Genomic DNA, 144,179 nt, shown 5'->3' on the forward strand with positions numbered 1-144,179 from the left:
TCTATCATTTGGAATTTGAATTGCATAATCTAGTTTTGGAAATAGCTTGTGGGTATGGCTTGGCTGATGATTTCTACAAGAGTGAATATAGAACAAGGCATTTAACATTGATTCATAGGAGTATAATATTCCCTCTTCAATCTAGGTTATATCATTTTTAAATCTTTATCTTTATCTTCACACTTTTATTAAGTAAGAATGCATTTTAATATCAATGTTGAAATAATTATGGTCATGTTGTTGCAATAAAAAAGAAATTAGATGCATTAGAGTTTGTGGTTTTGAAATTAAATAAATACCAAAACATAGCTGCAATAATACAAAATGAAGAACATAATACAATTTCATATTCAATGTGATCACACAACTAAATTGAAATGTGCACTAAATACCTAGATTGCAAAAGAATTCTCACCATCTAACTAGTACTTGGGAAGTAGTAGATGAATGGAACACATCAATAAAATTTCTTCCTCATCCTTAAAACCATATACGACATGTAATATTTGGTTTTTGACCATCTAACTATTACTTAGAAAGTTGTAGATGAATGGAATACATTAGTGAAAGCTCTTCATGATCCTTGAATCTATACATGAAATTTCATGTTTAGTTTTTATTAAAAAGTCCATAATAACTTCCAATTTTGTATGTGTCTTATAAATAGTTCAATAATAAAGTATTCCATAAACCCTTCTAACATCAACTCAAATCTATGGTGTACCATTTTTTTTTTATATTTCTCATATTTAATCTTTCTACACCAACATAAACTCATTTTAATTCTAATTTATGCATACGATTTTCAAACAGAGAAAGTTTGTTTATTCATGCAAACGATGTTAGCCTATTTTCCCAAAGGAATTATAGATTGACCTTTCCTAGAGAATTGGTTGGAGATCTCATAGCTAACTCTATTTCAGTGTGTGTCCATCATGCCCTTCTAGTTATGTAATTCTTTTTTTTTCTAGAAAGAACCGTCTGTTTTATATTATGATTAAAAACAGTACATACTTATGATGGACTAATCATCCTCATAAACCCAATGGTATCCACAACATGACTACATGGGTTATAAAATATTCTACATACATACAACAAAACTATAATCTGCAAATTGCAACATCTGTGGAACTATATTGTCTCTAGAAAAATTGCAAATATATTACTGAATTTCAAAGAGATGCTATAAGCTCTAAGATGTGTCTCAGGTCATTTACATATTCTGAAAATCACTACCATACAGTAGACATTCCTCATATGTTTTCTTTACAGTAGTTGAAACAAAATTTATACAAAATTTTAAACAAAAAGAAACAGGGAGTTTTATGAACTTATCTGCATTGAAGTTCTGCCTTTTTATAAGGTATTCAGTGTCCTATCCCAGCAACTTTAGGATTTCTACTTTTGTCTCATCTACTCCCATTTTCATCATGATATACATATCTTATTCTGTGGCTAGTAGTCCTTTCTTCAATAAATCATCCACAATTTTGTTATGTGTCCTGTTGATGTGTTGAATGGATGGATTTTAAAAGGAATTCCATATTTTTTTTATTCGTCTCAACCAGCCTTGTAGGGAGACTTGTTGGATATTGTTCTTAACATTAACATGATCTATTAAACATTTGGAATCCCAAGAAATCTGTACTTGAGGGATATGCAAAAAATTAATAAACCATAATAAGCCCCATTAAGCAACAATTTCTGCCTTCATGCTTGTTCCTTCTCCCCCATAACAGTTTATCTGGAACTCTTGTTCTTCTGACATCTTTAAGAAGAAACCTCTTCCATATCTTCCTCCTTGAGCTACCCCATCAAAAAACCCCATTGGGTAATTCTTGATCTGAAAGTTCCCCTTCTCTTTCTTTTTTTTCCTTGCTATCTACATTATGATCCGATACAACCCACTGCTCTATGAGATCATATATTATGTTTCGCCCCCTCTAATCGAACCAAAATCAGTTGGTTCTGACCTTTCCAAATTTCCCAAAAAACAACCAAAGTGAGCAACCTCCTACTTTTACTCTGATTGCTCTACCATTTTAAGCACTCCTCTATTGTGTTAAACTGAATGAATGTAATATGTAGCTTATTGGTGAAATGTTTCCAAATATTAACAAATTTATGACAGTGTAAGAATAAGTGTTCATTGTCCTCTAAATTTTGCCTCCACAGATAGCATATCCCAGGACCATGGTGGTTCTTCTTTTGTTAGTTTGTCCATGTGAGATTCTTGTTACGCCACGTTAGCCAAAGGAGGATTACAATTTTTATTGGGATATTAATTTGCCAGAAGCTATAAAACCAACAATATTCTATATTCTGAATGTCCTTCAGATATATTTTGAGATAACAGTCCACCACCTCTATTTCTCCTGTAATCTTACTGCCATAACATATCCCTGCCTCCTTTAAAGTTTTAACAAACTTTAGCCAATCCAGTTTATATTGATCAGCAAGATTCAATTGGGAGGAGTCAAGCCAAATTTGAGTGGTACCATTCCAAGCACTGATCAAGTGACTGAGAACAAAAATGCCTCTTCTGTTAAGATGCTGAATAAATTCCACTGTCCCTGGTGGACTCTCACATGGTCCTATAATGCAATCTTTTCCCAGCAAAATTCTATTGCCCGATCCAAAGAGCCATGAGATATTTTGAAATAGTGTATTCTTGACCCTTCTAAAGGTGTTCCAAATCTGTGAGCCGCCTTTTTCCCCTGTCGCTCCTTGTCTTAACCAAAAGGAGAACTCCTTATTCTTCATGTATTTAGATCAAATCAGCTTGCCCCATATGCCTTTACCATTGAGGCCTCTCCATAAAGATTTTAAAATAAGAGCCCATCCAAAAAACTTCAAATTTAGAACACCCCAACCTCCCAAAATTTTGGGTCTAGTGATATTTTCCAGCTTCACTAAATGATATTTGCAGTTCCCACTTGCGCCAGACCATATATAGCTTGCCATTACTCTATTCATAAGGGTAATGATCATTTGAGGAATGTGAAACAAGTGTGTCCAGTAAATCCCCAACTGAGTAAGAACTGACTCTGTGAGGATCATACATCCTCCCATAGATAAACATTTGTGCTCCCATCCCTTAATCTTCAAATACAATCTTTCCACCAACCACATCCAGTTTGCATTTTTATAGCATCATGGTTTCAGTCGATACCCCAAACATTTCATGCCCTTGTCTTGGATTTCTGCACTTAGTCCAAAACAATTCTTGATATATGTGATATCGTGGTGGTTACATGAGCCATATAGAATAATGGATTTCTGCTCATTTTTAACAAGTCCGATGGCTATTCCAAACTTTTTTATGATTTGGGAAAGACAAAACCATTTAATGTTGCTTATCATCCACATCAACAGAATATCATCAACAAAAAAACTATGAAAAACTATGACATGACTGCAGATTTTCAGTGCTTCAAATTCACCAATGGACACAGCTTTTTTAATTTTTAAACTTAATCCGTCCATCATCATGATAAAAAGAATAGGGGATAATGCACATAGTTGTCTCAGTCCTCTACCGGCAGCAAAAAATTTGGATGGGAATCCATTGATTATTACTGTATAGCGAACTTTAGACACACACCCCATGATCTATTAAGTCATATTTGAGTTTATTCCAATTTTAAATAATACCATTCTTAGGTATCCCCAATCTAAGCAATCATAAGCTTTTTTTTAAGTCAACCTTCATCACTATTGCATTCATCTTTTTTGACTTAATACTGTGCATATTGCCAATGCATCATGGATTATTCTATTATTTAAAAAACCATATTGCTCAGGGAAGATGAATTTAGATAAAGAAGTTTTCAGTGTGTTGGCTATAATCTTAAATATAATCTTATATGTTAGATTACACAGTGGTATTGGACGATAATCGCAAAAGTTTCCATCTCTGATTTCTTTGGGATAAGGGAGATGTATGTGGAATTTAGATGAGGATGAATGAAGCCTTTCATCCTATATTCCTCCACCATTTGGATCAGATCCTCCTGAAATATGTCTATGAAATGAGCAAACCAATTCTACTATCCATCCAAACCCGGGCTTTTATCTCCTTTGATTGATTTAATTGCTTGGACCAGTTCTTCCTCCTTAACCTCCTTAAACAACTCCGCATTATCCTCTTCATTAAACATTTTAGCATATTCTTCAAGCATCCATATCCTCCACTTCCACCTTGTTATATGCATTTTTAAAAGATGAAACCGCAAGAGCTGTAATATCCTATTGCTTGTTATGACTATACCCTTCACCATCCTTTATCTGCCAAATTGAATTTTGTTTTCTTTTGTGATTTGCAAAGCCATGGAAGAACTTGGTATTTCTATCTCCTTCCTTGATCCATATTTCTCTGCTTTTCAACCTGTTGCTTCCCATATTTGAAGGATTTTCTTTTTCCCTAGTTCTAGAGCATGAATTGTTTCCCTTACTATGGGGGGGAGGACATGGGTAGTAGGATTTTAATTCCTCCTCAATAATAGTCAACTCCCTTCTCAGTTCCTCCTTCTTCTTCCTTTCCCATTTTTTAACCTCTGCTTTAAGGAATCAAACTCTGTTTATAAATCTTTCTGAGCTAGAAAAATCCTCCTTTGTATTTTTTCTTCCCTTCCAGAATGCTCAGATAAGGGAATCAAAATTTGATTCTTCTAGCCAGATTCCATTGAATTTAAAAAGAAAGCCATGCCTTGTATCAGAATTATGCCAAAGAAGACTGATTGGGCTATACCTTCTATATATATTAGTTTTTTATAAAAAAAAAAATTAATATTAATTATATAAAAAAAAATTATAATTCTTTAATTTATTTTTCATTAAATTTTAATTATTCTAGTCTTAACTGTATCAAATATTTATATATAAAACCAGTCTCATATATAGAATAAATATTACAATTTCTTCCCGATTAAGTTAGAACTTTATTCTTTTAGTGTGACAATTTTTTAACATTTTTATCTTTACAGCGTGAAAAGAAAAAAAAAACAATTACAATAATTAGATTTTGTAATCGTTAGAATGGATAGCAATGAAAACGTATTTTATTAAAAATTACCTATTTCCATTTTATTATTGTTATTAGTTGTATTTTCAATTACTTTTTTAACATTTTGTGATTTTGTTAATGCCAAAACCATGAATTGGAACCTGACAAGTATAAAATATTCTCATGTAATGCAAGTTAGTTGTTTTATGATACAAATTTATATTTTTTAAATCCTTAATGTCTCACTCTCAATTAATAAATTTAAGAGTATAATTTAAAAAGTATAATTTGTTTTTGGGTCCCTTCCTGATTTGGTCCTCCATAGATCCACGATTAAAGTGCATAGATGCTACTGTATTCCACGCTTCGTAGCATCGTTGACCCCTTTCTCAGAGGTTCAGAGCTAATAACATCCCCAATCCAGTGAACATCAGATTGTGGAATTGTGCATATCCAAGGTTCGAATACCACTGGGCGCATGAATGCTTCAATTTTTAAAGAAGAAATAGGGTCAGAAATACTAACAGCCGCACCAATGAAACAAAAGACGTGCAAATGATTTGTTGATAGATTTTGGGATAACAATGTTACTGTGTTTTTGTGAGAGACACATTGGATGTTTTTCCTACCGCATCATTTCAAACATTGATCACTCTGGGTGGCGTTATAGCTACATCAACTAAATTTAATATCCAAATTACCAATTCACTGTATTTAAAATAAATAAATAGCCCCAGAACAAGTGTGTACGCCACTCCATTTTTAAGAAAACTGCGCAGAGGTGAGATCAAAAGTCTCGGGACCTGTCACTTTCACAAATATTTCTATGTGGAAATGCAATAATTGTTACCTACTCCCACTGGCATTGTCTAAGACTCCCACTGGCATTGTCTAAGCGACAAACCAACAAATTACGTGCCACAAATCGAGTCGATGTCTGTGGCATTTGGACGGCCCTGACTTTTGGGAGCGAATTCTGACTTTTATGTTACCAGCATGCACCAGCTGACTGTTCATGGTGGAAACACAGATAAGCAACTTTTTTTCCATCTTTCACGTTCAATGGAAATCCATAAAATACGCGAAATCGGTGCAAGGATTTCTCAAGTGATATATTTTTTGTACCCGTAATTTCAACTCAAAGGACAACACAAAAGCCCCACCTCTTCAAATTGCAATTGTAAATGAAAGGATGTGACGTTCTATAACATTTTTCGTCCAAATCTGATTGTGATGTTCTATCTAACAATCCATCTCTCATGGATTCTGTCACATCTATCGATATCTCTGAGAGGATCGATAACCCGCTCAACACGATCGTACGCAACCAGAAACTGATGGAGATCAAAAAGATTAACAGAGTAACACGTTCAGCATCTACAGACAGAGTGCCAATATCACACAGAGAGGAAACATTGATAATGCAACCGGTTGTGAACTGTAAGATGCATTTCTGTAAGAATCAGAATGTCATTGTTGATGTAACATGTATTTCTTTAAAAGTCATAGAAGTGTGGAGATGCAACGGGCTGTAGATTACAGTAGAAGCGTCGAGATGCAACGGGCTGTAGATTTTAAGATAATTTGCTTAAGAATCACAACGTCACTGCTGAGGTCACATGTATTCCTGCAAAAAATTAGTAGTTCATTATAGTTATAGTAGTTGTCGTGCTTATTTTCTGTACAGTGATAGTTGTTTGTATAGAGGTCATATACAGATAAATATGTCATATTTTATTTTAACATATTTGTGCACAAATTGGCTACTTTTATATTTGTATTTGTGCTCAGATTGAGTGGGCTTTCCACGCTAAACATGTTGGCTTAGAATCCTAGACTTGCTAGGAAAGTAAGGAGGAATGAAGAGAAAATTGTCATGAGTAAGGAAACGGGGGAGCAAGGAGAAAGGGTGGAAATTTTACAATCATTAATAATGACAAAAATACTAATGGGTGAGAAAATGAGTAAAACATATTACACTAAGGTGGAGTAGGATTTACCAAGAAGAATAGATTGGAAATGCCAGGTAAATCAATGAAGTTGGGGTTTTGTAGGTTTACTCTACACCGTAACAACAATCTCCTTATTGGTGCTATTCAAATATTTTCTATCCTTAATAAATGGAGTCTCAAACTAAACCTCTATAAATTCATATCCTTGATCCCCTTAGCATTTGAGGATTTTCAAGCTGCTTCCCTAACATTATACATTGTTTTGCAGGCACTCTTTAGTATTCTAGTTACACCCTAGCTTCCCACTAGTAAAATCTATCTTTGTCCCTCTCACATACCATTCACTCTTAATTCTAAATGGCATCAGGTTGGGATCCCTCGATTGCTAAATAAGACTTGCATCTCGATATAGTTTCACAATAGCTAGTCAATGCGCTCACTCTAACAGCCCATCAACAACCTAGGGCATATCCTCTAGTCTTTGAACTTGACAATATAACTCAACCATCCAAAAAAAGTGGTTAGATGCACAAAGAGCTATTATATTTATGAATTTGCATTCTGATTACTTATTTCTAGAAATGCCCAACAAATATGGAAGAATAAAAATTGTCACTTGATAACGATAAATTAGAGTGTATTTCCCTAGCATGGTGACAAACCCATTGATATTACGTAAAATTGTACATGGAAATCAATTGTGATTATTCCACTACTTCTAGATGCATCTTGTGATATTTCCTCTCTGAACTTGTGACATAACACATGAGTTCATGGGATATTAAAGAATACCCCTAATTTCACTAGGTAATTAATAAAAATATCTCAAAATCCTTTTGTTCAAGCCCAACCATAATACATATTTTCAATAAATAAAACCCATATTTTTACTCGATACACCATTTTATACTCCCTAATATCTATAAGCCCCCTTGTACCTCCTCCCTCACAATACCTACAATATATTGAATTTATTTTTCAAAGTTTTAAAAACTCCTTTATCACTGAACATGATCATGAATTGACTAATGAGGCGAACCTCCCATGAGATGCATCAAAACATGGGGTATATTCTACCATGCTCTATGACAACAATTTTATCCTTTGGGTTATCTCTCCACCCTTTAGTCCTATTGGTTAAAGTATTTTCAATCCCTAGGATATACTATGTAACAATACATTGAGGTGTTCAATGAGCTATCAATCTATCTCCAACTTTAAGATTATCAATAGGTATTAATAATTAAGTTTAATTATGGTTTATATATATCTCGTAATGAAGAAACTCTTTTTGAAAGCCTCAACCTAGATCAAGCTTTTATACATTCACTTAGTATTGAAAAAAAATTCCCACTCACATTTTCTAATCACCCCAAACAACCCAAACCTAACCCGCTTGAACACATACACCCATCTCTCCTCTATGTGGAGTCCCATGTGCCTCCAAATTCACCTCTCATTCAATGTCCCTATTTTACCCCTATACTTGGACAAGAGATCTCCTCCCATTTCCCTTAGTAGTGTGTTTATCACAAGACATCTAAGTTGGGATTAAGGTACAAAAAAACAAATACAGAGTTGACTAGGAATATAAACTAAATAAGAAGTGCAATTAACATGAAATTTCCATTGCATGTGATAGAACATAAATAATAGAAAATAAACAATGTCAAACTATAAATATTCATGCAACACATAAAGTTTTTACCATAGAAACCCTTAACTGTGAAAATCATCAACCCTTTGAGCTTCACCTCTCTTATATCCGCCACTGAATATTGTAGGTAGATTATAGTGAACATCAACCTTGATCCACACCTAAGATCAATTCAATCATACATCATCCAATGTCTTACCAATAATAAAGATTCATTATTTTATCATCTCTCTCATCAGCCTTCTGTCATGCTTTATTTAAAGGAATATAATGTCCTATTTCGAAACTTCAATATCTAAGGAAGCTTGTGACTCCTAATATTTTTATGACTAGTTTCAACTATTGTCGATTTCCCTTTAAATACATATCAACCACCTATCTTAGTTGAATATCAGTATGTTACTTACTCATTGCCTTTTGTTGCTCTAGTAGATTATCAATTTTTCTCTACTAGTCGACTACTTGTTGACTTCAACTCTTGTAATTGACTATCATCCTATAAACTTAACCATCAACTTGTCTTTTAATTGATTTGGTTTCAAATGTCCCATCAACTTGTTATTTTATTTAATTGTTCTCTACTAGATTTGTTGAGGTCCATTCCTATATTTCATGTTACCTAACCAACCAATTGACCAACAAAATTTGATTTCACTGAGATTTCCTACGAAGAATACAAAAACCGTCAACAATATACTCATTACATTTTAGAATACAAATTCCTAAATCACCAAGCCTCAAAGAAAATATTATATGTAGAAGACACTTCCTTCTAACGTAAAGGTTTCCCTCCATATTTGCTCCCTTCCTCTCAACTAGAAATTATATTGATTTCTAACCCTTGTGCTATAAAACAAACCCTCCTTTTAATGAACCCGATTCATTCAGAAAACTCAATAAATACCCTCTTCACTCAGAATTGTCAAATAAAATACTATTTTAGCTAATATCATCGTCAATATCAATTGCCAAAATAATCTCCCTAATAAATTTCTCATTGAATTCCTTAAGTTTCCCAATACTTCTAACTCATTTTGACATAATATTGGTTGAGTGTAGCAAGACTACTCTCATATACTCATTAATAAAACTTATACAATATCGATTTCCTAATATTTTTAACTATGATATTTCTCTAATTGATTACTAAAATTTAATCCTTGGTTCCCCTTCTCAACAGCAATGTAACCCCTTTTTACTTCTCAACAAATTGCTTATCAAATCTAGAGTCCCATATCAGTCTAGATCACTTTGGGATGATCCACTTACTCATTCCTACTTCCTACCTCAACAACTTAGCTCTTTTGATAATTATGTTGTTGAACCCGAATTTTGTCTAGGTGAGCATTTGTTCACTATAGCCCAATCCAATCCTTGGTATTTTGACACCTCTAGGAAACTAGACATTTAGTCCCTTTAACTCTCGTATGTAGTACCAAGTGATATTGGCACTCCACCATTGTCTTTCTCCTATTGTATACATCCCTTCTTTCCATAAGAATATAATGAAAATAAGTAATATGGCGACATATTTGAATAGGTCATGTCAAATACAACACTCGCAAAGTTACACACCTAGTGCATATATGTATCGCCACCACTTAGGGATTGCACTTAGCATGTTACATGCACAACTACCAAGGGGAATCGTTCAAACCTTCGAATACACAATAATTTACCATCCATCATCATTTATGGAGGGGTAGTATCTCATGCTTGGGTCCATGATGGCCCCTCTGGAAATTGTTTCACTTCACATTTATCCACTCTTGGCATAGGCCTCGAAGGTGTAGGTGAGGTAGATTATCCCCTCATTCATTGAGTAGTTGTTTGTAAACTTAATTGTCTTAAATTGATTACATAAATTATTGACTGAAGATGGTAAACCTGTGAAGCGCAAGTGCACAATATATGCTAGAATAATTTTTATTAAGTTGGATTTATTAATTGATTGAGTTATTGGAAATGTGTCTTTAAGTTTTTTATTCCTATTTCAAAATGAAATTAACATTGTTATCTAGTGAAAATAAAATGATTCTAAATTTAAAGCAATATTTCTTACTTGAAAAATGAAACCATAAAGAACTCGCACTTGCAAAAATAAAAACGCACTTGCGGAATGAAAACTATATTAACTCACACTTGCAAAAATAAACTCACACTAGGAGAATGAAAACTATATTAACTCACACTTGCTTCAAAATTGAAAGTTCAAAAAAGTAACTGCAATCAAACCACTCTTCTTCTAAAATTAAAATAAGAATATTTTTGAATAAAAATTCTCTGAACATAAAGTTGAAATAAATCTATGTACCCAAATCTATAGACAAAAACATCTTATGCTATGAAGTTGAAATTATTTTTAATGAAATTTCAAAGAAAGCACAAGGAAATAACTGGTATTTCGATGATTCAAATCAGCTGCAGAAACCATGTAAAGACACCATAAGAAGATCAAAACTATAAATTGCTAGGATTAATATTTCTATTCGATGATTACATACGTGAAAATGCTACAACAAATAATAACAAAAAGGAAAATCTACAAGTTAGAAAAAACTCATTGTTTGCAGTGGCCCTCCACAAACAGGTAGTCTCAAGCTTCAACAAAGAATTCATTGTGCACCAAGTCTTCAAAGGCACTTCCATTAAGGAAAAACACAGAGTTTCAAAATCATTACAGTCACAAAATATTCATTCACCATCGTCGTCTATTTTGTCCTGAATTATAGAATTTATAAAATCCATTCAATAAATGTTTGAGGCTTTCATGCCTACTTTTAGCTAACAGTGTTCTAATTCAAACTCTCAAACTGAGATTCCTAATTGTAGCTTTTAATAGATAGTGATTCGCTCATGATTTGATATTCGGTAAAGCAAATTGTGAGGCATTTTCATTGTTGACTCTTGCTCATTTGCTCCAACTATGTGTTGACTTTTTCCTCTGACCACTTGATTCGAGATTTCTTCTAATGATTTGGTGCAGATAAATTGGAGGAGATCATTGGCGGGATCAACCTCTTTCTGCTCATATCTTTCTTTCCTTGAATGGCACCTTGGACCCTGTTCAACAATGGAGTTGGCTGCAGAAATGGATGTTAGCTGTAGAGTTGCATGAATCTGGTAGCCAATGCAAAATTTAACTTAATAATAAGGAACATTTTTGAAATATGAAAAATAGGATAATTAGTACCTTACCTATGTCAAAAACCAGCAATTTGATGCCTATCAAGTAAAAAATAATGGTGAAGGAGAAGGAAAATGAGTAAAGAAGAGTGGCAAGATGAAGAATTCATGACTCTCTACATTCGCCCACATGGAGGTCACCTTTTTCCTTGCCACTGTTATCCTTGGCTTCTTCTTTTGTATTTTAGATTTAGCACTTTTCTTTTAAGGACCTTATTCTTTTTTTTAGCTTCTTATTTTTCTTATACCACAGGCTCAAATGTAAGAAAATATTGTCGTTTTGGGTTCTTTGGATTTCATCCTACATCTTCAAGGCTTCATGTTCCTTTTGTATGTGTCTATTTAGCATCTCCAGTTTAAATATTTCTTGTTTTAAAATATTTATGACAGGAGGTTCTTGTGGGCTACTAGACTAATCTTTTTTTCATGCATTGTTGAAATAAATGTCTTTTCTACAGCTTTCCTTTCCAGAGATTCGATATAATCATATATCTCTTGTTCTACTGGATCTATCTTTGGTGTTCCTCAGCCTGGGCTTTGAATGGGTGAAATGACAGTAGGTGAGAGAGTCCTCTACTTCTCTGTTTCCTCATATTCCATGACTTTTAGAGATGGTCCCTTCAATGCTTGATTAAGCCTGGAACTTCATCTTTGCTAAATTTATTTCTTCTAATAGTTTGATTTTTGATGCTTCCTTTTGTACCTGTTTTCATTATGGATTCCTTCAATGCAAGTACTAAGCCAGGAAACCAACTCAAAAGGCCTTTAGGTTCAAGCTAGCCCTTGAACCAGAGGGGTCTCCCTTAGTGGTTACGAGGCTTTGTTTAACGTTGTTCACCTATCACTAAACAACAACCTCTCAAGCACAATGGTGATATTTATGGTTTTAATTGGGGGCGTTTGGTGATCAATGACAATCTCTATCCATCATTAAATGCCTCTCTCACAGGGTCCCTTCAGAATGTGTTAGCCTCCAGCTTGAGAGAATGACTTAGGTTTTCAAGGATTATGATAGAATAATGTAAGGAGATTCCTAATAATTAAGGAGTCAAACATACTTCTTAACAACTAGGGAAATTTGGATGTGTGTAGAAGATTTCTACAGCCCAAAAAAAATATTCAAAGGCAATTGAAGGCCAAAATGAAACCAATTCTAAGAGGAGCTATTTCGAATAGATGGTTGAATAATCTAGTCTCTTTTAATGGCTATTAGAAGGCATAAAGCAAAGACCAGTCAAAGAGGAGTTATCTTGGACAAACAATCAAATAAGAAAATCTCTTTCTAAAGGTTATGATTTTGCAGATGATTTCAGAGAGATTAAGACTTAATCTACGCTTACCTAGACCTTCCTATAAATTCTTTGAACATGCGCAGAAAGAGAGTATGAATAGTATTAGGAAACCATACTAGAAGACATAAAATTATGTCAAACTAGAGCCAGAAGGCTTTTGTTAGAAATCCTATAATAGAAGCTATTATAAAGTGAAGAGCCTTGGCATCAAATCCCATGTTGTTTATTACAAATGAAATAATATATATAGACAAGATCTCTCCTAACTGTTAAAATAATTATGGAATACAATCATGAATGGTATACTAAAAATAAAACACTCTCTCTCTAAATTATCTACTGGAAACTTTGAACTCCTTGCAAGTATCTTGCCTTGAAATCTGGACTTGGTTGAATGACTACTAAAAATCTGCAAAATAATCCTCAATCTGTTGATCTTCGGGTGTTAGGTGATTTAGACTAATCTTCATTTCTTTGAAGTCTAGAAAAGGGTTAAAACTATTTTCGCATGATGAGCTAATTGTCCTTCTAAACGTGATTGGTGTGCCATCTACCCCTTTGAATTCTATTTTTGTCATTTTATGATTTTCATCATCCTTTATTTTGTCACAAATATTCGAGGAAAAATATATTTTTCAATAAAATTTCCAAATATTTGATTAAACTCTTAAATGAATTTCGGGATTTAGAATTTCAATATATTTATTTAAATGATCTGATAAACCCTGTAGTTTTCCTAATCCATGTATTGTTCTCCCTTCACATGGATTTACAAAACCATGTGTAGTTTTTAAAACACATGGTACGTTGATGGTTTTGCAAAACCATGTGTTGATTTGTGTGGTTGGTAACGTATTTTCACTTTACTCTTTTACTTTCATCCGCAACATGATTTTTCCACCTATAAATTGATTTCACCATTCCTATAAATTTATTTCACGTGCACCTCTTTTACCTTAATCTCCCATTGTGAAATGCATTTACATGAATGTCATCTTTGTTCAACTGTACATTAATTTCATAAACATATGAAATTTTTCTTTGATTTTCTTTAATAAATTCATTGCATCCGTGAATTTCATTTTACACCTTAGTTTGTTATCTCATTTCACCCACTTGGACTTCCATCTGTGAATTTTCCCTAAAAGTTAGTTTCACCTTATCTTTTTCATTCGGCCTCCCATCCACATAGCATTTATTTCATAATGGTATGAAATTCCATTGCGAGCACATTTATAAAATTCAAAACAATAAATTCATGGTTTTTGGAGGGGATAGTGGTAAGTGGTTTAGGAAGGGGGGTGTGAAGTGAAAAATTAAAATAACAGGTGTAAAAAGCAGTAATGTAAAAAACATATTTTCGCACCCCCCTTAGTTAAATGTCAGAAGAGCTGGGGGTGTGAAATATATTTATAACCCTTGGATTAAATGTGTCCATATCTCAAGGCATGGAAGAATAGGGGAGTTTAAATTGTGGGGGGTGGGACATAGGCTTTGACCTTTAGCTTTTGAGTGTTGGCTTTAAAGGCTTCCCATGTGATTAGGATCGAATTTTTATTTTTTATAATATAATTTTAATTTTAAATAAATATTTCCATAAAAATATATAATTATATTTTTATAAAAATAATTATTTAAAATTAATATTATTATATATAAAAATAAACCATTCAAAAGCATAATAAATATATTTCTCGGCATTTAGCTCAGAAGAAAATTGGAAAATTCTTAGTGAAATCTTTTTAATTTTCAATGTACCAAAATATGTTACAAGATTGACTCCAATGGGGACTTCTTCCCCCTATGGGACACAGAGAACTAGTAGACCAACTGCCTTAAGTGTTGGGCATGGAGTCATATCGTAAACCTTATCATCAGCCATTCATCTGCCATCATATAAAAATATAACCAATCCCCATGGATCAATCATGTCATTTGGACACCCTCCTACTGCACACTAAAAACCTGCAACTTATAACCAATCCCCATGGATCAATCATGTCATTTGGATACCCTCCTACTGCACACTAAAAACCTGCAACTGTGAAATGAAACCATATATCTGTACTAATTCGGATACTCTTTCATACTGAAATATGAAAATAACTAATCAATCCCACACACCTCTATTTAATTGAATTGAGAAAATTTACACTATTTGGTGCAATCTTCTTTCCAATGTAACCAAGTGTGGACTAGATTTATTAACAAACCATGTTGCCAATAGGTGAAAATCTGAAGAATAAATACAATATGAACATGAAATTCCATGGGAAACTTATACTCACAGGCGTATTTTAAAAGTTGCATCCTCTGTAGACATTTTAGATTTCTGACCATGGCTAAGTGGGAGAGACATATATTGCTGATTGCAAGTATCAATGAACGTTGCATAGGGGTAAAGGAAACTAAAATTTTGAACAATGGGATCGATTACCCAGTGGAATCACCATATGACAAAGTGGAGTCGCCATGTTAAAGAAATGCAACCAATAATAAATTCCTATTCCTTGTTCACCAACAAGGAATAGATGTAATACTTCTCATTTCCTGGAGAAATATATCTTCATTACTTCGCTCCCCGACAAAGGTGCCAGATGTTGTACCTATTTCCCATAGGCAGTCCTTGGCTACAAGAACTACACCAGGAAACCAACTTAACCATTCTTTAGGTTCAAGCTAGCCCATGAACTAGAGGGGGCTCCCTCAGTGGTTACAAGGCTTTGTTTAATGTTGTTGACCTATCACTGAACAACAACCTTTGAAGTATGATGGCCATATTTATGGTTTTAATTGGGGGTGGTTGGCAATCAATGACAATCCCTATCCATGATTTAATGCCTCTCTCACAGGGTCCCTTCAAAATGTGTCAGCTTCTAGCCTTACAGAATGAATTAGCTTTTCAATGATTATGATAGAAGAATGTAAGGAGATTCCTAATAACTAAGGAGTGAGAAATACTTCTTAATAACTAGTGAAATTTGGATGCATGTAGAATATTTCTACAACCCAAGAAAATATATTCAAAGACAACTGAATTCCAAACTGAAACAAATTCTAAGAGGAACTATTTCAGATAGATAGTACAGTAAACTAATCCCTTTTAATGGCTATCAGAAGGCATAAATCAAAAACCAGTCAAAGTGGGGTTTTCTTGGACAAACTGTCCAATAAGCTAATCTATTTCTAAAGATTATGATTTTGCAGGGGATTTCAGAGAGATTAAGACTTAATATACACTTAGCTAGACCTTCCTATAAATGCTTTGAACATGTGCTGAAAGAGAATATGAAAGTACTAGAAAAACATACTAGAAGACACAAAATTCTGTCAAACTGGAGCCGGAAGGCTTTCATTAGAAATCCTATAATTGAAGCTATTACAAAGTGAAGAGCCTTGGCATCAAAAGCCCACGTTGTTTATTACAAATGAAATAATATATATAAATAAGATCTCTCTCTTCAGTCTGCTAATCTTCTGCTGCTAGGTGTTTTTGACTGATCTTCATTCCCTTGAAGTCTGGAAAAAGGTTAAAACTGTTTTCGCAATATATTTTTAAATAAAATTTCCAAATATTTGATTAAGCTCTTAAATGAATTTCAGGATTTAGAATTTCAATATATTTATTTAAATGATTTGATAAACCCTCTAGTTTTCCAAATCCGTGTATTGTTTTCCCTTCCCATGGATTTATAAAACCATGTGTAGTTTTTAAAATCCATGGTTTGTGTCTCATTTTCAACTTCCTCTGTAAATTCATTTCATACTTGTAAATTCCTTTTTCCCTTGTATACCTGGATGGTTTTGCAAAACCATTACAAAACCATGTGTAGTTTTTAAAATACATGGTTTATATCTCATTTTCACCTTCCTCTATAAATTCATTTCATACCTGTAAATTCCTTTCAAAACCATGTATTGATTTGTCAGGTTGGTAGAGTATTTTCCCTTTACACTTTTACTTTCACCTGCAAAATGATTTTACACTTGTAAATTGATTTCACCATGCCTGTAAATGTATTTCACTTGGGCCTATTTTACCTTAATCTCCCATAATGAAATGCATTTACATGAATGCCATCTTTGTTCACTTGTACATATGAAATTTTCCCTCGATCATCCCTAAATTTCATTTTACGTGAATTGTAGAATTTTTCTACACATCAGCTAGCTCTAATACCATGTAGAATTTTTCTACATATCAGCTAGCTCTGATACCATGTAGAAATTTTCCACCTGTAGATCACCTGGTAATGCAATGTACCAAAGAAAAACATTTGATCTACTTCTACAAACAATTTAGTGGAAGCTTAATCGAACATGAGAAACATCAATAAGAACACATATAACTAATATGGAGAAATCAAACACACATAACACAGAGGATATAACCAGGGGAAAGCACCAGCCTAAAACCCCATCTCTGTATTATCATACAAGTTGAAATATGTCCAGATGACAAAAAGCCTTAGCTCGGAAGCTATCCAGCTCTCAATACAATCCCTCTGCTGCTCATTGATAGTCAAAGGCTTCTCACAAACCTTCTCCTCTACCCTCCAAGCCTCCTATTTCTATGCACAGTTTTTCCCCGGTCCTCCAGCTGCAACCTGTGTGATTCTCACCTCACACACAACACTGACCTCTTAAATAACTGCACAAACTTGAAGGAGATAAATCCTCATCATGGATGAGCTTCCTTTATAGGAAAAATATTCATCCAACTGGTAGTACATTGTCCCTTCTCTGATCTCAAGTCGGTCTTCTATGCACTGTTTTTCTTGGGTCCTCCAACTACAACCTGTGTGATTCTCACCTCACACACAACAATGACCTCTGAAATAACTGAACAAACATAAAGGAGATTAATATTTATCATGGATGAGCTTCCTTTATAGGAAAAATATTCATCTAACTAATAGCACATTGTCCCTTCTTTGATCGTCTCTGTCTGAACTGACATGCATCAGATATTCATGAGTGTGAAGCTGTAACAAGGGTCTTTTTCACCTCTAGTTATCTCACATTACAAGTCAATCCGGGAGCGTTTTGTTATTGTAAAGGACATCTTAATTTGAGGCTATTTGTCAGGATAATGCTTCGTAGTATAGATCTAAAGAATACAAGAGTAAATGGATGCTAATGCTAAATTACTTTTGCATAAAGAAATCACACACGCAGCAACTCCGTCGGTCGAGGGTATGGAATTAGTAACCTATCCCCCTAGAAACTGATGAAGGAGTATGGATCATGATCTGGGAGCATTATAGCGTCTGCTGTATCTCACAACAGTCTTGAACCTCCTCTCATGCCACTTCAATAAACGCAAGCGAAAGGAACAGCAATAAAACAGAATGAAACAGCAACTTCAGAAATGGAACAGCAATAAAAGGAACGGCAGTAAATGGAACGGCAGTAAAGAAACTAAGTCTCGCGAGGTCAACACTTCCAATCCTTGGCACACACTTACATACAAAAAGGAAAGCAATCATTTATACAGGTTTGCAGCTTAATCAAATGGAACAGCAAATTATTAAAGACAGGAAACGTCAATCATATGTACACGATCTGCAATAGTCACCAACAATCCATTAACCCCAATCACCTGTAGCTGAAATATTCTACTTATGAATTCTGTAATTGATGCAAACAATTCGGATCAACAATATGCGAAGAATCCTGAAAGTATGATATGAACTTGTTACAGAGATTTATAACAGGAAAGCTACAGATGAATAAATATGAAACAACATGCAACCATAACAGATTATGAGAAACAAACCACACAAAGCAGAATTGTAATGGTACAATCAGCCAGTGTCCGTTGGAGCCGGGCCCAAAGCTTCCAATGGCGCACTGCCGTAAACTACTTCAGACGCACGGAGAAATTAATGCCAAGATATTATATTAACGCATCAATGAGAGTACAAAACTAGGTCTCAGAGAGACTCAATAGTCTGAGTTCAACTGACAATAAAATTCATGACAGAAAGTTAAAGATACCAAAAGTAATCCCCTAGTTTCCAATGCTACCCTCCTTTTATACAATTAACAGCGGAGTTCATCGGTCGACAAAACGATTGATCGTAGCGATCCCTCAGGATCGAAGATCCTGAGGGATCCGCTAAACTGTTAACGCTTTCCTTTACTCGGCCTGTATTTCCGAACTGGCAGTCCTTCATCTCATTCCGAACTGATCTTCCTTGATTTACTCGACCTGGTCTGAACCTTATTTAGAATTGGAGGGACAGCCGTTATCTTCTCATCAAATCCTCGTTTTGCATTGCGCCTTCCTGCTTTTACCTTTTCCTGCGTAGAGAAGACAACTGTTAGTGATTGGATCATTTTAGACTCGTTCTCGTTGCATTTTCCCTACTTTATAATAAAGAAAAGATTACAACTATTGCTTAAAACATCACTAAATTATTTATTAAAACATACCTTCCCAATGCTCTACAATGAGTGAATACTCATTTATCTGAAAATACCAGTTGTCACATGCATGCAAGCATTAACAAACTGAATCTCATTAATTTAACAACTTGTTAAATTAATCTAACTGAACTTGACTAAGTTAAACTAAGTCAACTGATCCTCTCAATATAGAACTCATCCTTAATTCCTTAATAAGTGGAGCAAATAAAGGACACATTCCCCAATCAGTGGAGAAACTATTGCATGTTCTCACAAAGACTTCAAGTTTGATTTTCCTTAACTAATTAACTCATGGAGAATTAATTAATTAATATTCAAACTGTTGGTAAGACCAAATTCGAATTTTACTTCCTATTTTAGACTAGGGACTGTCTAAAAATAGGACTGCTAAAAATAGAACTTCTATTTTTAGCACTTCCATTTTTCATTCCCTGTTGCCCAATCAGCACTGATGCCAAACTACTATTTTTAGCAGGGCTATTTTTACCACTTCTATTTTTAGCAATTTCTTGTTGCCAATTTTCAACATGAATTTCCTCTCAAATCTAGTTTCACCTTATATTTTTCATTCAACCTCCCATCCGCATAGCATTTATTTCATATTTGTATGGAATTCCATTCCTGCCACATTTATAAAAGTTAAAACAATAAAGTTCATGGTTTTCAGAGGGGGGTAATGGTAAGTGGTTTAGGAATGGGGTGCCAAGTGAAAAAGGAAATAACACTTGTAAAAACAAATAATGTAGAAAACACCTTTTCGCACCCCCCCTTAGTTAAATGTTGGAAGAGCTTGGGGATGCGAAATATATTTATAACCCTTGGATTAAATATGTCCATATCTTGAGGCATGGCAGAATAGGGGATTTTAAATAGTTAAATATATTTATAACCCTTGGATTAAATGTGCCCATATCTTGAGTCATGGAAGAATAAGGGAGTTTAAATAGTTAAATATATTTATATCCCTTGGATTAAATGTGCCCATATCGAGGCATGGAAGAATAGGGGAGTTTAAATATTTAAGTGTAGGGTGGGCCATAGGCTTTGACCATTAGTTTTTGAGTGTTGGCTTTAAATGCTTTGCATATGATTATGATCAAATTTTTATTTTAAATAAATATTTCTATAAAAATATATAATTATATTTTTATAATGTTGGAAACCTAATCCTCAATGGGTTAGTGTGGAAGTCGAATGGACAAAAGGAGTCCAAGAGACCTTGGGATGTGAAACCCAACGGTCACAACATGTACTATAAATGTAAATCATTTGTTAATAAAAATTGCACTCTCATGTTTTATCTTTCGTATTTCTCTTGCTGTCCATGTGTGTTTAACGTGGTATCAGAGCAGGCGATTATTGGTCCTGCGCCAATGTGAGCCACTTGTTTTGTGGTCTCTATATACATGTCAGTTCTACCTTTCTCATAATCAAAGTTGATCAGAATATAAAGTGTTTTACTGTGTGCTGTACACTGCTCTGACATGGTCTGACATTGGTATGCGTTGATGCTGCTCATTACAAGGCTCACGTTACTATGCGTTGATGCTGCCACAGGTCCCAGGTTCCCAAATTAGTTTTTTGTGCTGTAACTCCCGTAAGTTTTCTGTCATTGTCCTCATTATTCCCTGTCCCTCTGCCAGAATTTGGAGCGTTCGCTGCATTGTAATGAATGTGAGACCGTGCGATGTGTGCTCAGAGGTCTGCGTGTAAATGTTCTAGAATGCGCTGAGGGTAGTTGTTTAAAGCTTGAAGATGTTGAAGCCGTAGAAACCTGCATTAAATTTGAAAACCGTTGAATGAATTCACACCTGCCCATCTGACCAAATTCAGTTTTCCATATATACGCTGCTCCACCTGCTATTCACCATTTATTCTAGCTGCTCATAAACATCCATATGCCACTCCACTCTGATTAAACAGTTTCATTATGTTATGCATTTGCCTGAAGTCTGTGGTATTACATTAACGCTGTTGTTAATTGCTGAAGGGCTCCGTCTAGCGAGTTCAGCAGTCGGAAACCTAAGCTATTTGCGCATCCATCGAGTAACTGTTTGGTCGGTGCTCTCTTTGGGAAGATGAATCGCTAACCGGGCGACTGGAATTGTTCGTCTTGTCAACATCTTAATTTTAGTCGGCGAGATTCGTGTCAGCACTGTCTCCATCGAATGAACCTCTGCTGCATTGGTAAAGCCTTGTAATGGTGTGGCAGGTTGTTACGTCTCAAACCTGCGTACTGTATGACTAGTATGTATCCATTCTCTTTTTCAAATCCAGAGAGATAAGGTTGGCGAAAGCCTAATGATCTGGACACAAACATTGGCTCTCCTATAAATGAACGCTTTCCTGCCCACCAAGTTGAAACTGATTCTTTTTCTGTACCTTTCAATTTGACAATTGTATCAAAAGGAAAGTGTTGTAAAGATTTGCATCCGCTCGAGCATCCTCCCACATATAAATATCTATTTTTGTAACCAGTGACCGCCATGTTTATTGATGGAAAATCGCAGGACTTTGTCCACCCTTTGAAAGAAGTCACTTGTGAAGAGTAGCTGGTGTTATTATGCTTGGGATCGATTTGGATTGATACTGGTACCAGGTGATGCGTGCAAGGTTCTCTGTCCAGGGTGATGGAAGAATTATTCATATATCTCGAGTAGTATTTATAGTACCATCTGCTAGAATTAACATCGCTTCATTCAATTCTTGGTGATGTGAAGGCCGAAACGTTTTCTGAATTGACAAGCCTAGTGGCTTCATTCAATTCCCGTGGAGAGTACAAGATTCGTATCTGCGTTTCAGAAAAACATGAATATGCATAGTTAAAATATCTAGAAGAAAATCGATGAGTGATAATGTTACGATTCGAATTTTGCTTTCATATATTTTATTGTTTTTTGAAAAAAATAAAGAATAATGGTTGGAGTTACAAATATCCATCTGAATCATATAACGTTTAGAAATATTTCATAAATAGACAACAAAGATCAAATAAAGAACACATGCCAGTGTCCTTCATGTCAATCTCCCACTCTGCTTGAAGCAATATTTATATATATATATATTTCTTAAATCTTTGGCAAGATTTCTAGTAGAGTTTTCAGCTAGCAGTGGATTGGCACAATAGGCTCTCTAACAACAGCTAACTCACTCTTGATAACCTACTTAGATGTTGAGGTGGAGCCTGAAATGGTTGTAACGGTTAAACCCACTGAGGAATGCTCTTTCTTTCTATTGAAATATTGATCAGGCAGTTGCTTATGTTGTGGATATTGTTTATTTTTACACAGCCAGTGGACAGTGTTGTGGGAGGCTCTGAAGGAAGCCCTTGGGAAGGTTTTGGTGCCCTTTTTTCCTGTGTAATCAGATTGAAGAAGTTGTTGCCTCTGATCGTCTTCTTTATTCATCATTGCAATTTTGTTGTCAAATTAAGGTTTAAGAACAATTCACAGAAAATTAGTCTATGTCGATCAGAATACCTGTTATCGTATTACTCTGAGCACCTAGTCATACTGTCAATTTGGCATTCAAAATTCCATTCTTCAGAAAATTATTCCCACGACAGGTTCTCTTGGATTCAAGGCTGGTACAAGAACATATCTTTTTGAGGCCTAAATTGCTCGTTGCCTTGTTGGAAGTTAAATTCTTAGGTGAATTGGAGAAAATTAATTTTTGAATGAGGATTCTGTTTTCCAGATGTCACCATTCTTTGTGTGTTGAATCTATTGCAAGCTGTCAAGATTGATTTGAAGTTGTTGCCATAAGTTTATATAAAAGAGAAATTGGTGTCCATCTTTTCCTCATTGTTTTACTATTTTTTTGAGGTTGAAAAATGGCTCCAATTGGTGCAATATTAGAGTCATTGGACAATCTAATACTCTCTACTATGGATAATACAATCAAAATCAGCAAGGATTTTCTCACCGATATTCACAGTTGTTTACAAGATGTACATGACAAGATTGAATTTTTGCAGCTTGAATCTCAACTACAGCAGGAAGAATTACAGCAGTGGAGTCATCATTATGAACCTGTTTCTATTCAGAACATTGAAACAGTCTCCCATAAGCAACAAGTTCATTCAGATCCAATGCCCAATAAAGCAGCAGTTGTACATGCAGATGCAGAAACTCAGCCTGCACTTCCCAAGCCCATCATCAGACCTTGGGAACAGCTTGTCCACAACAAGCACAGAATTGGTCTTGGATATGAGAAGGACTTGTCTTTTCATATTCCAGACTACTCCAAACCAATTCAGTTTCAGAGTGCTGGATTCATTCATGACAGTGCACCTGCTCCTCATGACAGTTCACCTCCAGCTGTTCCAGACTCTGCCCCTCTTCCACAGCAACAACAACAACAACAGATTGTGAAATGCCAACACTGTGACCGAGTTGGCCATTTGAAAGATCATTGTTTTGATCTTCATCCATGTAAGCACTGTCATAAAACCAGTCATTCTTCACACAGATGCTTTAGAAATAAACATCCTGCAAGAACAAAGATTCATCTTGGATGGATCGCTTCTTGGCAATGGGCATCAACAACCAAGAAGATATTCCAAACACATGTCAGAACTTGTTCCAGAGTATTGAACAATCTTGCAATTCCATCATCTCACCTTATATCTGACAGGGGGGGAAATGATGGTCATCTACAAGTTTCAAAGTCACATCAACCGAGCCTGAGCCACAACCTGCCACACCAGATTCAGAGTTGTAGCCAGAAACAAAGATGCCCCTGAGCACGCCTTCAGTTGGTAATCTGGGACACTTCCTCTAGTAGAAGACTTCAGCTTCTTGCCAGTTTTGGAAGAGTTCCAAGAACACAATTGAGAACACTTCCTCTAGCAGAAGACTCCAGCTTCTTGCCAGCTTTGGAAGAGTTCCAGGAATTGCACTAAGCATTCCAGAGTTGTTGGTCATCCTTAAACCATCACAGGTTGAGACTTCCCTTTTCAGGTTGAATTTTTCCCTTTTATGCGGGGTGAGACCTCCCTTTCATGGTTGAAGGTTTCCCTCTTCAAAACAATAGGAGCACTTCCTCTAGCAGAAGACTTCAGCTTCTTGCCAGTTTTGGAAGAGTTCCGGGAACTGCACTAAGCGTTCCAGTGTTGGTGGTCATCCTTAAACCACCGCCCTTTATACCAACATTTCAGAGAGCACATTCAGCCTAGTGCTGCCATGCATTTTTGCACATTTTGTATTACAGCTCTCTTCTTGGACTCATACATAACCCTTCGGATTAAGGGGGGGAATGTTGGACACCTAATCCTCAATGGGTTAGTGTGGAAGCCGAATGGACAAAAGGAGTCCAAGAGACCTTGGGATGTGAAACCCAACGGTCACAACATGTACTATAAATGTAAATCATTTGTTAATAAAAATTGCACTCTCATGTTTTATCTTTCATATTTCTCTTGCTGTCCATGTGTGTTTAACAAAAATAAAATTATTTAAAATTAAAATTATTATATATAAAAATAAACCATTAAAATCATAACAAATATATATCTTGGCATTTAGCTCAGAAGGAAATTGGCAATTTCTCACTGAAATCTTTTTAATTTTCAGCATACCAAAATATGTTACAACACTTCCTAAAATTTTGCAATAGGAATTTCATCCTTTGATTGTTTCTTGGGGCTGTTGTTGAGGTAGCTTGGAATAGGGCTTTTAGATACTCTTTTTCTCCCTCTTTTTCCTTTGCGTGTTATTCTTATTCTTCCTTAAAATGGTTTCTAAGTAAGAAGTTTTCCCAATCATCTCCTAAACCCTTAATGTGGAATTCAATAAGCATTTTGATGAGGCCATGATGATACATAGTGGTTTCTATAAATTGAATCTTTTTCTGTACATTTCCTGACATTTTTCTTAAGCTACTCAATAAAAAGTACGGGAGATTGATCTCATTTCCTTCCCAAAAATGCATCATTAGGTGAATGTGATAAAAGAACATGCAACCAAACATTCCTTCACAAGAGATAAATTTTTGAATAACCAGTAATAGATTTCTCCATTTACTTTTAAGTGTAGTGCTTGGGATTCCTTTCGTAAAAATGGATGTGTCCATACGTGGATTCTTTAAGAAAATTTTCCATTCTTCACTTTCTATGCCTCTATTTTTAAACCATCATTTTCCTCCTCTAGATAGGTCAGTAGCTTTAGCAATAAGAGACTCTGTTAGTGCAAATTTAATACCTCCAATCTAAACTTCTACTACAACAAAATCTCTAGCGAAGGATTTGGTTACCTCTTTGTTGAAAACATCAAATTTCTCCAGGAAATGTAGCCACTGCACTTTCTGTAGCATCTCTTTCACTTGTAGGTAACCTTCCATGAATTTTCTTCCATTAGCTTCAGACCTCACAATGACCCCCATGATTGGAAATTTTTGCCTCTGACTTGCTTCTTGACAGAAACTGGATCAAGGTTTTAGAATGAGGGGTTTCGACAAGTGTACAAACGAAAATGAGGACAAGACATGAATGACTGAAGTGACCGTCCTAGAGTATTTAATGAATGTGAGTTGGTGATTTCAACGATCTCTTTAATGAATTTGAATTTGAGTTAGGAGTTTTGTGAAATAATTGGAGACAAATGACGGTGTTATGGCGATATGACCAAAATATCTTTCAGCCTTAGGTAATGATGGTTTTTAATCGGTGGTACAATCATCATAAAATTCATATACTTAATGTTTTTTTATCCTTATTACTAAATTAGTTGTTTGCATATCTTTACATACCCTTACATTGATATTTCTGACCTTTGTTTGCTCCTTTCTTCATTGTCTTTAGGTACTGTCAAGAATGAATTTAATCATTTTTTGAATTTCTCGAATTGGTGGTTCCTATTAAACATCAACTACATAATTCTATGAAAGTTGTAGATTTCTTGCTATCCTGTAGCTATTTTAATTTTGGAAAGAAAAAGAGGGAAAAAAAGAAAATGGGAATGGGAAAGAAAATTTATAATGCCAAAATTACTTGGTTTTCACCCTAAATTTTCTGTATAAACATACCAATAGTGTTGGTTTTCATGTTTATACAAATTTTATTATATATTTTTTATCACTCTTTTTTTTTTTAAAGAAAAGAAAAAGACAAGTCAAGTTGGAGGAGAAGGAAAATCCTTCTTTACCATCTAGAAATCAGTGTTGTCTTGCAAATGTTTGATAAAATCCTCTTTTGTCAATGTCTTATCATAGATTCTTAATTGATGAAAATTCATAAGAAAAGTGGTTCTTTCTTCATCAATAGTTCTGATCCTAACCGCACCATTATCAAAGACTATTTCAATCTCATAGGGCCTAAGCCAATGAGTTTGAAATTTCCCTTTGAATAAAAAAGTAATGCCCAATCTCCTCACTGGAACTTTCTTTCTTTTATATATGCGTCATTCCATATGGATCTTTGTGGTTGAACTAGATTGGTTCTTTGGATTGCATCTTGTCTTATTTCATCATGTTCATTTAACTTCTCCATCCTTTGTTTTTGTGCTTTTGAAAGGTCAAGACCCAATTTAACTATTTTCTTAAGAGTTTTGACCTAAAACTCAATAGGAAACAAGACTTGCTTCCCATAAACTAGCTCATAGGAAGTGTGCCCTGTAGTGTCTCTCCATGTGGTATGGTATGCACATAAAGCTTCTGGAAGATTTTCTGCCTAGTGTCTTCTATGAAGATGCACAGTTTGGGTGAGAATTGCTTCAATTACTTTATTGGTGGACCCCACTTGTCCATTTTCTTGTGGATGGTATGGAGTGGAATTCTAATGTTTGATTTTGTACTCCTCCATTATCTGTTGTACCAACTTGGATGTGAATTGAGTACCTTGATCTATTACAATTTCCCTTGGGACACCAAAACAAGTAAATATATCCTCAAAAATAAATGAAACTACAACATTTTCACTAGAAAAAGGATGTTCTTTATCTTCTACCCATTTTGTAACATAATCAGTGCAAACAAGAATGTCCCTTTTCTGTCTCGATGGTGGATTGATTGGACCAACAAAATCCGGAGCCCATTTTTAAAAAGGCTCAATAAGTACCTGAGGCTATAGAGGCATTTCATCAGAGGGAACATGTTTCCCCATCCTTTGACAACTATCGCATCTCTTAACATACTCCTTGGCATCCTTAAAAAGGGCAGGCCAAGAGTATCCTAAGAGAAGGACTTTGTAGGAAGTTCTTTTGTTAGTGAAGTTTCCTCCACTTGGCTCATCATGACAAGGTTTCAATATCTCTGGTACTTCATCTTCTCTAATACACCTTCAGATGATCAGATCTGACCCTATTTTATACAATTATTCATTTATAGATGAATAAGATGCACTAATTTTAATTACCTTCCTTTTTTTCTCGAGGAGATAAATATGATGGTAACTTCCCTGTAGCCAAATAATTAGTAATATCTATAAACCAAGGTGATTTAATAGATACTGCAAAAAGATACTCATTAGGGAAATTTTCTTCTATAGGCACATCATTATTATCATTCTGAATTCTAGACAAAAGGTCAACAATTATATTTTCTTTGTCAGGTCGATCCAAAATAGTGATAAACTCTTGTAACAAAAACAACCATGTTTTAATTCTGGCATTAGTGACAGGTTTATTGATTAGGTACCTAAGTGCAGAATTATCTATATGTACAAAAATTTTGTAGCCAGTAATGTAATGTACGAATTTATTGATAGCATGGACAACAACTAAAAAATTTGTTTCTATTACAACATAATTTAACTCTGCAAGAGTCAAATTTTTACTGTTGTAATAAATGAAATAAGGAGTTAAATCCTTTTTTCCAAGTACAACTCCTAAAGCTGTGTCTAAAGCATCAATTGAAATATGAAAAGGTAATTTCCAATTTGGTCCTCTAAGTACAAGTGCTCCAGAGATTTTCTATTTTAATGTTTCAAAGGCCTTTTGGCAATCTGAATTCCAATTGAATTCACAGTCTTTTGTGAGCAGTTTGAAAAGCGGAGATGCAATTTTTGTAAAGTTTTCTATGAATCTTCTATAATAACGAGTGAAACCAAGAAAAATTCTAACATCTCATTGACAGGTTGGAATTGTTATTTTAGAAATAACTTCTAATTTAGATGTGTCCACTCTAATTCCATTTCCTGAAATATGGTGTCCTAAAACAATTCCCTCAGTAAACATCATAAAACATTTTTCATGGCTTAATTAGAGATTTGCCTCTCTACATTTAATGGGTTCTTTTTCCAAATTTTTAAGAGATTCTTCAAAATAATTTCCATAAATTGTAAAATCGTCCATATACACTTCCACAAAATCATGAATTAGATTAGAAAAAATGCGTAATACTGCTCTTTGGAATGTTGCAGGTGCATTACATAATCCAAAATGAAGTACTCGGTAAGCATAAGTTCCCCATGGGCAAGTAAAGGTAGTTTTATCTTGGTCTTATGGGGCTACTTGGATTTTATTATACCCACTAAAACCATCTAGGAATAAAAAATATTTCTTTACTACCAATGTATCTAAAACCTAAGCTATGAAAGGAAGTGGAAAGTGATCTTTGAAAGTGGCTTTATTCAATTCCTTATAGTCAATACACACTCCCATTTTCCATTCTTTTTAGGAACAATTACTAAGGGTGAAACCCAATGACTGTCTCATATTGGATAGATGAAATTGACTTTCAATAGTTTTTGTAGTTCCTCCTTAACAATTCCCCTTAGATTTGGATTTAGTCTTATTTGAGGTTGCTGAATTGGTTTGGCATTTTCTTCAATGTAGATATGATGTATGCAAGTATTAGGATCAATTCCATTTATTTCAGTATATTCCCATGCATAGGCAGAGGAATGTTCTTGTAACATCTTTATTAATTATTTCTTTTGAAATTCTCCCAAATTATTATTGATATCCAAAGTTTTCCCTTGAAATATATCAATTGTATAATTGTTAAATTTTTCGATAGAATGCAAGGATAGTTTTCGAGATGATAAATATTCAATATTGTATTGTTCTTGAAAACTCTGATTAGATTCACAATATGATGAAGATTCATTATTTTCTATTAAATTCAAAATTTGATCTTCCTCATCCATTTCTGAAGTTACAAAGATTGGTCTTATATCAATGTCATTATCTATCCATTCTTCATTTTCAACATCTATTGTTGCTTTTGCAAGTGGATACAGTGTAAATTTCTTTTTTGAGCTCCTATTAGAAATGAACATATCACGAGATCGACAACTTATAAAAACATCAACTATAGCTAGCCATGGTCTTCGTAGAATCAATGGATTTCCTCCTAAGTTATTCTTGAGCATTAAAATCATAAAATCTACAAGGTATTCCCAAGAATGTAAGGATACATATATCCTCTAGCACACCATCAGGTTTGACTACAGATCTATTTTCCAATTGTAATAGTGTAGGTGTATATTGAAGATTAGAAGGTTTTAATTGATTCATAGTTTGTTTACTCATGATGTTTATAGTTTGCCTAGATCAATCAATGTATTTGGGATCTCTACACCATTGATGTGTGTTACAATGGGACTTCCTGGATCAGGATATTTCTCAATTGTTGTCTTACCCATCATGATATCTGCAATTTTTCCAACTAGTTGGATTCTTTTGATTCCTTGTCTTTTTCTTCCTGGTCTTTTTATGCTCAATTCCCTAATTGTATTTGAGAAAATTTTTATTTCCTTAATGGCTTGTAGCAAAGGAATCATTACGCCAACATTCTTCAGTTCATCTAACATGTCATAATTACGTAATAAAATATGTTTTTCTACCCCTTCATCAATTTTTAATATCTCGTGAAAAGGTTGTTTTGAAACAGATACTGAAGGTTGTTCCATAATAGGAGTTGAGTTATTTGAATGTGTTGGAGTAACTTGTTTTTGAGATTTTTCTTTTTCATTAAGGGACTTCTCTTCTTCAAAGATCTGTTCTTTTTCACTTTCTTGAATAGTAACCGATGGGCACATTTTTCCTAATATTCTACAAGATCTAAGTTGAACATTGTTTAGATCTAGTGGAGTTATCATGTAAGTTTGAAAATTTTTTCCTTCCATACTGTAAACAGGTTGTGAGCTTTTATTATTGTTCGGATTTTGGAGTGGGTGGGTAGGAAATTGGTTTGGTCTTTGAGGAAATGGTACTAAAATTTTTGGATTCAAATTGTGAGGTCGAGTTTGTTGAAAGAGTTGAGGATAATATTGTGGAGAAAAAGTAGGATATGATTGTTGAAATTGTGGAAATTGAGGATATTATGGATATTGAGGGTACCTTCCATAAAGATTTTTCCATCCTTATGACCAAGCTTGTAGCCAAGATTCCCAAGGCATTGGGGCAGTCCAATTACTTTGTGATGATTGTGCAAATGGTTGAGTGTTAAAGCCTTGAAATATATTTGGATGTGGATTATGCCAAGGTCTTTTAGTAATAAAACAAAGAGGATCTACCTGATTTGGTACTCCTTCTTCCTGGTATACAACCTTAAGACCTTGTATTGAGGGACATTCTTTTGTATCATTATTTTCCACACATATAACACAAATTTCTACACCCTTTAAATCAAGAGGACATTCTCTTAAGGCATCTTTCTTTCTCCACTTAGGGAAAAAAATGGACAATGTAGCATTTTCAACTTTTTGCTTGTTTTTTATTTTATGGGTGTCAATTTGTTCACTAAGAGTCCCTAAAATATATGTTTTAAAATTATCAAGAAAATTTCCTAATTCTTCTCTATCTACTGTCCCAACTATAGATTTATTAATCCTTGATAAAAGAGGATCTCTTGAATTTTTTCTGGTTCATGATTTACCTCTTGAAATGTGTACGCATAGCTCACAGATTTCTCTTAGTGACAACTGCGAAATTTCTCCCTTACCCATTAGATTGAGAAGATCAATCCACTCAACTCTAATGGATTTCAATAAGAGAACTTTCAAAGTTTCCTCATCTAGAATATTCATTTTCTCCCTTTTAACATTATAAGCAAATATTTCAATGAAGTCTTCAATATTTATCTTCTTTATGTACCATTTTAAAGACTTCATCCTTAATATTATGGGGCATACAATAGTCCTTATATTTTTCTAAGAATGTAGTTTTCGTTTGTTCCCATTTTCTTATGGATTTTATTCCTAAACTCGTAAACCATTTTAATGTTGCATCATTAAGGGTTGTAGGGAATAATCTAAAATTTTGAGCATCATGTAGATAATCATATGATCTACACAAGACATCAAATTCAAAGAGAAATTTTTCAGGATCTTAACTCCTTAGTCCATGAAAGTTTGAAGGATGGAGGGTGAGATAGTTTTCATTCTCACAATTGCACCTTCATAGAGGATAGGAAATCCAAAGGGTTCTGGATTTATATTTTCTCCTCTTCCTCTTCCTCTTCCACCTCCCATATTTCCTCCTCTTCCTCCTCCAATCCTAGGTTGTTCACCATTCAAATTATGTACCTATCTTCTCCTTCTCTAGCCATTGTAGATTTTTCAGAACTAATGTAGGGTTCTGGTTCCAAGATTAGGTTTTCAACTTCCTCTCATTCCTCTGGTTCTTATATCAATGGTTTTTAAAATAGGCTTCTTCTTCCTCTTCTTTAGTAGGAACTTCCATCTCTTCAGCTAGAAGTTGTTCTCTATTTGAAGATAGGAAAATTACTCTTGTTGCTAGGGATATTGGATCTTCGTCTTCTATTATGGCTTCTGTTGATGAAGTTGGTGAATCTATAGGTTGGATTTCATATGTTAATACCTCAGGGAGTTTGCATTTTCCTGCTCTGAATGGAATTCGAGTCTGTGTGGGTGGTGTGGCACTATGAGGTCATGGTGGGGTAAGTAATGTTGTTGGAATTAAACTCTTTCCTCTACCTACAAATCTACCCCTAGAGTCTCTTTCCCTATGCATATCATGTTTTTGTTTTTGTTGTTCTTTATTTATTTATTAGTATCCAAAATAAATAAAAAATTCTATTTACACTTCCCCGGAAACGATGCCAAAATGTTTGTCAACTTAATCGTCTTCAATTGATTACATAAATTATCGACTGAAGTTGGTATACTTGTGAAGTGCAAGTGCACAATATATGCTAGAAGCCTTTTTATTAAGTTGGATTTATTAATTGATTGAGTTATTTGAAATGTCACTTTGATTTTTGTATTCCTATTTCAAAATTAAATTAACATTGCTTTCTAGTGAAAATAAAATGATTGCGAATTTAAAGCAATATTTCTTACTTGAAAAATGAAACCATAAAGAACTCACACTTGCAGAATGAAAACTATATTAACTCACACTTGTTTCAAAATCAAAAGTTCAAGAAAGTAACTACAATCAAACCACTCTTCTTCTGAAGTTAAACTAAGAATACTTTTGAATAAAAATTCTGTAAACATAAAGTTGAAAGAAATATATACACCCAAATCTATAGAGAGAAACATATTATTATGCTATGAAGTTGAAATTCTTTTTAATGAAATTTCAAAGAAATCACAAGGAAATCACTGGTATTTTGATGATTCAAATCAGCTGCAGAAACTATAAAAGAGAGTTGTAAAGCTACCATAAGAGGATCAAAACTATAAATGGCTAGGATTAATATTTCTATTCTATGATTACATACGTGAAAATGCTACAACAAATAATAACAAAAATGAAAATCTACAATTTAAAAAAACCTCATTGTTTACAAGGGCCCTCCACAAACAAGCAGTCTCAAGATTCAACAAACAGATAGCTGTGCATCAAGTCTTCAAAGGCACTTCGATTAAATAAAAATACAGAGTTTCAAAATGATTACAGTCACAAAATATTCATTCACCCTCACCATCTATTTTTTCCTACCTTACCGTATTTATAAAATCCATTCAATAAATGTTTGAGGCTTTCATGCCTACTTTCGGCTAACGAAGTTCTAATTCAAACTATCAGACTCAGCTTCCTAATTTTAGCTTCTAAGAGATAATGATTCACTCACGATTTTCTATTTGGCATAGCAATTCGTGAGGCATTTTCATCTTGGAATCTCGCTCGCTTACTCCATTTACATGTTGAATTTTACCTTTGATCACGCGATTCAGGATTTCTTCTAATGATTTGGTGAAAATCAATAGGAGGAGAATGTTGAGGGGATCAACCTCTTTCTGCCCATATCTTTCTTTCCTTGAATGGAACCTTGGACACTGTTCAACAATGGAGGTGGCTGTAGAAATGGATGTCAGCTACAGAATTACACGAATCAGGTAGCCAATGCAAAATTTAAATTAATAATAAGGAACATGTTTGAAATATTAAAAATAGGATAATTAGTACCTTACCGATGTCAAAAAATTGAAATTTTATGCTTATCAAGTCAAAAATAATGGCCAAGGAGAAGGAAAATGAGTAAAGAAGAGTGTCAAGATGAAGCATTCATGCAGCCCTACAGTAGTCTTTCATATCAGCCTCTCTAATGATCCATATACACATTACATATAGTTAATTATTGATACCATATATTTAACTATTCTACTCTATGTGATGACATATAATCCCCGTGCTTGACTTGGTGGGAGGGGCTGAATATAGACCTCCTCTAGTCATTCATACCCTCATACTTCCTTTTTTATTTTTCACTGAGAAATATCTTTCTAAGAAGAATTAAGGTGCCCTTGTTTTGTCCCTCTAACCCCTTTTAAATTTTATTAGACAAGAAAGAGAACCTACTTGAAAGTCATAGATCCAAATTTCTCTAACTAGTGTTTCCACAACAAGCTTTCCAATATTTATGGCCTCCTCCTCCTCTCCAAGATCTCCACAAGCCAATGCACAAATGACCTAGAATTAGAGGGAAAAGGCCTTATATAGGATTTTCTCTTAGCCATTACGAGACCATCCTAGATTAATTTGATAGACTATAAGCAATATTAGAAGGCTCTTTCCAAGCTCTCAGTTCGGTCTCCCTTCCTCTTTTTCTAGTTGGATACTTCATTTGGAAGTTGTTTTTTCCATGAAGTGTCAAGTTGTTGCTATAAATTCTACACACAATAAGTTATTTCTTCGTGATCTCATGCCCAGTTGAAATCACCAGACAATAGAAAGATTGGGTAAGACAATCCAACAAAAGTTACCAAACCACATGGTCATGCATGCAGCTTCTATGAAATTTTGAATGAATGAGTACCTTGCCTCCTCACAAGTTGATGAAGAGTTTTTGGTCTGCTACATAATCCATCTTCTCTAATTAAATGATCCCTTCCATCCACTTCTAATCCAAATCCTGCACACGAACACAAACAAATGAAGACGAAAGTGATATTCTGCAAAAGATCGTCAACTGAAAACATCCAAAAATTATGCATAAAAATCATTGTAAATGTTGATACAAGGGGAAGGAACATAGATTTCATTAACCATATAAATGAAATTACATCAATATACCTGAAGTTATGGTTCTCCTCTCCTCATCCCAACAGAGTATCCCCACTATAATGAATAAGGAATCACAACAACATTAAGCCCTAAAATATGAATCACAATGGAAGCATAAACTCTCTAAAGCCTACTCTCCAAAATTGTGGCTATCCCAAAACTAGCCTCACTCTCTAAGATGACTCAGTATAAATAGGAAGAGGATGAATCCTAGGAGGATGAATGCATAATCTTAGGACAAAGAGAATTTAACGAAACTTCTCGATAATGAGTCCCAACTAGCTCAAATAGATAGGATAAGGTGATGAGTCAAATTGATCTCCTAGGAACCATAAGCCTCTAGAGCAAGTCTCCCAACCGCACATGCAAAATAGTGAAATATTGGCTTTAACCACACTAACAGTGTGTCATCCACGTGGTTGGAAGGTTCCAACTACACGCACAAGCTAGGATATATATGTTATGGAATAACACTGGTAAAAAGAATGACTATGGCCTAGCAAAAGGTCAATTAGAATAATGATTCATAAGTACTAACCCTAGGGAGAAGAATAAGCTGATAACACAAGTCTCATCCCTGTTAAGTAAAATTTTTTCATATTTATCACTTGTACTCTGACGCCACATTGTCCTTGAACTTATTGACTCATGTGTAAAATTTCCTCGTGATTAACCACTTGTTACTCATGTTCATAGCATCTCCTTTGGACTCATTCCCTTCAACATTTTGCATATTGACAACATCACTCTTTTCATTGCAATCTCCTAACCACTCAGAGGATAAGACCTTAGGGACACTGTAATAAATAAATATCATACATACATGAATATTTAGGATCTCTAGAATATGAGAAAATCCATCATAGTACAAGTAATATATTTATATAAGAATGTTTAAATGTATAATTGAAATGGTTGGTTACAATGAGGACCTTATTTATATACTAGGAAATATGCCCCTTCACAAATAGTCATGTCCTTTAGGACATGTCTCTCCAATATACTAATTATTATTAATTATTAATTATATATTTATGTTCATGACATTTCCTTCCCCTTTAGGAAAGTTCTTTCCTCAAACCTTATTGGTCGAAAGGCTTGATATATTTTTTTGTTTCATACTATTTTCTCATCGAGTCTTTGATTCTCATAACTTCCATCTTTGATGATACAAGACGATATGAACTTCTTAGTATGGTCGATAACTTTCGCACAATAAAATGATCTCACCTTCCTAGATCAATCTTCTATGGACTGCTGTGCTTATTGGCCTTCCAAGATGAAACATTATCATGAGACTTGATGGTACTTATATCAATATTCTTCAGAAGATATGTTGATTGTTATACTTTTGATATAAGCTAATAATTGACTACTAGAAATACTGGAGAGGTGTGGGGGGGGGGGGGGGGGGGGGGGGTTTGGTTGAATCAGTATTTCTTTCTAGATCAAATTTTACTTATTTTATACTTTTATTTTCAAATCTATTTGAACCATTATTTCATTAGCAACACAATATGTAGTAAATCTAGTCATATTCAGTAAACCTTGAGCAACATTAAACATTAGAGCATGTAAACCATAAGAATGCAACACATCAACACATAGGGACGTTGGATTTTAGGTGGAAAACCCAACTGGAAAAAATGATCATTGTTGTTGTCTCTATCTTCTTGTTATTATTAAGAAAATATTTTTACATTTTGCACTTGCACAGACTGTTACTAGTGTGCATGCTCCTAACTACTGGAGGCTACCACCTCCTCTTGCTTCTCCAATTACCTCTAGAAAGAAGTTGTTACTCTGTGATCAAGTTTATCAACCACCATAGAAAGGAAGCTACTACTCCCTCACTGAGATCTCCAACCCTCTGTCACTCTGTGGACCACGTTTCAAAATCTTTCACATTGGATTCAACTAACTTAATCATAGCTCAAAACTTGCAGGACACATTTCATCTAATTTTCGAATTCGACCCACATAAAATAATTTCTCATTTGAATAACAAGATACCAATAACCTATCTACAAAAAAATTTCTCAATTGACCATCAAACCAAAACTTTCTATAATAAATCTTTGATCACCAAAATATATCATCAAACTCCAGCTCGTCAAATGCTAAACATGTTAATCAAGAAATCCTTGACAATCAATAACAAAAAAATTCTCAAATATAATAATTGAATACAAATCACAAGTACTATTGAGATACATTCTCATATCTCTACCATATAATCATCAATCTACTGAACTCAATACATCCCAAAAACTCCCGGTTGGGTGTGGTTTTTAACCTATTTTCTACACACTATTTCTCCTGTTTTGAACTTTCTGTCCTCCAAGGTTGTGCCCTTATATGACCAAACTCTCTGTTTTGTATATTTTCAATCCATTTTACTGTCATGTTACTTTGTTGTGTTTTACCAAATAATACAAGGCTTTATTCCCTTTTGTAGCTAACTGAGAGAGCATTGAAGAAGTATTTTGGGAAGTTCATCTTTTTCAGGTGTTGGCTCGCATGAAGAAGCTATGAAGCAAGGATTAACTACAGGAAAGGGTAGAACAGTTTTTTGTTACACCGTGAGTGCTCTTACAGACCGCTGCTATATACTAGGTGCTGTTATAGGTTGCTATTGTTAAATATTGTTGTTACACACTTGTTGTTGCTGTTACAAGTTGATGTTGTTACACATTGCTGTTACACACTGAGTGTGGTCAAAGGTTGTTGTTACACATCGGATGTTGTTACACCTTGCATGGATCTATTGTCACATCAACAGTGTTGTCATCAGTTATGTCGTGTCATCCCAAACCACCATTTTCTATATACTGTTGCACCAAAGCCAAAAATGTGGGTACTATTCCACATAATAGCTGTCAGCAATAGGATTGTTTATTTTTGAAGAAAAAAGACTCAGGCAGTTGCAGTTGATGTATATTTATTTAGTAATAAGTTGTAAATTCTTTATTTTTGATCAGCATGAGAATCGAGAGATTCTCATGACTGATTTGCTTTCTAATTTTTGGGTTGTAATAATTTTAAAGGACTCAACATTTTATGTATTAACAGACAACATATATAAGAGTACCGTTACTCTATTTCTATAATTTTGAACTTATTCAATATCCATTGGCATGGTGATGCTGTTACTTTTCAACTGATTTGTTAATCACTTTTTGTGTTCTTCCTGCACCCTGTTGAGGAGGAAGGGCCCTCCTCTTTGGCAAAGATTGCAGTGATTAGGTAGTGTACATTTCAGTTCAGTTTATTGATTTATGGTTTTTCGTCGTTGTTGTACAAATCATGGATTACATTCATTGTTGTTTCTATTTATCTTATGTTGTTACACAGAGTTAAACAATAGAGCAATAGTAACCAGCTGTAATAGATGTTAGTTCTAGTGTGGCGTGCCTTTACTTCAATAGCTGCGAGTTGTGATTAGTTCTGTAGAGTGTTTTTGTATCTACATGAATGGTTTGATTCAGCAATTTAGATCAATGACACCTTTTACAGCTTCTTTGCACTTTCTTATGCTTGGCTAGAGTGTATTGGCATAGATAGTGCGAACTCCATTGAAACAACAAGGCCTACCCTGGGTTGACAATTAATATTGCAGTCTAAAGTCAATTAAGGTTCATTAAAACAAAACTACATTTTTGCGTTGATGCCAAGGATGACAAGTTGATGATACAATCAGCCAAGTTGTTTGGTTGACATAGAGTATTCCTAGTCCACAATTGCTAGGTAGTAAGTCGAGAGGTAAGAACTTGCACATCGCTCTAACATACCTAGGAGGGCTAACCATTGTGATCACTAGAAAACTAAGGAAATTTTGATGCTTTGATTAGTGTGTCTTTAGCTCTTGAGTCACTGGGCAGTAAGACGAGAGGGAAGAACTTGTGCATTACTCTAACATACCTGGGTGGGCACACCATTGTCAAACACTGAGGCACTTAGAGTGTGATTGAATACACATAGGATCCATGTGTGCATTTATAGGACTTATAAAGACACTAAAATCACCCTCACTCTAACAAATCATAGGAATGATAGGTCATAAAAAGGAAACAAAGTGTGAAGATTTGGGAAGGAAGACATTTATCCAAGAATTAATCTACAAGGTGGAAAAAGAACAGTCTAGCTCTCAAAGGAATGCAAGGAAGACAGGGTCGTAGAAGGCTATTACTCCCATAGCGAAGCAGAAACCTCCAATCTCTCCATCCTGGGACCGTATCCTTCTAAGGCTAGCACTCATACTCCCAATATCAAGGTTTTGAATTATGACCAAGAAGGGGAAGTTAGTAGTGTTGGCATTATGATGCATGTGTTGTACTTGATGGCAACCCACTTGTAGCAGAACATCTCACTTATATATAACTAGATGAATCTACAAAAGGGAGATCAGAAGTGAAAAAATACATGGGATGCAAGGCAGCTCAAAGGAATCAGTTCAGATGTAATGAAAAATGACAACTCATTAAGATGACAGTTCTCAATATGGCAAGTTAACTTTGCCATCAAGTCCAAAGGGGGAGATTGTTGGCATTATGATACATGTGTTCTCCTTGATGGAAACTTACTAAGATGACAGATCATAGTTGAGGCTCACAGAATGAAGAAAAAGAGATATATGCAGGTTCCCCTTGATAAAGCCATGTATACACGTGGATTAGCCGACCAAAAGGTGCATATATGTATACACGCACTTTCATGCAAGGGAAGGCACGTACATTGTGTTTTGGTCCGTGGTATTTGGACCATGGTATTTTGATCCATGGTATTGGTCCAAGGTATCTTGTCCAATGTGTTGACCCTAGGTATTTGGTCCAAGGTATTCATTCTAAGTGGTTTTGGACCATGGTATTGAGTAAGGCCTAAGACTATAAAAGGATGAGAAGATCATTAGGCAAGGGCACTTAGAAAGTCTTCAATATCTGATGAAGTATGAGATACAGTGTGCAGGTTATGGGTTCATGATGCTTTGATTGATCTGAGCTAAGGAGGAATCTTAGCGGTTGATGGAGAACAAGATCTAAGGATAGATCGAGATCAAATGGTTTGGAATGAATCATCTCTATATGGTTTGATCATGATTATTCTAGATCTGTATACTGACGCATGTAATGTTCTAATTTGACTTAAGTTTGAAATAGCTACAAATCATGAATGAATATTTACAGATGTATATGCTGGTTGACTTTGATAAAAGCGTGTAAATACGTAGGTTAGATACATCTAAGTAGCGTATACCATATGAACTATGATGTTTGAAGTTACAGGTGGTTCTGGTTGTTGATGAGTTCTGGTGACTAGTTACTGGAGTCAATATTTTGCATATTCAGATTGGTTGATTGTGTTTAGCTTCAGTGTTGATGGATGAGATCTAATAATGGATCAGGATCATAATGACTTATCTTTATGTGATCCGATGAACTAGATCTAGTTGCTAACTCTCATAATATCCTTGTATATGTAATGATCTAGGTATGTATGAACACTAGAAGTGTAGCAAAGTTATAAGTAAGTAATTAATGACATATAAATTCGTTCACTTTGGTGAAGTTGTGTATACATGCTGGTTCGGCTCTTCAAAGTAGCGTATGCACTTTGATGCATGATTTTTGATGATACAGTTAGATCTTAACATTGTTGTAGAGTTCTATGTTCTGCTCTATGTTTTGGTGACTTCAGTTTGTTGACAGGTTTTCAGTGATTCAGTATTGGGTGATTCAGAGATTGATGATGCTAGTGTTGATTGATTGTAGTATGAAAATTGGATGAAACATGGCCTTCAGATTATGGTGTTGTTCTTCAGGAGTATCCAGTCTGAAAATTTATGAAATGTGGTACCTGGAGGACTTCTGTAGGTTGGCACCTATGTACTAGTACATCAACTAGTACAAAAGCTAAGGGGTTTGTAGCTCCCTTCTAGTAGTAGCTGGAAAACAAGTGAAGGTTGGAGCATTCAGTTGGCCGGCACCTACGTACTAGTAAAAGGATTGGCTAGTACAAGAGCTAAGGGGGTTGTAACTCCCTTCCAAGAGAAGCTAAAGAATAAGGGGATGTTGTAACCTTCTGCAGGTAGAAGCCTGCGTACTGGTATAAGGCTGCACCAATATAGAAATATTGTCAAAAGAAGTTTCTTATTAAAACAAGATAGAGACGAATTGCAGCATATGGTTTTCACCCACATCGGGTTTCCACCTTACATCATGGTGTTCATGTGTGATTCTTGTGTGTGATGATTTGTTCTATTTTACTGCACCTGTTTACTATTTATATGGTTAATAAAGTTCTGATGCACTAACTAAAGATCAACATTTAATGGATTAACTGAATCATAAGTTCACTGGATATATGCCAGTTGCATTAGACAGTTGCGTGTACATGCAGGTTCCCTTAACTAAAGTAGTGTATATGAATCTGAGTATGGAAATGAAAAAGTGTTTGATTTGATAATATTGATTCACCCCTCCCCTCTCAGTATTATTTCCAACAATTGGTATCAGAGCAGGTCCTTTGGTAGAAGCTTGATCGCTTGAAGGAGATCCGTAGAACAATGGGAAAGAAGCTTAAGAAGAAAGTGCCTAAGAAGAAGAAGACATCTAAGAAGAACTATGAAAATGGGAGAATCGATTGGGGAATATGTGGAAGAAGCACTTTAGATTTAGAATCACTTCAAAATGAAGATGAACAAGAAAAAGAACTATCAGGTATGAATTTGTTATCCTCTGGTGATACGTTTCTCCATCCATTTGAAGATGATGAAAGTGATAGTGAAACAACTGAATTTTCTCTTATGGGTGAGAAAGAAAGATATCAAATAGAGGAAGAATTTAAAAGGCTTACAGACAAAATTAGAGATCAACAAGATCTATTTCACAAAAGGCAATGTATCTCCAAAGAAGAAGTTACCAAACTAAAAGCTCAACTATAGGAAGGAAACAAGGTTAGGAAGCTATTCAAGGAAAAGGAAGATCAATGTCAAAGGTTGCACGATGAAGTGACATCATTAAGAAATGAATTAAATGAAAGGATCACAACAATCAAGAAACTCAGAGAAAGATCCAGTTACTATGAAAATCTTGAAGCTACAATCCTCTCACTGAAAGAAGATCTTGAAGAATCAAATAAGCAGAATAAAGAACTACTCCAAGCTCTTGAAAAACAAGAAAACGAAGTTCTTGAATTAAGAAATTAGTTGGAAGAAGGAAGAAAAGCTGAAGAAAACATGAAGAAGCAGTATCATGAAAAGGAAGAGCAACTTCAGGTTGAGGTAAATATTCTAAAAGATAACTTAGAAGAAAAGGATAAGCTCTTACGATTTCAAGATAGCACTAAGATCTTGGATGATATTCTTAGTAGTCAAAGGTCTCCTACTATCAAAACTGGTCTTGGTTTTCATGAATCTGTTCAAGGTGAATCTAGTTCACAAAATAAGACAAGGAACTCTAATGCACAATCTGAAATACTCAACAAGGAGGTGAAAGGTCAATCCCATCAACAACCAAGGAAAGAAATTCTTCAAATAAAATATTTTACTCCTCCGATGAACAATGTTGAATGTTATGTATGTCATAATCTTGGAGATGTTGCAACCAGATGCAGAAGTAGAATGGTTCAAGACCATCACATAGAAAGATCATCACATTCTAGGTACTTTAAGGGATATTGTTTTTCTTGCAATATGTTTGGTCACAAAGCTGTTGATTGCTACAAAAGGAATATGAAACATGTAAGATGTTATGCATGTAACAAGCTTGCAAATATAGCAAAGGAATGTAGGAACAAAGTACGGGCACCATACCAAAGGGAGAAACCATCATCACACTTGAAGATATGGAAGAAGAAGGAAGTACAGTCAGAAAGATATGGCACAGCACAATGTACCGACATAACAGACTCAGAGGAAGCTAAAAGTGTAAAACTTCAGTGTTCTCAATCTCCTACGCAAGTTCCATAAAGAGAAGTCATGTATATACGTGAGTTAGACATTGCACAGTCACGTATATATCAGTTTGAGAAAAGCAGTGGGACAGGCTCAGGAAAAGGGTCTAATATGATTCAGTCCATTATTTGCTCTGTTTAATAATGGTTGCAATCTGCTGATGATGTGTGGAAATGTCTTGATACTTGTAAGATGTTTTTTGATCCTAACTTGATGATGATGATACATTGATAATTCTTGCTGATATATGCATGATTATATATGACAGTAAACAAGATGGCACAGGTTCAGGGGGGGCATATAATTTTAATAATGCATTGCTGGCATTATGGTTAGTAGTCCTTGGTGATGATGCTTATATGGCTAAATGATACATCTTGCTATGATATGGTTAATTGTTGTCCATGACAAAATCTCATATGATTCTTGGGGTTACATAGTTGGTGTTCAGATCTGATTTGTGGTTGATTCTCTGATGATGCATATATGGTGCTTACATGGTGATCTTCATAAGGATAAGGAGAAGTACAAAGCTTGAGTACACAATTTCATTACTTGATGATGAGTCACTCATATGCTACTGTTGACATATAATACAGTTATGATGTAGGATTCCTATAGTTTTTGGCACTCACATGGATGAGGATTGTTGTTTTTTATGATATCAAGAAGTCTTGACAAAAAATCTTGAGCTCAAGATACATAGTGATACATGGATGATTACTCAAAGTTGCATTGTTGGAGACATGATGATGATGATTTCTTACCTATATGATGATAGGTTGATACTTACATATGTTGATTGATGTAGATGTTCCCAAGTGATGATACATGGATGATATATAAGATCATGCAGATCTTGATGTTGATGAGATGGCTATGGTGTTTTTCACATATGATATAATGTGAATGATTTTGTATTTCATATGCAGAATTCATTCATGGAAGGCTATGATAATGTTCAAAAGATGAGTTTATATCTATATGCAAACATACCTTGTTACAGGTTGATGACTTCTACACTAATGAGGTTACTTGTCTGGAGGTTGTTGATAGAATGGAGCAGATCATACAGTGTGTATGATAGTTGTTGATGACTATCATGGTCCTATTTAGATATTTGGTCTCTGTTATAAATGTCATATATATCATTCAATGTAAAGGTCATATCAAGACTCATGATGTAATATTTTGTCTCTATCTATTGTAGTCATTTGATGAATCCCTTTTGGTCATATGATGTAATTTGTACCCCCACAATGCATGGGAAGGATGATGTAATATTTCAGTCATGTATAAACTATTAGTATCTGGTGTATCCCCACATGGTTGGGTGGATGAGTCAATATTGGTATGTCACCACTTGGTTGGGAGATGGATGTATGTATGAGCCTTTGGTGATAGGAAGGTCATTTATGATGTATAGAGTCATGTTCTTCTTGTAGAACATCTTTTTGTAGACCTTGCTTACAGTCAGGGGGAGCATGAACATCAAACTTCAACAGAGCAGAGATTTCGACATGTACTCAAAGGGAGCATGGATAGATTGGTACACCATGGCATATACAAAGGGGGAGCTCAATTAGAGATTTTAGCAGGTACTCAGGGGGAGTATGGATAGCGGAATGTATATCAAGGAAGAGAATATCTTGGTCTGCCCTTTGCCCTTGATGTCAAAGGGGGAGAGTGACTTGGTATGGTTGTTGCCATCAAGTCCAAAGGGGGAGATTGTTGACATTATGATGCATGTGTTGTACTTGATGGCAACCCACTTGTAGTAGAACATCTCACTTATATATAACTAGATGAATCTACAGAAGAGAGATCAGATGTGATAGAATACATGGGATGCAAGCCAGTTCAAAGGAATCAGTTCAGATGTAATGAACAATTACAACTCATTAAGATGACAGTTCTCAGTATGGCAAGCTAACTTTGCCATCAAGTCCAAAGGGGGAGATTATTGGCATTATGATACAAGTGTTGTTCTTTATGGCAACTTACTAATATGACAGATCATCGTTTAGGCTCACAGAATGAAGAAAAGGAGATATATGTAGGTTCCCCTTGATAAAGCCACGTATACATGCGGGTTAGCCGACCAAAATGTGTGTATATGTATACATGCACTTTCATGCAAGGGAAGGCATGTACATTGGGTTTTGGTCTGTGGTATTTGGACCATGGTATTGTGATCCATGGTATTGGTCCAAGGTATCTTGTCCGACGTATTGACCCTAGGTATTTGGTCCAAGGTATTGGTTCTAAGTGGTTTTTGATCATGGTATTGAGTAAGGCCTAAGACTACAAAAGGAGGAGAAGATCATTAGGCAAGGGCACTTAGAAAGTCTTGAATATCTGACGAAGTATGAGATCTAGTATGTAGGTTATGGGTTCATGATGCTTTGCTTGATCTAAGCTAAGGAGGAATCTCAGCGGTTGATGGAGAACAAGATCTAAGGATAGATTGGGATCAAATGGTTTGGAATGAATCATCTCTATATGCTTTGATCATGCTTATTCTAGATCTGTATACTGATGCATGTAATGTTGTAATCTGACTTAAGTTTGAAATAGCTACAAATCATGAATGAATATTTACAGATGTATATGCTGGTTGACTTTTATAAAAACGCATACATATGCAGGTTAGATACATCTAAGTAGCATATACCATATGAACTATGATGTTTGAAGTTACAGGTGGTTCTGGTTGTTGATGAGTTCTGGTGACTGCTTACTGGTGTCAATATTCTGCGTATTCAAATTGGTTGATTGTGTTTAGCTTCAGTGTTGATGGATGAGATCTAATAATGGATCAGGATCATAATGACTTATCATTATGTGATCTGATGGACTAGATCTGGTTGCTAACTCTCATAATATCCTTGTATATGTAATGATCTGGGTGTGTCTCAAGTCTGGAAGTGTAGCGAAGTTATAAGTAAGTAATTAATGACATATACGCTGGTTCGCTTTGGTGAAGTTGCGTATACACGCTGGTTCGGCTCTTCCAAATAGTGTATCCACTCTAATGCATGATTTTTGATGATACAGTTAGATCTGAACATTGTTGCAAAGTTCTGTGTTCTACTCTGTGTTCTGGTGACTGCAGTTTGTTGACAGGTTTTTAGTGATTCAGTATTGGGTGATTTAGAGATTGATGATGCTAGTGTTGATTGATTGTAGTATGAAAATTGGATGAAACGTGGCCTTCAAATTATGGTGTTGTGCTTCAGGAGTATCCAGTCTGAAAATTTATGAAACATGGTACCTGGAGGAAGAAAGAGAAGGTTGTAGCCTTCGGTAGGTTGGCACCTACGTACTAGTAAATCAGCTAGTACAAGAGCTAAGGGGGTTGTAGCTCCCTTCGAGTATTAGCTGGAAAACAAGTGAATGTTGGAGCAATCATTAGGCCGATGCCTATGTACTAGTAAAAGGATCGGCTAGTATAAGAGCTAAGGGGGTTGTAGCTCCCTTCCAAGAGAAGCTGGAGAACAAGAGGAGGTTGTAACCTTCTACAGGTAGAAGCCCGCATACTGGTATAAGGCTGCACCATTACAAAAATATTGTAAAAAGAAGTTTCTTATTAAAAGAAGATAGAGACGAATTGTAGTAGGTGGTTTTCACCCACATTGGGTTTTCACCTTACATCATGGTGCTCATGTGTGCTTCTTGTGTGTGATGATCTATTCTACTTTACTGCACCTGCTTACTATTCATATGGTTAATAAAGTTCTAATGCACTAACCAAAGATCAACATTTAATGGATTAACTGAATCATAAGTTTACTGGATATACGCTAGTTGCATTAGACACAGTTGCGTGTACACGCAGGTTCCCTTAACTGAAGTAATGTATATGAATCTGAGTATGGAAATGAAAAAGTGTTTGATTTGATAATACTGATTCACCCCCCCTCTCAGTATTATTTCCAAAAAGTAGGCATAATTTGAGGACCGAGGGTCAAGGGGAAACCCAAGGTGGGCATTAGACACCTGAGGCAGAAAAACACCTGTTGATTTATCAATATCTGGATATAGGTAGTGCAGTGAAACATCCAACTGTAGTGGTGTATGAGGCATTAATCACACCTACAGGGCCATCACAAACACAACTCGAAGAACGTCTACTACAGGAAGGGTTAGAAGAATTCATCATGGGAGACAATAATGATAGCAATGCTAAAACAAACACCACTGCTACCATCTTTGAGTTCGCAATCGGGAATATCAGAGGTGAAGTTCCTATGAAAAACATTCCTCTATTATCTTTACCATCCTTTCAGGGGATGAATGTGGAAGATCCAGATACATTTCTGTTTGAGTTTGATGTCCCATGTAGAAGTTATGATTATACAGCAGATACTCAGAAACTAAAGCTATTTACTGCTACTTTAAAAGGAGCAGCCTTGAGATGGTTGATGGGATTAGGTTCTGCTTCCATTTCAATGTGGAATTATATGAAGGAGACATTCCTATCAAAGTACGAGGACTATTGTAGGACCGGGGACTTAAGGGAAGAGATATTTAGGATGACAAAAAAGGAAGAAGAAATCCTGGAAGATTATGTGGAACGGTTCTACTACAATTTGCAAAGGTCTAAACATAATGATTTAGACCCAAAAATATTGAAGACTATATTCATTAGAGGAATGAGGGATGACTTCCTTAACACCATGAACCTATTATGAAAGGGGGATATATCACAAGAGCCATTCGCTAAAATTATAAAGCTCTATCTACGATGTTTTCGAGGATCATCTAAAGGAAAAAGTACAATTCGGGATGCCTCTGTTCTCATACAAAAATCTATAGGTGTAGGAGTAACTAGAGCAGAGATTAGAAATTTGTTCAAAAATTTCAAGGCCGATATCCTCAATACTCTCTCAGCCAGATAACAAAAGCACAATTCAAAAAGACACAAGAAGAAGTTGATACACCCATGGCCATGTTTTTTCCAACTTGTCGGAAGAAACATCCTCAGAGGGAATGTGAATTGAATAGCATCAGCCTGTGTAACATTTGCGAGCTGGAGCATTCAATAGATAAGTGTCTGGAGCTTCCTAGACTAAAGACAATACTTAGAGAATCAAGCGAAGAGGTGCAGTCCTCTTACTTCATTGCACCAAGGAGACCATGGCAACCACAACCTCCAGGTATGTCTCAAGATTTTTCCCCTTTCAATTCGTGGAACAATGAATATAATAACCAACCATATCCATGGCAATATTCTACCCCTTCTTCGTCTCAATAACCTTCACCCTAGAACCAATGGTCTCCATCTCCTCCTGTTCAATATCCTCAATCCCAACCATACCCTTGGAACCAGAACTGGAGAGGAAATGCCCAGAATTCAGCTTTGCTTGCACCACCCATGCAACAACAGCTACAGTTACCTCCTTTCCAAGCCCCGACTCCTCCACCACCTATGCGACCCCAACTACCTGTGAAACCTAACTGAAACCAAAAAAATAAAGCAAATTAGGGCATAGATGCTCCTCCAACCTTCCAGACCTACTTTATTACCCCCATTGATCTTAATGAAATAAAATTGTAATCGGGCATGGTAATTAACCCCAGTGACTCCCCCATCATTACAAAGGAGGATTGTGAACCATCCAGAGGAGAAGTCGGAGGCTCTGAGGTGGCTACTGTGTCTACAACAGTTGATATAGAGGAAGTTGTTACATCTATAATAGTCGACCTGCGAAGAACTATTACATCTATAATAGCTAATTCGGGGAAGGTTGATACACCTGTAACAATAGATTAAACTATTGTTATGTAGGGCCCCCCATACCCTCAAAGACTAGTCGAACATAGGATGACTTCACAACCTAAATCTGATTTCCTTAGGGAGTTGTAAAATTTGTATGTATGAATTCCTTTGCTGCAAGCCCTTAAAGAAGTACCTATCTATGCCAAGATAGTGAGAGATTTGTGCATCAAGAAGCTTGGGTGGAAACCTAAAGACCCTACCACCATACATGTGATGGGAAATTTATCCAAATTAATGTCTGCTCAGCCTCTCCATACTAAGTACCACGATCCAGAGTCACCGTCTACATTAATGATCATCCCATAGGAAATTCATTGATTGATCTTGGGGCTGCCATTAATGTAATGACGAAAGATCTCTTTATCGCTCTCGGGCTACTGGGACTCAGACACACTCTGACTGTGTTAGTATTGGCAGACAGGTCCCGTGTTAAACTCGAGGGGATGTTATAAGATGTAGTGATTACATAGCTTCTTGGAGATACCCGACTAATTTCATTATCCTACAGCCCAAATCCAATTTGGGGGGGCATCCTTTGATCTTAGGGAGACCTTGGTTGGCCACTATAGACACATTCATAGGCTGCAGGGTGGGATCCATGGTGATCTCAAATGGCTAGGCAACCCATAACCTTAATATTTATCCCCCAAAACCAAATGTGGATGTGTACAACCCTTGGTGGGATGAGTTTGAACCTAAGTCAGATATTTCCCTACCACTCCTCACTCTAGGGAAAGCCTGGTATTTTAAATATGAGACAAAAGATGATGTTATTAATGGTTTTATTAGTAATTCACTTTCGGTTGCTTATGTTAAAAATGCAAATGAGGAGGAAGAGGTGGAAGATATAGATTTTGAACGAATGAGAACTATTCCAAATACTGATAGTAACTCAATTGGGATTGAATTTGGAAAAAAATTGAATGTTAATCCCAATTTGACAACCGAACATAATCAACGGTTGTTACAACTGTTACAGAAGTATAAAAACTCATTTGCATGGGATTATACAGATATAAAAGGGATCCACCCTAACCTATGCACTCACCATATTTATTTGAAGGATGGCTACAAACCAATCAGATAGCCACAACACCGCATGAACCCTACAGTAAAGGAAGTGGTGAAAGAAGAACTACAAAAACTCTTGAGTGCTAATTTTATTTATCCAATATCTGACAGTTAGTGGGTATCACCACTTGTTATCGTTCCTAAAACAAATTTCAAGTGGAGAGTCTGTGTTGATTATAGAGAACTCAACAAGGCCACTCAAAATGACCATTTTCCATTACCATTTATAGATCAGGTCCTTGATACTCTCTTCAGAAAGAAATACTTTTCATTTTCGGATAGATTTAGTGGCTACAATCAGATACAGATTGCCGCGGAAGACCAGGATAAAATGACCTTTACTTATCCTTGGGGAACCTACACATACAGAGTGCTACCTTTTAGGCTCTATAATGCGCCAACGACCATTCAAAGGGAAATACTGGGATTTTTTTCTAACTTATTGAATGACTATCTGGAAATATTCATGGACGATTTCACACCCTATGGAGATGCTTTTGAAATGACATTAGTCAATTTGGAAAATGTGCTAGAGCGGTGTGTACAGACTAATGTTGCCTTGAGCACTGAGAAATGTCACATGATGATGATTGAAGGGATCGTGCATAGATATTACATTTTTGTTGACAGAATCAAGGTATACCCTACAAAAATAGAGGTACTTCTAATAATTCCAACCCACAAAACGCAGAAAGAGGTACATAGTTTCTTGGGGCATGTAGGGTATTACAGAAGATTTATAGAAAAAATTTCAAGAATTGCATTGCCATTATTTTCCTTGCTCATGAAGGATGTTGATTTCTTGTGGACAAGGAAGTGTGAGCATGGCTTCTTAAAGCTGAAATGATGTGCATTAGCAGCTAGTTTGGAGGACCTCTGGTCTTGCGAGGACCTAATTGGGAATTGTCATTTCACATAGCTATGGATGCATCAGATATTGCTGTAAGTGTTTTTTGGGCCAATTGGAGGATAAGAAACCTTAGGCTATTTACTACATAAGTAAAAATACTACTCCAACTGAGCTCAACTACATAGTGACCAAGAAAGAATTCTTAGAATTCATGCACGCCAGTAATAAATTCTAGCATTATGTCACCAGATATCAAGTATTTGTACACACTGACCACTTTTCCATTCGTTTTTTAATGAATAAGCCAATTACAAATGGTAGGATTACACATCGGTTATTGTTGTTACAATAATTTTATATCACTGTTGTAGATAAGCGTGGAAAAGACAATGCAGTAGCTGACTTTGTTTTTAGGCAAACTATTGATGACAGTTGCACTCCTACTGAAGATTCCTTCCCTAATGAATATCTTTTTTCTATTTCTATTTACTCACCTTGGTATGCAGATATAGCCAATTATCTTGCTACAGGGAAGTTTCCCCAGTATTTGTCCTCTATGGAGAAAAAGAAAATCATACAACAAAGTGCTACATATACCTGGATAGATGGGAACCTCTATCACACAGGACCTGATTTCCAGCTCATACATTGTGTTAGAGAGGACCAGGTCTTTGATATCCTCAAAGCCTATGAAGAGGAACCTTGTGGGGGACACTTCGTAGACAAACAGATAGGATACAAAGTCCTTTCAATAGGATACTATTGGTTGACAATATTTCAGGATGCCAAGAAGTTTGTTAATGGTTGTGATAGTTGTCAAAGAATGGCCAACCACTGCAATCAGATGAGATTTAATTATAGCCACAGATCATCATAGAACATTTTGAGAAGTGGGCTCTAGATTTTGTATAACCAATCAATCCTTCATCTAAACTAAGATCATACATCTTGGTCTTTACTGACTATGTCATGAAATGGGTTGAGGTAAAGGCACTAACCAAAGCCATGGAGAAGGCTGTCTCAGACTTCCTGTTTGAAGACATCTTCGTTCGGTTTGGCATACCCAAATAGATAGTCACAGATGGAGGGCCATAGTTCACATCTCATAAGATCTGGGAGTTGGTCGAAAAATATAAAATCCATCACAAAATCACAATGCCTTACCATCCATAGGCGAATGGCCAGGTAGAAAGCACTAATAAATTCATTGAGGGAATCCTTACTAAGACTGTGGCCAGTCATTGAAGAAATTCGGCTGACAAACTTCCAGAAGTGTTATGGGCATACAAGACTACATGGAGGAACACCACTGGATTCTCACCATATGATCTTGTGTATGGAAAGAACCCTTTATTCCCCATTGAATTTGAAATTAAAACACTAAGGACAACATTGCAGGTCAATTTGGATTTGGCTATAGCACAAAGGTAGAGATTGAACCAGCTCAATGAATTGGAGGAGAAATGGTTGGCTGATATCCAGTAAACAAAGATTATCCAACAGTAGAGAGCTAAGTGGCATGATAGATTTATAAAGAAGAAGTAGTTCCGGAAGGGAGATTGGGCTCCCTTATATGACTCAAGTTTTAAAGACTTCAAGGGTATGCTATGCACCAGACGACTAGGTCCTTATGAGGTAGATGCGGTCTTTGACAATGGGACTGTAAATTTGGTAACCATTGACAGTGCAAGGACATCATTACTTGCAAACGGGCACCTTCTTCAATTGTATCACAAACCTACCTAGAAGGATTTATTTGTCAACATTGTCACAAATTCAGATCTACAAATTACGGGAATAGGGGAAAGCCCCCCTATGCTGCAAAAAATTTAATTTTTCCAATAAGTGTAGCAGCTGAAAACCACTTGATGGCGACTCTTACACCATCCAAAAAAAAATAAAAGATAATAATAATAACAATAATCTGGCTATGAAAACCTTTCTCAGGTGTAGAAAAACACTTTTGTAGTAGTTGAAAACAACCTGGTGGCAGCTGTTACACTCTCTGTAACAACATTTGTTATTCCAAAGTATATCATGTAATAAGTGCTATTACATGATATTTTGTTTGAATATATTAAATTAATATACATCAGTCATCTTGGCTATTACAAATGTAACAACCGATGACTTTTTAGTAATAAAATGAGATCTTTTATTATAATAAACAACAAAAACATCATCATGAGCCTATCATCATATTTAAGTTCGCACGTCTCACTACCCGAGTATGATTTAATGTTGCACCACCCATTACCTCATTCCACATCACCCAGGTACGCCATCAAAAAGGTAATAATGAATTTGTTCTATTTTGTAATTATGGAAACTTAACATGACTATTGACGGCCGAGGGCGGCAGTCATAATTAAGCTAGGAGGCGGGGATGAATCACATTGTGACATGAGCGTCACATGATTTGTAATTATTTGAAAAATACAGCAATTAAGGCATGTGACCTGGTAGTTATCATTATTTAATTCCGAACCATATCAAAAAGGGTAAGAGCACCATTCACAAGACCTCCCCATGAATCACCATTAATGAAAAAATCATTAAGCAGTAAGAACCATGCGTTCCAAATTTTAATCCAAAATCTTCACCTATGCCACCCTACCACCCTACATTTAGCCATGCTAAAAGCATTGAATCCCCATTTAGAGTGTTCGGAGAGGAGAAAGATAACAGTACAGGCTAAAACAGCTAGAGTGTGTGCCAGAGGGAAGGATAAGCAGGTGAAACAACACTAAATTGCATAGGAAATGGGAGGAGTAGCAATACGGCATAAGCCAGGGTCTACAGAAGCCCTGGAATGTTGCCCTAACACATGCCAAGTTTTCAAAGATGTAGGCTAGTTTGAATTCTTCCAGAGATTGGAATGATGAGACAATGGTGTGGCCATGGAATTTACAAATAACTTGGAAAGAAACCAAATGGAAGTCAAAGGATGAAGAAGTTATTACCAGAGTAACATGATTACCAGTAGAAGGGAAGAGATGGTTTACTAGGAAGGTTATTGTCCCCTCACTGAAAGGGGATTTTCTTCAGGAAAGTGAGTTGTTGATTAAGAAATGCAGGGGAATTGATAGGTTGTCACTCCCCCAGCCATGGGCAGACGTTGCTCTCTTCCTCACTAAGTACATTATTTGTGAGGGAAGGGCAACAATTGTGTTTAATTATCATTTCCCATTGTTGAACCATCTCTGCCATCAGCAGTTGATCAACCTTCCTTATTTCTTGCTGGGAAATATTAGGCAAATGGTTGTGGCTATGAAAATAGTTGCACATATAGAGACATCTGTTATGAACCATGTCCTCAATAAAATCATTGTGTTGGATGCCTTAAGCTGAAAGGGCAAGAATTGGGAGGAATTCATGCGAAAAAGGCCCGGGACCACTAGCAGAAGGCAAATAGACACAGCTAGGGAAACTCTAGAAGTGACAAAAGAGAAATCTCAATCCTCGATAGTGAGGGTCAGCAAGAAGTCAGTTGATAAACCAATTGGCAACAGAAAGCCAAAGCAGAGAATAAGGGTTAGTGGGCGCCCAAAATGCCCATCCATGTCGGAAAATGGAAAAGAAGCATTCGAGCAGAAGGACAAGGAGCAAGCTTAGCCAAAAAAACCTCCTTCACTTGGTAAGAGTGAAACCCATTCTTTGCTATCGAAAATTGATATTTTAGAAAAAGAAATTAAAGAATTGAGGGAAAAAATAGTAGTAGGAAAGGCAGAGCCAAGATCCCCAGGGCTGGATACTTTGGTAGAGGTTGTCGACAGGGCCACAAGGGGAGAAATACCAGGCACTCTATGCATAGCCTATGCTAAGAGGTTGGTGGAAGCCGGATTCAAATTCTATGCAGCAGACACTACCTCAAGGGGGATTCAAACTGCAAATTGGGAAGCTGTTACACCAGAACCTATCGGGGATGTTACTAATACACAAGAACCAACCACTGAGACAACACAATCCACAAGGAGTGATCAAGTAATGGTTACACAAGAACCCTTAGGTGACACTATTCTTTCACCAGGAACATCACTGGAGGATGAAATTAGCCAAGAGGAAGAAGGAAAAGATAATATCCAGGAGCCGATGCTCATTGCTGCTATTACACAAGAACTAGCAGCAGAGACCGAAGCTGGTCCAAAGGAAAATGATGAACAAAAGCTTGTGGATATTACTGCTACCACACAAGCACTAGCAGTAAAAATGGAAGTTGACCAGAAAAATAAAGAAACTGTGATAAAACCCACTAACAAAGTTGTTGTCACACAAGAACCAACAGCCGAAGTTGGACAATTTCAGCCCCAAGAGGCTGGTACACCTTTAATTGATGATGCATTTGGGGGAATGTCGGGTCCTGTTGAAGGATGTTATTCTGAGAAATTGTTGATATTGGTAGAGCTGTAAAACACGAAGTAGTTGGCACTCTCTCTGTAAAAGGGTGATTCCACTCAAGATGCATAAGAGAATGATGGATTCCCTGAGAGAAAAATGGTTAAAAGAAGAATGGGAAAGAGAAGAGGAGGCATGGAGGCATAAAGAAATTATGAAGAGAAAGGATGAACAGTGCCATCAGCTGCATCAGGAGGTCTCTGACCTAACGTTTGATAAGACCAAACTCCATGACCTTTCTCTAAACCTACTAGCATGCAGGCGACCATCCCCGTCATACCCTGTGTTCCTGTGGGAACGTTATTACTTATTCCAGTTAAGGGAAGTTTATGAGAACAGGTTCTATATGGGTTCTTTAACCTACACTTTCTTGGAAATTTTCCGTTCCTATGATTTTTATGTTTAGAATTTGTTGTGTGAGCTGTTCTTGCACAATATGATGTGCGAACATGTGAGCATGAGGATGGTGGCAAGTGTCATTTATTTCATGCTAGACTTGCAGTTGCAAACATTCCTCTCATTTATGAGGAATCAGATTGTGTGGCAAATGGCCAAGAAAATAACAGATACCAATGAGGAAAAGACAACATTGTGGGCGAGGGCTGAACCAGGAATGGCTTACGAACTCTGGCGAGAGTTTAGATGGTTCCTAAGCAATCCAAAAATTAGAGATCAATCGGCCATTTACAGAAGGAGAATTGTGAGGATCTGCCTCAACTTGTTTGCAAACATGAGGAGCCAAGAGCTAGTTGGATGTCTCAAGTGCATTGAGGCCTGTAGTGCAGAATTGCAGGAAGGAGACCCATTTGAGTACAAGAACATTATGGCTATTGTTACATGGGTGCCAAAATATGCTCAGATTGTGCTGACACTGGGGACATTCTGGATTTTCCTTAGGTTCAAATTCCCTTTGATCTGGTTTCCATTAGAGGAGTATCAACCTAATTATTGGTTGTGTGATTATGAAGAGGAATATTGGACACGTGAGTTAATGGCTAATCAGGGATTCAAAGCTCTGGGAAATGATACTATTGGTGCCTACAATTTCACAGATTTCCACTAGGGGCACAATAGAAGCAATTGAGATTCGACATGGGGACATGCAGTTGCTTCAGTTGGGGGCATTTGTTGGGTGTGGTTTGATATTGGGTGTGGTTTTTTACCTATTTTCTGCACATTATTTCCCCTATTTTGACCTTTCTGTCCTCCAAGCCTATGCCCTTATATGACCAAACTCTTTGTTTTCTTATCTTTTTAATCCATTTTACTGTCATGTTACTTTGTTGTATTTTACCGAATAATACGAGGCTTTATTCCTTTTTGTGGCTAACTGGGAGAGCATTGAAGAACTATTTTGGGAAGCTCATCTTTTTCAGGTGCTGGCTCACATGAAGAAGCTATGAAGAAAACAGGCAGCAAGGATTAACTGTAGGAAAGGGTAGAACAGTTCATTGTTACACCCTCAGTGTTGTTACAGACTACTGCTATATACTAGGTGTTTTTATAGGTTGCTTATGTTACAGATTATTTTTACACACAGGTTGTCGCTGTTGCAGGTTGCTGTTGTTACAGATTGTTGTTACAAATTGGATGCGGTTACAGGTTGTTGTTACACCTTGCTTGGATTTTCCGTCACATCAACAGCGTTGTAATCAGTTATGCCACGTCATTCCAAACCACCATTTGCTCAATATTGTTGCACCAAAGCTGGAAATGTGGGTATTATTCCACATAACTGTTGTTGAAAATAGGATTGTTTATTTTTGAAACAACAAGACTCAGGCCATTGCAACTGATGTATATTGATTTAGTAATAAGTTGTAGCTTATTTATTTTTGATTAGCATGAGAATCGAGAGATTGTCATGATGGATCTGCCTTCTAATTTTTGGGTTGTAATAGTTATAAAGGACTCAACTTTTTATGTATTAGAAGATGGCATATAGAAGAGTACTGTTACTCTATTTCTGTAATTCTGAACTTATTCAATATCAATTGGAATGATGATGTTGTCACTTTCCAACTGCTTCGTTAATCACTTTTTTGTTCTTCCTAACCCTTGGTTAGGAGGAAGGGCCCTCCTCTTTGGCAAGGATTGCAATGATTAGGTAGTGTACATTTTAGTTCAGTTTATTGACTTATGTTTTTTTGTTGTTGATGTACAAATCGTGGATTGCATTCACTGTTGTTTCTATTTATCTCATGCTGTTACACAGAGTTAAACAATAGAGAAATAGTAACCAGCTGGAATAGATCTTAGTTCTAGTGTGGCACACCTTTATTTCAATAGTTGGGATTTGTGATTAGTTCTGTAGAGTGTTTTTGTATCTGCACACATGGTTTGATTAAGAAATTTAGATCAACGACACCTTTTACAGCTTCTCTGCACTTTCTTATGCTTGGCTGGAGTGTATCAGCAAAAACAATGCAAACTCCATTGAAACAGCAAGACCTACCCTGGGTTGACAATTAATGTTGCAATCTGAAGTCAATTAAGGTTGATTAAAATAACACTACACTCCCCCTACAATGTAAACTCTACAACATCTAGTTTACTCATTCATGAAAACATAAAGCAAGGAGACATATCAAAGGTTAAGCATCAACATTAACTCAGGTCTTCTATCCAACAATGTTCCAATTGTGCAACCATTATCGATCGGGTCTCTACATAATAGTTACAAAGATAAGTAGTAAACTCAAAGAAGCATGAGCAATCCTTGTCATAAACCTAAATTATGTTCACTTTTCATGGATATCTACATCAAGGTACTACTAGCAACATATTCTTGTGTTTACTATGATTATCAAGACATCTCAACATCAAATGAAACCTCTACATTTACTCATTTTAGCCATACAATGTCATCAAACAACCAAGGGTTTATCCAACATATAAGTTAATCAATGAAAAGTATCACTATCACTACAACATACGAGGATAAAAGTATATGCATATATCTCTGCAACACCCTCATGACATTCACAATACAAGCCACAAAACTTCCCACAGTCCCAAGCATAGAAATAAAGATCTCTCTCTACAGAATAGACAGGGAGCAACTACAAACCATGTTAAATAAAATTTTGTTTCTAATTTCTTCATACACTATACGTTGTAAAATGAGTCTCTGCCATTAGTTAAGCTATGATATATGCATAGCCAATGGACCCTTGTAATAATTCAATATAAATCCTTCTCTAATATGATAACAATGAGACAAGTTATCAAGATCAATAACATATAAAGTTCATTTAGTCATTAACTTATGAAAAACCATTATAATAGTCTCTACATAATCGTTGCTTCAGATCCTTTTCTACAAAATAATAAGTGTGATTATAGTCTTGTAGTCTCACTAATCAAATTTGAGAAACTAACATATGGTGCAGATTTGTTTAGGGAAATTAAATCAGTCTGCAAGCCTCAATACAATAGTCTGATCAAAAGATTTTTTTGTCACTGATACATAATACTCTTCCATTTAAACATCACGTTGATATATTCATACTTTGTTTAAAAAAAACATTGATCTCTATCAAGAGAAACCATGGATAAACATAGATACTCCAAAAAATTCTTACCAATCATCTAATCTTTGTCCCTTGCGCACTGTTGCACAACTATTCTAGAGCAAATCACAAAATAAATTATCAATAAATGCACACATATATCATCAAATTCATTTACCTTTTATAGCCACTTTTCCATGTCAATATCACATGAAAATATATGGGATTTGTTGATAGTAATCTTTGACAGGATCAAATAGATGTTACACAACTTTCAACAGAAGAATACCTTGGGAAATTCTATGGGTTTTACTCAAGGCTTTTGTTTTTCTTCACTTACAGGAAATAACACATCCTCTCCTTTCAGGAAGTGAATTATAATGCACCAGATTTACTAGATACTTGCATTATAACACTCCTGCACGAGAAACCTGCGTTACCCTCTTTTTTAACCCTAAACTCAGTCAAACCTCACTCAAACTGCTTCCAACATCTGGCATGGCTTCTTCAACACTTGTAGGACATGTATAAGTCTTGAAAAGGCAAAATAAAACCTTAGAAACCTATTTTATCTCCATTGTAATCATCTTAGAACATACTCAGCTTCTACTATAAGAATCATAAGTCATCATCCATCCATGACTTAGCTAGCTACAACAATTCTACACACAACCACCAGCAGTGTTATCATGAAATCTAGGTTGAGATCAATGGTATGATGAGATCACGATGTAATTTGAAATCAAGGAAAACATAGTAGCCATAATTCTAACAATATCCCCCTTTGGGCTTGATGAGAACCTCCTATAAAACACCAAGTCCTTCTCTCCCCCTTTGACATCAAGGTAAAAGGGCAATACTAGGCTGAGAGAAGTACTCCCCTTAAAAATCTAATGTTTCTTCTGCAAACAAAGAAATTTGATACAAAACATTCCTCTCATGTTGACCACACTCCCCCTAAGCATATAGATGGGTTGCAATCATATTTTCTATGTTTCTCTGCAATCAGCCTCCTTGCTAATTTTAAATAATGGTGTACAATGATGTGAAATAGAAGTACAAAACTTCTTGGAGGAAATACATGCATATGGCAAGTACATATGATTGATCTATAATTATTCCTATAACTAACCATGAACATCATTCCATTAAATTACCTCACTTTTACAATGTATGTTGGACCTAATGTGTCTTTCTATGATCAATGTACTAAAAGCAATGTAAACTTTGAAATGGGAATTGATACGATTACCTGTTTCATTGAGGTAGCAAAAAGGTCAACTGACTTTGAAAAGTCTTGATGCAGAATACACATTTTTTTAGCATAGTTTTTGACACTTTAAATTTTTTTATGTGCATTAGTTTTTAGAATGTTAGTGATTTACATGTTGATTTTAAAAAGTGTTGATTCTAAATCAGGCCCTTTTTTTAAAGACCTACTTTTTGACTTTAAATTTTCTAATGTATTAAATGTGAATAATAATTTTATAAATTTAACCATTTTTGAAGTGGTCTTCTTCTTCATATTTTCTTGTTTTTCTTTTATTATTATTATATCTTTTTTGTAATGAGGTTTTTAATTTTTTACATAGTTAAAGAATAAAGTTGATATTTTAAAGTTTCGATATTCTACATATTTATATATCGTGAATTATTTTTTCAATGCACATCAAATAATTGTATATAAAAAAATAATAATTTTTAACAATTGACAGAAAAATAACCATTTTGAACATAAATATAACTAAAAAATTACACATTTTGATACTTTTTTGCTAGAAATGACATGTCAAAAACACAATTTTTATAGGAAAGATTTAACAAAAAATGGTTAAATAATAGTTTTTCTTTATGAATTTCATGTCAAAAAATAATAATAATCATTTTTTTTCAAAAAATAATGACTCACATAAAAATAAAAGTGAAAATCACATAATACAAATATTGAACACTGTTGTATTCACTACAGTGCCACCCAATTTTCTGGTCAAATTCAAAATTTTGGGTACCCCACCACTCAACCCAAGCTTCTAGGGTTTTGATAGGACCCCCAACTTGCCTGTCCAACCCCTTTGGTGTGCCCACTCACATTTCGTACATTACATCTACACATCATGTTTTGTGTTAGACATATGCCTTAGGATTGCATTAGGGTGTCACAGGTTAACGTCTTTATTAATGCGTCAAGAGTCCCTCATGATTTTGAAGCTCATCTTCACATAATTCACATCATGATCAGTAGATGTCCTATATTCGAGAAAAAGTACATGTAATTTGGCTTTCCTTACGATTGAGAGTATTGAGGTTTGGGAAAAACCCTAAATGCGAAAAGGTGATTCCCCTCCTATTTTGACCTAACTCTTCAACCACTAAGAGTGTGTTTCCATCGACATTGTTAGGCATCACTGGAGCGATTGTTGGATGTCATATTCCCCTAGGTTCTTGATTGGTCCTACACCTCAACATGTGCATTAGGGCTTGCAAATATTATATACTACCCTTGCATCCTTACAACTCTAGACATATGTGATCGAAGTACGCATGTCATTTTAAGCTCTTCTTGACTCACCCTGAAGCATGATCACACATATGCATAAGGGTTTGTGATAATACCTCATGAAAGTAACCCTACTTTGTCTTGGTCCTCATCCCCTTGAGTACATTAAGATTCCTCAAATTTCCATCTTGCTCGATGCCCTTGAATCTATAGATGCACCATTTCTTTTGGCATCATATAAATTTCTTGCAATTCATAAGTCCATTAAGGTGCTTAAATATTGTGTTGACTTTTGGATTCGAGCATCTCTTGGTTTACTCATATAATTTAGTTGTGATTTTACTATCACCTCTAGATGAAATTATTTTCATGGTTTTAATTATTTATCCCATTTTCTTTGTAGGGATTTAAATGGCACTGCATTGGGCACATATTTAATGAAGAAGGATGAAATTGAACAATATTTTTGAAATATGCCACTTATGGAGAAAAATTGTCTAATGATATAAATATTGACTTCATGAGGCTTTCTTAAGGACAACATTTCATAGGACAAGGAATATTCTTGATACATGACATGGTGGATGCTTTTATGTTTTAAGGGAATAGTTGCCAAGAATAATTAAGAGCCAAGTAGCCACCATAAATCTAGCACACATCCCAGAGTGATGCATGGACCATAAGGGGTATTATATGGTCATCACAGGATAATGGGGCATGAATGTCTGACACAGATAGATTCACTATGAATTGGAAGATAATTCAATCTTATGAGGATTATGGAGCATGTGTTAAAAGGAAGAACGAAAAAGGTTGAAGATACTGAGGGAGCTAGGGTTTCTAACATGAGTTGCAGATTGGAAAGATAGTTCCATACATGCTCTAGTAACCGCTCAATCACACCAACCAAACAACACCAAAAGTGGGCATATGGTGAACAATTTGGAATGTACCTAATGACATCATGAAGGTTGCAGTGTTAGAATGATACAAGACCATGCAGTAATTAAAAAAAAAGCTCCCATATACACATAATAGTGCATGAAAGCACTCAACCATGTGAGTTAACCGAGGATTGATAATGAGAATCATTTTCTAGATCACACTGAACAAAAGGATACACTATAGCCACCAATCGCAAGTCATGCAACAAGAGGGTCCCACTCACACCTAAATTTCAATAGTTTGATAATAAACTAAGGTCTTGACCACACTATGCTTTAAGCATTGTTTTGGATATTACCATTTATAGGTAAAGAGTAAAAGATAAGGTCTGAAGCCTCACATTATGTAAAGAGTGAAAAAAAAACCCTTGTTTGGTGATATCTATACATGAGACAATGTCGAAGGGGATCTGGTGTCTCGTTCTAGTGAGCTGGTCCTATGCTCATATGTATCATTTGGAATCAAATAACAATGATGGGGGTTATGGAAATACATGACGAGGATTACATTGACCATTCACTACAAAATATCTGTTGACTGGTATCACAATGTAGTGCACATAGAGTAATAGGAAGATGGGATGTGCATGCCACCTTGAAGGGAGTTGTTTAATCACCAACAAATCCTTCTTATACCACCCCCAACAAATCTTGAGTACCTCTGATAGTCGTGCTTTGAGGGGTCAAGGAGATAGTGCGACACAACAAACACATGCATACTTTACTGAAGGAGCCAACGAATATGCAGTGTATGTTGAAGAAGAGTCATACAAACTGATAAGAGATTGTTGCACCATCACCCCAAGGATGACGTGTGTTGTGCCATACAACACTCAACATCAGGAGAAGGCATATAATGCAGGGATATGCTCTATGTTTATCTCGAGGAAAGGGGTTTGATTGGGTGAAAGGGAAAAGTGATTAATGTATATTAATGACTGTAGTGCCACAAGAGATAGTAGCCACTGCATATAATGCCAGATCCATATGTTGACTGGAAATACCAGTTTGAATAAATATTCTCTAGATACCGTGATTGAAATAAAGGTAGAACACTAGCTTCCAATGCTGAGGATGGGTCGAATGACAATGGATTTCTCTAAGGGATGAGTGCGTACACTGTTTCGATTTTGTGAATGGATGTGACTTGGTATTAGTCATGTCTCTAGTTGTGATTGGAATCGTAGTCGCAACATCATCCTACCAGACTCGTGACTACCCCATAGGTTGCATAAACACAGTTCTAACTCTAACAAATATGCTGGGAAGTGCGACTTGCTTTGGAGGGAAACTATGCAACTTACCAAGGTTGTATCTCTTGCTCGTGACCATTCCCCAGATCTCAAAAATCACACTACAGGATCACATACAAATTCTTGGGGAGTGTGACCTACTCATGATGTGACTTTTCTTAGTGTGATGTTCTCTAGATTGCATTCCCCACCTTTCCTTAGTCACATCTCCCTAAGTCGCTCAGTCACAGTTAAGCCCCACCAAACCATCTAAAGGTTTGACTTATTTATATTGTGACTGGGCAACCTCCAATGAGTCACAGTTCCACCCAAGTCACATGATCGCATTTCAATGCCCCAGGCAAGCTTACAGAAAGTGTGACCTAAGTAACACGTGACTGAGAGACCTCCAATGAGTTGTAGTTCCACCCAGGTCACGTCATCACGTTCTTATATCTCAAGGAAGGCAGCCAAAGGATGTGACTCGGTTATAGCGCGAATTTGTAACCTTCAGAAGTCACAAACTACCCCACAGGTCGCTATTTCTCCCAAAGGTCATGATGTATTCAATGGGTCATATTTTCGTTAAGTGTCTTTGCTGATTGTTCCAATGATTGCAAATTTTCCATGATCACTATGTTAAGTCCTACATCCAGTAACAAGAAAGGGATATGTTGAAGAAACTTTGAGAACATGAAGTAGATGAAATTTATACACATGTTTGTTTATATGACTGATAAATGCATTGACAAAATGATAAATGTGCAGTGCACTGGTTGCAAACTAACTTTCGGATAGCACTACCAATGATAGAGGGAGACATCCTCAATATCCTAATGACAAGGACTTTCCCTGCATGCCAACTATTATAAGTGACCACCATTATATCATGTCCAGAGATAAAGGGTTCCGTGAAGGAAATATAGAGCACTCTCGTATTTCCAGGTGTTGTAGGAAGTCAAGGTCACGTAACTTCTTTGAATCTATTGTTGGGAAACCATGAAGATTTATTCTTAATTCAACATATCCTCAATGGACCACATGCATTAGAGTGTTAAATCTCGAATCCCATGAAGCTATATGCCTCTTTTCACTATGCTTCCTCCATAGGAGATAACAAATCTATGGATCCTTCACCCTAAACACTGCTCGATGATTGATTCAAGAAAAAAGAGAGTGGTGGACATCTCTTTTAGGAATTCCTGTAAACATTTTGAAGCCCAAGGACACTTGATGGAGTTTGCATGCATTGATAACACTGTGGCATAGGAATTGACCACAAAGGGGTCTAAATTAATTACTTATTAATGTCATTCTTTCAATTACTTGATTGTATTTCTAGTATTATTCCACTACAACAAAACCAGCGATTAGCGTCCCTTTTTACTTCTTTTTTTGCATCTAGAGCCCATTTTTGGTGCTATTTGCATCCATTTATCAAATATGGTGCAAAACTTGACACAAAATTTGCATCAAGTTTTGCACCAAATCTTACACCAAGTTTAGCACCAGGTATTGCAATAGGTTTTGCACCACATTTTGCACCAAATTTTATGCCAAGTTTTGTGTCATCCTTTGCACCAGGTTTTGTTCCAGGTTTTGCATCAATTTTGGCATCTATTTTTGTTTGACATACTTTTGCATCCTCATTTGCATCCACTTTTTTCACCTACACTTGCATCAACTTTTGCATCGTTTTTTGCATCCTTTTTTAAATCATTTTTTGCATCCATTTTTTCATCCATTTGTGCATCACTTTTGCGCCACGTTTTACATCGAGTTTTGTGTCTAGTTTTGCATATAATTTTGCATCTACTTTTGTTGCATCCACTTTTCCATCTTGTTTGGCATCCATATTTACATCCTCTTTTGCATCTAATATTTTTGTGCCACAATTGGCGCCTAGTTTGGCACCTCCTTCTGTACCCACTTTTGATTATAATTTTCATCCACGTTTGCATCCTCATTTGCATCTAGGTTTTCATCAACTACTACATCTATTTTTGCATCCCTTTTTGTATCCAATTTTGGACCAGGATTTGCATCGGGTTTTGTGTCTCGTTTTGCATCTACTTTTGCATCGACTTCTATTGCATCCACTTTTGCATCCACTGTTACACCCATTTTAAATTTCACTTTTTGCATCCCTTTTTACATCTTCATTTGCATCATACTTTAATTCTTTTTTTTCATCTATCATTACATCCACTTTTGTTATGCCATAATTTGCACCATGTTTTGCACTCACTATTGTATCCACGTTTGCTTCCAATTTTGCATCCATGTTCACATCCTCTTTTGCATCAAATATTGCATCTATTTTTGCATCCACTTTTGTGTCAGGTTTATGCATTGGGTTTTGCATCTCGTTTTGTATCTACTTTTGCATCTACTTCCATTGTATCCATTTTTTTCATCCAATTTTGTTTTGCATGTTGCATCAATGTTTGCTTCCACTTTTACATCCATTTTTGCATCTTATTTTGCATATTTTTTGTCTATTGTTACATCCACTTTTGTTGCACCATATCTTGCGCATACCATTGCAACCACATTTGCTTCCACGTTTGCATCCACATTTGCATCCTCTTTTGTGTTCAAGTTTGCATCAGATATTGTGTATGTTTTTGCATCCCCTATTGTATCCACTTTTGTTTCATCCATTTTTGCATCTACTTTTGTGTCCGTTGTTGCATCCACATTTGTTTCACCACAGTTTGTGCCAAGTTTTACACCTACCACTGGACCCATGTTTGCTTCCACTTTTGCCTTCATGTTTGCATCCAAGTTTGCATTGACAACTGCATCTACTTTTGCATCCACTTTTGTGTTAGGTCTTTCATGTTGTTGTGCATCTACTTATGTTGTATCCACTTTTCATCCAATTTTACTTCTATTGTTGCCCCCATTTCTATGTTCGCCTTTGCATCCCTTTTCCAACACTCATCATATTTTCTGCATTGATGATATTCCTTATGGCATTGACAATTATGAACAATTGATGACAATGTCAATAATATTGACAATGATGAAAATGAAGATGATGGCGATGACATGAATTGTGATTATGATGATAAAGACGATAGTGGTTACAATGACATTAATGATGATGATGGCAATGATTATGATGATGACGACGCTAATGACCTTGGCGAATCTTCCCAATTTTAGATGTTGTCATTGTCATAATCATAAGCATTATCTTTGGTGTCATCATCATCATTTTCATCTAGGTCATCATCAAAAACAATAATGGCATGAATGATGATGATGATTACAACAATGTTGATAGAAATTACATTAATGATGATGATGGGGATGATAAAAATGACAATGACGATGATAATGGTGGTGATGATGATGATCATCGATCATCTCTCAAAAATAGAGTTGTTATTTCTCTTACGTATATCAATGTGTCCTAAACAACCCTTTTCTAGCACTGATCACATTTTTTGGGTTGATGATATTTCTTACAACGTCTATAATTATAAACAATTGCAAACAATGTCCATAATGATGATGATGATGGAGCTGATGATGATGGCATGAATGGTGATTATGATGATAATGTAATGATGGAAATAACGATGACAAGGATGATGGTGATGATGATGACAATGATTATGATAATGAGAATGAACAATTACTAGTTTCACTACCATCTTCTGGATACATATTACTATCATACTTTTTAAATTTTCTGTCTCTCTTGAGGTATCTTACTATAATGGTGTTGTCAACACTAGAAAGATATCTTGTTGTAATGGTGGTTCTAATGTTAGCACTAGCAAAGTTTTTGTTAAATTTTGGTTAAAAAAAATCGATTTATGCAATTATTTTGACAATCTATGTAAAAAAGTAAATAACATCCAATTATTTTGACTGTAGTCCCATTGATTATCATGAATTCACCAGTCTGAAGACCATCTTCTACATACATATTATTATTAAACTTTTTGCATTATATCCCTCTTATATCTTGTTGTAATGGCAGTATTAGCACTAAAAAAATATCTTGTTGTAATGGTGATGTTAGTATTAGCACTAAAAAAATCACTAAATTTTGGTAAAAAAAAGTTTATCATTTATTTATTTTTAATATGGGAAATTTTTGTTTTTATTTTTTTTGTTTTTAATTCTATTTTTATCCAGTAATATTTTTTTTGGTTGAATTTTGGTAGTAACTAGTTTTTGGTCGAATCATATGTATTAACCATGTTCTTTATGCTACAAGTCTAATTGTTGGGACAAAATTGCTCTTTCAAATAAGTTACAAAAGCTATTTTACATCCATTGTTGCACCCATGTTTACACTCACTTTTACATCCCTTTTTGCATCCTATTTTTCATCTTCATTTGCTTCTTTTTTTGCATCTATCATTACATCTACTTTTGTTGTGACAAAATTTGTTCCATGTTTTGCACATACTGTTGTACCGACGTTTGCTTCCAATTTTGCATCCATCTTCACATCCTCTTTTGCATAAAATATTTCATCTATTTTTGCATCCACTTTTGTGTTGGGTTTTGCATCTCATTTTGTATCTTCTTTTGCATGTACTTCCATTTCATCCATATTTTGCATCCAATTTTGTTTTTCATGTTGCACCCGTGTTTGCATCCACTTTTACATCCCTTATAGCATCTTGTCTTGCATCTAAGTCTGCATATTTTTTTGTGTCTATTATTACATCCACCTTTTTTGTGCTATTATTTGTGCCATATCTTATGCCTATCATTGCAACCCACATTCTCTTCCACTATTGCATCCATATTTGCATCCTCTTTTGTGTCCAAGTTTGCATCAAATATTGTTTATGTTTTTTGCATCCCATTTCGAATTTACTTTTACATCCACTTTTGATTTGTCTAGTTTTGCAACTAATTTTGTGTTCACTATTGCACCCATGTTTGGCCCATGTTTACATCCCTTTTTTCATCCAAGTTTTCCTCCTTTTTGCATTCAAGTTTGTGTCCCTTTTTTTTTACATTCATTGGAGTATCCACATTTGTTTCACCACAATTCATGCTAAGTTTTATGCCTACTATTGTGCCCATGTTTTCTTCCACTTTTTCATCCATGTTTGAGTCCTATTTTGTGTTCAAGTTTGTATGAACTATTGCATCTACTTTTTCATCCACTTTTGTTCAATTTTTTTGTCTTGTTCTGCATCTACTTATGTTGTGTCCACTCTTCATCCAAATTTACGTCTATTTTTACCCCCATTTTTTTGTTTACTTTTGCATCCATTTTCCAACACACATCATATCTTTTTCATTGATTATATTTCTTATGACATTGAAAATTATGAACAATTGATGACAATGTCAATAATTATAACGATGATGATAATGAAGATGATGACGATGACATGAATTGCGATTGTTATGATAATGACAATGATGATAAAGACGATGGGAGTTACAATGACAATGATGATGATGCTAATGACCTTGGCCATTCCTCCCAATTTTTAAATGTTATCATGGTAAAAATCATAATAATTATCTTTGGCGTCATCTTCCAAGTCATCATCATTATCATTATTTTCATCTTGGTCATAATCAAGAACAATAATGGCATGAATGATGATTATGATGTTCATGATGAAGATGACAAAAATTATGATAAAACTTATATTAGTTATGATGATGGGGATGATGACAATTATAATGACGATGATAATGGTAGTGATGTTGATGATCATCAATCATTTCTAAAAAATAAAGTGGTTATTTTTCTTTCATATATCATGTGTCCTAAGGTTGGTGATATTTCTTATGATACCTATAATTATGAACAATTGACGACAATATACAAAATCATGATGATGATGATGATCATGAAGAAGACATGAATGGTGATTATGATGATAATGAAATGATGACAATAATGATCACATTGATGGTGGTGATGATGGCAATAATGAAGATGATGACCCTCCCTCTAAACCAGCGAGGTACTCATAATGAGACAAAAATGTACTCTCAAGTTGCAATATTCATATAAGAAGGGATCTAGATTGATAAGCATCAATGATGATTTACATCATCATAGCCAAAATTTTCAAAATAGTAAGGCCTTGACTAACAAGTTTATCTCTCCATTAGATCAGAGCACAATGTTGGGAGGCATAAATTTGGACACCACTGCCTTTCAAGGCACTTACCCCACCAAGATGTTTACCAGGTATGTCCTCACATGATCATTTCCTAATCCACTATCATAATATTTGACACCAGAAAATGTCAATCCTCATGACTATTCTTATCTTCGATTAATGTACTTGACTTATGGCGATTAGTCCTAGTCAATGTCCAAATTCTCAAAGAATATTGGTCCCAGATGTTTATCCAATCCACCATTATCCCTACTAGTGCCTTTACTAGGCTTACGATTGTTAATCCTAGCCATAGTACATGACACATGGATAACATGGTGTCTACCCTCACTCCCTCTCAACCAGGGAGGAAACATCCACAAGCATAAGATTTTCTCAAGAATACCCATCATTTTCGTAGAGAATAACATCATTAATTTGTTTTCATCACATGACGACTTTATGATTAAGCATTCATAGATTTGTGGCAAAATATTTCCCCTTTTGTATTTGTGATGAAATACAATAAAAAAGTGAAATCCAAAATCATTAAACATACACTATATTGATTTATCTAAGTCTAAACTCTAAGGTTGAAGTGAAAATTCATGTAAATCTTATATCTATGAGTTGTGCCAAACTTATGAAAACCTTATTCCCTAAGTCCTATATATAAGAAAATGAAAAAGAAAGAAAAATAAGGGCCAATAAATGGTAACTCATGTATTCACTCCCTCTTTGGAAAATATATGAATATATACACTCCTAGTCACACTTGATCACATGTATGTGATGGTTAAATCATGAATTCTTCTTTTCTCCTTGCATTTTCACTTCATCATTTAAGCACCTAATTGAGGATCTAAGGAATGTTTGTTTCCTAAGGCTTTCATGTCTACTCTTGGTTTACTTATGTCACACTACTGTCAATTTATGTGACAGAGTGAAATACATAAGTTTGTGGAGTTATTATAGAGGTGTATTTAGTTCGTAACCACACACACATGTATTACATCTCATTGATCCACATGTGTGGGTTGGAGACTCATTTCTTGACAACTTTAATGGAGACTACTTTGTGGCTTTAATGGTATAGGTTACAAAATATCTTGTTAAACATTTCAATTCATTCTTTCCTTTCCTCGAGACACTTATAATATTGAAGTCACTCCCAACAATCCATGGAGATGGGGAGTATAAATTACTTGTGCTAGAAATAGAATTGAGAAATAGAGGTTTTCCATTTGCGATATTGGAGTCATAGACATTGGATACATGGTAGTAGTCCTCAATGTCAATTAACTAAAATTGTATTGTCATAATGCGAAAAGAGGTAAACATATTGGTAACCTTGATGTCTTAATCATTTCAAATAATAACCATTCCACCCAAGTATCTCTAAGCATCAATCACTACTACTTGGAAATTCCTCCCCCATTTTCTAATTATATGAGGTTGAACCTCACTTAATATTTTTGCTTCTTATATCAACATTATTTATGGGTGCTTTGCATACCATTTTTCTTTTAGGAGTTTGTTTTCGCTTACTATTGACGCCCCTCATGTTCCAAGACTATTTTCATCAAAAATTTACATAGAAAGAAAGTATAAAGTGACTAAAAAGAAACATGTCTCAAGATTTAAGTGCTTGGACAATTCCACTTCATGACTCCTATATTTCCTTAACCTGGGACCAAATGGTGAACTTGATGGCCTTAAGGGAAATTGATCAATGAAAATCTAAAAAAGAGGTGATTTTTGACTTTATCACATACAATTTAATATACTAAAAAAAATATCCATAACAATTTCATCAATCAATGAATCATTAAAAAAAATATCCAAAACAATTTCATCAAGCAAAGAATCATTGCATTATAAAATACAATCTATAAACATTTTGGGAAAGTTTTGCTAAAACATGCTTAAAAATCAGCATATTTAATATTAATATTTAACAATAATATGGACAATAACACATTTTGATCAATTAAATAACATATTATCAAGCCTAAAAAATGTCACTAACTGAAAACTACAAAGCATGCAACTAATGGAAGTGACCACTCAAGGCCACCACAAGACAATTAATCTATTAAGACCAAGATTAATGGGGACAAAGATCTATAAAGGACAAAGGAAAACCTATTTTAACTTTATTGTTTTATTAGCCTGGTTCAAGATGAACATTTCAAGATATCATGAAGAACATAATTAGTTTTATTGCATTAAGAAAACCCAAGCACATTCTATAACTTAGCAAGAAAGAGATGTATAACACCCATCTTAGCAACACGACACATGACATTAAGTTACTTTACTATATATAATTTAAACTCCTATCATAAAATCACAAATTTAGCATGAATGGAATGTTTAAAATCCATTTTTATAAAAACAAAATATAATTTTTCTTATAGAAAAATATACCAAAAACTAAATATATTTTTTCTAGAAAAAAAAAAAATACTAAAACTAAATATATATTTAAAAAAAAACTAAAACATAAGCAAACTAGAATTTGAATTTGACATTCTTGGTCACTTTCGGAAACATATGGTGGAATGTAATCTCTTTCTCCTCATCTTTAGCTTTCTCCTAAAAAATAAAAGCATACAAAAGTGGGAAAGAGCCATAAAGCATGGGGAAGCTTTTTCCTAAGCACAAAAGCATCTAAAAAGTGGAAAATTCCTTTTTTATATGAGGAAACATTATTCACCCAAAAGATTTTTCCCAAATTGAACTAATGAGGAATTTTGGAAATCTTCATAGCCTCCACTTTCCTATATATTAGAGGCTTGGCCATTGAAAAAATGATGGGAATTTTGTATTGTCACGCTCTTGAGATCTGTCTTGAGAGGGAGAGTTTTGGAGCTATGAGTTGGGGGAGGTGATGTTGCAACTATATTTGATTGTTGTAACTTTCCTCCAACTCCTTTATTCATATAGATCAGTTGTTCTTCCTATATGTTTCTATTCATTCTTTACTTCTTCTATTTAACTAATGTATGCATGGGTTTTTGGTTTATATTTATTTATTCAATAATATTTATATGTTTTTTATAGTTTTGATTATTAAGATATTATGTTGTGAAGGTTGCTTTATTCTCTCTCTTATGTGTAGGACCAAGCTTTGGAGCTAGCTAGGAGCGCTTCTTGGCTATACGAAAAACTCCAAGAAGACCTGCATGCGAGGACTCACAAGAATTCATTCTCTTTTTCTTAATCTATACTCTACATCTTGATCTACTAAGAATCCTAAGCCTTAGAACAACCTTTCTCTTAATTGGTTTGTCCTAGGTTTCTGAGATAAACTGAGAGGGTTTTGTTTTCATCTAACCATGCATTAAATCCTACAGCAAAATGATATTTAGAAAATTTAATATATTTCACTATGTAAATGAACTTAGTAAAATGAACCCATAGAGGTGGTCATAAATGGAAATAAAAGTAAAACTCTAAACAAGAAGCCAAAAGTGGATTTAACCATGGATGAAAAATTGGGAGTAGAATTGGATGTTAAACTAGCCATCAAAACAATATGCAAACAATGACACAAAAAGGTTTTTAAAGTAAAATTAAAAAAGGGTGCAACACTAGACACAAAGAAGGGAACAAAATAGGGCATATGAAAGGATACCGAATTGGGTGCAAACAAGGATGCAAAAATGGACACCAAAATGAGGATGCAAAGAATGGTGTAAAATTAGGATGCAAAAAGGATGTAAGAAAAGACACAAAACAAGATGCAAAATGGGACTAAAAAATGGTGAAACCAAGGATGTCAAAGATGATGCATAACTAGATGAAAATTCCAACTAAAATCTAGGTGCAAAATGAGATGCAAATGTGGACACAAAATGTGGCAGAAAAAAGGATGAAAATTTGGAAGCCAAAGAGGATGAAAAACTAGATACCAAAAAGGATGCAAATTTGGACATAAAAAATGGTGCAAAATTGGACACAAAAGAAGAAAAAATGGTGCAAAAATGGGCATAAAAATGGCTCAATTTTGGATGCAAATTGAGATGCAACATTGGATGTAAAATGATGCAACAAATCATTCAAAACTTGGTGCAAAAACAAATGCAAAAGTAGACGAAAAAATGGCTCAAAAGTGAACGTAACAATAGACACAAAATGGGATGCAAAGGTGGATGCAATATATGGTTCAACATAGGATGCAAATTTAGATGCTCAAAAGGATGAAAAATTGGATGCAAGAAATGGTGTTAAAAATGATGCTAAATTGGATGCAACAAATGATGCAAAATTAAATGCAAAATATGGTGCAAAATAGGATGCAAAAAAGGGAGATAAATAAAATGCAAAAGTGGATGCAAAAAATGGTGCAAAAATGCATGCAAAATTTGGCACTAAATCAGATTCAACATATGGTGCAAAATTGGATGGAAAAGATGGTGTAAAAAAAGGCAGAAAAATTGGCACAAAAATAGATGTAAAAATAAGTACAAAATTGGAAGCAAAAGATGGCATAAGACCAGATGCAAAAATTGGCACAAATTGGATGTAAAAAAAAGGCGCTAAATAAGATATCAAAGATGGTGTAAAAATCGATGCAAATTATGACACAAAAATAGAAGCAAAGAATTCCACAAAAGAGGAAGCAAAAAATGATGCAAAAAAAGGCACAAAACTAGAAGCAAAACCTATTGTAAAACCAAATGAACATCTTGGTGCAAAATATGATGCAGAAAATGATGGAAAATTTGGCGTAAAAAAGATGCAAAATTTGGTGCAAAAAAGGACGCTTTAAAAATTGTACAATAGAGCCAGATTTAGCGCCAGGTTGCTCATCCCAATTGAGAAAAAAATGCACTAGAATCTGGTGCTAAATCTGGCGCAAATTGCCTGTTTTGTTGTAGTGTTCTTTGTTGAAAAGTAAATATTACCAATTCCATTTGTTTGCAGATGGAAATTTTTCATGGAAAGAGTTGTGGTTTCCACAAAAGCTACAACTAGGGTTTCAAAAAGATCAAAACTGGATCCATTCAAGCCCTTGAAATATGGTGGAAATGTCAAGAACACAACGACAAAAAATGATTGGATTCACGTGAGACACAATAGCAAGAAGTTCAATTTTTCATGCAAGTCTCCATGGTTTCACATCAATTTTGGCAACCAAAACTAACTCTAGGGTTTCTCAAGACTTCTTTCCTCCTCAAATTCTCTCCTCTATCAATATGAAAATTTTCTCATCATGGTGTCAACAATTATGTTGAGATTAATTCAGCATGTACTAAGAAATATGCATGAGGGAGCAGTGAGGAAGTTCAAGAGTCATGAGGGTAGGTTAAGGGCCATGGTAGGTGAACAATCACCTCATCTCTATAAATGTACCCTCACGCCTCATTGATTAGGGACTTTTAGCACTTCAGTTGAGGAAGAGATAGGTAGCAGATTTGTGCTTGAGAGCTAGGGTCACTAAGGTCTTAATAGCTAGTAGAGTGGATCTACAGTGGGTTTAGCGTTGTATTAGCTATGTGGTACCTCACCATATTTGTATGTGTGCTTTCATATACGTGAGATTTTACGTACTGATATATAGTGGTTTCATGTATGTTTCACTCTTGAATATGTGTTTACTTGTTTCTTGCCATGTCGGTAACCTATTGTGAACTACTTTGCAATTGATCTCTGGCATGTTCCTGTTTATTATGTCCAATGGGGTTTTAGCTCACCAATCCCTCTCATTGTTTATCTCTTCTTCTCATTGGTGTGACTTGTTTGCGCCTCTTTCTGCAATTTGTCAATCTTGGGCTGATTTTTTTCGCTGCCCGAGTACTTCATTCTTGCCCCACTCTGGCATATTTTCATTTGATAACCAAGAGTAGAAAACATTCATGGTGGCAGTTGGGCCCACATACCGGTTGGGTCTCCTATCCCAAACAGTGTGAGGTCTAATTGGGACTTCACACCAGGGAGACCCCTTAGTCATTGGCGAAACATTTTAGCCTGTAAACAAACACATAACAACATTAATTGAATGCTTATTCTTCTCATAAAATGTCAAAGTCAAAACATTACAAGTATAACTAATTAATAGTTACAAAAAATGAGCTTGATTTCCAAGCATAACTTAATATTTATCAACAATATCACGTAATCCAAACTCTTCATCCTCTAGAGTTTCATCATTGTCTTCTTCCACAATATTTTCTTCTTTATTTTGCTCATTTTCCTCTTCTAATGGATCTTTGATGTCTGTGAATCTCCCAATGTATGCCTTTCCAATCATTCCATGTAATGGTGGTTGAGGTTCCTTTTCCTTTTTCTCCACACTTGATTCACTAAAATCCCCTTTCTTCATCCCAATTTCTTGCATTTCATCTCCAAGAAATTGAAGAGAAATAATTCTTTGTTGAATAAATTTGCACTGTACTGGATCTTTTTCAATGACAATGCAATTTCTTCCTTTTTGTAGGAAACATGCTAGTGTTGTGCCTAATTATCAAGAAAAGAAGAAATAATGAGGTAAATTAGTATAATGACATATAAATTAAGAAAGAAGATATTGAAATTCAATTCTATATAATAAAACTTACCTGGGCCAGAAAATAAATCCAGAACCAAATCTTCCTCATTTGAACATAAGTCTATAATATAGTTAATCAATGACTGTGGTTTTTGATAAATGTTAACTATCTCTCCTTTTTCTTCTTTATCTTCATATGTTAGTTTTTTCATAATGGTATCATAAACCATTACCTCGTTGTGACTCTTTCCATCTACCCGATTAAAAAGCATAGACATATAGCTATCATCTTTTGTCCAACTATCAATATGGATGAACTCACAATCATTTATAATTGGTTGATCTTCACAGTTAAGAAGATTTGACTTTTTCCTGTAACATGAAATAGTAAAAGTTCAATTAACTTGTACATAAATGAATTTTTTAACATTAATCAAACATACATTTTCAATGTATTACCATGTAAGCTGCATCCTTGAGTTTTTTTCCCCTTGAAGCTTGAAAATAACATTTCCAATTGTGTGTCTGAATGAAATGTCACAAATCTCCATAATGGTGATGATGTGACTTCTACAAATCTCGCAACCACTTTACTAAGAGCTTGATAAGTATAGGGGTCACTATCATAGTCAATGTTTGGATATTGAAACCACGAGGAATATTTGCAATAACTATGGAATAATCCCTTTTAGGTATAAGTTTAGAAATGTCTTCACAATCACTTTGTACTACTTGATATTTAATAGTTTCAAGCCCATTCTAAATGAAATGAGTAAGAGTTGGATCAAGTTCAACATTCCTAGGAAGTTTCTTTCTCAGTCTTTCGATCTTAATTTTTTCAATAAAGATTCTGAAACTATCTAGTGCTCCATTTGAATCCTTCCTCATCTTTAATAAAATAAACAAATATATGTATAAGTTATAAAATAAAAATAGTACACAGATGAATAAAAATGAATGTATAAATCAACATACCTTTTTAAATGCAAGATAAAAATCTTTTAGTGTTGATGTAGAACTTGAATTTGGATAGTTGCGTACAACATCATCCCAACTATATTCATTCAACAATTTAACCATTTGTTCTTGTATTTTCATGTAAACTTTGTGACTGAATAGATAAAGTAAAAAAAAGTTAATATAATGATATGTATAACAAATACTACCAAGAGCAATATATTATATTTAAAAGAAATGTATAATCTAGAAATAAGTAAAAATAATTCAACAAAATTACTTTTTAAATTCTTCAAGCATTTCCTCCAATGATAATTCCCCTAACTTCACACGAGATAATATTTCTTTGACAAGTTTTTCATCCTTTACTCCTTTCCATTCTCTCCAAGGTGTGATAGTCATATCTTTTGGAAGCTGCTTCATTTCAACACTTGATTTATTGTTGCTACATATCAATGGTTTAGACCTTTTGACCTTCTGCCTTTTAATGCCAATGTTATCCCACATGCTAAACATATCATTAGTCAATTCCCATATCTCTCCAATTTTAAATTCCAACTAGAAAATGTTATCAATACTTCTAAATATATCAGTATTTACTCTGTCGCCTTTTGAACTGATTTTATCCTCAATTTGATAGCCTATTTCCATACAACATTCCTTTCGAAATTCTATAGTAACATTTATCTTATCCCCACAACATTTTTCTTTAAATTCATTATGAGTAAATGTAATCCTTTGGATGAAATTCATAGACATCCTATATTCATTATCTGAATTATGATCCAATGCCAATAACTTTTCTTATGTACCTGATAAACCAACATAAATGATACATTTCATTGTTTCAAAACGTGGGTTATTGGGATATTCCTCCATCAATTGCCTTTGAGCTTCTACAGAATGGTCCCCCCCAAGCACATAATAATTGTAATCAAAACATTTTGACTTATCAAATGCTTCTTTGTTGGGAACTCGAACTGGATCAACAAGAAGTATATAATTAACTGCATGAGCATATGGATGGTACCTCATCAATGTCTTCGAGCACTGAACATGCAGGTGGTGTCACTTTCTGATTTGATATTTAAATTTTCCTTCACTTATATTATAGATTTGTCTCACATTAAGCTGAAATGTACAACCACCCTCAATTAATTTTGTCCTTGTCAAGTTCTATCGAATGGAATTTTGTTTTATTATAATAATGTCACCCTCTAAATTGGCTCCTGGTGTAATGATTTCCCTACTTTCTTTTGAATTTTCACTAGGATCTTCACTATTGGCAGTGACTACTTGAGAATGTTCAACTTTCATTTTCTTCCTCCTAACATTCTCATCATTAACTAGAACAAAGACATTCTTGGGCATTGTTACTTTTGGTCTTTTATGGCTCTTCTCCTTTCTAACATCAATTCTAATGTCATCCTTAATAATGGAAACATATTCGTCAACATCAGTTTGAACTTCCTCATCTTCAAAAGTAACTTGTTTACCTTTGCTAGATTTATCCGCTATAGAGATTCTTTGTTGATCCCTTGGATGTAGTTTTGTAGCATCATGAATTACTATTTTTTGCTTCTTTTTCTCATCCTCTTCTGGCCCTAACTCAAAACTTCTGGCAACATTAATAATATCTTTCTCTATGAAATGAATGCCTCCCAACATAGTTAAAAGATTTTCAATAAAATTCTTTCAAACAAAATATCATATGCCAATAAAAACAAAGTTATAAAAATATAATGATACAGTTACAACAACACAAAAAAGAAATATAAATAACAAAACTTACCATATCTTGTGCAATATCATTTATATTTTATTTATACAAATTTGTAGATTCCTCTATCTTTTCATGTGACTTGCGTAGTTTTGTAAGTACATAAACAACATCAGTGTCCGGTATCAAATAGATATCTATGACTTTTCCCAGCACCTCATAAATTCCACTATCGTTAGGCATATCAACATATAGATATATCTGCACCTATTCTTCTCCTTCTCTATCTTTCAAATACCATACATTTTCTGTAAGCTTCACTTCTTTTGATTTCTTCCAATATGGAATCATCTTCTTATCGTTTGAGGCACATGACATATTTGTAGTTATTAGCTCAGGTTTGGTTAGTTCAATAGTGTTTTTTGAGGAACCACCTTTAATTTTAGTAGTTTTTGGTCCAGAAAGATTCACATAAATCTTCTTTGATGTCGTTTTACTACAAAAAATATACACATATATAAATCAGTAAATTACAAAAAAAACAAACAAAATCTAAAAGTGATAAATAATAATAAATCATAAATAGTTTTGTAAAACATAACCTCCTAAAAACAATTTAAAAAAAGAAAATGGAGCTCCCTCCTGGCCCACCCCCATGGGCCCAATGGGTCATGGGGGTGGAGGCCCAATTCTCAGAATTGGGCTGCCACCCCCATGAGCCTGATGAGCCACGAGGGTGGGGTAGAAAGGCTGTGTCTGCCGCCCATCTGCCCCACCCCCATGACCCATTGGGCCCGTCGGGGTGGCGACCTGATTCTGAGCACCCTTCTGCCCCACCCCCGCGGCCCATTCGGCTCCTGGGGGTGGCAGCCTGATTTTGAGAATCGAGCCTCCACCCCCATAGGTCCATTGGGTTGTGGGAGTGGGTCAGGAGGGGCTACGTGCATCATGTTCCTACCCCACTCCCATGGCACAATGGGCCCATGGGGTGGAGGCCCGATTCTATGAATCAACCCTCACCCTTGGTGGGTTGGGCCACGGGAGTCGGTGCCGCCAGCGGGCATGACTTAGTTCCCTTCTACCTACCATGGGGCTATCGAGTAATCCCCGCTCATCTAAATTTTAAATTTGTAAAAAAACTATAAATTTCATTAATAAAAAATTAAGTATTATTTTACTGGAATATGCTTTTGTTCAGGTATTGTACACAAAAATGACAACCCAACTAACACATAACTACTAGTAAACCTATCGAATTTTAAGACTTGCACACAACAAAAGGGAAACTAACCTTTCAAATGCGATAATATTTTGTTCAATATGTTGTTGATAACAATGTAGCTGCTCCACAAAATTGCTCCAAGTCTTTCAACGAACCTTGAAAAGCCTTGATGTGGCATGAGGAATAATGACAATGAAATTTATGATATAGTGGAAATTACAGAATTGTTTTAGTGCACGGTTAATGTGAGATTAATTTCTTTTTATAAAAACTTTAACATATAAATTTTGTTGTAGAGATATAGGGAACTATGATAAAACGAACATTACAGAAATGTTTTACCACAAGGTGAATGTGGGATTAATTTGTTTTTATAAAAAAATTAACATATAAATCTTGTTATGGTGATATACTAAATTATGATAAAGTGAACATTACAGAATTATTTTACCACATGGTGAATGTGGTATTAACTTTTTTAGTATAAAAACTTAACATATAAATCGTGTTATGGCGATATAGCAATTTATTTTAAATGTGTGATAGAAGATATAATAAAAATAAAAAATAAAACATGTAATTGTTTAGTAAATGTTATATAGTTTAAGTAAAAAATTAACTTAGGTAAAAGATTTAGTTTACAATTTTAATTTAAAGATTTAGTTTAAAATATTAATTTCATAAGAAAATTTTAGTTAAAATTTTTCAATAAATTGTAGAAGAAAATTATGGATGAAAAGACATGAAACAAAATTTTTGGAGGGAAAAATTTTGGTGAAAAATTTTAGAGGGAAAAATTGGAGGGAATTTTTCATTCTTTAAGCTATATATTTTCATTAGGAGAGAGTTCATTTGTATCATTCAACCTCTTTTGCTTGAAAGGCATGGATTCTTCTGATAGTGAAGTTTCACTTTGTGAAGCATCAACATCTTCATCGTGTAACAACTCTATTCATATTAATGAATATAACGCAAATTCTTCCACTATGAATAGAGAGTCAAATATTCCATTTAGTCCTAATCCTAAGGACTATGAGAGCAACACTGATGAAGAAAAGGATGAATATTTTTCAAATAAATAAACAGTCACATTTTCCAATGAGTCCTAATCCTATGGACTATGAGAGCAGCAGCGATGAAGAGCATGATGAAGATTTTCAAATAAATAAAGGGTCACGGTTTCTACTTAGTCATAATCCTATGGACTATGAGAGCAGCAGTTATAAATAGCATGATGAATTTCAAATGAATAGAGAGTCACAAAGTCCACTTAGTCTTAATCCTATGGACTATGAGAGCAGTAGTGATGAAAAGCATGATGAAGAATTTCAAATGAATAGAGAGTGACAGTTTCCACTTAGTCCAAATCCTATGGCCTATGAGAGCAATAGTCATGAAGAGCATGATGAAGAATTTCAAATGAATAGAGAGTCACAGTTTCCACTCAGACCTAATCCTATGGACTATGAGAGCAACAGTGATGAAGAGAATGATAAAGAATTTCAAATGAATAGAGAGTCACGGTATCCACTTAGTCCTAATCATATGGACTATGAGAGTGGCAGTGTTGAAGGCCAGGATCAAGAATTTCCAATAAATTGAGAGGCACATTTTCAACCTAGTCCTAATCCTAAGGACTATGCAAGCAATAGTGATGACGGGCGGGATGAAGAATTTAGGCCTAATCCTAAGGACTATGAGAACAATAGTGACGAAGGGCAAGATGAATAATTTTTAGTAAGTAAAGAGTCACATTTTCCACATACTCCTAATCCTATGGACTATGAGAGAAGCACTGACAATGAGCGTCAAGTCAAATTTTCCATTTAGTCCTAATTCTAAAGACTATGATGGTAGCACTGAAGAAGGGCAAGATGAAGAATATCCTCCAAGTCAGTGTTTCAAAAGCACAAATGATCATAGTGAGAATAATATTCATCATAATGACGATGAAAATGCTTAACAGTTGATGATACAATGATGGAGATGTTGCTAGCAAATATTGTATCGAGGAGTAGGTGAAGATCTTTTCGTATCAATCTAAGATGTTCTCGTTAGACAAGGGGTGGAGAAGAACATCTGACAAGAAGAAGTTCTATCAATGTTCTCATTTCAAGTGAATGTTGTCAAAAATATTATTTGCAACATATGGATTTCAAGTTTTCATTTGAGAAAAGGAAGAGATATTTGTTAATGAATAAAAGCATGCAAAATTCATATTTAGTAGGGTGCATGCAATCTACATTGTCAAGTTATTATTATCATATTGGGTCTATATTTCTCTATAGAAAGGCTTTCAAAATGTTTCATTCAATGGGTAATTTTTGTGTGTCAAGGATCCAAGAAAATTTGGAAAAGGATCCCACATTTTATTCAGAAGGACATCATATACGACAGTTTGGGCCATTATCAAATACTACAATGTCATGGATGAAAGACTTATTTTCAAAGAATGGAGAGTGTATACCAAATAGAGAAACCATAAATATTCGAGATAATTTCTAAAGACGAGAAATCTACAAATTATACAAAGAATATGCAGAAGGTGCTGAATGACATGGTCCATTTATTACATATCAATGTTCTGTGAAGATATGGAAGAAAGAATTCAACAATGTCTTTGTTCCTAAGAAGACAAGGATGGGGATTTGCAGTACATGTGTTTCTCTTAAATAAAAAAGGGATAAATTTGAAGGGGAAGAAAGAGGTAAGCATTCATAACATTAATTTTTATAATTGTATATTCATCAACTATGAAAACATATTTATTAATGTCTTTGTTTTATGTTATGTAGATTCCATTGTCAAAGTGCTTCAAGAGCATCGTGAACAACAAACAAGTGAAAGGAAAAAGTTGTACAAGCATCGAAAGAAGTGTTATGATAATCCAAATAAATATTTGGGTTTGATAATTGATGGTATGGACCAGAAGAAAACACTTCTACCACATTTTGTTTGCGCACCCAAAAATGTATAGGAGGAAAATTTTATTCAGTATCACTTGGTTAGTCATATGGTCTTCAATGGGAAAATGTTGCCAAGGGTATACTTCACAGATAAAAATATTCGTAATGATGGAAATCTGACAATAACCATAATTCATGATGTGCTTTCTAATTGGTTTGGAAGTATTCTTGAAGTTTTGTATCTACAATTGGACAGTAATTGTCGTGGAAACAAAAATCAGATTGTTTTTGTATATCTAAACATGCTTATTGAATTGAGATTTTTTTAGAAAGTAGAGGTTGGTTTCCTTCTTGTTGGGAACACTCATGACCATATTGATCAGATGTTTAGTCACATTGAGGAGGAAGGAAGTTGGGAGCTTGCCATCATTAATTGAATGTATTAATAAATCATACATGCCAGAGCCAATTTTTGATGTGTTGGAAGAGACTGTTGACATGCGAAGGTTTATTCTGGGATCGCATGGTGAGGAGAAATGCATTGAACAATTTAATGGCATTATCTTCCAACATCAATTTCCTATCAAAAAAATTGATGGGAAAACACTAATATGGGGCAAGAAGTATTCAACCACTGTAGAATGGGTGTCATCATTAGGTTTGGAATTTTTGAAGTTGACTCCATATCATCCAATATTTACATCAAATATATTTTCATTACAATCAGTTGATGAAGTTCATAAGGCATGCAGGCAGAATAGAGATATAAATTATTCTTATTGCTTGAAAGAAATTTAAAAATGTATTAAATATACATATGAGTACTTTGATATTGTTGATTCAATTTGGTGGGAGTATTTTTTCAATAATCAAAGTGATATCATTTTAAGAACAAAAAATGAATATATACCTTTGAAAACTCCATTTATTTGGCCACAAAATGTGTTAAACAAACATGAGGAAAGAAACATTGTTGAACAACAACAATCTCAAGGTATTATTAATTCTTTATAGGTATAGGAATGAGAACTGTGTATTGGTTCTAGAAGATATCATGCACAACGTGAAGCCATGGAAGACCTTTACATGGGTTCAGTACAGGATATTAAGGACAATTGCATGATCACAGTGCTAGCAGACAGAGATCCTAATGGCTATCCATTCTGGGATTCTAAGGTTATAAAGGTCATTACAGAAAATGAAGATGTTGCAGGTGTTGAAGTACATTGGTATGCCACAAATACACACCCATTCAATGGTGTGTACAAACCAAAGATGGTATTTGATAAAAATTTGGCGGAAAAAGAAAAAGAAAGGGTACAAATATAAATCTTCACTGCATAGGCCTCTTAAACTTGGAGGATGTTGACATACTTGTTTATGACTTCAATTTAACAAAGAGAGGAACTATTTGCTTCAATACGATAGAGATTCTGAAGAGGTTATTACTAAAAGGAACAATGTTCAGATGGGAGTCTATTGAAACATCTTCATTTGCATCTAGTCATTCATCTAAAGATGTAAATTCTGATAGTGTGCAAGAAAATATGAGTGATTTTGAATAATTGTCTAAGACATTTTATATAACTCACATTTTCATCGTATATTGAAATAAAAAATTTTATTCCCATATGGCGTTAAATGAAGTTATGAGTCATTTTTATGCTTGTTGGATTATATTTTCTAATTATGATGATTTTTATTGTTTAGAGTATCTACAATGCAACAATAACTTAGTGATATAATTTATGTTTCATTCAATCTACAGGAATTGAAAATTTGATTAATTTAGTCATGTAAATTGTTAATAATGTGTTGAAAACTTAGAGTTTTTTAATTCTATGGTTGAAATTTTTCCATTTTTTTTGTATCTTTAATGTTATGATTGAAAACAATTAGAATTTTAGCGATCTTTAGTGTCATGTTATTATATGTTTAACAACATCAATGAAAACTAATGAAATTTTAATGTGTTTCGAATCCCATTATTTTATTTTTATCATCATTACCAAAAAATGTTGAAATTATGCCTTGAAAAGAAAAATGTTATTCTACCAAAAAAAATAGTGTGTTTTTTTTGCTCAAAAGCAACTGTTTTTTGCACAAAAAAAGATCGATTTTACTGCCATTTTTTTTAAATGTTGAAAATTGACCCTAAAAAAAACATTGTTCCAGTATATGCATTTTTCGTTTTTAGCATTGTTTTTCATGTTTTTTGGGGTTTTTTGGCTAGAGTTCCCATTTTGAGTTTACAGTTCTCATTTCAAATTTTACATTGTTTAAAGGATGAAAAGATATTGATACATGGCATTTCAAACGCAGACACATGTGCTCTCCTTTATGAATGATCAATACAATGATATGTGGCAAATACATGGCATCCATGAACAATGATATGTGCTCTATGAAACATGTAACAACCCTGTGTTATATATCCATGTTAAAAGGAAAAAATGAACCAAGGTCATGGGACATGTATTCCAAGTTGAATGAGGGGGAAATGTCACATTGGGGGTCAGTTTTGGTTAATTAAAAACTATGGAAATTGGCATTGGCATTGGAAAAAGGAAAAGGGCAATAAATGGAAACAAGAAAAGGGCTTAAAGGAGGTACACCGAGTTCTTTCCGTCTTTTCCTGCTCGTAAATTAAATTGAAAGTCGGCCATATGAGTACATTTTTATCATTTTTTCGAACTCGTTAAAACTTACGAAAAAATGAAACCTCAGAGTCATCTTTTAAGCCCTTTTCTGACTCCTAAAATATGAAAAGATTGCCGAGTGTTTCTTTTACACTCGTTAAAACGGAATTAAAAGACAGTCCCCTTATAGCCCTTTTCTGACCGTAAAAACAGGAAAAGATTGCCGGGTTTTTGTCGTTTCAAATTCGATACTGGAAATAAAATGATGTGTCCTTGATTGCTTTTTACTTTTCAGGTCAGTGACACTAATTATGAAAGTACTCCTTGGTCGCAAGATCAAGCGGTTCCCCCAGGTATTATTTTATACTTTTTCGGGCTTGAGGGACACAAATCTACGAAAAAGTTCAACTTGGAGTCTTCTTAAGTTTTTCAGACTCTCTAGAAATGACCACAAGTAACTTTTTAAAGATGAAACTTGCGCATTCTAACCTTTACAGGGGGACGCACCTGTCCCTTTACATACAGAGCGTCTTTGGACGCAGCTTTTGTGAACATTAGGAGCGTCCCCGCAGGTAAGGTTGAGAGAACCTGCGTCCCCAGAGATAAATACATTTATACAAGACTTTCTCTCTTTTTTGGAGTTTGACATGGAGAGCAGAGGTATAAGACTTGCCTTAGAGGATAGCATGACTGTTGATAGAGCCATACTAACTGTAAATAGTCATGGTGACATTTTTTAGTGTAACAGATTGCCCCCTAAAGTGCGAAGCCTGTAATAGATTAGGGTTTTGTATTATCTAGGAAGGGTGAAGTGCTTTATCATTTCAAGGACTATCTCGTGGAGAGCCTGGTCAGAACCTGCAATTTTCAACACAAAATACATGTATAAGATTATATCATCGCTGAGGTAGGCATTCCCATACTCAGATCAAAAACTTTAACTAACAGACTAACTACTCTGATACAGGAATGATCTTGCAGTACATCATAATCATAGACTTTTTGTAGACACAGTATGGGCGCATCCATCTGTTTATGATTGGTCTACTATATAATGAATACAAAACTCCTCGTAGCCTGGATGGTGGGAACTAGATCCAGGGTCTTCATTTCTACTTCCCGAATTGGTACGATTCTAGCCATGCGAATAAATGAGTTGATGTCGAACATGGTAGAAACCACTTGATTACCAGTCGATGATGTAAACTGTTAACAAGTGTGAGAGAGACCACCAGTAATGTCAATGGTTCTCAAAGTACCCAGTACAATCCATGAGATGTGAATGAATGAGTTGATGTCGAACATTTCACGGAATCCTTTGATCGAAAGTCAATGATGTAAACTGACGTAAAAGGCGAGAAACCTGCCATTGATGCATGCAGACTTCAAGGTACTGACGATTTCTAAGTCATCTCTCTAGATAATGTGTTGATGTCGATAGAAAGCGACCCGTTGCAGGCAAGCCCACAACACGAAATCATTTGTTCAAGTTGAAGAAATGTTGCTGTAAGGACTGACTTAGGGATGGTCAAATGGATGACAAGTATTTTGTAGATGAAAGTTTTGCTTGCAGACCTCTTGAACACATAACGACACGACAGATGGCTTGGTGATGAATGACTCAAAGTTAATCCCCGGAACCCGGCTGAAGTCTTTCAAAGTGGTTTGATCAACTGTGAGGTAAAGGATTTCCCAACCCAGGTGAATGAAAAGTGTCGTGTCCAAGAGTGGTAATAAAGTTTCTTCTGAGACAAAAGATAACAAATAGGCTCATTCTTCTCTCTTTTCCCCCACCATTTCTGGCAAGTACCTCTTTATTTTTAACAAGCTTGAGGAGGATAACATATGCTTGATTATAAGCTCATCCTTCGGATGAGTCCAACCTAGTTTTGATTCGAACCCTAGGAAGGAGTGGTTCGTTCCTGTTTGTAATTGAACAGGTCCTTTACTGTGAAATGTTTAACGAGCCCAGTATAGGAGAAACTCGCCCACTTCCAAATAGAACAAGCAAAGATGGCAATCTCTCCTCACAAGCTTCTAAATGGGAGTCCTAATTCCTGCAGCATTTACCCTTAGAAAATGTATAGCTTCAACCTCTCCTCCTTCTGGCCCAATGCCTGTATTTATAGTGCTCAAGAGGAGGTTAATCAGGTCCACCATCAATGGGATAATCCCCTCTTTGGGTGGGATAGCTCCCTTATTGATGGGATAAGTTCCTCTTTGATAGGAGTGCATGAACCATCTGGAGGCGCCCAATACACGTCGAACAACCTTCTAGAATGCTTTAGAAATGACCACAAGTAACTTTTTAGAGATGAAACTTGCGCATTCTAACCTTCACAGGGGGACGCACCTGTCCCTTTACATACAGAGCGTCTTTGGACGTAGCGTTTGTGAACATTGGGTGCGTCCCCGCAGGTAAGGTTGAGAGAACCTGCGTCCCCAGAGATAAATACATTTAGAAAGACTTTCTCTCTTTTTTGGAGTTTGACATGGAAAGCAGAGGCATAAGACTTGCCTAAGAGGGTAGCATGACTGTTGATAGAGTCATCCTAACTGTAAATGGTCATGGTGACATTTTTTAGTGTAACAGATTGCCCCGTAAAGTGCGAAGCCTGAAATAGATTAGGGTTTTGTATTATCTAGGAAGGGTGAAGCGCTTTATCATTTCAAGGATTATCTCGTGGAGAGCCTGGTCAGAACCTGCAATTTTCAACACAAAATACATGTATAAGATTATATCATCACTGAGGTAGGCATTCCCATACTCAGATTAAAACTTTAACTAACAGACTAACTACTCTGATACAGGAATGATCTTGCAGTACATCATAATCATAGACTTTTGTAGACATAGTATGGGCGCAGCCATATTTTTATGATTGGTCTACTATATAATGAATACAAAACTCCTCGCAGCCTGGATGGTGGGAACTAGATCCAGGGTCTTCATTTCTACTTCCCGAATTGGTACGATTCTAGCCATGCGAATAAATGAGTTGATGTCGAACATGGTAGAAACCACTTGATTACCAGTCGATGATGTAAACTGTTAACAAGTGTGAGAGAGACCACCAGTAATGTCAATGGTTCTCAAAGTACCCAGTACAATCCATGAGATGTGAATGAATGAGTTGATGTCGAACATTTCACGGAATCCTTTGATCGAAAGTCAATGATGTAAACTGACGTCAAAGGCGAGAAACCTGCCATTGATGCATGCAGACTTCAAGGTACTGACGATTTCTAAGTCATCTCTCTAGATAATGTGTTGATGTCGATAGAAAGCGACCCGTTGCAGGCAAGCCCACAACACGAAATCATTTGTTCAAGTTGAAGAAATGTTGCTGTAAGGACTGACTTAGGGATGGTCAAATGGATGACAAGTATTTTGCAGATGAAAGTTTTGCTTGCAGACCTCTTGAACACATAACGACACGACAGATGGCTTGGTGATGAATGACTCAAAGTTAATCCCCGGAACCCGGCTGAAGTCTTTCAAAGTGGTTTGATCAACTGTGAGGTAAAGGATTTCCCAACCCAGGTGAATGAAAAGTGTCGTGTCCAAGAGTGGTAATAAAGTTTCTTCTGAGACAAAAGATAACAAATAGGCTCATTCTTCTCTCTTTTCCCCCACCATTTCTGGCAAGTACCTCTTTATTTTTAACAAGCTTGAGGAGGATAACATATGCTTGATTATAAGCTCATCCTTCGGATGAGTCCAACCTAGTTTTGATTCGAACCCTAGGAAGGAGTGGTTCGTTCCTGTTTGTAATTGAACAGGTCCTTTACTGTGAAATTTTAACGAGCCCAGTATAGGAGAAACTCGGAGTTTTTCAATTTTAGAGAGTCTGAAAAACTTAAGAAGACTCCAGGCTGAACTTTTTCGTAGATTTGTGTCCCTCAAGCCCGAAAAAGTATAAAATAATACCTGGGGGAACCGCTTGATCTTGCGACCAAGGAGTACTTTCATAATTAGTGCCACTGACCTGAAAAGTAAAAGGCGATCAAGGACACGTCGTTTTATTTCCGTATCGAGTTTGAAACGACAAAAACCCGGCAATCTTTTCCTGATTTTACGGTCAGAAAAGAGCTATAAGGGGACCGTCTTTTAATTCCGTTTTAACGAGTGTAAAGAAACGCTCGGCAATCTTTTCATGTTTTAGGAGTCTGAAAAGGGGCTTAAAAGAGAACTCCAAGGTTTCACTTTTTCGTAAGTTTTAACGAGTTCGAAAAAATGATAAAAATGTACTCATATGGCCGACTTTCAATTTAATTTACGAGCAGGAAACGACGGAAAGAACTCGGCATTTTCATTTGTTTTACGAGAATGAAAGATAGCAAAATAATCTCGGTATTTTCATGAGTTTAACGAGTCTTGAAAATGACTGAAATTGACTCGAGATAGGTTTCATTTTTACAAAAGCTTGAAACAGAGAAAAACTATGCTTCAAAGTAGTTTCATTTTTACACAAGCTTGAAACAGAGAGAAAACTGTGCTTGATGCCCCCTAAGCATAACTGCTAGAGCGCATGCCCCCCCAGCTTCATTTCATTCAAATAGTTGGATGAAATGAAGGTTGAGTTACGAGATCATTGAAAGACTCGACCTAAAACAAAAACTGAAATAACTAACCTAAATATACAACTTAACATCTATGAGATCTAGTCAAACTCGACTCAAGTAGAGGAGGATTTGTTTCATTTTTTAACGAGCTTGACACAAGAAAAGAACTATGCTCGGATTTGGTTTCATGTTTATGCAAGCTTGAAATGAAAAACTATGCTTGTTATAAGTTCACATGCCCCCAGCATAATGACGCAAAACGAGGTACATGCCCCCCAAGCTTCATTGCATTCAATGAGGTGGATGGAATGAAGCTTTACTTTCAAGATCTTGGAAAGACTTGTGGGAGTTGTTTCATTTTTTAATGAGGTTGACACAGGAAACGAACTATCCTCAAAACCCTTGTTTCATTTTTTAAACGAGCTTGACACAAGATAAGGAACTATACTTCTAACTACTCTCTACAATCTACCTAACAAAAAACTCTACTCTAAAAACCTTGATTCATTTTTTAACGAGCTTGACACAAGACAAGGAACTATGCTCTAAAATCATTGATTCATTTTTTAATGAGCTTGACACAAGACAAGGAACTATGCTCATGACTACTCTCTACAATCTACCTACTTAACCTACCCTTGTTTCATTTTTTAACGAGCTTGACACAAGACAAGGAACTATGCTTAAAAAGTTCGCATGCCCCCAGTAAAATGATGCAAAGCGAGGTACATGCCCCCCAGGCTTCATTTCATTCAACCAGATGGATGGAATGAAGGTTTACTTTCAATATTTAACTTGAAAAGGGAGTTGTTTCATTTTTAAGGAGGTTGACACAAGAAAAGAACTATCCTCATACCTGATTCATTTTGTAACGAGGTTGACTCAGTAACAGGAACTATCCTCATACCTGATTCATTTTTTAACGAGGTTGACTCAGTAACAGGAACTATCTTCAAACCTGATTCATTGTTTAATGAGGTTGACTCAGTAACAGGAACTATCCTCAAAATCCTACTTGCTACAATCTACCTACAAATCCTAAAATCTACCTGATTCATTTTTAATGAGGTTGACTCAGTAAAAGAACTATCCTCATACCTGATTCATTTTTTAACGAGGTCGACACAGTAAGAGGAACTTTCCTCGTTGCATCCAGTTTCATTTTTTAATGAGGTTGAGACGGGAACAAACTATCCTCTCACACACTGATTCATTTTTTTAACGAGGTTGACACAGTAAAAGGAACTTTCCTCATGCCCACTGATTCATTTTTTAACGAGGTTGACACAGTAAAAGGAACTTTCCTCATCTAACTGATTCATTTTTTAACGAGGTTGACACAGAAAAGAACTGTCCTCATGCTCCTTGTTTCATTTTTTAATGAGCTTGACACAAGACAAGGAACTATGCTCATGACGTCCAGTTTCATTTTTTAACGAGGTTGAGACTAGAAGAAACTATCCTCACACCCACTGATTCATTTTTTAACGAGGTTGATACAGTAAAAGCAACTTTCCTCACAATCACTGATCATGGCTTCCAACTGGAAGAAAGACATGTCAATGGACACACCTTGATCATGGCTTCCAAAAGGTCTTCATCAGAAGGAAGAATAGTTCTTTGGAAGGAACACATGTCAAGGGACTCTAAAGGGATAAGAACATCGTGTTCAAGTAATCCCATAGAGTTTTCCATGTCAATTACCGGATCTAGATCAAAGGAAGATGAGCAAAAAGTGAGAGGCTCACTTACATCGGTAACTGAAAACATGGGACCAGTTGCCACATAATTAACCCGTGGCAGGGTAGATACCACTTGAGAATCAGGAACATTTAGGGCTGTCATATTATTGGTAGTTGAAACAAGACTAGGGAACGAAAGCTGGTCTACAGTCACAATACTGCCATTGTGAGGGAAAGACATCACGCGAAAGAGTGTCGATACGACAGCTTTCATTGCATAAACATAGTCTCGCCCAAGGAGTAAATTGAAATCCAAGGGACCTCGAACTACCATAAGATCAACACAAACAGTTTTACCTTCCAAGGTAATAGAAAACTTAGGAAGGATCCCTAAAGGTTCACTAATGGTTCGGTTAAAAGCTTTCAGATTCTGCGTAATAGGCGCAAGTTGAGGGGAACCCAAAGCTTTCCAAACAGTTGAGGATAAAATACTAACAGAAGCACCTTCATCTACCTGAGTACGATGTATGTCCCTACTACCAGCCTTGACAACGATTTGGAAAGGGATGGAGGAAGGAAGACGAGGTTCTGTCAGTCTATTCCAATCAAAGGAAAAGACCTCAGTGCTTGGAGGGGGTTTTGTAGAAACAGGTGAAATGCCCCCCGGCATAGAAGAATCCGATGTAACAAGAAGAACATCAGCGGTATGAAATTGACTCTCGAAAGGGAGAGTGTGATCGACCGAATGTGAAATTGAATCGACCACTTGATCAACTAAAGGATCATCAACCTGAGTGACATGAGTTTCACTCTCCAACGGAAGAGTGTGATTGACCATACTTGAAATTTGATTAATCACTCCGTCAGTTGACGGTAGGTTGGGAGAAAGTTTACGGTAACCAGTTGGAAATTCTTGCTGTGGAACAGTAAGTTTTTCCAACAATTTTGAGGCTTCATCCATGTGAGGGCAAATGTGAGTTTGATGACTCCCTTTGCATAACTTACAAGGAAACCTAACTTTACCCTTTTTCCCAGGAACCTGACTATCACTGGTTGATGGATCAACAGAAAGTTGATGAGATTTTTCTGACCATACTTCCAAGACCTTTGGAATACCAGGACAATTGACAAGGAAGTGGCCACCCTTACAAAGCCTGCAAGGGTATTTGGGTTTACGATGCATGTCGGAATTTTCCTCAACACCACTAACACTTACAGCCATGGTTGGTTGGTTGACTTCTTTCTTATCTTGCTTCTTCTTCTTCTTCTTCTTCTTCCCATTCTTCTTCTTCTTAGCCTCCTGGTTACTAGCATCAAGGCTTTTACCAGGCGAGGAGGAAGAAATGGAGGAAGAAAAATTAGGCGAAGAAGGTAAAGGGTCAACAGAAGGTTGGTGATGTTGAGATGGTGAACTCTGTTGAGGTGAAGCATCCGGTTGAGATGGAACAATTGGAGTATTTTGGGCCAACAAAGTTGAAATTAACCATATCGGTAAACCTATTGTAAATCCAGGTAATGACAAAGTAGCCATATAAGGAGGACCAACATTTCCAAAGTAAGGAAAAGTACTAGGATTCTCATTAGGAGGGGTTCCTAGGTTGGTAAATTCCGGAACATTTGCCATTATATTCAACTTCAGTGAATTTTATTAACAATTTTTTAAAACTAAAATTAACAATTAACAATTCACACCTAACAATTAAAATTCACAATTCACACCTATGGTCTCTAAAAGTAAAAACAAACAAATTAACACGCGCTATCAAATCTAGGAGTCAAACCATACACAAACAGTAACCTTCCGGACCGAAAACACTAGTTGGGGATGAAATCCAACATCGCAGAATTCAGTACAGAAGTGGCGGGTGGAACAGTTACCCCGACAACCTGCTTAATGAATAGACTGGACCAAGTTCCTCCACTTTAACCGTCTCGAGTGAAGTGAACCCCCTAGAAAATCCAAGTGAGTCTAGCCGACGTCTGCTCCAGGTACAGTGGGATCTTCCCTCCACCGTCACCTCGGTAGAATCCTAAAGATAATGGTCACTAAGGTTACCAACAGCAACAAATGCACCTGGGGGAACAGTCTACACTCCGACAGCACGCAAGGGTAGAGTATCGAGCTCAATCCCCTTGCCGGCTCCTTGACAATAATCCAAGGTTTACCGACAAGTGACCCCTGGCTCCTCGACAATGGTTAATCCGAGGTTTACCATTTGTAATACGTGTGTGTCTGGCGTCATTCCCAACGAGGGAGGATTGATCCCCTCACTGGTTCGGACACGAGCTCGTGCTTCTCCTTTAAGAGGAGCTTTCCCAGAGTACAAATGAAACAATTGGATTTATCCTACCACAAGATGAGCTACTTGTTTGGTTTTGCTGTCTTGGAGAGTTAATTACTCTCCTACTCCAAGACACTAGCCTGATCTATGTTGGTGTTTCAGAGCCCTAGAAATGTAAAAATTACTAGATGAATTTTAATTAAGCGTTGTGTTATTAAGGCTGTTATTACTCAAAGGGGTAAATGGAGATGAAACCAATGGTGTTATGACCCGACTCAACTGAATGCAATCGAATATGATAATGTAATCTTTTCAATTCGATGAATCCTAACTAAAGTAAGGAGAGAGTTTACATTCACTTCCAACAATGCAAGAAATTGATCACTAAGAGAAAATATAACAAATTCTCTAATGCACTAATTTTATCAAGAAAAACTAATGCAAATCAATTCCAAACCATTTTTTTTATTTTTATTTTTTGTGTAAATTCAAATCAAAGAAAGCTGATCTAAATCTACGATTGATTTTTTCAGAATGTAAACTATGCAATGGTAATCTAAGCACAATTCACTTGAAAAGTATGCAAATGTAATCTATGCACATTTTTCATTCATATTCTGAAAATGAGAATTCTAATTATGCAAATGTGATCTATGCAAGAGAATTCTCAAACACAAGATGATTCTAATGTAATCTAAGAACCAATCAAGTGCAAGTCGAGAAAATTGGGTGAGAGTTCCAAAGATCAAAAAATAAAAACACTCAAAGGCGATTAACACTCATACACAATTTAGCCCCCCCCCCCGGCGAATGAGGGGGAATTTTTTTTGCAAAAACAAAAGCAAAAAGATGCAAAATTGTGAAAAGACTAAGATAAACCTCCAAGTAATGACCAAAGGAAATCAAATCAAGAATTTCTCAATAAAGAGACTCAAAACACCCAATTGATGAAAGCTTAAAGCAGGAATGCCAATGAAACAAGCTTAGGTGAAGATCTTTGACAAGAGACTAATGGATCTGGGCAGTAAAAACTAAGAAAAAGCAAAATCTAAGAGAAAAAATGCAAAAAATGGAATTTTCTTAAATTTTAGCAGGGGACGCAGGCAACCCGTTAAGACAGGTGCGGGCCCGCTCTGTGCACACAGCGACAGTGCGTCTAGGGACGCACTGTGCAATACTCAGACGGTGCGTCCTACTGGAAAATTCAAGAAAAACTAAATTCAATCTAACCCTAAGCTAACCCACCCAAAAACAAAGGCACAGAGCCAAAAACCAGAAAATAAATGACTTTTTGTCGTGGCGGAAAAAGTCGTTTGTGCGGGCACAACTGACCTCCCTAGGAGTCTAAACTCTCTAGTGACAAACAAGACAAAATGGAGTGATCTTTCTCTAAATATACCTTTTAAAATATGAAAAGTACAAGTGTTTAGGCTTACCTTATTCCAAAACGCTGTTGTTGTAGTCCGTCCTTGCCGATCCGGATGAGCTCCTCCTTCACATCAATTCCTGCAACCACAAACAATCAAACAATTACCAAGCACTTGCATCTCATATAATAAAACATATATTCAACATGCAGACCAAGGAACACATGAAATAACTCATTAACACAAGCTATTGAGAAAAATAAACCAGTTTGTATTAATAACGAAACAAAGAAACTCTTACAACCTGGCCTTGGTGTTGTGCAAGTTCCTCCCAGGGTCCATCAAGGGTTTTCCTCTACTTTGACAAAGCTCACCCACTTCCAAGTAGAATCAAGCAAAGACAATCTCTCCTCACAAGGTTCTAAATGGGAGTCCTAATTCCTGCAGCATTTACCCAAAGAAAATGTATAGCTTCAACCTCTCCTCCCTCTGGCTCAATGCCTTTATTTATAGTGCTGTAAAGAGGTTATTCAGGTCCACCATCAATGGGATAATCCCCCTCTTTGGGTGGGATAGCTCCCTTATTGATGGGATAAGTTCCCCCTTAATAGAGATACATGAACTAACTGGAGGCGCATCCATTTCATCAAACCGACCTCTAGAAGGTTCTAGAAGTAACCACAAGTAACTTTTTTAAGATGAAACTTGCGCATTTTGCCTTTTACAGAAGGACGCACCTGTTCCTTGACATACAGAGCGTCCAAAGACGCAGACTTTGTGAACATTGTGAGCGTCCCCGCAGGTAAGGCTTGAGAGAACCTGCGACCCCAGAGATAAACACATTTTTTACAAGACTTTCTCTCTTCTTTGAGTTTGAGATGGATAGCAGAGGCATAAGACTTGCCTAAAAAGGGTAGTATGACTGTTGATTTGGGCCATACTAACTGTAAGTAGTCATGGTGACATTTTTTAGTGTAACAGATTGCCCCCTAAAGTGCGAAGCCTGGAATAGATTAGGGTTTTGTAATTCTAGGAAGGGTGAAGCGCTTTATCATTTCAAGGATTGTCTTGTGGATGACCTGGTTGGAACCTGCAATTTTCAACACAAAATACATGTATAAGATTATATCATCACTGAGGTAGGCATTCCCATACTCAGATTCAAAACTTTAACTAATGGACTAACTACTCTGATACAGGAATGATCTTGTAGTACATCATTTTTATAGACTTTTGTAGACACAGTATGGACGCAGCCATCTGTTTATGATTAGTCTACATAGATAATGAATACAAAACTTCTCGCAGCCTGGATGGTAAAAACTAGATCCAGGGTCTTCACTTCTACTTCCCGAATTGGTACGATTCTAGCCATGTGATTAAATGATTCGATGTCGAACATGTTAGAAACCACTTGATTACCAGTTGATGATGTAAACTGTTAACAAGCGTGAGAGAGACCACCAGTAATGTCAATGGTTCTCAAAGTACCAAGCACAACCCGTGAAATGTGAATAGATGTTTTGATGTCGAACACTTCACGGAATCCTTTGATCGAAAGTCAATGATGTAAACTGACATCAAAGGCGAGAAACCTGCCATTGATGCATGCAGAATTCAAGGTACTGTCGATTCCTAAGTCATCTTTCTAGATAATGTGTCGATGTCGATAGAAAGCGACCCGTTGCAGGCAAGCCCGCAACACGAAATCATTGTTCAAGTTGAAGAAATGTTGCTGTAAGGACTGACTCAAGGATGGTCAAATGGATGACAAGTATTTTGTAGATGAAAGTTTTGCTTGCAGACCTCTTGAACACATAACGACACGACAGATGGCTTGGTGACGAATAACTCAGAGTTAATCCCCGGAACCCGGTTAAAGACTTTCAAAGTGGTTTGATCAACTGTGAGGTAAAAGATTTCCCAACCCAGGTGAATGAGACAGTGTCGTGTTCAAGAGCGGTGATAAAGTTTCTTTCGAGACAAAAGGTAACAAACAGGTTCATTCTTCTCTCTTTTCCCCCACCATTTCTGGCAAGTACCTCTTTATTTTTAACAAGCTTGAGGAGGATAACATATGCTTGATTATAAGCTCATCCTTCGGACGAGTCCAACCTAGTTTAAATTCGAACCCTAGGAAGGAGTGGTTCGTTCCTGTTTGTAATTGAACAGGTCCTCTACTGTAAAAGTTTAACGAGCCCAGTATAGGAGAAACTCGGCGTTTTTCAATTTTAGAGAGTCTGAAAAAACTAAAGGAGACTCCACGTTGAACTTTTTCGTACATTTGTGTCCCTCAGGCCCGAAAAAGTATAAAATAATACCTGGGGGAACCGCTTGATCTTGCGACCAAGGAGTACTTTCATAATAGTGTCGTTGACCTGAAAAGTAAAAAGCGATCAAGGACACGTCGTTTTATTTCCTTATCGAGTTTGAAACGACAAAAACCCGGCAATCTTTTCCTGATTTTGCGGTCAGAAAAGAGCTAAAAGGGGACCGTCTTTTAATTCCGTTTTAACGAGTGTAAAAGAAACGCTCGGCGATCTTTTCATGTTTTAGGAGTCAGAAAAGGGCTTAAAAGATGACTCTGATATTTTTGTTTGTGAAAAATTACAATTTCCTTCGAGATCCCTTTGTCCTGCACAAAAGCAACACATTACTCATACCTGTTTAAAATAGGCAAAAATACATCGAGAAATACCTTTTCATGGTAAAAAATGAACTAATTCATCCAAAAAACCTATAAAAAGACCTTTTACCATATCATTTTTACCGTTTCACTGTTGAGGTTGAAAAAGGAGCTTTTGACAAGAAAATTTCCCGTGGTTGCTGCGGAAAATCCGACCGTCGGAATCGAACGCCGTCTTATCCAGGTATTTTACACATCCTACTCTGCATTTCTATCTGTTTAGAATCAATTTTTAGGTCTTAGTTTCATTTTTTGGGGGGGTTTTGGTTTTGGAATGCGCCTCTCGGCGGACGCGGGTGCCCTTCGGATGACCCGCGTCCCCCGACTTTTTCTCATACGGGAAAATGGTCGGAAGACGCGGCCTGCCTTCAGGCCAGCCGCGTCCGGGCGCCCTGTGCTACAAAGCCGGGGTGCGTCTTCCGAGAAGTGCGCATTTCAAAACCCCAACTCCCTCAAAAAACTACCAAAAATTCCCAAATCAATTTCTAATTGCTATTTTTGATGTGCAGGGTATTAACCGTGTTAGATTGGAGAGAACGAGAGCATGTAGAGGATGATGAAGTTGCAATAAATCATCAACCTTCCCTGGATGCCCTAAGAGCATGCGGGTTATACAAATACTGGACCATACCAGGCATGAGGGGCCAGGTAAGATTCTTGGAATGGCTGGTTGAGCGATGGAACGTTCAAGAACAATGCTTTTACATAGGAGGGCACCAGCTCGAGATAGAGCCCTCGGATGTATACTTTCTCACTGGCTTGCCGAACATAGGCGAGCAACTTAGTCTTGCGGGGACTAGGCCGGGTGGCCAATCCCTTGATAGTCTTCGCGACGAGTGGTGCACGTCTGGGGCTCACCATTCGAAAGGCATAGAGATAAAACACATCACTCTGCGTGAACTCAAAGTCATAGCGTTCACGGTTACCAAAATTTGCGGCGCGGCCGCTTTACACATTGCTTCCGGATCCCAAATGCGGATGGCAATTGACTGTTACCAAGGCACCATTTTCAACTGGTGTGAAGCTGTGTCGGCTCATATGAAGAGCCAACTGACCAAGGCAAAGAACGGACGACTAAAGACTTTTGGATATGGGCCTCTAGTCGTGAGCTTTGCCTTGGAGAGAGTTCCAATGCTGATCCCTCAGCAACTCACTGTTGATATCTTGGGTCCTCGGGAGCCAAAGCTGATACGATGGGTTGCGGTGATGGCCCGGCATCCTGACGAGGGCGCGGCGGTGGTTCGATTCTCAGATAGTTACTTTCACTGGTTAGAGGACCAGGTTTTTTCGATACAGGACTTTCCGTATGCCGGAGTGGATTTTAGAGGTGATCCGGACATGGTTCTTCCACCGGGAGAACAATGGGATGACAGAGGTACTTTATTTTTCACAAGTTTTCTAATTATGTATTTTTTTATTTTTCATATATATCGTCTCAAAACTAACAGTAAAATTTTCAAAATGCAGATGTTGGTCCACAACGTCCAGCCAACCTCCGGCCTTTTGATAGACTACATCCAGCTGCACCGGTACCGGCCCCACAGGACGCGGCTACAGAAGTACTAGCCGAGTTGGAGCATGATCTAGAGCGTCTCACGGCAGATATACCTGAGACTACTATGGACGACATTCCTACCAGACTTCAGCGCTTCGTAGTCGCGGTCCCTGGACCGTTTAGGAGATTTTTGCGTAAGGTAGCCCGCGCAGTGGTGTCATACAGAGAGCACCACCAGTGATTGACTAGTCACTTTTGTAGTCACATGTGACATTTTGACTTTTTGTACTTATCATTTTTGCCGATCATAAGGTGTTTTTCAACCTATGATCGAAGACGATGTATATATTTTTTGACACACTCCTATCTATATATATCACTATTACCGGCTTATCTTGTTTAACATATGTGATGAAATGTTTTTAAATTTACTTGCATGATTATCATAAATGTCTGTCCAACATTCGAGAAGCAATTGCATCTGCTAATGTATTTAAAGACCTTGGAATATGCTGATATTCAATGTAATCAAATTCACGTTCCAAGAGACGCACATTCAAAAACAACCTTAATAACACAGGATTTCTAATGGCATAAACTCTATTAAGCTGTAATACAACAAGTTCAGAATCTAACCTCACTATCAAACGTCGAATTCCAAATGAAATAGATTCGGATAATAATTCAACCACTGCACTGTATTCTGCAATGTTATTCGTTGTTTGACCGAGGCTTACCCCATGCATAGAAACTAACTCGTCAGAGGGCGAATAGATAACCCAAGCTGCGGAAGAGATATTCCGTGTACTACGACAAGCACCATCAGCAAATCCAATGTATGTTTGGAGAGGCATCGACATCTGCAATATCAAGAGTAAAACCAAGATAAGCCAGAATAACGACGAAAAAACACACTCTCTAAGCTAAGCACACTGACTAAACTAACAAACACGCTAGCTAGAAAGAAAATCTAACCTATCTAAAGATTTCTCCATCCACCATTTAAGCATAATACCTCTTTAAGTAAAGTCCATTTCTGGGTTTACCCAAAGAGTCCCTATCAAAATCAACCAGCTCATAAGCCCCTTTTGCTAGCTTTCGCTTTACAATGTAGGGTCCATGCCACATAGGAACGAATTTTCCAGCACCTAGCTTATCGTTAGCTTGATCATATAATAGCACTAGGTCTCCTTCCGAAAAACTTCGAGGTGTTACATTTCTATCATACTGAGCTTTCATTCGTTTCGCGTGAGTCTCGATTGCCAATGTAGCGTCACGTCGAGTCTCATCTAATTTAGCCAAGTATAATAAACGTTTCTCCTCTTCGGAAGTAGCTGGAAGTAATTCGACAGCCATTTGAAGTGATGGGATTTCGCATTCAATGGGTAACACAACTTCCAAGCCATAAACTAGCTGGAAAGGAGTGAACCCTGTTGAATTTTTCACTGAGGTCCGGTATGCCCATAACACTGAAAATAACAAGTCGCCAATTTGTCGTAGCGGAAAAAGTCGTTTGTGCGGGCACAACTGACCTCCCTAGGAGTCTAAACTCTCTAGCGACAAACAAGACAAAATGGAGTGATCTTTCTCTAAATATACCTTTTAAAATATGAAAACTACAAGTGTTTAGGCTTACCTTATTCCAAAACGCTGTTGTTGTAGTCCGTCCTTGCCGATCCGGATGAGCTCCTCCTTCACATCAATTCCTGCAACCACAAACAATCAAACAATTACCAAGCACTTGCATCTCATATAATAAAACATATATTCAACATGCAGACCAAGGAACACATGAAATAACTCATTAACACAAGCTATTGAGAAAAATAAACCAATTTGTATTAATAACGAAACAAAGAAACTCTTACAACCTGGCCTTGGTGTTGTGCAAGTTCCTCCCAGGGTCCATCAAGGGTTTTCCTCTACTTTGACAAAGCTCACCCACTTCCAAGTAGAATCAAGCAAAGACAATCTCTCCTCACAAGGTTCTAAATGGGAGTCCTAATTCCTGCAGCATTTACCCAAAGAAAATGTATAGCTTCAACCTCTCCTCCCTCTGGCTCAATGCCTTTATTTATAGTGCTGTAAAGAGGTTATTCAGGTCCACCATCAATGGGATAATCCCCCTCTTTGGGTGGGATAGCTCCCTTATTGATGGGATAAGTTCCCCCTTAATAGAGATACATGAACCAACTGGAGGCGCATCCATTTCATCAAACCGACCTCTAGAAGGTTCTAGAAGTAACCACAAGTAACTTTTTTAAGATGAAACTTGCGCATTTTGCCTTTTACAGAAGGACGCACCTGTTCCTTGACATACAGAGCGTCCAAAGACGCAGACTTTGTGAACATTGTGAGCGTCCCCGCAGGAAAGGCTTGAGAGAACCTGCGACCCCAGAGATAAACACATTTTTTACAAGACTTTCTCTCTTCTTTGAGTTTGAGATGGATAGCAGAGGCATAAGACTTGCCTAAAAAGGGTAGTATGACTGTTGATTTGAGCCATACTAACTATAAGTAGTCATGGTGACATTTTTTAGTGTAACACTTTTCTCAGATCAAAGTTACATACAAAGGAAAAGACTTTCACATCAATGGATTCCCCAGTGGAGTCGCCATTTTGTCAGGTGGAAAGAGTCGATTATGCGGACACAACCAACCTCCCTAGGAGCCTAAGACTCTCTAGTGACAAACAAGACAAACAAGATCTATCGTTCTCTAAACATGCATTATGATATGAGATATCAAGTGTTTTGTTCTTACCTTTGTCCAAACGCTGTTGTAGAAGTCCAAGCTTTGTTGATCTGGATGAGCTCCTCCTTTTCTCCAAAACCTGCAATCACCAACAGTCAAACAATTAAATAGCACCTGATTATAACATAAAACAAAGCATATTCAACATGTAGACCAAGGAGCACATGAAATAACTCATAAACAACAAGTTATTGAGAAGAATGGACTCATTTGCATTAATAGGTAACAAAAAGAACAAATACAACCTGAGCCTTGGTGTTGTGCAAGTCCTTCCCAGGGTCCGTCAAGAGTTCTCCTTTACTTTGACAAAGCACACCCACTTCCAAATAGAACAAGCAAAGATGGCAATCTCTCCTCACAAGCTTCTAAATGGGAGTCCTAATTCCTGCAGCATTTACCCTTAGAAAATGTATAGCTTCAACCTCTCCTCCTTCTGGCCCAATGCCTGTATTTATAGTGCTCAAGAGGAGGTTAATCAGGTCCACCATCAATGGGATAATCCCCTCTTTGGGTGGGATAGCTCCCTTATTGATGGGATAAGTTCCTCTTTGATAGGAGTGCGTGAACCATCTGGAGGCGCCCAATACACGTCGAACAACCTTCTAGAATGCTCTAGAAATGACCACAAGTAACTTTTTAAAGATGAAACTTGCGCATTCTAACCTTTACAGGGGGACGCACCTGTCCCTTTACATACAGAGCGTCTTTGGACGCAGCTTTTGTGAACATTGGGTGCGTCCCCGCAGGTAAGGTTGAGAGAACCTACGTCCCCAGAGATAAGTACATTTAGAAAGACTTTCTCTCTTTTTTGGAGTTTGACATGGAAAGCAGAGGCATAAGACTTGCCTAAGAGGGTAGCATGACTGTTGATAGAGTCATCCTAACTGTAAATGGTCATGGTGACATTTTTTAGTGTAACAGGGGGTCAGTTTTGGTTAATTAAAAACTATGGAAATTGGCATTGGCATTGGAAAAAGGAAAAGGGCAATAAATGGAAACTAGTTAAAGGAATAAAGGGAAATACAAGTAAAGGTAGATGAAGATACAAGAATATGCATGCAATGTAAAATGAAGGAATTTGGAGGAGAAAGAAAAGGAAAGGGAAACAAAAGGAAAGGGGGGACATCCTATGTCTCTCTTAGTCACTTTAGTTACTATTGATCACTCTTTTGATACTCTTGGACATTCTAGAATTCAGTTGGACATTGAAGCAATCTCACTTAGACTTTGAGAGAGAGAGAGAACTTGGACACAAGAAAGCAAGAAGCAAGAAAGGAAGAAAAGGAATTCGTGGGTAGTGAAGAAGAAGGTTGGGAAAGTAGCTACAATAGGAGGAAATTATAGCTAACAGGTTTCCCGTGTGATTTCCTTCCTAATATTTGAATGCATGGTACATGGATTTGGTTGTATGGTTACTTTTTTATCATTGGCATGGGATTTTCTTGGATTGATAATGGTTACAACCTTTCCTTTTCCATTTTGTGGATAGCGATGATGTAGTGGATTCCTTGGCTGGTTAAGATTTGGTTGTGTTACACAGTAATTGATCACTGCCTTCATCCCAGTCCTTCTACTATGTCGTGTCAAATAAACAGGCTCATATTAAACAAATGCTCTCCAATGTTTCCAATTGACCCTCATTTCCTAAGTTTTCTGCCTTTTCGCGAGAATACGCTTAATACATGCAACAAACCCCTGTCATAAATAGTCTTGTTGCGACCCCGTTGTGGGAGTACACCTGTTTCTAGTGATGGTCAGATTTCAAGCCCTGGCGTGAGGCTATTAACTATCTTTAGTTACAGTTGGTCTGCATACATTTCTTCCTAGCGATGTCGGCACTAAAGCTTAGTTAAAGACTAGCGACGATCTAGATTGGGTGAATTTTTTCCAACAGTCGGCCTTCTGGATGTCTCTAGACCTAGTTGTTAGGTCAGTAGTTCTGTCTTTTCTGTTGTTTGCGCTGAGGATAAGCTCTCTCTCCCTCATTTCATGGAGACTCCTTCTCCTATAAAATCACTCACCATTACTATCATTTGCTAGTTCTTTTGGATGTACAGTGCTGCTATTGCTTTTGAGTTTGGTAGATAGTTTTGGTGTGAGTGTGACAAGTGTGGGATTGCTTCATAGTTTGCAAGAAGGTGTGGAGTGCCCTTAACCATGTCTTAAAGCTTGTGAGTGAGAGAGAGATATATTTTTTTTTGGGAGACCCATCTTTGAGATTGAATGCTTGAAGAAACTCACTGGTTGGACCCTCCGAGAAGGCTTGTGACGTCAAGACTTGGTTGTAAGATTTGCTCTTCATTTATCAGTAATACAATCAATGATGATTTCCTATGTCTTGTATGTAATTTACTTGATAGCTCATGACTTCTTGACTTTATGAGTAAATAGATCATTGTTGTTTCTCGATTACGTGCTCTGTTGTTTTCTTGTGGTGTTTCAGGTTGATTACTCATTAAGGAGAAGGAAACAGAAGCTAGAGCAGTGCAATGGAACTTCAACAACCACTGGTAGGCCTCCAACAATGACTATTTAATGAAATTAATTGTTGTTTTGTTCTTGCTATGACTAGACCCACTCTAGGGCTAGAGGGGTTGCTTCTGTCTGCAGAGGGAACACTTTCCTACTTCACAAGTTGGTGACTCCACTGGGGAGTCCTTTATATGTTTCTTCTCTTGTTTTCTCTTGTTTTGGTTTTGATTTAGTGCCTCTTGGATTTTGGGGGTAAACTATTGGTGCGCTCCAGTATTGCAGCAATAATTCTGCAACTCCTGGAACTCCCTTCTTTAATTTTATCAACCCGGTAGTTTGTAACAAACTTGGAAGCGACGGTGTTGTATGCACAAGTACTAGCTCTTGCCACAACTGTCACTTGATCAGCTGGCACAAGTCCGCTAGGAGCTTAAGCCAACTTCTATGAGCTCTTAGAAGAAGCTTTTTAACTAATGGATGAAAGCTAACTTAAAGAAGGCTAATCTACTTGCAGAAAGAAACTGGAAAGCTGAAAGGAAACGCAAACACTAGCAAACCCTAATTTTATCAGCTAGCCCTACTGATGCAAGAAAGGGGATGCAAGCTACTGAAAGAGATGCCATTGACTTCTAAGAAGGTAAAATGCATGTGTATAAGCTACTTCTACAGTAACATTTGAAAAAAACATCTTTTTGTATTTTTGAATAAGTTGTCAGAATTATCATGCATGCGATTTAACTGTTTTTGACTGTGCAGAGGTGGATTGGCGAGAGGAAATGCTTGGAGGAGGTTGGGAAGGTTCAGAGAGGGCCTAAGGGGTCCCTAACACCCTTCCAGAGAGTTTCACAGAGTTTGGCTATCAAGAAATCTCATTCGTGAGCTTATACAGGAAGTCTGCAGGGGTTCTATAGGATGTTCTGGAATTTCTACAGGATGTTCTGTAATTTTCTATAGGATGTTCAAAAATGGGATTTTGGAGGATGGATGGAGGAAGAAAGATGAAGGAGTGGGTATGGAGGTGAGATAAGGGTGTGAGGAGGTCTAGGACTTGGGGAATGGAGCTGAGAAGTGGCGAGGATGGTTGGATTTGTTCAAGGAGAGGTAGAGCAATGTTGCATGAAAAGATGGAAATTAGGTCAAAGTGAGGACGTGGAAATGGTAAGGCAAGGATCTGACGTAGAGGGTGGAGCAAGTTATTTTTCAAACTGAACAAACAAACACTTGGAAAACCAATGACCTAGTTACTCCACTCTAATCTGACCTAAGTAACAGCAAAAGGAAATGGACAGAAGTTTATTCACAATGAAATACGTGAAATAACTATGCAACTAAGCAATCATAAACTGGAGCATTTAAACACAACTAATATCAACGTCTGCAAATGAGAATTCCAACACTAATGATTGCATACCAAAGAAAAAATAGTGTTTTTGTTGGCAGCAATGTCACCTTTGTCCCAGCTCACGATCCCACTGAGGGAGAGGTGAGATTAGAGGTGCTTGAGGCCTTTTTTCAAGGATCCTTTCTATTATTAACCTATCAAATCAATCTGAACATGAAAAGCTACTTTAATCATCAAAAGCAACCTAAATAACAAAACAAGATTTAAATCTAAATAGAAGATTTTATTGTAAGAATGCAGCAAAGACACATGAGAGTAAACAAATGAGGTACTGGGCACTTGGGATGGGCCCAACCCCAAGACCTACAACCTCCTAAGAGAGATTTAGAGCTAGTGCAAAGCTGGATTCATCTTTATTGAGCAAGAAAAGAAGAGTTACATCAAAAATTGTCCACAAGGGAAAGCTTGAAAATGTGCTGAAATGCAAAGCTAATCTACTGACTAAAATCAAACTACAAACTAGCTAACTTCTTCCTACAAAGTGACTAACTAAAATGAGGCCCTAAGCCCTCTTAATCATACAAATTGAGGACCCCAACAGCCCTCCTAACCTTTAGGAACTCGGCTGCAAAAACTTGTAGTTAACAGCACTTTTACTAGCACTTGCTCGGCTGCCCTTGTGATAATCGATTTGGTGGCCCTTGAACTCCGAGATGATGGTGGAGAATTTGAGGTAAGGGCCCATAAATGAAGGGGACACCTTCCTAAAAATCCTCTCCACGAATTTGGCTACCAAGTGCTCATTTAAACCTTTCATTTTGTCTCCAAATTGACCAAAAAGACTGCATAAAGCACACATTAGACTTGTTGGAATAATGACTAATCTAATTCACTCTATTAGCATAAATATAATAAAAAACATGCAATAAACTAATGAGAATGGTGGATTAAGTCGAATTAGGAGGTTGAATTAGCCCATATAATTTTCCATTTTTGGGGCTCATCATCACCCCCCTACTGAAAGTGTTGCTCATCCTCTGAGCAACCAATCTATCTCCTCATCTTTGATGGCCCTGGTGGCCTCCCTATCATGCCAAGCTTATGAAGTGATGTCCTCTTCTCGGTCATGAAACCATGCTTTTCTCTCTGCTTCTTCCCACTGCCTGTGCTCCTTTTCCTAGAGAATTCTCAGCTTCCTGTAGAACTGTCTCAGCATCCTATAGAGAGGTCTTTGTGTCCAACATTTTCATTCTTTCTCTCTAGGCGGATGTCTTCAGGCTTCCCCATTCATAGGTGATGGATGCCTTGGAGGGAGACCGCTCCTTTTGTGTAGTTGGGGTGTCTACCATTGTAATTGGCTCTTTTGACTGTGGTTGGGGTCTGCCAGTTTTTATCTTCACGCTCCTTCTTGCTTTAATATATAGGGAAGGCTCCCTCTTTCACTGCCCCTTCTACTTTGGAATTGTGCTTAGGGTGGCCAGCACAGCGGCTGCCTCCCTGGCTAAAAGCTCAGGCGATTTTCCCTTTTTGTTCCTCTGTTTCTAGACTTCGTGTAGAAAGTCCTGTGCTGATTGTTTTCTGGCTTCCTACAGAAACAGTTTTCATGCTTCCTGTAGAAACGGTTTTAACTGTTTTGGTCTGCTTGGCTGGATGTCGCTCTTCCTCCTTTTTTCCTCTTCTTCTGTCTTCTCTTCCTCTGTTAGCTTGCTTCCTCACGCTCTGTTTTGGCTTTCTTCTCATCTTGTTTAGCTTCTGCCTTCTCTGCTGTAGCCTTTTTCTTTTCTGTTCTTCCTTTGTTTTGCCCTCTACTTGAATGATTTGTGCTCCATCATCATTGGTTTTTCTCACATTCTTTAGGCCTGATTCTTTCCTAGAATTGCATCGCTTCTTTTGCATAAACATGCAACAAATAAAACTGTTTGTTTTCTTCTTCTCTTGAAGCTAGAAATTTTGCAAAAACCTGTGTTTTCTTCTAAAGAGATAGCTCATTGCCCCTCTTGTAAACTTGTTATTTCTCCTGGAATTTTTGTGTTTTTCACAACCACAACTTCCAATTTTTCCTCTCTTAAAACTTTTCCAACCTGAATTTGCTTCTTAGTTTTTGAAAAGAAATCAATTTTTTTGACAGATTAGAGAACAAATAACATAGTTTTTTTTTTTTCTAGAAAGTGGACAGTCTTGCAAATTCATTTTTTCACACAGGCTTAGTTCCTATGGTTACATCTCTCTTTTCAGAAGAAGGTGAGAAAGAAGAAGCCAGACTTCGAATGCAGAGGGAAAAAAGAACTGTGTAGAACTCAGAAAATATGCAAGCAGACTTTTCACCTTTTTTCAATGTGCAGGCAGACTTTTCCTCTCATTTTTTTAATTTAATTCCATGTTCAATTCACCATTTTGCACCAAAAAATCATGCTCAACGAAGTTTCCCTGATCCTACCTTATTTGGAGCTTGAAATTCGCCGAAAATCCCAGGTTTTCTTTCTACATGGTTGTTTTCTGCGTTTCCTGTAGAAGACTTCCTGTAGAATGAAACTGCGCTTCCTGTAGAGCCCGATAGGTGGGAATTTTTTTTAAAAATGGCAGAAATCTCGAGAAATCAGGTAGGAATCTTGCAGAGGACCACTGGTTGTTGGCATTTTGGCACAGGTGTGGCGCTACGATCCAAGTGTTGTCCTTGATGGCAACTCTCTTTGATGACAGATCTTAGTCCAGACTACAAGTATGAAGAGAATTTTCATATACGCAGGTTCATTAAGCAAAAGTTGCATATACACGCAGGTACTATATAGTCTAAGTCGCGGATACGCAGGTTAGATATATATAAAGTCGCGTATACACGCAGATTCATGAACAGAAAAGGGCGTGCATGTCGAGAAGCTTCCCTTTGGTCCGTGGTAGTTAGTCCTCGGTACTTGAGCCTATGTCTTTGGACCAAAGTATCTCGATAGACGTGTTGATCTCTAGTTTTGAAGCTGATGGTATTGGATTTCTATGGTTTTGCCCTTGGTATTGAGCATGGCCTAAGGCTATATAAGGAGAAGAAGATCATTAGGCAAATACACTGAAAAAGTCTTGAATATCTGATAAAGAAAGAGATCTCGTATGCAGGTTCTGGGTTGCTTGATCTAAGCTAAGGAGAGATCACATCGGTTGATGGAAGACCAGATCTAAGGACAGATCGGGATCTAATGGTTTGAAATGCTCTATTATGATATGGGTGATTATTCGTATCTCTAGATCTGCACACTGACGCAATGTTATGTTCTGGATCTAACTAATGTCTGGTACAGCTGCAAGTTGAGAGAATTTATTTTTAGAGCTGTACGCAGGTTGTCTTCATTAAAAGAGCGTGTATACGCGGGTTTCTCTCATTGAAGTAGCGTATATCTTTTGAAGCTTGATTTTTGGGTTTGCAGTTGGGTCTGACTGTTATTGCAGTGTTATGTAGTCTGCTCTATGTTCTGGTGACTGGGTTTGACAGGGTATCAGTGGTTCAGTGATTCAGAGATTGTTGATGCAAGTATTGGTTGTTTTGTAATCTGCTATGAAAGTTGAATGAATTGTGGTCTTCAGATTGTAATGTTGTGCTTCAGGAATATCCAGTCTGAAAATGTATGAAAAGTGGTACCTGAAGGAAAGAAGATTGTAGGCCTGCACCTACGTACTAGTATCTTAGCTAGTACAAGAGCAAAGGGGGTTGGAGCTCCCTTCCAAGGAAGTTTGGAGAACGAGAGAGGGTTGTAGCCCTCTGCAGGTTGTAGCCTGCATACTGGTATAAGGCTGCACGAGTACAAAAGATTGTAAACTGAAGCTCTTATTAAAGAAAGATAGAGACAACTTGCAGCAGGTGGTTTTCACCCACATTGGGTTTCCACCTTATATCATGGTGTTCATGTGTGTGGCTTTTGTGTGATGATCTGTTATACTGCATCTGTTTACTTTTAATATGGTTAATAATGTCCTGATGCATTTACTGAAGATAAACTAACTGAATCATAAGTTTCCTGGTTATACGCTGGTTTCTTTAGACACAGTAGCGTGTACATGCTGGTTCACTTAACTGAAGTCGTGTATATGTTTCAGAGTATTTGAAAAGTTTTATTGATCTGATAATACTGATTCACCCCCGCTCTCAGTATTATTTCCAACAATTGGTATCAGAGCAGGTCCTTTAGAGAAGCTTGATCGCTTGAAGGAAGATCATTCATCATGAGAAACTACGAGAAAGAAGCATCAATCAGGCCACCGGTTTTTGATGGGACAAACTTCAATTATTGGAAGGTAAGAGTTACTGCCTATCTTCAATCTCTTGGTATAGAAGTTTGGGACATCGTAGAGACAGGCTACACTTTTCCTTCAGCTACTCCTACAGATCCAGCCGAGAAAAAGAAGTATGAAACAAATGCGAAAGCAGTCAGTACTCTATTAGGATGTATATCCCAATCAGAATTCATGAAGGTAATGCACTATAAATCCGCAAAAGAAATATGGGACAAAATTATCACGAGCTATGAAGGAGACGAACAGGTAAAGCATGCTAAACTTCAAACTCTCAGGATTAAGTATGAGACTCTCAGAATGTATAATGATGAAAGTGTGGCTAACTATTTCCTTAGGGTAGATGAGATTGTTAATTGCATGAAAAATTTGGGTGAAGAAATAAGAGAGGCGATTGTGGTTGAAAAGGTTCTAAGATCATTGTCCCCCAAATTTGAATCTAAAGTGTCTGCAATAGAAGAAAAGGAAAATCTACGAATTCTTACTATGTCTCAGCTTCACGGGATTCTAACTGCTTATGAAATGAGAAAAGGAGGTCCATCAAACAGAAGAGAGGCTGCTTTCAAGGCTTCAGGTAAAGAAGATTATTATGAGACAAGTCACATGCCAGAAGATGAAGAAGAAGAATCAAATTTCGTCAGAAATCTTCAAAGGGGTTCTGGAAGGTTCAGAGGTAAGTTACCTTTTAAATGTTTTGCTTGTGGAAGAGTAGGTCATTATGCTGCCAAATGTCCTCACAAAGATAAGAATGACAAGGGAAAGGAACCTGCTAGATGGAACAAGAAACAGAGTGCAAATAAGAAAAGCTACTACACTCATGAAGATAGCGATGGTCTATCAAACAGTGATGAAGATGAACGAGGTAATGAATATAAGTTGTTAATGGCATTTGAAGATGATGATTATATGGATGCTGTAAATGTGGATGACCTTTATGATGAAATTACTGGACTCAAGAGATGTATAGAAGAACAGAATATGATTATTGATACTCTACAATTTCAAATTGATGAAAAGGAAAAACATCTTGAAAAATTGGAATGTGAGATTGTTTGTCTTAGAAAGGAGATTGAGAAAACAAAAGCGATTAATCTTAAATTTGTTAAAGGATCTGAAACCTTGGATGAGATTATCAATGTGCAGTGATCTCCTCTGATCAAGACAGGTCTTGGATATAATGGAGAAACATCTCAAGCATCTACCTCTAAAAGCTATCTTGGTGTAGCAAGGAGAAGCGAGCAAAGGCCAAATAAAAGTCATCAGGCGAATCAGGGACAGTTTACCTCAAATAAAGACCATCAAGAAACTCGGGGACAAACTGCCTTAAGGACAAACAAAAGCTACAATCAGCCTCAGGTAAAATATTCCCAATTTGCTCCAAGAATGAATGTGAATAGAAGCTACAATCGGTTGGATGATAGATTTGATTATCGCAGAAGTTTCTTCAATGGCCAATGCTTTTCTTGCCATAACTTCGGTCACAAAGCAGCTCAATGTGTTGCCTACAAGACAATCATGACTAGAGAATCTCAAAAGCAAGGGAGAATGACTGGAATCATGAAAAGGACTTATAACAACTTTTCAGTTCTTGAAAATGAAGTTGAATGCTCTATTTGTAATAACTTTGGTCATGAAGACTCTGAATGCAGGAGCAGGTTCCGGAAGACAACTCAGAAGGAACAAACCTCAAATGTCAGAACATGGAGAAAAAAGGAACCGCAACCAGAAAGATGTGGGATAGCCTTTTATGCAGAAGGTCAAGAAAGTCTATGGTACATTGACAGCGGATGTTCGAAGCATATGACAGGGGACAAAGAAAAACTTGAGTCATATACCACATTAGAAAAGGGGAAGAAAGTTTCTTTTGGAAACGACATCTCTGCAGCCATAAAAGGAAAAGGTGTTGCTCCATTAAAAGAGAAGGTCAAAGCTAGAAATGTTTTGTATGTTGATGGATTGAAGCATAATCTTCTGAGTGTCAGTCAGATGTGTGATCAAAGAACTGAGGTAATATTTAGATCAAATGGATGTTGTGTTCGTGACCTTGATACAGGTAAAACAGTGATCAAAGGAAGAAGGACTCCAAATAATCTATACATATTTGAAGAAGGACCACAACAATGCTATTTGAGCAAGGATGATGAACACTGGCTATGGCATCGGAGGTTGGGGCATCTAAGCTTTTCACAAATAAGGAAAGCATGCAAATATCAGGCAGTTCGTGGTCTTCCAGATATCAAAATTCCAGACAACACTATATGCAAATCTTGTCAGTTTGGAAAGCAAACCAGAACTAATTTTCCAGAGAAGGAAGGATCAGCTAGCATGCCTCTTGAGTTAGTACATACAGATACATGTGGTCCATTCAGAAAAATAACACCTCGAGGAGAAGAATACTTGATATTATTCATTGACGATTTCTCCAGGTTTGTCTGGTTAGGGCTTATGAAGCACAAAGATGAAGCATTCGAAAAATTCAAATCTTTCAAAGCTTTGGTTGAAAATGAATCAGGACACAAAATTAAGTGCCTCAGATCTGACAGAGGTGGGGAGTTTACCTCAAACGAATTCTTCGATTTCTGTGAAGAACATGGGATAAGAAGAGAATTCTCTACAGCTAGAACTCCTCAGAAAAATGGGGTTGTGGAAAGAATGAACAGAACAATTCAACAAATGGCTCGTGCTATGCTTGATGAATCAGGTACTCCCGCAACTTTCTGGGGTGAGGCTGCACATGCTGCGGTTATTATTCTTAACAAAACAAATGTCCGAGTAAACAGCACTCAAACACCTCATGAGCTCTGGAGTGGTGAGACCCCTTCGATGAAGCATTTCAAAATCTTTGGGAGCAAATGTTATATTAAGAATACTGATGAGCAACTTGGAAAACTTGAACCAAGAGCAGATGAAGGCATTCTTCTTGGTTATTCTCCACATAGAAAAGCATACAAGTGCTACAACAAAAGACTTGGCAGAATTGTTGACAGCATTGATGTAGTGGTCGATGAGAAGGGATATATTCCTAGGCAAGTTCATCATGAAGACATTGAAGAAGATGAAGGCTACCCTCAAAGGCAGAATGATGAAGAAGAAGAACCTCAAGAAGAACCTCAAGAAGAAGAAGAGCATCAAGAAGAACCAGAGGAGCAGACAAGAATAGAAGAGAAGACTCCATCCAGATATGTTCAAAAGAATCATCCAGAATCTCAGATTGTGGGGCAGAAAGAAGCAGGAATACAAACAAGAAGAAGAATTGCAGAAGCTTCAAGCTATTTGGCATTACTCTCTTCCACTGAACCACAAAATGTGAAAGAGGCATGCAAAGATGAATGTTGGGTCAAAGCAATGGATGAAGAACTTGAGCAGATCGAAAAGAACAATACTTGGGAATTGGTTCCTAGACCAAAAGATAAAAATGTCATAGGGACTAAATGGGTCTTCAAAAATAAATTGAATGAAAATGGAGAAGTAATTAGAAACAAGGCCAGACTTGTTTGTAAAGGATATGCGCAGCAAGAAGGAATAGATTTTGAAGAGACCTTTGCTCCCGTTGCAAGACTTGAGGCCATCCAAATGTTCCTTGCTCTCTCAAGCTTTCAAAACTTCAAGGTTTTTCAAATGGACGTGAAATCAGCCTTTCTGAATGGAGACTTAGAAGAAGAAGTATATATTGAGCAGCCAGATGGTTTCATTCTTGGGAATGATCCAAACCTTGTATGCAGATTGAAAAAGGCTCTCTATGGTCTCAAACAAGCTCCAAGGGCTTGGTACTATCGGTTGGACAAATATCTTCACCAACAAGGGTTTTCAAAAGGATCAGCAGATAGCAATCTCTATATGAAAGTTGAAAATAACAAATTTCTAATACTTGTTGTGTATGTAGATGATATTACCTTTGGCAGCAATGAAGAGGCTATGAGTCAAAACTTTGCCTTTGTTATGCAGAAAGAATTTGAAATGACATTACTTGGAGAATTGACATACTTTCTTGGATTGCAAATCCAAGAAAATGAAGGAGGTATTTTCTTGTCTCAAACCAAGTACCTCAAGCAGATCTTGAAGAAGTATGGCATGGAAGATTCAAAGCCAGTTTGTACCCCCATGGTTACAGGATGCAGCCTCAGTGCAAATGATGAATCAGCAGCAGTTCACCAACCAACTTATAGATCCATGATTGGGAGTTTGCTTTATTTGACAGGTACCCGACCAAATATTATGCATGCAGTAGGAATTGTTGGAAGATTTCAAGCCAACCCAAAGGAAACTCATCTTCAGGCAGTCAAAAGAATCTTCAAGTATCTTCAAGGGACCCAAAACTATGGCTTATGGTATCCTAGAGATACAGATCTCACTCTTCATGCTTACACAGATGCAGATTGGGCCGGAAGTGTGGATGATAGGAAAAGCACAAGTGGTGGTGCTTTCTTCATGGGTTCTAGATTAGTATCTTGGTTCAGCAAGAAACAGAGTTCGATTGCCTTATCTACAGCTGAAGTAGAATATGTGGCTGCGGCATCTTGTTGCACACAACTTCTTTGGATGATGCAGACCTTGTAGGATTTTCAAATCATGTGCACTCCACCAGTCTCTATCTTATGTGATAATACAAGTGCAATCAGCATTTCAAAGAATCCAGTCATGCACTCAAAGACCAAGCACATACCAATCAAGTACCATTTTCTTCGGGAACAAGTGCTTGAGCAGAAGGTCAAGCTGGAGTATGTTCCTTCTAAGGAACAAGTTGCTGATATTCTCACAAAACCACTACCCAGGGAAACTTTTGAATATCTCAGACAAAAGCTAGGAGTAGTTGATGCTTCATCCTACTGTTGAAGCTTGTCTGTTCTACAGAAAAGTTGGTATACGCAAGTTACGTAAAGAATATCCGCGTATATACGCCGATTTATGCTGGGAAAGTAGCGTGTATGGTGTACGCGTTCTGCCGAAAGCATATCCGCGTGCATACGCCGTTTTATGCAGGGGAAATCGCGTATATGGAGGTCTGAATAGCAAGGGCAGACTCCGGTTGGAGAAGGTTTGAGATGGGTATGACAGAATTCTTTAGGCACAGTTTCAGAGGGTGCAGCAGGCACAGGTTCAGGGGGAGCAGCTTAAAGTCTCATAAAGCATTGTTGGCATTTAGATGCTTTTGGTTCTAGTACACAACTGTTGTTGGTTTCAGGAGAAGGAGCTCAGAAGGAAATCTTGGTCGCTGATCTAAAAGATGTATATCAGATGCTGCTTGTGACTTTCATGAGTCTTGGTCTAGATTTGTTGTCTCTATGTCATGTATCTCTTCTGTGATATCTCTTTTATGGTGTCAAGGTCATGTAACGGCCTTTGTTGGTTTCCCCACTATGCCTGGGATGAATGATGTAATATAATTGGTTGGTTCTGTTGTATCCCCTCTTAGTTGGGAGTATGGATGTATGCATTGAGTCTTTTGGTGATAGGAAGGTCCCTTATGGTGTATAAGTCTTGGTTCTTTTGAAGATCATCTTTTGCAGATATTGCCTACAGTCAGGGGGAGCATGTTTCAGCACAGCCAAGCAGAAATATCAGCATGTACTCAGGGGGAGCACAGCCCTTTGCCCTTGATGACAAAGGGGGAGAATGATTCTACGGATCTTGGGGTTGCCATCAAGTCCAAAGGGGGAGATTGTCGGCATTTTGGCACAGGTGTGGCGCTACGATCCAAGTGTTGTCCTTGATGGCAACTCTCTTTGATGACAAATCTCAGTCCAGACTACAAGTATGAAGAGAATTTTCATATACGCAGGTTCATTAAGCAAAAGTTGCGTATACACGCAGGTACTATATAGTCTATGTCGCGGATACGCAGGTTAGATATATATAAAGTCGCGTATACACGCAGATTCATGAACAGAAAAGGGCGTGCATGTCGAGAAGCTTCCCTTTGGTCTGTGGTAGTTAGTCCTCAGTACTTGAGCCTATGTCTTTGGACCAAAGTATCTCGACAGACGTGTTGATCTCTAGTTTTGAAGCTGATGGTATTGGATTTCTATGGTTTGGCCCTTGGTATTGAGCAAGGCCTAAGGCTATATAAGGAGAAGAAGATCATTAGGCAAATACACTGAAAAAGTCTTGAATATATGATAAAGAAAGAGATCTCGTATGCAGGTTCTGGGTTGCTTGATCTAAGCTAAGGAGAGATCACATCGGTTGATGGAAGACTAGATCTAAGGACAGATCGGGATCTAATGGTTTGAAATGCTCTATTATGATATGGGTGATTATTCATATCTCTAGATCTGCACACTGACGCAATGTTATGTTCTGGATCTAACTAATGTTTGGTACAGCTGCAAGTTGAGAGAATTTATTTTTAGATCTGTACGCAGGTTGTCTTCGTTAAAAGAGCGTGTATACTCGCGTTTCTCTCATTGAAGTAGTGTATATCTTTTGAAGCTTGATTTTTGGGTTTGCAGTTGGATCTGACTGTTATTGCAGTGTTCTGTAGTCTGCTCTGTGTTCTGGTGACTGGGTTTGACAGGGTATCAGTGGTTCAGTGATTCAGAGATTGTTGATGCAAGTATTGGTTGTTTTGTAATCTGCTATGAAAGTTGAATGAATTGTGGTCTTCAGATTGTAATGTTGTGCTTCAGGAATATCCAGTCTGAAAATGTATGAAAAGTGGTACCTAAAGGAAAGAAGATTGTAGGCCTGCACCTACGTACTAGTATCTTAGCTAGTACAAGAGCAAAGGGGGTTGGAGCTCCCTTCCAAGGAAGTTTGGAGAACGAGAGAGGGTTGTAGCCCTCTGCAGGTTGTAGCCTGCATACTGGTATAAGGCTGCACGAGTACAAAAGATTGTAAACTGAAGCTCTTATTAAAGAAAGATAGAGACAACTTGCAGCAGGTGGTTTTCACCCACATTGGGTTTCCACCTTATATCATGGTGTTCATGTGTGTGGCTTTTGTGTGATGATCTGTTATACTACATCTGTTTACTTTTAATATGGTTAATAATGTCCTGATGCATTTACTGAAGATAAACTAACTGAATCATAAGTTTCCTGGTTATACGCTGGTTTCTTTAGACACAGTAGCGTGTACATGCTGGTTCACTTAACTGAAGTCGTGTATATGTTTCAGAGTATTTGAAAATTTTTATTGATCTGATAATACTGATTCATCCCCCCTCTCAATATTATTTCCAACACTGGTTAACTGATATGGACGTGGTGGACGCGTGCTCTAGTTGTGACCGCAGTTGAACAGAGGGTGGTGAGAGTCAGCTGAGCATTTTTGTAATTGCTATGTGATTTATGGTGAGGGAGTGAAGTGGCCAGGTGTACGTGGCCACATGCAAATGGTAGTGTTGTTCATGAACTATATGTTTTCCCCCTGTAATCACTGCCATCAATTGCACTGAGGTTTAAATGGCCAACACTCCCGGTTGTTTTAATTTTCACGTGAGTCGACTGTCCACGTGTACTGCATGACTTCCGGCTGAGTGCTAGAGAAGGCAATGTCGAGTTAACCTTGCTAGATTCGAGGCTTAATCCCACCATTCCATTCATTCATGCAGTTCTTCAATTAGATTCATGCAATAGAGGAACAAGTTTTAGTCACATACCTGGAAGTCGAATGGTTGTTGTGAGGTGCTTTTTGCTGCTGCATGCATTTGTTTCGGTGGTTGCATGATGGCTTGGCTACTGATTCATGGCTGTTTTCTTATGTAGGTATCCTCTAGTCAGATCCACACTGTAGGAGCTGGCTTCCACATTCAGATCTGCACCCTCAAGCTACTAATGTTGATTTTCCACAAGACAGAAAATTGTTTTCGCCATTGCTCCCGAACGATAGATCAGATCGATCTGAAACTTGCTAATCATGTTCCTATCATCATGAAGCACCTCCCATAGCAAAATTATGATCAATGGATGCACAGATTTTGAGAAAAATGGAAAATGTATGAAGATTACAGAGATCAATTTCTCGGAAACCATGCATCGGAATTGGCTGAAACTACTTGGGTAGGCTACTATCACCCAAGTGCATCTCTCCATGAAACAGGTTTTGAAATGGATGCACGGATATGGAGAAAATGCAAAAATGGCTGAAGGTGATGGAGGCTGGTTTCTTAGAAACCATGCACTAGAATTGGCTGAAATTGCCCAGGCATGTTGCCATCGCCCCTATACAACTCCCCCTGTAACAGTTTTGCAAATGGATGCATGGTTTTCAAGCTAGGGAAAAAACAAATTATGTTCTATGTATTTTTTCTTCAAAGCATTCTGCAAGTGTTTGGATGGTAAAAAAAATGAGCTTGGGCTATGATGCAGGCATGGAGATAATGGAGGAGGAGTTTGAAGATAGTAGGAGGACTTCTGAACCCTTGAGGAAGCTAGCATGTTTGCAAACTACCTTTTTGAAATCCATTTCTAGCTTCCTTTCATTTCTACAGGAACTTCCTGTAGAAGCACAATGAGGTGGAAAAAATGATGGAGAAAGGTGAGGGATGGAAACAGGGTTGCTTGCAGGCCTAACCAACAGATTCCAACCATTAGAATCCCTTTTAAAATTGAATTTGGTGCGTCCGAAGGTTCTACAAGATGTTTCAGAACTTCCTGTAGAAATGCCTAGAACTTCCTGTAGCAAAGCCTGGAACTTCCTGTAGAAAGCCAAATCCTGACCTAAATGTGACCAAATCCTAGGAGAGGTGAGTGGCCATGGAGGGAGTGTTTGAAGGGATTTCCTGGAGCCTGGTACGGACTCCTGTCCTCGTTTTGCGTGCCCCTCTTTTCCTGCAAAGTATTCACTGCAACCTGCAATTTTTCACAGAGATTAGTCCTGCTTTCTTTTTTTTTTTTTTTCTTTTTTCTTTTTTCTCTTTTTTTTTGAAAACAACTAGGGCACCTCATGGAGGTTTTCACCCTAATTGCCTGCCTTGGGCGCCTCCAAGGGAGGTTTTCACCCAGGGATCTTATTCTCTTTTTCTTTTCTCTTTTTTCTTCTTTTTTTTTTTTCAACCCATTGACCGCCTCATGGAGGTTTTCAATCAATGAGCCAATCTAAGGCGCCTCCAAGGAGGTTTTCACCTTAGATTTTTCCTCTTATTTCCATTTTTCATTTTTTTCTTTTTTCTTTTTTCTTTTTTCTCTTTTTTCTACCCTACCCTACTTGAAAAACAAAATTCTTTTCAAGTATAAGAATACTTCCAATGGAGCCATGTGCACATCGAGATTAGAGACAAGATGATGTGGAGGCTTGAAATGCATGCTTTGACAGCTATCCGGATTTCAGAGACCAAATGATTTGACTTTGAAGGGATCAAACATAGCTGAAGAAGAGAGTACTGCTGCAACTTAGTGACCGTCTAGAACCATGTCTCAATATAGCTTTGATATCCTTGGTCCTTTTGCTGATCTGGATCATTCTCCATATCTTCTTCTATCATGACCTTCACATCTTCCTCTTTGTGCTGATTTTTCTCTTGACTACATGGAGGGTTTGATGGTAACCATGAGGGAGCTTTCTTGATCTTTGCTTCTGATGTCTTCTCTTCATCAAGTGCAGCCCATGGTGCTTTGATCTCCTCTTTTGAATCTTCTTTTGCCTTTGGTCCTTCAATGTTGTCAATATAATCTCTATTTTGCAACACTCTTCCTGAGCTATGGTGAAGATCATTGAGCTCAAGAGGAGTCATTTGGACATGTTGTGCGTCAGCTTTGCAACTGGGTTGAGTTATTCCAATGTGCGGGTTTGGAAATGGTGGTATGGGTAGTTGAGTGGGGGTGTATATTTGAGATGGATGTGGATGGGGTTGTGGTTGGGTAGGTGGTGGAGGAAAATGAGCAGGATGAGAGTTGTACTGGGGCCTCCACCCCTGATGAGGTGCATTCCACTGAGGCTGTGGCTGAGCATAAGAGTGAAATGAATGAGCAGCTAGTTGGGCATAATATTGAGGAGGATATGACCAAGGAGGAGGTGTAGACTAGGAAGGATGAGCAGGGGGACCCCAAGAAGGCATGGAAGTGGCTTGATAGGGGTTATAATAGGTATGGGATGTCTCTTGCATTCCCTCTTGGTAAGTTCTAGGTCCATGTGACCTCCTTTGGTTCATGAAATAGAGTGGTTCAGTGACTCCTTTGGCCCTCTGATATGCAACTTTAAGTCCAGGCAAGGAAGGGCATAGATTCGTAGGATGGTATCCTTCACAGACGAAACACACTTCTAGGGAGTGCATTGGACATTCGTTCCTAGGATGCTTTCTAGTGCACCTAAGACAAAAGATGACCAAAGCCCTCTTAGCTTCCTCTTACTTCCTTTGGATCTGCAAGGTATCCAGTTGCATGGCAAGAAACTGCCTCATCTCACTCTTGAAATCCTCCATCTGATTTGAAAATTCGTTTTTGGATAAGGTAATGCTCCCAATGTTTCTGTTTCCAGCCATTTGCTCTAGAGGAATGTTTTCTTCTTCTTCTTCCCTTGAGGTTCTTCAAATATGTCTAGCTGTCCACCTAAGGGTTCTTTAATCATAACCATCGAAGAAGAGAGAAGGTTGGTTGTGTGAAGCAATGGGGGTGTTGTTCAATCATTTTTCTGAATTATCTCTACTCCTACAAGGCATGAAAGGAAATCTTTTTGGTTGATTTTTGTTTCTTTTTTCTACTTGTACCTGCAAAAACTAAAATAGATTGAACTGCAACTAACTATCTTGCTGAAAGGAAAATGCAGAATTGAAATGAAAGCAGGAAAGGACTAATCTATTTTTCTCAAATGAAATTGCAGGAATGAAATGCTAGGCTACGCTTGTGGAATTGAAATGCTAATCTACACTTGCAGAAATGAAATTGTGGAATTGAAATGCTAATCTATGAAAGCGGGAAATGCTAATCTACTTTTGCAGAAACGAAATTGCATAATGGAAATGAAATAAACTACTTAGCAGAAGGTTGTAGTGGAAAATAGAAGAAAAGCAGCAATCACCAATACTCTGACACTTCCCCGGCAACAGCGCCAAAAAGAGTGGTGAGCTCCAGTATTTCAGCAATAATACTGCAACTCCTGGAACTCCCTTCTTTAATTTTATCAACCCGGTAGTTCGCAACAAACTTGGAAGCAACAGTGCTGTATGCACAAGTACTAGCTCTTGCCGCAGCTGTCACTTGATCAGCTGGCACAAGTCCGCTAGGAGCTTAAGACAACTTCTATGAGCTCTTAGAAGAAGCTTTTTAACTGATGGATGAAAGCTAACTCAAAGAAGGCTAATCTACTTGCAAAAAGAAACTGGAAAGCTGAAAGAAAATGCAAACCCTAGCAAACCCTAATTTTACCGGCTAGCCCTACTGATGCAAGAAAGGGGATGCAAGCTACTGAAAGAGATTCCATTGACTTCTAAGAAGGTAAAATGCATGTGTCTAAGCTAGTTCTACAATAACATCTGAAAAAAACATCTTTTTGTGTTTTTGAATAAGTTGTCAGAATTATCATGCATGTAATTTAACTGTTTTTGACTATGCAGAGGGGGATTGGTGAGAGGAAATGCTTGGAGGAGGTCAGGAAGGTTCAGAGAGGGCCTAAGGGGTCCCTAACACCCTTCCAGAAAGTTTCACAAAGTTTGGCTATCAAGAAACCTCATTCGTGAGCTTCTACAGGAAGTCTGCAGGGGTTCTACAAGATGTTCTGGAATTTCTACAGGATGTTCTGTAATTTTCTACAGGATGTTAAGAAATGGGATTTTGGAGGATGGATGGAGGAAGAAATATGAAGGAGTGGGTATGGAGGTGAGATAAGGGTGTGAGGAGGTCCAGGACTTGGGGAATGGAGCTAATAAGTGGCGAGGATGGTTGGCTTTGTTCAAGGAGAGGTAGAGAAATGTTGCATCAAAAGATGGAAATTAGGTCAAAGTGAGGACGTGGTAATGGTAAGGCAAGGATCTAAAGTAGAGGGTGGAGCAGGTAGGTGGAGAAGTATGATAGGCGCTCTACAAGTTATTTTTTAAACCGAACAAACAAACACTTGGAAAACCAATGACCTAGTTACTCCACTCTAATTTGACCTAAGTAACAGCAAAAAGAAATGGACAGAAGTTTATTCGCAATGAAATATGTGAAATAACTATGCAACTAAGCAATCATAAACTGGAGCATTTAAACACAACTAATATCAACGTCTGCAAATGAGAATTCCAACACTAATGATTGCATAACAAAGAAAAAACAGTGTTTTTGTTGGTAGCAATGTCACCTTTGTCCCAGCTCACGATCCCACCAAGGGAGAGGTGAGATCAGAGGTGCTTGAGGCCTTTTTCCAAGGATCCTTTCTGTTATTAACCTATCAAATCAATCTGAACATGAAAAGCCCCTTTAATCATCAAAAGCAACCTAAATAACAAAACAAGATTTAAATCTAAATAGCAGATTTTATTCTAAGAATGCAAAAAAGACACATGAGAGTAAACAAAAGAGGTATTGGGCACTTGAGATGGGCCCAACCCCAAGAGCTATAGCCTCCTAAGAGAGGCTTAGAGCTGATGCAAAGATGGATTCATCTTTATTGAGCAAGAAAAGAAGAGTTACATCAAAAATTGTCCACAAGGGAAAGCTTGAAAATGTGTTGAAATGCAAAGCTAATCTACTAACGAAAATCAAACTACAAACTAGCTAACTTCTGCCTACAAAGTGACTAACTGAAATGAGGCCCTAAGCCCTCTTATTTATACAAATTGAGGACCCCAACAACTCTCCTAAACTTTAGGAACTCGGCTGCCAAAACTTGTAGTTAACAACACTTTTACTAGCACTTGCTCAGCTGCACTTGTGATAATCGATTTGGTGGCCCTTGAACTCCGAGCTGATGGTGGAGAATTCGAGGTAAGGGCCCATAAATGAAGGGGATGCCTTCCTAAAAATCCTCTCCACAAATTTGGGTGCCAAGTGTTCATTTAAACCTTTCATTTTGTCTCCAAATTGACCAAAAAGACTGCATAAAGCACACATTAGACTTGTTGGCATAATGACTAACCCAATTCACTCTATTAGCATAAATATAATCAAAAACATGCAATAAACTAATGAGAATGGTGGATTAATTCGAATTAGGAGGTTGAATGAGCCCATATAATTATCCATTTTTTGGGCTCATCAACTATTAGTCTTTTGGGTCACCTGGGTTAATCTGGGAAATCCCTTTATTATCTATGGAATAGACTGGTCTTTGTTTGGGAGTTTTTTGTTCATCTTTCACTGTTTTTAAGATCGTTGTTGAAAAACATCTAACAGTTGCGTCGACATCGCCTTATCTTTGTTGTAAAGTTCCGTGCATCGCTGAATCCTGTCGTACAGTCGCAACGATTCCTGAAATCGGCCCGTCGCAGAAGATACATGTACTCTCGTGACGACGTCTCTCTATTGCTACAACTAGTGGCTGATCATCCCTAGTTGCTTGTGTTATGCCCATGATGATTCCTATAGAATTTTTTTTCAATTCTACCTCCTAAATTCACCAGTCCTATTGGTCACCTGTTTTCCTTCTCCTGCCCATTATCTTGTTTTTGATTGATTATGGTTAAGGTACTCTCTCTTTGGTTCTATTGAATTGATCTTGCATTTTTTAGCTTTGTGACTAGTTTTTCAAATTCTTGGATTACTTGACCTCGTTGCTTGTTTGCCCAAGGTTCATTTGCACCCTTCTTGTCGATTTGTTTGAGGCTTCTTCATTGCTTGTTTCTTGCTGGTTGATTTTTTAGTGGCAATTATTGAACCAATCTTTGGCATTGATTTGATTTCTTTTCACTACCAAACACAGATCACAATTGTTTGGATCGACCAGTTTCACACTTGCTTGTTTGTTTCTTTTAAATTCAAAACAATCAAAATCAAAAGACTGCATTCATTTATTATACGAAAGTGAAAGTGTATTTGCATTTCAAGTTTGCATACTGGAAAGCAAATAATAAAATCTATGATCAATAGTATACGTGCATTGTAGGGTTGATGTGTTTATGCGTTGTGTCTCTTAGCTTATCTTGGTTTTTCTTGGTTTGGGAATGATCTCTCTACCCTCCTGTAGATAGGTGTTCATTGAAGTAAAAGATGCTTTACTCATTCTAGCTGCATCCTAGGTTTTTTTGGTATACATACAGTAAGGCCTGGAAACTGGAACATAATTCAAGATCAACTCTAAAATGAACTGAATGAACTTAACAATGCATTGGAACATAACACACATTATTTATAGGACTAGGCTAGAGACGTGCTCCAGTGTCATTAAACCTAGTAACTATTTTTTTCACTTATGGTTGGGTGATTCCTTCTTTTGTGACTCAATAGCGGTCTAGTACAAAATTGTGCTCCCAGTACCGTCGAGTATATGTTGGGAGACCCCACTAGGTTATCATCCTATATCCCTTGGAAGCTGTGTCTACCACCTTGCAAACCGTAACGCACCGAGCACAGCATTCGGGAAGATTGACTGCTGTATGGGAAGTCCTTGGTTTTCATATGATCGCCAAGGTGTATATGCAGTTTTACGGGTTGTTTGGTAAACCTTTTGACTAGTTTCTCCAGAGCAGTCATTTCCGTTCCTTTTCGAACTCCTTAAAAGAAAAAGTCCATTTGAGCACTTGTCCTTTCAGGCTCATTAAATATTTGAAGGCGACTAGAGTCATCTTTTCGTCCTTTTCTCGACTCTTTAAAGATGAAAAGGTCAAGTTCTATTCCTGTGTCTTAAAATTTATTCGGCCACGTTCACACTTACCCTGTTAGATCTTGTTGCGTTTTAGTTTGCGTAGGGTTGTTTTTCCTTACTCGATTAGTTTTCCCTAGGGCTTTTGAGTTAAATCATCCTGGCGGAATCACCGATCCCATCTCCCATTCCAAGCGACCAAGGATCTCCATCTTCTGTCGCTCCTAAGGTACCAGTTGCTAGTGATACTCTTCCTGTTATTCTAAGTATCCAACCACTTAACTCTCGTTCTCTGGAAGACGAGTCTAATGATATTCATTGGAATCCTGTTTGGGAGCCTTCCGAAGAAGACTTTCCCCTTACTCCTCCTCGTGTTTTGGTCCCAATGTCTTCTTTTGACGTCGATGAAATGAACCCCGTCATGAGTGAAGAGTCCTTTATGGCAAGTGGTGAAATTCCTATACCTATAGAAACTTCACCCTTCTGTGTCACTCCTCTTGGTATCACATTGCCTCTACACTATAATGCTCTGGCTGATATCATAGGTTCCAAGTGTCCCCTTACAAGTTCCATGTGGTCTCGTACTGTCACTCCAACTTTGGGATCTTTTACTCCCCAGATTCACAATGTAATTGTCACATCTATCTCGACTATTCCAACCATTTGTGTGGCTTCCTCAGCCCCCATTGTTAGTGCCAACACTGCATCTTTAGTTGTGACCACTATCGCTGGACCTTCAACAGGTCCTTTAAATAATGGTCGTTCGACATCCACATCTGGGGTTGTTGATCCTAGCCTTAGTGCCCCACATTCTTCTGGTTCCATTCCAGCAGGGGGGGCATATGATCAATATCTCCAAGCTCTTCAGAATCTGGATCCACAAAATCCATTTCATTATTATGATTCTCGAGGAGCTCATATTTACCACCTTGGACCCATAGCATCTCAGCCTGTGGTTGAGGTTTCAGTTCCGTTATTTATCGCTTGGGGTACCACTGCTTATCATGGTGGCCTATCACAGTCTTCAAATTTTCAAGGTCCACCCTATCAAGGTTAGTTGTCTTACGGAAAACAATCTTATGGAAAGTCGTACTACGGGCAACCTTATCTAGGGCGACCTGTCAACCCACAAGGACAACCCATTCAGGGACAACCTTCGACCTTTAGTGGGTCTTCTTTCACATACTTTGGGCAACCTTCTGGTAACCCAGGACAACCTTACATTCAACAAGGCCAACCTGGTACCCAGCAAGGCCACCCTTCTAGACAAGTTGGTCAGCCTCAAATTCAACAAGGCCAACCAATTGTTCAACCTACTCAACCATCTGGTCAGTCTTGACAACCTTCGGTTGCGCAAGGTCAACCCAATACCCAACAAGTTCAAACTTCTGGGTAGATGGGCCAACCTTCTAGTCAGATGGCTCAGCCTCAGTTTTCCCAAGGACATCTGTCTGGGCTTGCTCAACTGGGTGCTCAAACACTCGTTGCTTCTCAAGCTCCACTCGGTTTTCAGCCCCAGTCTGGGCTACAGACCCAATCCGGTCTCCAAATTCAAGTTGGATCTCAAACCCAATCTACTTATCAAATGCATTCTAGTCCCCAGGCTCAGTTTGGAGCCCAGCCGCCTTATGGTTTTCAGCAATCCCAAGGGCAAACTCAATTTGCCCCATACCAAAATTATCAACAGCCGCAGGTTAATCCTTATCAGAATTTCCAGCAACCATATGTTGCTCCTACAGGCCAAGTTGGTAATCAGTGGAATGTTGGGGGTCAAATCCAGGGTCAACCATCCAGTTACAGTTATAATCCCTATGGAAAAAATCCCTATGGACAAAACCCTTATGGGCCAAATCTGTTTGGACAAAATCAATGGGGGCAATAGGGAACTGGATGGAACTTTGGTGCTACTTCTTACCTGCGGCCTCAAATGTCCTTTAACCCTCAATTACCCTTTTTAGTGATGCTGGAATTGCCGGATGTGTCCAAATTGACAAATGATCCCATTCTTCATAATCTGTATTGGCCACTGGTTCCAACTAAAATTCTGGGTGATTGTCCCAAATTTGATGGTAAAGATGGAGAAGATCCCCAAGCTCATGTCGTGACTTATCATCTATGGTGTTCGTCAAATTCATGGCTCGATGATTCAATTCAGCTCTGCATTTTTCAATGGACTCTCACTGGCTCTGCCGCAAAATGGTATATTGAGCTAGCTCGTGGATCTTTTCAGGACTTTAACTCGCTGGCTATGGCATTTTTAACTCATTTTCAGTTGCTGATTCAATATGAAACAAGCACACATCTCCTGACATCCTTAAAACAGAATAGGGCCACACATATCTCCAATCCTATCAATGAATGGAGGAGACATCACCATTTAATTAAATTCTGGATCCCCGATCAGTTTTCGACTGAATGGTTCACAACCTCATTTGTCAGTCTGATAGCCCGGGACATTGCTATGGGACCATGTGTAACTGAAGAGCAAGCTATCGCACGTGCACAGTATCTTGACTCAGTTTACTCCCAGTCTAGTACACTATATGATTATTTTCCTGATGCTTTGAGACCCAGAACTTCTAAAGCCTCATCAACACCATCTATTGACGGTGTCATTGGTTTTGTTAATGCATCCTCTCAAAAATCTTCCACGAACCCTAGGAAGCAAAAGTCGAATGCGTCGAATGAAAATGCTTCTTAGGCCGTATCCAATTCCAGTAAAACTTCTAAAGTTAACACCATTCAGTCCACCATGGGGGACAAAACTTCAAAAGGAAAGAAGAAGGAAAAAGGAAAGAATAAGGTCGATCAACCGAAGCAAGATTCCCTTAAACCTCCACTCGACGAAGGTGCCAAGTGCAAGCCTAAGTATCCTTGCTTTATTTGCGATGAGGATCACTATACGAAAGACTATCCGAGGTGGTCTGAAGTTAGTCGTTTGTTAAAAGGTGCCTCTGGGACTCCTGTCGTGCTCAAAGAGCCCTTTCCCTCACAGAAAACTCAAATTTTGGATGATACATCTCAATCCTCCTCTCCTTTTGGTTCTCAGGTATTTATGGCTGGAAAAATTCCCATCCATATCAGTATTCAGTCAAAAGAGTATTCTTCACCCACCGGGAAGGAAACTGAGGTCCCCTCTAGTGCTCCTTCATCCAGCTCTGGTCTGCTCCATATCGAGCGACCTAGTACTGAGTCAGTCATCCGACCTCCTCCTAAAGGGGTATTCTGGAATTCTTCTTACAACCCCAATGCTCATGTTGTGTAGCACTACAACATCGTTGAGGACTTAGCTCATGATCCATCAGCTATGTCGGCATTAGAGGTCCTCCAGAGCTGCCCCTCTCAAAGGAAGTTGTTGTTATCGGCCATTGGTGGCATTGACCTGGCCGACTCGGACTTGATCACTTTTGACCTAGACAATCAGGTACTGAGGCCGCCTCACCAAATTTCTTTCCTAATTCAAGTCATCATCAATTCTAAAACTATTCACTGCATGGTCATTGATGAAGGCGCTTCTAATTGCATTATGTCTGTTGCTTGTTGGAAGGCTATCGATTCTCCGACTCTGAGTCAGTCTCCCACTACCTTGGAAGCTTTTGATGGGAGAGAGCCTTGTCCTTATGGTATACTCTCACGTCTGCCTATTACCTTAGAAGGGAAGATGGTCGAAGTCGTCGATGCCAATTTAACTTACAACCTCCTTCTTGGACGAAGCTGGACATATGCCATGTGAGCCATGGCTTCATCTCTATTTCGTCTCATTCATTTTCTTCATCAAGGGAAGATTTTCACAGTAGACTAGTTGTCCTTCTTCACCTCTTCCTCCTCCAATGGCAATGTGCCTTTTGTGGAGCATACCTCCATTCCATATGAGAGTGTGGGTGCTAGACTCTTTAAAGATCTTTCCCTTGAGGGTGTTTTTCACTCCCACCTCCCAACATCACTCCCATTAATATGATTTTTGTTTCCTCTGATCCTTAGGTTCTTCCTCATGTCGATCAGATAGAATCTTGAGGTGATGAGATGCCGTTGAGTCCTGCCGAGCTCAACTACGTCAACATTTTTTCTGTATCGGCTTAATCTCCTAAACCTGCTCCTTTGAGTAGGGCTCTCAACTCATATGTTCAATCTCCTTGGCTCGGAGATGGCACTTCTTCAAACACTTTACAGGAAATTTTTCCTTCTAATGAAGAAATTATGGAGACTATGTCTTTTGAGGAACCCCCTTGGTCTGATCATCACCATCATTCCTCATTTCTCCCTACCCATCAAGAAATGCTTACTTGTCTTGAGTAGTTTTCTCCTTGTCTCCCCTCCCATCCCCTTCAGAAACCCATCCAAATTCATCAATTTTCTTCTGAAGGGAACATGGGGAACATTACTCAAACTCAGCCAATCGACATCTTTGTTAAACCAGGGATTGTCGAGCACATTCATGTCAAAGTAACTTGTACTCTGGAGGAGATTCAACTTTATACTGATCTCTTTCGTGAATTTCGTGATGTGCTCACTTAGTCTTATGAAGAGATGCTCGACATCGACCCTAGGATCGTGGTGCATGAAATACCTACATATTCAGGTGCCAAACCAGTCGACAGTGTCTACACCCCGTGCACCCCTGGAAGGCTGTAGCTATTAAAGCAGAAGTCGAAAAGCTTCTTAAGGCTAGCTTTATTTACCCTATCCCACTCACAAATTGGGTTTCTAATATTGTCCCTGTGACTAAAAAATAGGGCACCATTAGGGTATGTGTTGATTATCGTGACATTAATCGTGCCTGTCCCAAAGACAACTACCCTACACCTTTCAATAACCCAGCTCATTGATGAGTGTGCCGGGAGTGAGATATATTCATTCATGGACAACTTTTCTGGTTATAACCAGATTAATATCTTGCCTGCAGATCAACAAAAGCCCACTTTTATCTATCGATGGGGCACTTTCGCTTATAAAGAGCTCCCGTTGGATCTAAAAAATACTAGTGCTACCTTCCAGCATGTAATGTCTTACACATTTCATGATATTCGACACATTGTGCAGCCTTACCTGGATGACCTTCCAGCTCATTCAGTGAAATGGCAAGACCATCCAAACCACTTTTGCGAAATTTTTCTTCACTTTCGACACTATCGTATCCATCTTAATCCACATAAGTGTGTCTTCTACATGGAATCTGGTTGACTTCTTAGGTTTATCGTTCCCCAGGAGGGTATCCGTTTGGATCCCCTTAAATTCGAAGCCATCCTAAATCCCCCCTGCCCCCCTACTTCTTTATAGCAATTGCAGAGTCTGCAGGGTAAAGCAAAATTTCTACACTGTTTCATGCCGAATTATGTTGAAGTGGCCAAAGGCTATACGTGGTTATTAAAGTGAGACACCCCTTTTCTTTGGGATACTGCTGCACAAGAGTCATTTGAGCACCTCAAGGCCCTCCTTGTTTCTGCTCCATTGTTATGTCCGCCTGATGATCACCGTGACTACACTCTTTATTTAGTCGCCGCCGATAGCACCATCGACATGGTTCTAGTCCAAGACGATGATGATGGTACTGAGCATGTCATTTATTATCTCAGTCACAATTTACTTCATACAGAAACTCGATATTCCTATGTTGAGAAGTTGGCATTGGCCGCCATTTGCGTTGTCCAACATTTTTGCCATTATATATTATTACGCACCACGACGGTGATTTCTAATTGCAACCCAATGACATACATCTTATCACGTCGGTTACTGGGTGGAAAATACTCAAAATGGATTGTCATCCTTTAAGAGTTTGACTTGGAATCCACTACAACCAAGTCTAAGAAGTCCCTCGTCTTTGCTGAGCTACTTTTCTCCCTACCATCTGTTACCACGCCCTCTTGGTTAGAGGACCATATTCCAGATGAATCTTTGTTCTTGATTAGCACCCTCGATCCTTGGTACAGGGATATTATTGTCTATCTTCAGACACCCTTTTTTCGTCACGATTTGTCCAAAGATGCTCAGTGACAGATTCGCCATCATTCTCAACCTTATCGCATTATTGGGGACACCCTGTACCATCTCAGCGCTGACTCTATTCTTCACCGATGTTTGACATTCGAGGAAGCCAAATGAGTTCTAAATGACTGCCACTCTAGAGCTTGTGGTGGTCATACGTTCGGATATGCTACTGCTCAGAAAATCCTCCGTGCCAGTTATTTTGGTTGTCTATTTTTAAGGATTACATTTTTGTCATTCGCTCTTGTTGTGAGTGCCAAATCTACCAACAGAAGATGCATGCGCCTCCTGCTCCTTTTCACCCTTTCATCACTGTTGGCCCTTTTATCAAATGGGGCATTGATTATATGACCTATAACCCTCGCTCAGTCGGCGGGCATGGGTATATCATCGTTGCCGTCGATTATTTCATGAAATGGGTCGAGGCGATGCCTACGCTATCTAATGACGGTCAAACAGTGGTGCAATTTTTATTCAATCATGTCATTTCATGATTCAGAGTCCCTCAGTCTATCGTCATTGATCACGGCAAACATTTTCGTAGTCATATGATGACTGAGTTAACAATGCAGCTGGGCTTGCAGCATGATAGCTCAACACCATATTATCCTCAAGCCAATGGCCAAGTGGAAGTTGTCAACAAAGTTTTGGTCACGATGCTTCAACGCACCATTGGCATGCACAAGTCCAACTGGAATTTGATGTTGTTTTCTGCCTTATGGGCCTACCAAACTTCAGTGAAGGATGCCACTAGGTTCACCCCGTTCCAATTGGTTTACGGTCTGGAGGCTACCCTTCCGATTGAGTGTGAGATCCCTTCTCTTAAATTAGTCGTTGAATTGCTCCCAAACACTACTCCGGTAGAAGAACGTCTTCTTTACCTAGAGTGGTTAGACGAGACCTGTCGACTAGCCTCTCTAGCCATTGAAGCGCAGAAGAAGAGAGTGAAAACTCACTTTGACCAAGATGTCCATCCTCGTTATTTCGTTGAAGGAAACTTAGTCCTGCTCCATGATCAAGCAAATGATAATCTAGGGGTAGGAAAATTTGAGCCTATGTGGCATGGGCCTTACATTGTAAAATGTGTTTTGCAAAAAGGGGCCTATGAGCTGATCGATTACGAAGGGAATCCTCTAGATAAGCCCTGAAATGGGCTTTATCTGAAAAAATATTATGCATGAATCTCATGCATCTGATTTGTACATACATGTGTTTTCAGCAGGTGTGTTGTCAGTGAGTGTTTTCATGTTTGGCTTGGTGTGTAGGCATAATTGCCACTTATTGTGTCTTTTGATTCTTGTGCAGATGTCTGGTACACCTTATGTTGGTTTTGCTGATGGTGCCTACCGTAGTACCTGGAACCTTTCTTCTGCGGCATGGGTGATCTACAATCCTCACAGTGAGTTAGTAGACCTTCAAGGCATTTGTCTGAGTTGCACCACAAATAATGTCACTGAATATAGCGTTGTCATTGAATTACTAACCGAGGCTGTTAACCTCAATACTCGTGGATAGGTTGTGAATCTGGATTCTCAACTTGTTGTCCACCAGCTTAATGGTCATTATTCCATTAGCGATCCTCGGATTTTAAGGTTGTATTTATGTGTTAAATTATTGGAAAGAAACTTTGATTTTATTACATATCAACACATTCCAAGAAGATTAAACACATTAACTGATGAATTAGCAAATCATGTATTAGACAAACAATTACACAACATGTAATCAAAACATTGTATAGAAGCATTCAAAACACAATAATGAACCATAGAAATATGTATGTATCTATATATATATATATATATATATATATATATATATATATATATATATATATATATATATATATATATATATCGTGTGGCACACTGACGCGCTCAAAAAATAAGTGCATATCTCAAAAATAGATACTGTGCTCTCCATACATCCGAGACACATGTCTCTCAAAAATCAGCAGAAAGTAAAACCTAGGTATCTACTGCGGTGGGTTCTGCTCCCTATAGCAGACCACTACTTGTGTGACTCATCTCAAGAGCCTGTACAACTTAGGTGGCACTCCATCAGTATGTCTCTAGTACTCTACAGGGACCTCCTCGATTCCCCTGTAATCTAGGATCTCGTCTGTCAAGCCTTCAAGGTTACGGGCTATCTCCTCCACCACATTGCCACCAGGGTGAACCAGGGCCAGCTCCATGTTGCCCTACGGGTCCCTCCATGCCTCGGGAGCTAGTCCTACCGGCCTTTCCGTTCCCACATCTGCAAGTAACATAATAGATATTATTAAGACATATGCATGATAAAATCCAAAAACATCATAAAAATCAAAACATAAATAATGTGGTATTTCGATCAAGTGTTTACCTCCTTCATCCCACTGCTCACCCGCAGGAAGCACCATGTCAAGGGATCCACAGAAATCTGTGCCTGCATATGGCCAATCCTCAACTATGACTTTTTGATGGTATAGCCACTCTCGGAATAGCATCCCCCATGATACCGGTCGGCCACCACCCCCTCGTGGCATGACATGTGCCCAGCGAGTGATACAGGTCTCTTGTGGCGTATGCACATCTAAGTCCATGTCCTGTAGCTGAAGAACTGGTACCCGCTCCAGCATGAGTAGGATCAGGATAGATACATACCCAAACTGTTTCACCTCCCTGTGCTAGCACCTCGTCAGCTATCTCTTCATGTTGACAGCCACTGCCTCAACCCAGTTATACATGGTTGGGTTAAGGCACTCGAGGGCTAGCCAGAGGTGGATCTTTGTTACCCCATGTTGGGCTTGGGAGCTCACCATCCTCGTCACCATGAATAGTACAGAGTGAAGAGTCAATTCTTCCACTGTCGGGATTTGTAATTTCCCGCTAGTGGTTGATTTGCGTGCCCCTGGGCACACCCGTGCTATTAGCATGTCTAAAGTTTCGCCTTGCACTCATTGGACCTCTAAGATTGGCCTGTCGCTGTGGTGAGATAATCCAGTCATAAAATATATGTCCATGGCATCAAATTCAATGTCTTTGCCGCGAATGATGAACTTCCCATCCGTTGGGTTCCAAGAGCAGATTATCAGCGCTGGTAAGTCAAGTTGTCCTAAGAGATGAGGAGTGAGAAATAATTTTAGCAATCCGCACTTGAGTAGGGCTCTTCTGCACCCAACATCATTAAAAGGTTGTTCGTCATTGTCATCATGAGTTATTTCTTTCCACACAAAAGCCATTTTTTCTTGCATCAGAGAAAAAATTGATTAGAACCCTTTTCATGAGCTTAAACATATAACTTATAAGAAATTTTGACTTTACAACGCCATCACTGCTGTTTTGAAAACAACACCAATGGCTCGAGGTTAGTCGTTCATTTTTTCGGCGACCGTTGCAAGAGTACATCTATATCTCATGACAATCCCGATGGTAGCTAGTGTTAACAATCGCAGTCATCTCTAACTCGAATGGATCTTCCGAAACAACCACGAGGTGAATTTGGGTTTCAAAATTTGCCCAAAAACCACCTATCTACCACCAAATTGCATGAAAAAATCTTTGAAATGGAGCACATGAGAGAGATTACTTACTTGGTGAAGACCTTAGGTGAAATTGTTAACCGTCAATGCCAGAATCAACCTTGGGAATTTTCTCAATTTTTCACACCAAAATGCCAAGGTAAAACTCACAATGGTAAATGGTAAAAATAAACTTACCATACCCCCTTTTATAGTGTTTTTTTTCAAGAAATTAAAATCGCACTATATGGTTTGGGTTTTTTCCTTTTATTTTAGGGTTTTGGTTAGGGTTTTTGAGCTTTTCCCTTGTATCCATGCATATATTGTTTTTTATGTCGAATGGGTCTTATGATTGAAGTGTTTTATGCAGAACTACAGGTGGTGGGATCATGTCGTTTGTATACACTTGGTCCATATTTTGTAAAAAGTCTTCTTTAATGCTCTTTTCCGACTTAAAAGACAAAAAGATTGCCGAGTTTACCCTTTTGACTCGTTAAACGGAATAGAAGGTGGTCCACTTTGAGCTCTTTTCCAACCGTATAAAAATGAAAAGATCGTCGGACCTTTGTTGTTTCAGGTTTGATACTGGTTACGAAACAACGTCTCTTTGGTCTCTTTCCTACTTTTTCGGATCGAGGTCAGTAATTACGAAAAGTACTTCTTCATCGTAATGGTCAAGCGGTTCTCTTGAGTATTATTCTATACTTTTTGGGGCTTGAGAGACACAAATTTATGAAAAAGGACCCACCTGGAATTTTATTTTCCGTGTCTTTTTCAAACTCTCTAAACATGAAAAAGACTCTAAGTTTTCCCTGTGTTGGACATGTTAAACCCCGATGACACTAGACTCGTCACCATGATGATACTCGAGCTTCTCCTCCCTAGGGCTCATTAAACCATTACTAGGTTGGATTCGTCCAAAGGACGAACTTATATTACAAGCATATGCTATCCCCTTCAAGCTTGTTTTCAAAAATAATTGGGGTACTCACCAGCAATGGTGGGGGAAAATTGGGAAGTCATCATTGGCTACCTACGGTAGCTAGTGACTCTTGAACATTGATACTTTTGCTTCTTGTTAGGTTGGGATATCCATGCATCATCATTTGGCCTTCCAAGGTTTCGGGTTGCCATTTAGCCTCATTCCATTCGATCCGTGTTGTCTCCATTAAGCCTCCGATCCCTTGGTACCTGAATGCTGCCACCTCTCGGAGTCATGTCGCTGACATGTTCAAAAGTATAATCCTTCTGCATTTCACACCCTTACCTCCTCCTCTGATACTGTACTTCACCATCTACCACTTGTTCATTATCTCATGTCGTTGATGGGGGAAACATTATGGCCCTCCTGTGATGGATCGTTTCCTATCGACACTAGCTCATTATCTAGGAGATTGATCTAGAGATCCCTTTTGGTACCTTAGAGCTTCCATGCCTCAATGGCAATTTCTTCGCACTTGACGATCGACTTTCATCATTGGTCTTCGATTGGGTGATTCCACAAGTGTTCGACTTCAGCTCATTTTTCTCACTTGGTGGATTGTACTGGGCAGTACCTTGAGAGCCATTGGCATTTTTGGTGGATTTTCTCATGCTTGTTAATGGTTTTCATCATTGACCAGTAATCAAGAGATTTTCTATCATGCTTGACTTCAGCGCATCTGTTCACATGCTAGAATTCGTACTATGATCGGTTGGGTTTCAAGACCTCAAACTAAGATTACACATGTTCGGGTTGCATGGATTGGTTCGTGATTACATACATGACTCTTTGATGGATGGTTGCGACCATACCTGAGTCTTCATGGATGGCTGTGACCATACCTTTATCATTATCATGGTCTTATTAGTTGGGTGGCTGCGTCCATACCACAGACCAAGTTTTTATGTCTTTTGGATGGTTGCGCCCATGCCTAGACTACATGTATTTCACTATCAGAGATATCAGTTGTACTTGCGCCTGCAGGTTCTTCTAGGTGGTGTTCTAGTTTAGACAGTTTCGTAAAGCATTTCACCCCTCCCACTCTCTCGAGCTTCATGCTTTAGGGGGCATCTGTTACAGAGTAATTGTTCACTGTCTTCATCCTAGTCCTTCTACTATGTCATGTGTCCAATAAATAGGCTCATATTAAAAAAATGCTTTCCAATGTTGCCAATTGACCCTCATTTCCTAAGTTTTCTGCCTCGTCACGAGAATACACTGAATACATGTGTCGGACCCCTGCCATAAATAGTCTTGTCGCAACCTCGTTGCTGGAGTACACCTGTTTCTAGCGACGGTTGGATTTCAAGAACTGATGCGAGGCTATTAACTATCTTTAGCGACGGTCGGTCTACATACATTGCTTCCTAGCGATGTCAGCGCTAAAGCTTAGTTAACGACCAGCGACAATCTAGATTGGGCGAATTTGTTCCAATAGTTGGCCTTATGGATGTCTTTAGACCTGGTTGTTGGGTCAGTTTGGGTCGCCCTTCCCCCTCTGGCACGATAGTTCCATCTTTTGTGTTGCTTGCCCTCTAGATAAGCTCTCTCTCCCTCATTTCATGGAGACTCATTCTCCTATAAAATCACTCACCATTATTGTCATCTACTAGTTCTTTTGGATGTACAGTGCTGCTGCTGCTATTGAGTTTGGTAGATAGTTTTGGTGTGAGTGTGACAAGTGTTGGATTGCTACATAGTTTGCAAGAAGGTGTGGAGTTCCCTTAACCTTGTGTTAAAGCTTGTGAGTGAGAGAGAGATATATTGTTGTTTGGGAGACCCATCTTTGAGATTGAATGCTTGAAGAAACACACTGGTTGGACCCTCCGAGAAGGCTTGCGACGTCAAGACTTGGTTGTAAGCTTTGCTCTTGATTTATCATTAATAAAACCATTGATGATTTCCTATGTCTTGTACGTAATTTACTTGATAGCTCATGACTTCTTGACTTTATGAGTAAATATATCATTGTTGTTTCTCGACTATGTGCTCTGTTGTTTTCTTGTGGTGTTTCTGGTTGATTACTCATTAAGGAGAAGGAAATGGAAACTGGAGCAGCGCAACAGAACTTCATCAACCACCGGTTTGAGGTAGGCCTCCAAAGATGACCATTTAAGGGAACTAATTGTTGTTTTGTCCTTGCTGTGATAAGACCCACTCTAGGACTAGAGGGGTTGCCTCTGTCCGTAGAGGGAACACTTTCCTACTTCACAGGATGGTTTCAAATCCTGATGAGGTGGTCTTAGGAAAATTTTGAAGGATCGAGGGTGGAGATGGGCTTTCTCCTAGATCTTTTGGCAAATGGGTGGGGACATCAAAATTCCTTTGGGTATGGAGAAGAAAGTTAGAGGCATCCAATCTTGTTTTGGTGTTAGTGATTTCTTGACCAGTTGAGGTGCAATCATTGTGGTTGAGGTTAGAGGTGGTTTATCCTCTAGATTCCCTAGTTGGTTCTATTTTATTTTATCCCATGTGATCCCACAGTCATTCTTGGAATTTGGCATGACGATGATTGGTTGAGAGAAATATTTGGTTCAGCCAAATCTATGGCCAGTTGGTACATCCAAGTCCCTGACTTGGTTGAAATTTGTATAGTTATTTAGTCTTATTTCTTATTGAGATCAATGAGCACATGCATTGGTTATTGTGTTGATTTTATGATTGGTTTTTAATAGATTCATTTTGGTTAAATGTTGGTTATAAGCAAGGTTTATTCTTATTGTATGTTTTTCTCTTCTTATGGATCTTGTTCATGGCTTGATAATTTATTGAATCATTATATTAATCCATGTGCTAACTAGTGTTTGATGCAGCTAGATTGATATGGCAGTGAGCCTTCTTGATAATTCTTTTATAAACTCAGTGAGCCTTCTTGGTAATTGTTTTAAGAAATTGTTGATCTTTGGAAGGGGTATTGTTGTTGTGTGATGATATGATTGTAGCTTATCTATAACTATTTGCATGCAATGAATTTGAAGAGTTGCATGCAAGGAATTTGAAAAGTTATATGTAAAAGAATGGAAAAGTGGCACGATTATATGGCATGTTTTTAGATAGTATGTTACAAGTGGAATCAGTGCAATGTTTCTTATTTGATCTCATACAAAATATATGAGAAATGAAATCAATTTTTGGCATGTGTGATTAAATTTAGTAGAGCTTTGGAGATCCCATTTCCATAATTGGGCATTGGAGATCGGGCCATTATAGTAGTTGCCTCATTCTACCGTAGTGTGGACCATGGATGGTAAGCGGGTGTGTTTAAACATTGTTTTAATGCTTATTGAGTGCACATGCTTATAAAATTTCATGAAGGAATGATTTTGTTTTAAGAAAGTTGTATTAATACAATATGTGTTGAGAGAGATGATATGCACTTGACTGCAAGTGGGTGCTAGTCGTAGCACTATGACTAATGACTATGAGTTGATTGCAGACTATGACATGGATTTTAGTCTTGGTAAAGGATGATTTCAAATTAATATACATGACGTCTTAATTTTGTGACATGTTACTGACATGTGTGAACAGTTGCAGGGAAACATGCTTGGTATTAGCATGCCAATGTAACAGTTGATTTGTTTATATAACTAATAACTCGGTGAATGTGATAGAACATAATAAGACTCAATTGTAGCAAAGTGAACAAGTAAAAGAAAGGAATTGGGTGAGAATTCCTTTGGCTACATTTGGAAACCGCAATTCCAAATGAATGAGCGGTTTACATGAATACATGAAGTTTCCTTAACCTTTATTTTGTTTGATATTATGTGGATATGTGCTATATTCATGAACATGTATTTGACAGGCTTTTATCTTAAAGATGATATTTTAGATAAGATGTTTAGTTATAACCTTTTAAAGGCATGAGCTAATTTTATTTGATGCAAGGAATTGCAAGGAAAAAGAAACTACCTCAAAATCTTAAAGAAGGCTCAAGATAATATTTTATTTCTGAACCCTTGGAAGCAGTTGGAAATCATGGGGATTGAAATATGGTGTTTGTTGAAATTTTTGTTCTTTCTATGTTTCATGATTTATTTGTGCTTGATTTATGATTTTGATTGTGATTGGTGCATGGAAATGTCACTTTGTTTGTGGTGTTGTTTTGTGGTTTTGATTTCTCGTTTTCTTCATTTTTTCTCTCATTCTTTTCGTTTATGTTTCAGAGTCTTAGGATTTAGTTGGGGAAAAGAGAAAAGATAATAGAGCTTGGGGAGAGATGGGTGGAACCCAAGAAGTAATATAAGACGTAATTGAATCCTAGTGCATGAATAAAGGGCATATGAAAGCAAGAATATGACAACTAGTTGGGGTGGTTGGGTCCATTGGGGTAAATGGAAAGTGGTAGGAAAGTCATGAGAAATGTAATCAAGAAAGCTAAAGTAAATGGATTTGAGGTAACAGATGCCTTGGCTAAGTTGGGAACTATTGTTCTCAATATTATGCATGTGTTGTACAAATAAAGGAAGTTCTCTTAACCTTGACCTTATGAACACTCATAATTGTGTTGTGATCATGTTCATGACAATGATAATGATTATATATATATATATATATGGATGCCATTGTCTGACACAGTTTGCATGGATCATTCTTGTGGAAGAATAATTGCTTTATGCAAGCAAACGGCATGAAACAATTCCTGGTTTTATGAGGAATCAAGTGGGCAAGTAGCCTTGAAAGGTCCATGAGGTTAGCATAACGTGGATATGATTTTGATATTATGTGCTTATAACTGTGCCTATTTTTATGTTATGGACAGGCAATGTTGAAGGATATATCAACAAAACGAAAGTAGTGTGACCTGCAGCATGCTAGGAAAATCATGGATAGTCGATAAAGCCACAGACCCAGGACTTGGGTTGTGGATGGACGCACTAAGGCATTGGAAAGATAATAGAGGTAATGTTTCTAGGTAGAGATGGTGTAGTCTTTGTATGTGCATTACTATTATTATGTACATGTTGTGTTGTGTACATGTTGTATTGTGCCATGTGTCATGTGTACACGTTGTGTTGTGACATGTGTATTCATTTTGTTGTATCATGTCTACATTTTAAAGTGTTGCATTGTAAATTGTGTGTATGTGTACGTGTTGTGAAGGGAATGGTTCTTAAGTTCACTAGAGGCTATGGATTTAGATAGTAGTCCCTACATCCCTAGACAACTTAAGAAGAGACTAATATTGAGTTGTTGATATTAAGGGTAGAGACGGTATAGTCTCGAGATGCCCTTGTTTCTTTGGGTAACTGATTCTGTGTATGGAAGAGGAAGAGAAGGCAATGGGTGCTTTTTGGGTTTCAAAATATATCTAGTATGTGTACGAAAAGCATAAAAAACAAAGGAAGAAGAAAAGAACAATTTAAAAGATAAGTATTAATATTTGATTTCAATTTTTTATTTTAAAAATTATGAACATAACATAAGATTTTGAATTATGATGGTTAAATGTTGAGTTAATTGGATGTGATATTTTTATATATGATTATTTTATCAAGGATCTAATTTGACTTGTTGTGACAAGAATCAAACAGGATTGCAAGTGTCACCTTATTGATGAGCTATCAATGAGGTATGATTCGAATTTATTACAATTCCTTTTGAGTCTAATGGAAATTATGTGCTTGGTATAGGAAAGCACGCAAATTGCCTAGTTTGGGAGGTTGGTACTAACTTCAAGAGAGTTAGCAGCAACAGTAAAAGGAACTGGAACATGTAATAATATCCTGGTGAAGGACTTTAGGAGTAGGGCCATCGTGGGACACTGGTACCCAATAGTGTCCATTGATTTCCATAAGCATGTTATAATCGGTATGATGGTTTTGAGGCATGGATATGCCTTGTCTTTTGGACCTTATAATGTGAGGAAACATTCCAAGGGATGATCACCCGAGGGACTAAGTAGCCGAAAATGGGATGCTACGAAACTTGGAAGGTGAGTGATTGCATGGGAGGGGGTGATTGGATTTCCCGAGGGACTGGGAAGCAGAGAAGGGAAGTTTGGGGAATAATTTTTTTTGATGAATAGAATTTCCATATGGAATTAGAATCACATTGGGAGTGCTTTTGGGAACAATGAGCTGATAATTGTTCACTGAGAGAAGAAGTAGTGCAATGATTGTAGCACAATGATTGTAGTGGAATAGTTGTCATTTTAAATATTACATTGATCTATATTTATAAAGCTCCATAAGTAGTATGTTTTGTGGTTCATAAGTGCAATAGAACACCAAGGATGGTGTTCCTGTAGGTTTTAACCCTGTATAGAAATTACCTACATACAAATTCTAAAACACAGAAAATAAACAATGCGAGAGCATAACACATAAAACACATATACATAGAGATTTCCCCTGGATCCCAAAATTGGGACTACCAGCCTAATTTTTCATTATGTTCCTTTCAATATTACAATACAAATTTATGCATGCTGAAGCATCCAATACCATGGACCGAAAACCATGGACTAAAAACCATTGCATCCAAAACCATGTGCGAAAATCATAGGTAGGTCCGCCCAACCTAACATAGGGTCAAAAACCAAAATTTTCCGGGGTGCTGCCCTGAACCCCATAAAGTGGAGTTACCTGCAACCCTCAAACCCCATGTGACTCCCCCCACTACGCAATTGGTGCAACAAATGGGGGGCTTCGCCCCCCTTCTAACCCCCCAGTTAACTATGTGGACTAGTCATGGAAAGAATATAACACAACCCAACATTCTCCCACTTGTTGTTTTCTTTCCATAGGTGGCCACAAGAAAGCTTATTCATTTATCTAACCCTACAACACCCATTTTTTCTCTACACCAAGAGAAATTCTCAGAGCTCACATATTTTATCAATGCATCTGCAGTATTCTTCAAAGTGTCCACCTTTACCAGCAACACCTTTTTGTCTTCTGTCATATCCCTCACAAAGTGATACTGAACATCAATGTGCTTTGTCTTTGAATGATATGTAGGGTTCTTTGCCTAGAAATTTGCACTTTGGCTGTCACAGTCTATCCTTATAGCTCCGTGTACTAACCCCATATTTGAACACAATCTCTGCAACCAAACTGCTTCCTTGCTTGCATGAGTGGTTGCCATGTATTCTACCTCTGTAGTTGATAGTGCCACTATAGATTGTTTCTTACTCATCCAACTGACTACACTTCCAAATAGGTTAAACACATACCCACTTGTAGATCTTATCTCATCCAAATCTCCATCCCAGTCTGCATCAACAAATCCGCGAATATCGAACACTATGTCTAATCCTGGTCTTCCTTGGTAGCACAAACTATAATCACTACTGCCACGCAAATACTTGAAAACCTACTTCACTGCTGTCCAGTGCTCCTTCCCTGGTTTTGACATAAAATCTGCTTAATAATCCCACTGCATGTGCAATGTCTAGTCTAGTACAGACCATCGGATACATCAAGCTACCGACTACACTTACATATGGAACATGGGACATGTCCTCTTCCTCTTCTTGTGTCTTGGGACACTATTCAGCAGATAACTTTACACCTACAGGAATAGGAGCCTTCACCGATTTACTATACTACATATTAAACCTCTGGAATATTGTCTCAACATACTTCCTCTAGTTTAACTAGAGCTTCCTCTTCACCCTATCTCTTTTAATTTCCATTCCCAAAATATAGTTTGCAGCACCAAGATCTTTCATGTAGAATTTGGAGGAGAATTGGGTCTTCAAATCTTGGATAATTTCTTTTTCATTTCCAACCAGCAACATATCATCCACATACAAGACCAGATAAATAACATAGTCACCAATTAATTTAAAATACACACAGTGATCTGCTTTGCTTCTTGTGAAGCCAAGTCCCCATATAAAGGTATCAAATTTTTGATACCACATCCTTGGTGACTGTTTTAATCCATACAAAGACTTCTTTAACTTGCATTCCAGTTCTTTCTTACCCTTCACCGCAAAGCCTTTAGGTTGCTTCATGTAGATTTCCTCTTCCAGATCCCCGTGAAGAAATGTTGTCTTCACATCCATCTGTTCTACCTCAAAATCAAAAGCAACAACAACAGATAAAAGTAATCTAATAGAAGTTACCTTGGAAACAGGAGAAAAAATATCACCAAAATCAATTCTCGACACCTGGGAATAACCTTTTTCTACCAACCGAGTTTTGTATTTCTCCACCTTTCCTTCTGCATTTGTCTTCTTCTTGAACACCCATTTGCTGCCAATGGGTTTCCTTCTAGCTGGAAACTCCACTAGATCCTAAGCCTCATTTTTGCACAAAGATGCCATTTCATCAACCATGGCCTCTTTCCAGAGTTTTCCATCATCTGAATCTACTACTTCCTTCACAGTTCTCGGATCATCCTTAGTAATAGATAAAGCAAAACTTGAACAAAAATCAGATGGACTATACCTTTCTGGCTGCCTTCTTTCTCGAATTTATCTTCTCACACCTAGAGTTTGTGGCTCTTCATCTTCTGATTCCTCCTCTGCTGCAGAGTCTGATTATTCCTCCTTTAGCTCAAACTCTATCTTCTCAGGTTCCTTTGGTTGGACTTCATGTTTAATAACATTTTTCACCTCTCTGAAAACCACATCTCAGTTGTACCCAACCTTCCTTGTTACTAGGTTCCAAAGCTTATAACCTTTAAACCATCCTTATACCCAATAAAGATGCACTTTTCAGATTTACTGTCAAACTTGGTTCATTTCTCCTTTGGAGCATGTACATATGCATCACATCCAAATACCCTCAGATGTGAAAGACAGGGTTTCTTACCAGTCCATACCTCTTGTGGAGTTTTATCCTCCAACGCTAATGTAGGTGATCTATTGATAAGGAAACATGTTGTCTCCACTGCCTCTGCCTACAATTACTATCCTAACCCGACACCACTGAGCATGCTTCTTGCCCTTTCCATCAA

Source organism: Pinus tabuliformis, chromosome 3_2 (assembly GCF_031772625.1).
Source record: "Pinus tabuliformis cultivar Carrire ecotype Pingquan chromosome 3_2, CPIR1, whole genome shotgun sequence".
Classification (NCBI taxonomy): domain Eukaryota; kingdom Viridiplantae; phylum Streptophyta; class Pinopsida; order Pinales; family Pinaceae; genus Pinus; species Pinus tabuliformis.